General features: G+C 42.7%; 5 protein-coding genes and 2 pseudogenes across 10 annotated transcripts; 3 read left to right on the top strand and 4 right to left on the bottom strand.

Annotated features, from left to right (window-relative positions):
* Nucleotides 1-28,613: 28,613 nt before the first annotated feature.
* grm3 (glutamate receptor, metabotropic 3) lies at nucleotides 28,614-51,606 on the top strand. Its single transcript, XM_056416584.1, has 11 exons — nucleotides 28,614-28,931; nucleotides 30,014-30,157; nucleotides 32,795-33,064; nucleotides 33,468-34,086; nucleotides 43,309-43,551; nucleotides 43,669-43,858; nucleotides 46,424-46,733; nucleotides 46,841-47,034; nucleotides 47,640-47,772; nucleotides 48,968-49,145; nucleotides 50,030-51,606. Exons 1-11 carry the CDS (start codon nucleotides 28,614-28,616, stop codon nucleotides 50,104-50,106), a joined length of 2,676 nt encoding a protein of 891 aa, XP_056272559.1. The 3' UTR covers nucleotides 50,107-51,606.
* Nucleotides 51,607-56,981: 5,375 nt separating this feature from the next.
* elapor2a (endosome-lysosome associated apoptosis and autophagy regulator family member 2a) lies at nucleotides 56,982-70,651 on the bottom strand. The gene is made up of 22 exons (XM_056417375.1): nucleotides 70,424-70,651; nucleotides 68,893-69,013; nucleotides 67,419-67,608; nucleotides 67,194-67,341; nucleotides 65,562-65,651; nucleotides 64,340-64,445; nucleotides 64,098-64,250; nucleotides 62,986-63,074; nucleotides 62,726-62,906; nucleotides 62,511-62,639; nucleotides 61,609-61,699; nucleotides 61,397-61,499; nucleotides 61,174-61,311; nucleotides 60,083-60,346; nucleotides 59,793-59,966; nucleotides 59,516-59,696; nucleotides 59,251-59,347; nucleotides 59,049-59,150; nucleotides 58,817-58,943; nucleotides 58,354-58,532; nucleotides 57,809-57,977; nucleotides 56,982-57,720 (listed from the first exon to the last, which is right to left on the bottom strand). The coding sequence occupies exons 1-22, from the start codon at nucleotides 70,517-70,519 to the stop codon at nucleotides 57,652-57,654; spliced, it is 2,997 nt and encodes a 998-aa protein (XP_056273350.1). The 5' UTR covers nucleotides 70,520-70,651; the 3' UTR covers nucleotides 56,982-57,651.
* A 14,436-nt stretch (nucleotides 70,652-85,087) lies between these two features.
* fam107b (family with sequence similarity 107 member B) lies at nucleotides 85,088-103,198 on the top strand. 5 transcript variants are annotated; one of them, XM_056417400.1, is made up of 4 exons: nucleotides 85,088-85,276; nucleotides 98,480-98,618; nucleotides 101,310-101,466; nucleotides 101,660-103,198. In XM_056417400.1, exons 2-4 carry the CDS (start codon nucleotides 98,491-98,493, stop codon nucleotides 101,777-101,779), a joined length of 405 nt encoding a protein of 134 aa, XP_056273375.1. In that variant the 5' UTR covers nucleotides 85,088-85,276; nucleotides 98,480-98,490; the 3' UTR covers nucleotides 101,780-103,198. The 5 variants fall into 5 exon arrangements, with proteins under 5 accessions (XP_056273375.1, XP_056273374.1, XP_056273373.1 ...); XM_056417399.1 differs by having other exon boundaries at nucleotides 85,090-85,280; nucleotides 98,447-98,618; XM_056417398.1 differs by having other exon boundaries at nucleotides 85,092-85,276; nucleotides 98,447-98,618.
* A 3,395-nt stretch (nucleotides 103,199-106,593) lies between these two features.
* Nucleotides 106,594-109,383, top strand: LOC130195317 (glycine cleavage system H protein, mitochondrial-like). Of its 2 annotated transcripts, none has more exons than XM_056416773.1 (5): nucleotides 106,594-106,851; nucleotides 107,059-107,186; nucleotides 107,259-107,322; nucleotides 107,784-107,915; nucleotides 108,837-109,383. In XM_056416773.1, the coding sequence occupies exons 1-5, from the start codon at nucleotides 106,704-106,706 to the stop codon at nucleotides 108,932-108,934; spliced, it is 570 nt and encodes a 189-aa protein (XP_056272748.1). In that variant the 5' UTR covers nucleotides 106,594-106,703; the 3' UTR covers nucleotides 108,935-109,383. The 2 variants fall into 2 exon arrangements, with proteins under 2 accessions (XP_056272748.1, XP_056272749.1); XM_056416774.1 differs by having other exon boundaries at nucleotides 106,600-106,851; nucleotides 107,059-107,141.
* A 2,226-nt stretch (nucleotides 109,384-111,609) lies between these two features.
* Nucleotides 111,610-114,797, bottom strand: LOC130195537 (deoxyribodipyrimidine photo-lyase-like; annotated as a pseudogene).
* LOC130194996 (uncharacterized) lies at nucleotides 114,685-118,376 on the bottom strand (annotated as a pseudogene).
* Nucleotides 118,377-125,549: 7,173 nt separating this feature from the next.
* On the bottom strand, nucleotides 125,550-139,134 carry LOC130194995 (zinc finger homeobox protein 3-like). Its single transcript, XM_056416222.1, has 14 exons — nucleotides 138,927-139,134; nucleotides 138,360-138,875; nucleotides 137,729-138,270; nucleotides 137,356-137,569; nucleotides 136,590-136,691; nucleotides 136,360-136,496; nucleotides 136,065-136,175; nucleotides 134,380-134,530; nucleotides 131,395-134,216; nucleotides 131,029-131,262; nucleotides 129,847-130,953; nucleotides 129,529-129,780; nucleotides 128,743-129,399; nucleotides 125,550-128,611 (listed from the first exon to the last, which is right to left on the bottom strand). The coding sequence occupies exons 1-14, from the start codon at nucleotides 139,051-139,053 to the stop codon at nucleotides 128,495-128,497; spliced, it is 7,089 nt and encodes a 2,362-aa protein (XP_056272197.1). The 5' UTR covers nucleotides 139,054-139,134; the 3' UTR covers nucleotides 125,550-128,494.
* Nucleotides 139,135-144,179: the final 5,045 nt, after the last annotated feature.

Raw genomic sequence — 144,179 nt, 5'->3', positions numbered from 1 at the left:
CTTGTATTGCAGCTATAGGATTTACCAGGTTCACCATCTTAGTTTAGAAGGCATGCATTGGGCTAATTGTCAGAAAAGAGGGAGTCAGGATAACCAAAGTCAGTAGGTTCCATCATCTGGGGACCATGCATGTCCGTACAACATTTTGATGGCAAATAGTAAAATAGTTGTTGATGTTATGGGGTGAGACTCAGGTGCAGACAGACTGGACTCAAGGTGTGAGTGAAACAAAAAAACCTTTACTTCGGAAAAAGGTAAACCATAAAAACTCTGACTTGAAAGAAACTAGAAAAAACACTAGAAATCACCATGCGAACAAAGACTGAGACATCGAAACCGAGACACTACGAGACTGAGATAAAGACAACAAACCGACAGGAGACAAGGGAAAGACTGGCACAATATATAGGGGGAATAACAGGTGTACGGCATGATACAATCAGGGAGACAGGAGTGGCTGAAGGCAGGTGAAAGGAATTAACCAATCAAGGAGACAGAGGAGTGGCTGAGGGCAGGTGAAGGGAATGAAACAATCAAGGAATCAGCGGAGTGGCTGAGGGCAGGTGAAGGGAATGAAACAATCAAGACAGAGGAGAAACAGAGGAGACATCGAGGAGACATAGCACACAGGAGACAGGAGACACAGAGGAGAAACAGGAGAAACGGAACATGGCGTTACAGTTGAGACCAAAGTGGTGGTGGATTGCCATCCCCACTAGAATGTCTAAACACCCACACAAAAAGACACGAGAGAGAGAGAGAGAGAGAGAGCTCAACATGAAGACAGGAAAACTCCCAGACTCAGATTGCTTTATGCATTTGTTTCCTCTTTGCCCAGCTAAGCAGCATCCTTAGCTGTAAGAGGTTACGCAACACTCCCAGATAACAGTGTATGTAGTAATGTTGATACTCTATTCATCATATCCTTAGCAGACTTATTAGATTGGCACTCATCCCTCGAACATTTCACAATAGCACTCTATTCATAGATCAGCTCATGCTCTTTCAATACTGACATGCTAAACCCATAGACGGGAGAAACCCTCTCTATTTTACACTTACAAGACAAACAAAAAACATCAGAAGACGAGCATCTTCAGACAGCAGCAATTAGAGTTGTCAGATTGAAGACAAGGTGACTAGTGTATTCCCTTGTCAAGCTTATTCTGGGATCAATGTCAGTTCCTTGGATTGCCTGTCACCTACAAGCTCATGCTCTCCAGCATGTGTGGTACAATTCCTGTCTGATATCATCTATACTTTATGTTACATCATTTGGATTCATATCCTGTTCCACTTGTTTATGTAAATGCTGATATGAGTATCTGTCACTCCACTCAATATGGTTATGATTAATGTATGCTGCCCCACATACTCAGCTAAGAGATCTGTAAGTCTTCATGGCAGATGCTGCCAGCGGTTTAATAAAAATGCAAAAACAAGCATGATTTTTGTTTATATATTTAGCATCATGCATGAGGATTTGAGGTGTTTTGCATGAAGCTGTAAGAGAGATTTAGTATTCAGATGAGTCATGAGATGACTACTGCCACATGCACGAAATGTAGATTGAAGTATTTCACTTTCAACATGTGTGTATCTTCTTTGAGATGGCATACAACAGCATGTTGGTGTTTTAAAAGGAATTGTCATTCACATAAATTTGGTCAAAAGGTAACACAAATATGTGTCGCAAAGAGGACGCATATTTGTGTAACATACTGTGCTGCATGAAGGCGCGTAGTCACTCTGTTGAGGTAGAATGCATGTAGGGAGAACTACGTTATTCCTCTTTGCCTTATGCTGGATACAATCTCCTTCGGGATCTCATATTCAAGGAATCAAACTCTATATATATTTATATACATATGTGCCTGAAGCATGCAATTACCTGTGTGTATGTGAATGACTGGCGGCAGTGTCATCATGGTGTTTGGAGGATATTAGCACCAGCAGGAAGGGCTGATATCTCAGTGCTGCCATAGGGCTGTCTAACAGTGCAGAAAATAAAGGCCGGGAAACTCATTAAGACTCATTTACCATGTGTCGCTACTGAGTGCTCTAATTTAGACATGGAACTGACTTCAGATCTGCTCCTACAAACTATGCGCCAGCATGCAAAAACAGATTGATGCCTCAGCCCAGCTTGAACCACAAATCGTCCACTTGACTGCAGGAGGTGGAGGAGGACCAAGAGAACACGCACCATATGTCTACCGCATAAAACATTCTACATAAGGCTCATTATTTGTAGACTTGTTACAGACATATTAGAATCATTTAAATAAATATGTGATCATTAGAAAATATGTAGATCAAGACATAAAAACATAGAAATGTTTTTAAATTGTATCAGTAGCAAATCTTCTGACAGTGGTTGTTAAGGTCATGGGTCCAAACTCAACCATCTGGTCCACATCTCAGCCCAATGTCAATGTATGATATCATCTATTCTCTGGCTCACCTGGTTCACCACAGTCACAGGCGTGTTTAACGTGATCAGTGAGGAGGGAAAAGGCCCAAGGCTCAATGACACAGTTCACACATATCCCCTCAACTCACACACAGACACAGAAACACACACGCACACACAATAAATGAAAAAACACTAAAATGGTCCTGAGCAAAGTGTGTGTACCCAGGCATGTACACTTTCATGAAAAAAATACATTCTGAGCTATATGTAGTTTGCTATCTGGAACATTATGTGAGCAGGAAATGATTTATTACCCACGTACATTTGGTTGACTCGTGGTAAAAATCTGCTTGTTTGTGTGTGTGTGTGTGTGTGTGTGTGTGTGTACATACAGGGTCTGAACGTATGCACAAACTTCACTTATAAGGCTTTGTTTGTATATTTGTATATTTACAGTATGTGTTGTGCGTTCTAAAGTGGATGCACGTGTATGTTATGTGCATGTAATTTGAAGATGTGACTGTTATTTAGATGCATAAATGAATGCACTGGAGGGTCTTTCAGAACAAACCTGGCTTTACACTCAGATCTTAAAGCAATCCTGATTAAATGACTAGATGTTGAGGATCAGGGAAGCATAACAAGTTCTTAAAGAAGCGTTTCGTTCCATTCCTGTTGTTTTAATATTCAACACTTTCACTAAAAGAAAAGACATCTCGATGCATTTTATTTTCCTTCACGGCCAGCTACTCCTTTCATCACAATGTGAGGCACAAGTTCACTCACTTTACTTCGTTCGCATTAAAAGTTGTGTCACACAAACGATAAAAAATAGCGGATCGTATAGCACATTTATTGTATTCTGCCTGAAAACAGCTTGGGATTTGTTTTAGAGACCCAATACTATCCATAACCTCAGAGGAACTTTATTGACTCTGAGCTCCTCTAAAACAGAGGCAAAATAAGGTCCAATTGGATCCTACCTCTAGTGCCGGAGTTCCTCTTGTCACACAGACAGAAAGAAAGATACTGGAGGCAACATATAACACAGCATTCCCCTGTGAGGAAGCATAAGTCCACACTGCTTCCTTTGAATAAAAAGAAAAGAGAACAGCAGCTCTTTGAATCCCCATTTAGTGCATTTTAGGAGCACCTCCGAGGAGCTGTCAAGTCATGAGTTCACGTTTTACTGCACCGCATTGCCTCTCCACAGTATCTTCGAATAGAACAGCACCCATAATTAGACACACATAATTACACGTACTCTGATACAGGCACATATGGTATCATCTGTAGTCTGGCTATGTTTGTAATGATTAGAAGAGGGGAGGTGAAATTAAGCGAGGATGGGAAAAGAAAACAAAAAGAGGTGGACTGAGAGAAGAGCTTAAGTCGAGAAAAGAAAAATAAACAGTTTTTTCCACTGTGTTTGAAATGGTACCAAGGGAAAGTTTCATGCCAGAGCAATTGTCTTCCCCTTTTTTGTTTGGTCCAACTTGCTATTTTAATATTTGAAAGAACTGAGTGTGTGTGTGTGTGTGTGTGTGTGTATGATTTCAGTGTGGAATTTACTATTATCCATAACACTGCAGGGCAATTTAAGTCCCTGAAGGGCACTCTGTGTTGTGAAAGAGCAGAAAAAGCTCTGCCTTGCAAGCTCTCACCTGGACAGCTCTTCAAAGTACCCCTCTCAGAGCAGTCAGCGAGTGACGGGCATTGGCAGAAATAGCGGCATGACTGGCGAACACATAGCCATCACCAACTGAGCTATCCACATAACAAAGGAGGAGGAAGCTATAGATTCACCTATTCCCAGGCATTTTAATCAATAAGTGAGAACTAAGCTTCCTGTTTTTTTAAAGTTTTCTGTGCAACTGTCTTGTTACCATGTTTCAAATGGGAACAGAGCAAAGAAAGGAGAGGAAATGAAGAGGAAGAAACAGGGAAGAAACAGGCAGAGGAGGTCTAGTTCTGTTGAAAGGTTTGTAATTAGCAACTGTGATAATTAACCAAATGATAGATTAATGGACAGGGATGAAATTATTTCTGTGCTATAAGCATGGATGCACAAGCAGATAACAAAATATCACACAGGATAATGCTGATTAAAAGATAAGCTAAAAATACATGGGGACAAACACCATGTGGCGTATCCGAGTAAACCAAAGCAGGGAAGTAGAAGTTTTAGTATCAGAGTGTTGCACTGGTTAGGTCTTGATAGTTTTGGATGGATCACCTCATTAATAAAACATCTTCTCTTATCAAAAATCTAAATTAAATATTAATCATGAGATAATGACCTATTGAGTGTCAGGAGTTGAGACAGACAAGACACACTTATATGAGCGCAGGGAGACAAACATACATGCACACTACACACAACACACACCATTAGTAGTTTTATGAGGGGTGAGTCTGCCCCTTACTCATCATCCAGCACCTCTGTGACTGGCCCCTGACAAGTCGTGGCGAGTCTGATCAGCGCTGACGGAGGACATATCTCACTCTATTCTCTCTCTGATGAACTTGTGCTCTCTCTGCCTGACTCCAGCAAGGAGGAATATAGCTCCTATTGTCACGGTTAGATGTCATTATCCTCATTTGTACTGTTGTGTGAGTGATCACGTATGCGTGTCGCAATGTATCCTGTAAGTATTTTTTTCCCGATTCCATTCTAACATTGAATGAATGTTTTTGTTTTGAGGAGCTGACCACTGGATCCCATGAGGCGGGAACGTTTTGTCGAAATTACTTTTTCACCAGTATGGATGTTATAGAAAAATGACACTAAATCATATCAAATCACTCGGCATTACTACAATATCTATGCAGCACTGCCCAGTGGACCAAGTGCTGGGTCCACCTCTGAAGCATATAAAAGAAGATGGTCATTTTATAGAAGATGCATTTCATACTTATTGAATCCTCAAAACCATCTGTATGTTGTCAAAATTACATTCAATCCAATAAGTCTTTTATCATTCTAGCTGAGCCAAATACATAAAGCACTGTGGCTTCGATCATTCTTCGTTCATCTGCCAGTATAGCATCCTCTGTCATGTATAAATATTGATCAATATTCATTGTGTTTATTAATCACGTCAATGCTTTTGGGGGATTTATGTTATTTGTAAAATGAACAAACACAAATATATAGTGTTCTGAAGTAAAACTCCCACTAAGTGGAGGACGATGACCCCTCCCTTCCTGGAGGCTCTGGGGCCTGTTTGCTCTGTGTTTTGTCTTTCAGGCGGTTCATCAGCTGATGAGCCACAGCTGAGCCTGGAGGCTGCTTGAAAGATGCAACACCTGAAGATAGAGGTCGCTCCCTTGACTCGCTGGCTGCTCTCCTGTGGTCGACACTGCAGCATATGTGTTTTGTTTGTTTCAGTTTAGTTGTAGACATTCAGGTGCATCATTGTCAATTAGATTTTGGTTTTAATCGTGATAATACCTTTGCAATTTAAATATATTTTTTAATGAAACATGTGTTGTCTCTTTACTGTGGAATGGTAAAAGAAAGGTTTACCTCCGATGAATTCATATTCCTTATCTTCTTACCTTTAAAATGGAACCAGAAATGTACACAAAGACTTATAGTTGACCACCTATTCCTAATTTATTTTAGGTATGTTAGTTTAGGCATTTTTGCTTGGCTAGGGCTTTATAAACCAGTTAAAACGTAATTATTATTCCCACATTAGCCTTGTCTTTTTTGAACGTCCAATCAGCTTAATGACAGATAACTTTAATTAAACTGTCTATCCACTTTCAATAAGAAATTTCTATCACAGGGGAGGCTAGAAGACTTTTAGGGCCAAAACAATCAACGATATATTGTCATTAGAATCGGCCAATTTAATACCAAGCACAGATAGGTCTTTTTCTTAGACATGCAGAATGCTCTAATGAGACACTTACACTGTTTGTGGATTGTGTACTTGTGTATTTTAAAATGTTTCCTGCCACTGGAAATTCAAACCAAACTACAACTATTACTAATTTCAAAAGTATTACGGTGCATTCCTGTGAGCAGAATTTTATAAAATGTTCCCATGTCAGATTACAACCTCCACAAGTCGCATTTAAAAAGAGTGTATTTGTCGGCTCAGTGTGTCTTTCACATTCTCACGGTCCACATGGACAGCCATGATGGATCAGGAAATGGACATGGTGGACTGAAAGACAAAATGTTGATGAGTGTATAGGATCAATTCAGAATATATTGTGTAGGAGGGGTCAACAAAAACTTGGACTTTCACATGGGAGACCACTATTTGCTCCCAGTTTCCTTTCCACAGTCAGTACTGGTTTCTTTTAACCATGAGCTTGCGTGTGCCTTGACGTTAAGAATATTAAATTAAATAATCCAGCCCTACTTTAACCGAGTTGTGTTTATGCCTAAATGTAACCAAATCTTAACCATAGTTGTTCCAAAGCAGAAAATGGTTTGATTTTTGTAACAGACATTTGTATTGGAGAAGGTACTGACACATTGTATTATCCTGGTGAGAAGGGGGCAGAGGAACTCTGGGTTGTGGAGGTTGTGTGTTGACCTTACATCATCCTCATCGTTTTATTTTTATTTTCATGCTGCAAAATTTCTCAGAAAAACACCCACCGTGAGTACCTGTTGGGACTGACGAACAGCAGAGTGTTTACTCAAAGAGATTGTGTTTCTGGTCTGTTCAAAATGAGATACACCATCAACCAACTGACACTGGCTAAAACTAAGATTAATAGAAACCCTATGGAACACCAAGATGGTAACATTATTCTCCAATATCTAGTTCCAAACAAGGTTATTTTCTAGCTTTGGAAAATGGCATTTTAATTATTATGTGCAGTACATATGCTTACACATAAGACAAAAAGGAAAACTTAATTAATAGTGAGTCAATAGTAAGTGAGTGAGTGAGTGAGTGTGTTTGTGTGTGTGTGTGTGTGTGTGTGTGTTTGGGCCTTTGCTTAGTGTTGCATTGATTTAGAATTTCTTTCCTCTCATCTATGCACTCTTATTGTCAGAATGCTGCTGCAGATCGCCTCATATCATTAATCAATTATTCACCACTAGCATGTTAATGTTTAATGAGTGAGGCTGCGGCGGTCAATTACTAATGAATTGTGGTTGTGGCGAGAAAGCTCAGAGGAGAGGCCAAATCAGATACTGTACACAGTGTGTTTGTTTGTGTGCACGTGTGCATCTAAATATGCAGAGAAACACACCTGGGTTTCTGCATTTGCATGTGCTAAGTATAATTTGAATACAGAGCAACAAATTAAGGTTTATTGTTTTATTTGTTTTACAGATTTTCACCAAATAACACTTTTAAAAGCACATTGGCTTAAAGTGATTTTCACCCATATTCCAAAAGCTGCCTTGTTTTCTGTCACAAGTAACACAGTTCCAAGTTATTTACAGTGCAGTGTACAGATAAACAGCTCAGAAAACACTTCTCATGATGAAAGATAACAATTGGCGAATTGCAAATTAGCTCCTTCAAAGTCCTTCAAAGAGAAAGAAAGATGGTTAAACTACAGAATGTTTTTGATACACTTTCTTTCTACTGAGGCTCAAAAAGCCTGTTTTTGTTTAAATTAAAAGTTCATCTTTTGTGTATTCAAGAGAATCAAATATAATGAGCCCTAGAACAAAACAATTTTTACTTTTGGTTGCATTTGAAACGACAATTTGTCCATCTGATCGTGCATGGTAGCGAATAAAGTTTGGGTGTAAACCCTGCACAAAGGGTAGTGTGAGGTGAGTCACTGCTCAATAACTGTGTGAATGTTTTATGTGTGTTTGTGCATGTTTCTTCTTGTGTGTTGCACTGGCTAGCAGACGAACATGAGGCAGGTCAGTGCACGTCCTGTGAAGAGTGTGTGGCCTGCAGTCTGTTGGCCATGCCTCTGTAACCAAGATAATTAGAGACCAACCCCCTGTTAGGAGCCCCAAACAACATCACCAGCCATATGATATTCACACATTTGTACTCAGCCATCTCACACAGTATGAATTTGATATGCGTCATACTTAATTTCCAAATATAGCCAATGTTTTTAAATGCCCATTACGCAGAGACCTTTGAGGCTCATCCAACCAAGTCTCTGCTGACCTCATAGCCCGTACACTCTGTGGCTATGGCTATGGGCGGCTGCAGCTCAGTAAGTGGAGCGGGTTGTCCTTTAACAACAAGGTTGGTGGTTTGATCCAAGTTGTCCTTGAGCGAGACACGAAACTCAAAGTTGCTCCCTGAGAGCTTTACTGCAGCCCACTGCTCCTAAAGGCTTAGGATGGGTTATGTGCAGAGGAAGAAATCTCATATATGTACCAGTTTGGATATCCTGATCCAAGTCTACGAAACTAAAGAGAGGAATGTCAAGGAAACATGTACATTGTATTTTTCAGGAGAGTAAAGAAAAGTCCTTTTAAGTTCTAAAAGATTAAAGTTATACAGGTGGAAATGCCAGTTTTTTTAATGACTTGGTTCCTATTGGACTCATTTCTAAAGAAAAATGTTCTGGGTAGTCTTGAACCTTTCGTTTGTTATCACACATGAAACCTGTTGATTTTGTGTTCATGTGCAATCCTCTATACGCATGGTTCCTAAAACAGGCATTCAGTATATTGTGTTGTTTTTGGATCTATAAAGTGGTGAAATTCGGGGCATGGTTAGGCCAGTCATCTAAGACTTCTGGGATTTTTCCATTAACATATGGGAATAGCCAAAAACTGTATTATTACCACAATACAGAGGAATTCCACTTGGCCAGATCACAAGTGACCACACCGACCAAAGCTAATGGAAGCTCGCGGTTGTAACTAGCACCGTTGTGTGACCAACACGGGGCACACTTCTAAGCACACTCACTCCTCTGTGTGAAGCTCCGTCCATCCTGATGCCAGACAGGACAGAAGACCATGTGAAATGAAGCATGACTAATTCTATTAGTGAGGGGACACAAACAATCTGTGGGGAATCAAAGGAGAAGGAAACATAATCCCAGTGGAACCGCTTCCTGCTGCATGAGCTGAAGCAGTTCACCAGATTAAGGCAAAACGGAAAATTCCTGCACACTTTCTGAATACCACACTCTCCAACTAGCCATTATAGCCATTTGGCTGTAGATCAGGGGTTCCCAAACCAGGGCTCTCAAGTTTTGAAGACAGGCAAGCGTGACATTTCCATCACCCCCCCCTCCCCCCCCAGACGAAAATTTTCAGATATCAGTCACAGGGCTCTCAAGTTTTGAAGACAGGCAAGAGCTCCGAGAAGAGTTGTTGACGGGGGGACGGGGACGGGGGGGGGGGGGGGGGGGTGCTAGTGCTAGTGACTTTTTCTTTGCTCAGTCCCGATGCGCGCAGACCAGCGTCGGAATTCTGCGGCGACCGCGATCGACATATTGAGCACACCTGCATTAAAACATTATAGAGCCGAGAGTTTTTTTCAGCGTGAGAAATACGATGTGTGGCGGGAGTGCGTGAGTTAAGACCGAAATGCGTGAGTCTCACGCTCAATGCGTGAGACTTGAGAGCCCTGCCAAACTTTTTCCTGAGAGGGCCACATAACGTTTCCCATGTTTGCTGGAGGGGGGGGGGGGGGGGCATCACGGCTGAGCGATGCGCGCGCCACTCGCTGTGCGCGTGCAGACAGCATTTAACGGAGCGGAGCAGCGCTGAAGTATCGATAATAAAAATATGCTAAATCACATCGTGTTTAACGTACGGGTACTTTGTTAGTATCGCTACACCGTGCAGCGTGACAGCAGCAGATGTCGCGGACTAACATTCAAGCTAACCTAACTTCCCAAACGCTGTGGACATCTGAACGCTGATTGGCCGAGACGCGACACGTCCCATCAAAGATGTTCTATTGTGAAGAGCACCACTTCACATTTTCTCCGCGTCTCACTGCAATCTCAACGGCAGCGGGCCAGGTGAAAAAAATAATGAATCGGAACGCGTCTCTGGTATTGTTCAGGGGGCCGGTCCAAATGTGGAGGTGGGCCGGATTCGGCCCGCGGGCCGTAGTTTAGGGACCACTGCTGTAGATGGTTAAATATAGTGAGGTTCAAGTCATCCATATTTACTCTCTGTCACATTGGTATCTATCTCTCTCCCTCAATCATCCTCTCTCTCTTTCGTTGTTCTGTCTTTCTTTCTTGTTGTGCTGTGGCTCTGTCTTTGGGGAAAGGCCAGGCACAAAGCTATCTCGCTGAGGGACCCTTATGGGACAAAGCTGGCTTTCTGGGCTTTCTGCATATATGCATGCCATGCAGACAATGAGGCTTTTATTAGAGTAGCCAGCATCTCCGAGCTGGAACGGCAGGGACGAGGGATGAAGTTTGGAAAATCTGTGACTGACACTGGGCACTAGTGTGTGTGTGCACATCCCACCTCAGGCCTGTGCATGCATGTTTGTCACGGAGGTGTGAAGTGGATGCTCTTACCCTTACTTCTTCAGCCAACTAATCAATCTCTGCCCATCCGAAGCTTATCCTCAGAGACAGTTTTCTTGGGCCATATGGTGTCACACAATAGATACATGGGAGACATATGAGCCAGTCAGAAACTGCTGCCTGTAGTTGTCATATATCTGCATTTAAAAAGGAAAAACAACTTGCAGCAGCCGAGTCGCTGCTATCAAAAAACAGCTTTAAGCAAGGCTTTGGACACTGTATCTTATGCACTTGACTAACTTTACAATACGGAAATCAGGCTTCTGTACTGAGTGCCTCTCTCTGTAATGTGTGTGTGCACGCTTGAGCGTGCATGTGCGTTTTTGTGTGTGTGTGTGTTTGTATTGTGGAGAAAGAGAGGACGCTCTGTGACTTAATCATGCGTGAAGAGGATTTTCTATTCCATAGGAGCTGCACACTTGCATACTTGCATTCTAATGACTCTATGTGCTAATCATACCAACAAGTACAGATGCACAGATGTGTGTGTGTGTGTGTGTGTGTGTGTGCATTCATGCACTGACACAAAACACACACACACACACACCACTGAGTCCCATTGTTTCTGTTCTAATGATGGGCAAAGGGGGAAACAGGCAGAGAGAGGCAACTAACTTGAAGAAAATTGAGTGTATGTGTGAGAGGCAGCCATGCATCCTGTTTACGTGATGTATGACAAGCTTTGGATGTAGACTTCTAGTCACAGCTCAAAGGGTGTTTAGGCTTGGATGTTCCATATCTCTCTACCACTGAACCATGCAGCCAATTCCAGATTGTTCATGTTTAGTGCTGCTCTCACAGTTTATCTTTGCCACTGACATCGTAGAGTGTGGAATGTGTCAAAGCATTGATGGCGCTTAATATACATGAAATAAGAAAGGATGTCCTTTTTATATATATACATATATATATATATATGTTTACATGTACTTTTTATTTTGTTTTAATAAACTTGCAAAGACAGATGGATGTTTAAATTAATACATTAATGATGTGTGTCAGTCTGCATCTTAAACACACATGTACAACATGTGGCATCATCTTGTTTCCCTCGCTCTCTCTTTCATTTACCACTCTCTCTCTCTCTCTCTTTCTCTTTCTCTCTCTCTCTTTCTCTTCATTCAGTGAAGCTCGAGTTGTTGTTCTGAGTGGTAAACATGTGCTATGGTGTGTGTGTGTGGGGGGGGGGTGTGAATGGCTAAGTTTTCTTCTCATCCAATAAAAATGTCTCCTTGTCGGATCGATTGTTGTTGCTAGGAGACTGAAGCATCCTTTGGAAAAGGGCTATGGATCTACACGTCTGTTGTTTCTCTCTCGCTCTCTCGCTCTCCTTCGCTCGCTCTCACATGCACGCGCGCTGACACACGCATGCACACATATACAGAGCGGGCGCGCAAAGCAGTGGCGCCCATCCTCTCTCTCTCTCTCCCTCAGTGCGACTCCTCCGAGGGATCAGGAGTAGACTAAGTCAAACTTCCAGCGGCTGAAGATTTGTGGGCACCCTTTCAACGATCCAAGTCATCAAGGTAGGTCAAATAATACATATTCCTTTCTCGTGGGAAAATGTGTTGCGGTGTTATATTTTGGGTTTGGCGACAGAGTGCAGAGGAAAAATTGTCAGTCCAGGACCGTTCGAGCGCGCGGCAACAAATCCTACGGTGTGGAACAATGTGCTTTGAACTTTGCGCAGGATTTAAACACCCAAGTGCACTGCATGCATGTGTTTTCTATGTGTATATTGTAAGCAGGTGCTTCTTCTGATCCGAGGTTGGGATAAAGGGGACACAATACTAGTTGCTAATTTCTGCAGCAGATGCATGATAAAGATATAGGAGGTGAAATAAAGAGTATCTGCAGTTGCGTATTTCACGCTGCGTGGAGAAGTTATTTGGGTTCAGCCAGACCGCAACAAGCCATGTCCCACGGCTTTACGCTTGTGGGGAAAAGATGGGCGTGTAGTGCGTCTCTGGAAACAGGCACACAGGTGGAACTGATAACCGTGTGTGTGGTCACTGATTATCATGGAATTACTTTTTCTTTGCATCTCAACAAGCACTCTAAACCTTTTCGCAGGAGGCGAGGCACGTGGCACCTAAATGTCCCAAATGCCATTACGTGCAAAGCAGACTTGACACAAAGACTGGTATTGGTGCACCAGCAGTTTTCTCTTCTTCTTTGTTTACTGTCATTCAAGCTGAAAGGTGTGATGGAACTTCTCTCCTTCCCAAAATGTGTTTTACCATAGACTCTAACATGTTTGAATTCTGAAGATAAGAGAAAACCAAGGTCTGTGAGCTGCAGGTGTGTCTCCATTACAGCCAACAGTGAGCTATGGCCATACATTGTGTACATGCACTTAGATTTTTTCCAATATTGTACAAAAATTAATAATGATAACAGAGTAAGAAACACATTTAGTTGTGCTTGTATTTCTCTTCTCTGATCACATGAGTTGTATATACACCTCAGATTAGCATATTTCCTTCTAAAAACCACCCATGATGGAGTAAAGGATATTCATTGATGAACCTATAAAAAAAAACCTTTGGCTTCTCTTTTCCAAAATAAAAAAGGTAAAACTTTGCTGAAATGGCATGTGACCCACAATGATAACATTGTGTACCTGTTTGATCGTCAAACTCGTTTTCACTATTAGTAGAATTGTGAATTTTAAGAATATTTTTCTAAATCAATGGTGTTTTCCTCTGATAGTTGCTTACTATGTCTATCGGAATTGCAATATCAAGATGAGAAGATGGTTTACTATAATAAGAGTAATGAGAATTGTAAAAGTATTATTTTTGCACGACGGAAAGAACAATAATTTAATCAGAAGAGGGGTGCAGTGGAGTGAGATATCTGAAAGGCTTGGTGCCAAAGCAGATATACAATTATTGATCATCATACTAATAGTCATGATAATAATAATGATGCATTTGTTGTTTGACAGTAAGAAATCGTATCATTAGTGAATGCAGAATCTGCATTATTTGTCTTTGTTTTAGGAGTGAGGTGAATGGATACGTTATGTTTAATATACTTCATACACTTTGAGAACTCTGTTTCTTCTGGTGGCTTTACTGATCCATTGCAACGCGTTTGTGTATTTATGCAGTTTGCACATGTTTATGTCCAAGATTGTGTGTGTGTAACCTGTTGCGTAATTAAGTATAATTTACATGTGTTCATGCACTGTTCAATATATGTAGTTTGAACATTAATGGGTGTCTGTCTGTCTGTATGTCTCTCTCTCTCTCTCTTTGTGTGTGTGTGTGTGTGTGTGTGTGTGAGTGTGAGTGTGCGTGTGTGTGTGTGTGTATGTGAGAGAGAGAATTATTGCATTTGAGGGTCAAACACAGTGTAGGAGGGGACTCGCAATGTGTGGGTGGGCATTTGGTGGCCTTGTTAAACCTTAAAGACATACAGTACTTCTTTCAAATTGTGTTTTTCTGTGCATTTGTGTTTGAAGAATGTGCATCTCTGTGCAAGCAAGGGGACAACTGTCTGTGAGTGTTACATTTTAGCATTTTTTTTACTTGTCATGAATGTGCATACCCAATCTTGTGTTTGATCAAGATTCAAGATTCAAGATTCAAGATGTTTTATTTGTCACATACACACACAGGGTGTGCAGTGAAATGAAAGTGGCAATGCTCAGCAGGAATGTGCAAGGGCAACAAGTACACACTCATGTGCATTTGTGTGTGTGTAGGTGTGTGTGTGTGTGTGTGTGTGTGTGTGTGTGTGTGTGTGTGTGTGTGTGTGTGTGACCTTGTTGCTTTCACTCAGCACCACTCACTGGACTGCACACAGAACCTCATCGTTAGTAGTGTACCCGCTCAGTGCATAAAGGGAAAGGAAGCCCTAGTTGTATTGGCCATGCAAATTGGCCGTTGAGTTATGTTTGGATGTATATATGTGAAGTGACATATAGTTTGGAAGCACAAGCAGTGCTGATTGTAGAATATTGCAGTTTGATGATGGTTATCTTTGATTGATGTAATCTGTTCAGTAATGTCTTTGATAAATACAGAATCCGGTGACCTGTGTCAACATCACACAGTAAGCTATAGATCAATTATGTCTTATTCACTACCCAGAGCTCACAATAAAGTTGTAGAGAGAAAAAAATAGTCAGTTCTGGGTTAATTTGATGTGAAAAGCAGTTTTCCAGATACAGCCAATAATTAAATACAGATATAATCAAATATCAAATACTCTGCTCCTCTAAGCCAGAAATGTAATGTACCTGTAACAGGTTTCATGGAGTACACCGGATGACGGCTGGTGTCAACTTGCAAATTCATGTCAGCTTCACTTTTGAAAAAACATGTCTGAATATCCATAGAAATGTTCCACTTCTCTGCTCTCCATCCATATTACCTGACAAGGCACATTATGTAAACACACCTGCTCATAATGTGCATTAGGACTGAGATGGAAGTGTGTTTTGATTCATCGGTGAACATTGCAGTGTCTGGAACACACAGTAATCACTGAGCACATGGATAGACTGCACAAATATGGAGAGTACTTTCTATGGACATTTCATCTCTTGGAATTCATTTTTATCAACTAAAATTACAGCTGACCTTAACATGAAGGACTAAATGTTTTACTTTCCAAGCTTACGGAAGGAGATTTGATATTTTAAAAAATTGTTGGATGGAGTACACACTAGTAGTTCAGTGGTGTGATGAGTGGCCCACAAAAACCTTCCATCTTTTTTATTTCTTTGCACATATATATATTGATCTGAGATGTGTTAACCATTTTATAGAGCTGTGGATCCATTGGAGATGGTGATGGTATTTTACCAAAGCCAATAGAACAGATCTGTTAAGAAGGTGGCATGGTCACTGAAAGATTGAAGTGCAATATCATCCAGAAAAAACAATGTAACGGATCAATGGAGATCTGTAAGGAACAACTTAATGACACACAGCAAACATTGTCCTGGTTGGGGAAACTGTTTCTACCACTGATGGCATAATCACTTTGTCCAAATAAAATGCATATTCTCAGCAAAAAACTTCATATGTCATATTGTGGTCCACCATTTCAAAGATATATTTACAATATATCTTTGAAGTGCTCTCAAATATTATGGTGTAACATTTTAGTTCAGCTGTCCTCGATGTGCTGTTGGGGAAGTCTACTGTGTATGTATTCAAATTAAATTCATATATTTACCTGACTTTGAAAAACGTATATATATACTTATTGAAAGCATGCGACTTTTGAGTAGTGCTTGAGTGTTGTGTTTACGTACTATTTTGTTGGTTAATCATTCATTCTGAAATTGACACTTTTACTTAACTCAACCTGTGGAACAAGAAGTACTGTTGTTTTTGAGGATATTTAAATTTTGCTTTAGTATTGTTGAAAGATTATGTTAACATTGTTACTGGTTCAATTCAAATGTAATTCTTACTTTTGCAATATACATGTCACTGTATTTCTATGCAGTAATACACTGTAGTATATTGAAAAGTCTAATGTATAGTGAAATGATGACCAAAATCACAGAGATAATTGCATATCCTAATCAAATATATAATAACAATATTATATATAGCATGTCTTCTGGTAATACCAAAAATAAAAACTACTAATATACAACATTCTACTAATTTGAAATACCCATATGGTTTTGTAACTAATAATTCTTAATTTAATCATAAGTTTTAAGGCACAATAGTCTGATTTTCAAAGATATTAGAGATACTGTGGGATTGTTATTATCAGTTTGAATAAATTATTAAGACACAATTGTGAATCACAATATCTGAATACATCACTAAATGATTCCATTGCAAGATAATACATAACTATCACAGTACTATCACAGTAACCCCATCACAGTAACACCATCACAGTACAGCCATCACAGTAACACCATCACATACAGCCATCACAGTAACACCATCACAGTACAGCCATCACAGTAACACCATCACAGTACAGCCATCACAGTAACACCATCACAGTACAGCCATCACAGTAACACCATCACAGTACAGCCATCACAGTAACACCATCACAGTACAGCCATCACAGTAACACCATCACAATACAGCCATCACAGTAACACCATCACAGTAACACCATCACAGTAACACCATCACAGTACAGCCATCACCTATATCTCCACAGCAACAACCTTCTTGACCCTCACCAGTCTGGATTCAAGGCTGGCCACTCAACAGAGACTGCCCTCCTTGCTGTCTCTGAGCAGCTTCACACTGCTAGAGCAGCCTCTCTCTCCTCTGTCCTTATCCTTCTAGACCTTTCTGCAGCATTTGACAGAGTGAACCACCAGATCCTTACTTCCTCCGATCCGGACGTGGGTCTCTCTGGCACTGCACACTCCCTTTTCTCTTCCTACCTTAACGACCGCACTTACCGGGTAACTTGGAGAGGATCTGTGTCTGATCCTTGTCCTCTCACTACTGGGGTTCCTCAAGGCTCCATCCTGGGTCCCCTCCTCTTCTCTCTGTACACTAATTCTCTCAGCTCTGTCATTCGTTCGCATGGCTTTTCCTACCATAGCTATGCAGATGACACCCAACGGATCCTCTTGTTTCCCCAATCTGAAACACAGGTAGCGGCACAAATCTCTACCTGTCTGACTGACATCTCTCAGTGGATGTTTGCACACCACCTGAAAATCAACCCTTGAAAAACCGAGCTACTCTTCCTTCCAGGGAAAGGTTCTCCCACCCATGACCTGACTATCACCTTCAACAGCTCTGTGTTTGCCCCTACCCCGACTGCCAGGAACCTCGGGGTGATACTAGATAGTCAACTCTCCCTGACGGCCAACATTACTGCGACAATAAGTTCCTGTAGGTACATGCTGCACAACTTCAGGAGAATACGTCCTCTTCTTACTCAGAAGGCGGCACAGGTTCTGGTTCAGTCTCTGGTCATCTCACGCCTAGACTGCTGTAACTCCCTCCTGGCAGGTCTACCTGCTAAGGCCATCCAACCTCTGCAGCTCATCCAGAATGCTGCAGCTCGACTGGTCTTCAGCCTCCCGAAATTCACCCACACCACTCCGCTCCTCCGCTCTCTTCACTGGCTACCGGTGGCTGCCCGCTTCCGCTTCAAAACATTGGTTCTTGCGTACCATGCTACGAATGGATCGGGCCCCGTCTACATCCGAGATATGGTCAAAGTTTACACGCCAGCACATTCACTCCGCTCGGCAACAACCAATCGACTCGTGACTCCTTCACTTCGAGCTAATCACTCGACAAAATCCAGACTGTTTGCTGTCCTGGCTCCTCAGTGGTAGAACGAGCTTCCCACTGACATCAGGACAGCAGAAAGTCTCTACATCGTCCGCCGGAAACTAAAAACACATTTTTTCTGACTATATCTGGATTAAAAACTGATTAGCACTTCAGTGGCACTTAAATGGCTCTTATTATGGTAATTTTGTAGTTTGACTTTCTTGAAGAGATGTTACTTTTTGGATTCTTGTTGTTCTGAGTTTGTACTCATGGTTGAATGCACTTATTGTAAGTCGCTTTGGATAAAAGTGTCTGCTAAATGACATGTAATGTTTTGTAAGGTAATTACAGTACAGCCATCACGGTACTGACATCACAGTACTGACATCACAGTACGATGATGACAGATGTTTTTAAATGACGAGGTGATGGCTTCATTGTGTTCTTTTGAATACGATCTACAAGTTTGTGTCGAAATATGCTGGTGAATATCTGAATAGTCATAAGCCCCTAGTAAACAATGCAATTATGATTAATTGATAATCAATAATAATTAATCTATCAGTAAGACTGAATAATTAATTATTTATGATAACATACTAAAAAGCTGTAAAGCATTGTAAATGTTTCACGAGAACATTTTCTAAATATTAACACATATTTAGCAAAACACTTGACTTACCAGTGTTGGTTATGTGCCATACTTTACATAAATAATAATTTTAACAAGTTATAACTGTATTCAAAGAGTGTTAGTATGATCTCCTTTTTATTTGTTTGGTGTTTCAGAGAACAGCATGTAAGAGTTTCTTAATGTTGCTGTCCGTGGTGCTGAATTAAAGTGTCTTGACAAATTAGAAAACAGCTTTGTTAGCTGTTTTCACTTTAAAACGCAAATTAGGAATTAAATTAACATTAAACAATCCTAGGAAAGGTCACACTTGAATACAATATTCAAATTGTTGATGTGTTGTCCTCTTTCATTTTATTCTTTCTCTTTCTGGTTTCATGTGTTTTGCAACGCTGAAGACAAGGGGACGAAAACATGGCATCTAATGTCAGTTGAGCCAAGAGGAGTCTAAGACATTAAAAAGACAGGTAGGTAACTCATAACCAATGTCTGGTTTTGTTCTAACAACAATTATATACACAAGTAACCTTTATGCTCAAACAAGTAGTGTTAACTTTGACCTTTATTCCCCAAATGTCAACAGGTTTCACCTCAGCACTGGGGCTTGTAGTTCAAGTAAAGTTCCTTTCTATATGTTTCCAGCTCATCCCCACAAGTTTGCATCTCGACTAAATGGAATATATGACTGGTCTCTGTTGTAAATAATACGTCCCACTGAGTAATCTCCAAGTTACTAAATTGCTTGCCGTTTTTGAGGGATTGAAGAATGAGACGGTAAAGAGGTGTTGAGATGGTTGTTGTTGTTGTTGTTAACCTGACAAGGGATGCACTGATACCGGATCAGACATCGGGCCAATATTGACCCAAAGACCTGGATCCGGTATTGGTTACGATATTCAATTCAGTCTTTTGTTTCTATACTATTGAGATATACCACCATTTCCGTCGAAAAAAATGCTAATTGCTTTTGTTAATCACATTCCTAAAATAATTAATGTTTCTAAATGAAGTTTCACTACACAAATGTAATTAATATCCTAAACTAAGGATATGCTTCCTGAAGCTCTTGGCATTTTCATTTTTTTATTAGTTTTTTTATTACTACGGTTGTTTCTGCTCCACATATTTCTGACACTGTTATGCTCTAGTGAGGAAACAGAGAAGAGTCTGGAAATCACTGCTGCTTCCCACAGCTCACTTCTCATCAGCAACAACAGCCACTCACAACACACACTGAGCCGCACACACACATGTACAAACACACAGCACTGTCTGTTCACTGACATCCATCCTTACCTACATGTACAAACAGTCTCTCTCTCTCTCTCTCACTCTCTCACACACACACACACACTCTCTCACCCACACCACACATACATACATACACTCAGGGGATGAGGCAGGGAAAGGTCAGCGGGATACAGCTGTGATGCTGTGTCTCCGAGATGGATCAGACTTTTTAATAAATGATGAGCTTGAGGAGGGAAGCAGTGTGTGTGTGTATGTGTGTGTGTGTGTGTGTGTGTGTGTGTGTGTGTGTGTGTGTGTGTGTGTGTGTGTGTGTGTGTGTGTGTGTGTGTGCGTGTGTGTGTGTGTGTGTGTGTGTGTATTAGAGAGAAAAATATCGATAGTGAAAGGTTGCTTGCTGGTCATCCATTGGCTACTACACTCAAAGAAATGACTCATTGGATGAACTCAATTAAATTGTTGGCAGTTTTTCCATCCAATAATTATATGCAACTCCAACTCAAATTTAGCACATCAGTGCAATAAAATGTAATTAAGTTTGTCCAACTCATTTGTATCAAATACATCTCAAATAAAATAACGATATTCATTAAATTAAATTAATTTGTGTTTGTCCAACTCAAAATATAAACTAACTAACTAACAAAATATGCAAACTCCACACAGAAGGAATGCCCTGACTGAGAATTGAACCCACGGACCTCTGGCTTTGAGGCAACAGTGCTCGCCACTACACCACCGTACAGCCCTGAAAGTGTCCTCACCTCATGCAAACAACTGATTTTCAGAAGGCGCATGCGCAAAGGGTAGTCCTCAATGAAACACATTTATTTTGAGTTGATATGCACACCATCTAACCTAAATAAATCTAATAAATGAAAGTATTCATACATTTTGTGTTACACCCATTCAATATAAATATCTTCGTTTTGTAATTGATTTATTTAAATGTATCAAACAATATTTAAATGTGTCACCTCTAAGAAGGGCTTGAATCGTTTTTTTGAGTGTATAGAAAGCGCCACACAAAGCAGATAACTCAGAAGCAACAGCATTTTAACAGAAATTACAACTTTATAATGTCCATTCAAATTATATGTTGTCACTTTATTCAGATTTGACTGACTCAGAGCAACAGTTGAAATATATAATCGTTAAAAGTTTTGTCAACTTAGCATGATCAATTCCTGGCAAAGATGCAAAATTGGGTCAATGTTTAAAAAGAGCAATCTAAAAATATAAATTAAGAAAACATATATATATATATATATATGAGTGCTATTGGTATCTTAGTTGGTGGTGGTGGGGATGGAGCTTGTTTCACTTATGTGAGTGTGTATGTGTGATATTAAACCAAATAGCCGGAGTGTTTGGATGTTTAGTAACAGCTCCCATTGGTATGTTTGGACCTATGGCTTCAAACATAAGGCACATCACTAACACATTGTATTGTGCACCAATAGTCTGGCATTTTACATACTTAGGTCAGCAATGTTAGATAATGTTATCCATTGCACATAAAATCCCAAAATGTTGTGACATAAATTCATGAATGAAAATGTTTATATTTGTGTGAAAACCATTGAAATGCCCCACCATAAAATGACCTCTCCGTCAGGTTCTGATTACCATCCAGGTACAACAATGTCCACCTGCTCTCCTTATTGCATCAGTTACACTAACTACTGTAGAAATGCACTCCTAACTCGTAGGACGAACTCTCCTGAACCGCCACAAACCTGAGAACTACAAGTCAGCTGTAATCATCACAGCAAATGATTATTACACTATAATGTATACAGCATCCTGAAAAACAATATCATTTTTAGTGGCAATTTATTTTTACATGATACATTAAAATGCATAATTTACAAGCATTAATATAATATGCAATACGAATGTTCATTTCTTTAAAAGTTAATGTTTCTGCCAACAATAAAAATAGAAATAGAAGGACATAGCCAACAGATCTAGAGTATATTCTTCAACTTTAATTTTAAACTACTGACACATTAAACTGCATACAGTAGATGCAGAAAGATAATATATTTATAAACATAAGTCTTTAAACATTGTATTGTTCTAGAACGTACACAGTGATAAATATGGAGAACTATCATGATCAGTATCTGAGATAACTTTAAAATAAATGTTTCGAAATAAATAAATGTTTACTTTATAACACTTACTGCCCGTCCCTTTTTGAAAATAGTTTTGTCGTAGTGTTTTTTCTAAGGTCAAAGTTTCAATACAATAGGTTGAACTTCTGCTGCAGTGGGAACAATTAGTCTCTCAATTATAATGACCACAAAAGTGGGAGAGCAAATTAAAAGATAATTAGTAAGGACTAATTGTTTTTTACACATCACCGCCTAACCTAAATCAACCAACATTATTTCTATTTAGGAGTCTTGTGTCTCTGTCCAAACCAATTATATTTATTCTTCCAACTGTCTGAGGAAGACAATACTCTCCATTACTCTCTACCGTCCATTGCAACGCTCTGTACACTTCCCGTATCGACTGCAGTGACAACAGACTGGTGGGGTGTGAGCATGAATTAAGTAGGATGCAGCTGCTCCATGTAGAGGTTGACATGATGACTCCCAGGGTCATTACATGATTGTTAAGTTGATAGATGCCATCCACGGAGAGGTAACTCTCCTTGTGGCAGCCCTGCTGCCCTCGACAGTGATGGAATGTGGATCTGATGAATGCCTTCACACAACCCTTGTCTGTTTTTAGGTTGAGCCGATATTTTTAATCAGACCATGTCAGGTGAGCTGTGGACCAAAAATCAGGGAAAACCTTCACTGTGAAGTCGGTGAAGACAGAGACAGCTGACTGAAACTCAACGGGAAGCCATAACAGATCCAACGCGGGCTGCAAATAACAATTTATTTGTTATTCTGTATATTAATGCATCACTTGTTCTTCAATTTTGTTCATAACATTGCCGTAGCCCGACAAAATGAGACAAAGGGCCAAACAGTTGTTGGTATCTTTGTTTGATATAAAAAATAAATGAGCTCTAAAATGTAATAATTGCCTCATGTTCCATTAATGTAGCAGTTAAGTAATAGCTATCATGTTCCAAGTCATTGTTGAGGTCTCACTGTAGTAAAGTGTACTGAGTGAACTAGTCCACACTGCAGAGGACTCCCATGGTAGACTGTGTGTGGTGCTCAAAGGTTAAAAGCTCTTTTAGTGTAGAATCCCTTTGGAGTACCACTGTACCTGAAGCACACCTCTTGTTTTGTGGGTTAATCCAATTGTCCTCGTAAATGTACTTCTTTATCTATTACAGCATGTGGATTGCACGCTACAAAACGTAGAGCTGCAGTTCTTTTGTCAAGCAAAAACCAATGATTGTGCAGTTACATTTTTATCAGCTGTCTTTAATGTCCAGAAAATCAATTTATGTCTCTAACATGATAAGGCCCGTTCCCTTTGAACCTCATGCAGATCACGAAATGGACTGATCAATCCATTCAGGGAATGTTGGTGTCTCTCTGACTGTGTGAACGGACCGTCAATCGTCATTTGAGACCAGAGGACCTGATTATTATTTTCATCGGTATTTGGCAATAAAGGTGTTTTTACCTAAGTAAGCCATTGTCACCCTCCTCGGGCATTTTATTTAAAATGTCTGAAGTTTGTTTTCAGTGAATGTCCAGAACCTAGAGAAGCTGAGTTGTGCTTTAAAAAGGTTGGAGGGATGTGCATCATGTCTCGCTGGATGTTTGGCTGTTATGTTTTGTCCTATTTATTGATCATCAGTCTTTCCCGCCGAAAATGCACTTCGTAAATAATTAATGGTGACAGTCCCTTGCAACTCTTCAAATATCAGAAGTCCGGGACACACTCTTTTCACACATCTCCAGAAATTAATGAGTTGCACTGTATGTATTTGGCATTAGAGAGAAATAATTGGATGAATTAACTGATAAACCTTTGATAGTGTGCCGATCTAATAAGCGGTCTGTTCTGTAATAACAAAGACACTAATACCCCACCTCACATCTCACTTCCTCAATAAAATGTACAGAAAATACACACACACACACACATACAGTCTCCCCATAGTGTGAGATTCACTTCATTGGTGCAGCTGTGGATTCTGTCAGGTGCACTATAGACAAATAAACAAGTAGACACACATATACACGCCTACACACACAGACACAGACAGACATGAAAACACACACACAAAGAGTAAATAAAACAGAAAAAAACACACAGAGCTGGATTGTGGGGCTTGTGGATCTCTCTTGTCAGTGTACTGCAGTCCATCGACCCTGCATGACTGCTCTCAGCTGGATACGTGTCATCCACAGCAGCCCTGCCTGTTAAGGGGAGAGCGAGGGCTGTGGAGGGTGTTAGGGAGGTGGAAATAAATGTGTAGCGTGGAGTGGAGCACCAGAGAGGAGAGGGTGGGAAAGGGAGAGGATGCAGGGACGGTTTAATGGAGGAAACAAGATGAAACACGAGAAGCAAAAGAGGAGGGTGGTGGTGGGCATGCAGCCTACTCACTGACTTTAGATATGAACAAGGTCAGAGGTGAAATGGGGTTGTCTGTCAGATGTTACTCTGCATCATAGTTCCGAGGGAGAAGGGTGAGTAGTCAGCATCCTCTTTTATCTGATCCTCTCTCCTCTTCTCCTATTGACAGTCAGGTTGTGTTCTGGCTGTTTCTACTCCCCTCATGTGTGTCCCCCATCTAGCTTTAATAGGTGTCTGTGGTGATGTTTCCATGTGCCAGCGGCCATCTGCTCTTATCCTGCTTTATTCAGGTAAGACTTTTGATGCCTGTGTGGTTTATATGTCGAATAGGGATGTTCAAAACCACAGATGATTGAATCAGCAGATCAGTAAAGCTGAGTTTCTCCACAAAGAAAAACACAAAAGCACCAGATTTGCTCATATGTTTCTTGGAAGTAATTCAGTATGAAAAAAGTTACTAATCCTAGTCGACCAAGACCAAAACAGTGGATTGGTCGACTGATGCACACACAAAAAAAAGCTTAGACTACCATAGCGCCTGGAAACAGAGGAAAATAACTAGCCTGACCAAAAGTTAAAGAAGCCGCCTATCTCAACCTTAAGATCAAGCAAACAATGGCCACATTACAACAGGCTGAGACAAACATTATGATATTAAAATTAGACCATAAGATTAAAGATAACTAGCATCTTCAAGGCAGAGAAATAACCGCCAAACAGAACGTTTTACGTACAAAAGGCTATTTCAATTTCACATTATCATTCTTGACTGTCTCATGTATGTCTTTTAGGTTTGATTTCCAGACTGCACAGCCCATGAATGTAATTGTGTTTGTAAGCCAAACCTCAACCTCTTCTCTCCTTTTTAATGCTTAAGACTGAAGGCAACAATGTGTCTCTGACAATAGAAAGCATATATGCATTTATGTTCACTTCATATTGTAACATGTTCTGAAACCAGTGTCTGACAATAGAAAAATGCATTCATCCATCTAAATGTAACTTGTTCCATACTTAAAATAGAAAAAAGTTTACTCGCTTCCCAATCTCAAACATACAAAGGTACTGTGATCCTTATACGCTTGCAATATATTCTGCCCTGTACATTAGCATGCTTGGCCTGTCAGTATTTCAGATAATAAAGAAAGAAGGAAGAAGAGTAGAAATATGTTCTGTTTCACAGTGTGTGCTTTGCTTGCACAGTTGCACTTGGGACAGGAAGAAGGGGTTGTGCACTTTCCAAGAAGTTATAATGAAGCAAACATTAAATTTCAGTGGACACCATGACAGCGGTGAAAAATGCTGGGAGAAATTATTTACTTCAAGAGCTGCCAATTACATTCATGTATACTGTCAAATTAAGGAGTGGAGTGAAACTGTGGAGTCTCAGCTCCATAAATATACAATTGTATATGCCACAACAGAAACATTCATGTGTTTGCACAAATGCACACACACTAAAAACACACTGAAAACAAACACATGTGCTGCCTTGTTGCAGTGCTGTCCTCAAAACTGAGCTCATTACAAAGTGCCCCTTTGTATTAGATTAAAAAAGTGGCCTCTAATAATGATGTAAGTTTGTTTGAAGAGTTTATTTCCAGGAACAGCTATTTCAGTGGAATATTGGAAATCATTCAAAAGTTCCCCCAATGCACAAACACACATACTAAGGATACACGCACACATACATATCGAGCATGTGTGACAGCTTGGAAAAAGGATATAAATATTTCATAGACACCATCCATTTCCTTTCCAAAAAAGAACAGGCATTAGATTGAATTATATATTTATCAAATACATGTCAGGTCTGTGGGATTTTGTCAGGAAACAACTTTTCAAAGCAAACTCATTGGTCACAAGAATTTAAAAGACCATATCAGGGTACATCATTCACATTTTACTTGTGGTTTAAATGCGGTAGGATCACTTCATTCTCTTCTGTAAAATAAACGTAGCATTCATTGTATATCCTGACTATGTGTCTCATGCATGTTTACTGAACACAATAACATATATCTTAGTTGGTTGAGAGAGAAGGCAGACATAGAAATACTCTGCTCTTAGGTCAACCCGATCAGAGAAACAGAGCTGTGTGTTTGTGTGTTTGTGCATTTGTGTGTATGTCTGAGTATGTGTGTGGGGGTTGTTAGTCTGTGTGTGTGTGTGTGTGTCCCTGTGTGTGTGTGTGTGTGTGTGTTTGTCATATTACACAGCAGAGTGGTAAAGGTATGGCAGCCGCCTGCAGAAAAATCTGAGCTGCCTGCATCTAAGAGAGGCTTTCATCCTCTTTACCTGACCACCAAAGGGAGGGTAACACTCACTCTCACACGCACACACACATATACAGATTGTTTCGGCCAGAGAAGCCTCCAATCATCAGACATTTCACGACAGGCTTTCTCCATTGTGTTGAATGATTTTCATCATAAAAGACAGAAGAGATTGCAAGGGAGGCATGAGAAAAGAAGAAAGCGGTTTCCTACATGGGCTTTACTCTCTTGCCATTGGCTAAAAGGTTTAAAAGACATAACCGAATCAGAATCAGAATCAGAATCAGAAACAGTTTATTAATGTTTTCTACAAACAAACAAGCGATTTTTTTTTTTTGGGAAGGCAAAACATTTGGACATGACATTTGGACCGCAGAGAGAAAGAGAAAGTGACTACAGTAAGAACAGGTTATTTATTATATCTTACAGCTGAATCTTTAATTCCTTGGTCATTAAATATTGCATTTGCATAACGTTGTAAAACTTGCAGGAAAAGAAAGGTCATTGCAGCAGGGGCTGGGATATGCCGACTTATACCCCATTTCAACATGGTATTAACCTGCAATATACCTTGATATATCAGCCAGATCAGTCGCACCACGCCTGGAGACGATATGGATCACATTGTAACCAGATTTCAATCTGTTTTTTGTCACGTTATTAGACTAAGAATGTATAGCCTTGCTAGCAGCGGTAATAAGCACAATGGTGCTTTGAGCTGATTGTCTGCATGCAGGTTCACGAAGATGTTAGCTGGCTGATGTGTCGCAGGTAAACTGTTGACCGTGTTTGCATTCCAACATAAATCAAAGTATTGGAACTAAAAATGTGACTCGATGATGGCGTGACATGAAAGTTATGTAAATTCATCCCCTTGGGACAATAAATGTCTGTTTCATAAAGGCACATTATCCAACTGTAGTTCATGAACCGTAACTTGACTTTGACATGAAAAACATTCATTTCTTTGCTTTACATTGCATTTTTTAGAGTTTCCTGAGAAATGTGTAAATGGAGATTGTAAATGAACACACAAATACACACACATACACACAGATAAACACACACACACACGTCAAAACACAAAGTGATAGCTTTCATTGAGTTTGGCGGTATAAACTCATGGACGACCAGAGAATTGTTGGAACAGAGATCAGATTAGAGAAGCTTTTCTGATCCGTGGCATGAGAAGGCTCGGCTCATGTATCAACCAGCCATCTAAGCTGGCTTATTTTAGGGGGCCAACACACGCACACGCACACACCCACACACACACAATCACACACTCACATTCACACACACACACTTACAAGAAGAACATTTACCGGGTGATGTAAGGGAAGGAGGAGGGGTTGGAGAGCAGTGGGGTACAATCTCCAAACACTGCTATATCCCTTTTATACATGGCCTGGCTTTGGCTGTGAGGCAGAAACAGCTTTGAGTCCTTGTTAACAGTTTGCCCAAAGGTCTACAGTTTACCAAAGGTCTACTTCGCTGTTTTTATACTTTATAGAGACACTTACTTACAAAAGTATGTATTATTGTAGCTGCTGTGGCGCGTGGAATGACTTGAGTTGATCTCCTCTCTTCTCCTCTCCACGCAGGAATGATGTCCAGATGGTGTGCCCCTCCATGTGTGGTCCAGTCCAGCTCTCCCTGACCGTTTCATGGGCCACAAATCGATCCACGCATCAACGGCCACTGCTTGAATCAACAGCACCGTGCACCATCCTAAACCACTCAGCCCTAACCGTCCCCCTTAGCCCAATACCCCCCTCTGTCTCACTCTCTGTCAAGCCTCTCCTCATATTTTGACAATCCTATCCCTCCTTGAGCCCAACATGGTGGCCTGCATTCCCGCTCTAATCTTGGTCATGATGTGTCGTGGCGTCTTGCTCTCTGTCGGAGACCCGCCTCAGTCTCGCCAGGAGATCCGCATCGATGGAGATCTGGTGCTCGGCGGTCTGTTCCCTGTGCATGAGAAAGGTGCCGGCATGGAGGAGTGTGGGCGTGTGAACGAGGAAAGAGGGATCCAGAGGCTGGAGGCCATGCTGTTTGCCATTGACAGAATCAATCAGGACAGCATGTTGTTGCCTGGGGTCTCTCTCGGGGTCCACATCCTGGACACCTGCTCCAGAGATACCTATGCACTGGAGCAGGTGGGTGAGCGCGGTCGTTGTACACATGCTGTGCATGTCTCTTTAAGGGAGATGGTTCCTGACAGCATTTATAACAAACTACTTTTCCCATCTTCAGTTTATGCTGCTACCTATTATCTGCTGCATTTCTGTCCATGTATATGACAATGGTGAAAGTAATGAAATCCTCAAAAGAAAGCAAAGAGTAACACATTACAGAAAACATAAAACATAAAAGTCTGAGCTTTTATTCTCGGAGAATATACTATTTTTTGCATTATTGACCATTGAGTTGTATCTGCATTCAACTATTTAGATCCATTGCTGTTGAGATACAGTTTGTTTAATTCGTTGTCGATACTTTTGCTCTGCTGGGCGACTTGAAATGTGACAACATTTTATATTTAAAAAGTTTCTCTATAAAGTAAGAAGGACATTTTAAATGGAATAAAAACTACAAGGCATCATTAAAAGGTAATATTCAGGTCAAGTAAATGCACCTAGAAATTCTCTTTCATCCACGATGGATATAGATCTCGCCTCAAATAATACCAGCAAATCCTTGATGAGAAATAGAGATTGAAGCAATTTGCAAAGAAGGAAATGAGGCAGATATATTAAAAATAGCGCTTTCCCTCAGAGATTATCTTCAAAAAAGATATTGTGTATTATTGCCGAGCTATTTAGGGATGATGCATCCAGGGATCTTATACAATGAGCTTTTTGACTGATTGTATAAACCCTGGATTCTTGACGTTTGGTTTCCCTGAGTGGGTTGGAGGTTCGCTGTCTGGTTCTCCACATCCGAGCAATATTGTATAATGTTGTTTGATGTCAGCGGAGTTCGTTTGCAATTTGGACCCCCATTCTAAAAGCATAAGAGCTGCTAGTATAAAGCGATGGGGTTTTATAGTCCCTTCAAAGAGAGAGAAATATGACATTATAGGAAAGTATCAATCAGTCTTTATTTATGTTGCATATTTCTTATAAAGGACATCATTTAAAATGTGTTACAGACCGATTAAGAATAAATAGATAACATAGACTATATTTTGTGTTACACAGCATTTGATATGACATGTCCATGTGGGGGTGTTTCCTAGGCTCTGGAGTTTGTAAGAGCCTCCCTCACTAAGGTGGATGACACAGAGTTCATCTGTCCAGATGGATCTTACGCTCTGCAGGACGACAGCCCGCTCGCGATCGCTGGAGTCATAGGTGGATCCTTCAGCAGCGTCTCCATACAGGTAAGACACAGCATGCAGGTACAGAAGTAACAAAAGCACTTTAACTTGGTGGCTTCTTCTCTCATCTTTTACTCATGACCAAGCGTGCAGAGGCTGACTTCCAGTCACATGGCAGTGTGTGCGTGTGTGGATACTTATTTCTTAGAATCAGGTTTTCCATTGGTGTGTTCTTGTGTGTCTCCTCGGCTCTTGTAGCTCTTGTCACAGAGCTGGGTAATTTGCATAGTTTAGCATAAAACCTCCCTCTCCCTTACTCCTCTGTGACTGCACAAAAGCATCCTCCTATCAGTCCTTAAATCCCTAATCTTTGCAACTTTCTCTCTGTCTTCTCTTTATCATCCCCGCTTTTTCGCTCTCTCCCAGTTTATGTAGTTCTCTTGTTTTGTCCCTTAAATCTTTCTTCTCTTCTTTCTCATCACTGCTTAGTTCTCTTTTTTCCTTCATGATATGCATTGAGAGGCCTCCCTTGCAGCTATTTGGGGAGAGCTCACTTCTATGCTGACCTCAGCCCCCTTCTTCTCATCCTCCTCCTTCCTGGGGCAGCCATTGTTAACACATCCGCTCTGTCTCTGTCCTTCATCACACATAATTACCCCTTCTTGTTGCCCTTTGTTGCCGTTGCTGTTGTTTTTTACCTGTCTTTTTCCGAGTGCAACACTGCTAACGAGAGTCGAACTGTGCTTTGCCTTCTGATCTGTTGCCAGAGAAGCTAACCCGGCTACTCCTTAATGATGCTGTATGTGGCCAGTCTCTCTGTTGCTTCTCAATAAAGTAATGGGGAATTATTTCATGGTTAACCATGCAAAACTAAACGCCAATGTTTTGAGGGCATTCACATAGCAAGCATAATTCCTCCCCTCCGTTCGTTTCTATGTGTGTGTGTGTTGTGTGTTGTGTGTGTGACTTGCATTCCAAGCAGAAAAACACACAGCAGCCCTCCACTGCACCAATTTTTTCCCCTTCCCTTTCATTTTTTTCTACTCGTCTCTCATATTCAACCCATTCAGTACATCTCTCTTCTCTCTCTCTCTCTTTCACAGGAGGAGAGCAGCGTTCACGAACAGAGTAAACTCTCCATGTCCCTACAGACAGGCCTCTTAGTTAGCTGTAGTCATTGCTCAGTGGCAGGTAATGTAGCAATGCGGCTACATTTTGCAGCCTGACCTTCCCTGACATTTATGTCAACTGCCATCTTAAAACCATAAAACCTGCCCGAAGTATTATTAGCAGCCATCCTTGTGTGTGTGTATGTGTGCGTGTGTGCTTGTGTGTCAATGCAGGTGCCTGTTTTTGTCAGTGTGTGTCTACAATGTGGTTTCTAATCTTCTACATTATTAGTCTAATGAGATTCTGACATGTTGTCAAAACAGCTCATCAAGTGAGCTATGAATGAAATATATAAAAGCCCAGAGTGATGCGCTCTAAAAGGATTAAACTGAGGCAAGAACAGAATGGCTGTGTAGTTTCTGTTTATCCGTGAGTGTGTGTGAATGTTTACTTGTCTTTGTGCGCATGAGAATGTGTAATAATTACGTTTGTGTTGGCATCTGTGACTAAAATTGTAATGAAGAGAACATGCCCAAACCCCAATCAACAGTAAAAGGGAATATTATATGGACATCAGCAGACCCTAGATGATGTCCATCACTAATGCATGAGTCAGTGATTTATTGAACTTCCATGTGTGTGAGAGTGTGTGTGTGTGTGTGTGTGTGTGTGTGTGCGTGCATGCGGGCTGTGTGTGCTATTTTGTGTTTCTCCATGTGCATATACGCCGACACTTGCTGCATTGTCTTTTATCCTAAATTAATCACATTATGCATGAAGTAATTCCTATCAGCAGCAACCTTCTAAATATGTTCTCATCTTTCATTTGAGGAATATAAAAATATATTACAATATGTTTGTGTATGTCTTGTTTTATTACATTTTTGATTCGTCATTTTAGATCAAACTTGTAATACTTGGTTGTAGGCTTGACGCTCACGGTTATCTGCTCTCCAGCACAGTCAAAGGGGAATTTAACAAAACCCTCCAACACAACAACACCACTCCTGCAAGTTGCAGCATGTTTATGGATGAGCAGTTTATTGCAGTTAATAATATTGTACTTGATGTTTTTGACATTATTTCAGCAAAGAATAAACCAAGAATAAACTAGTATATTGTGTTGTGGATCAAATGATTTCAGAAGTTTTTTAAGCAGATATCAACGCTGAGCATCGGTTATGTAACTAATTATGGTTGCAACCATAAAGCAATCTAAGGGGTGGCCATCCTCCAGCTTTTGTCAAGTGACCCATTAAATGATTGTACAGTAATTGTTTCAGTTGCTGCCTCCTAAAAGTGTGCATTGCAAACACAATAAGAAGCTGCTTCAATGCATTGACTCGTGAGCTCCACACGGTAGCTTATGGAAAATACTTTATGTATCACTTTGCAAAAAGTAAACCGAGGTTAATGCGACAAAAAATACAATAAGATTCAATTAAATTTGTACTCAAGCTACACAGAATCTGTTGAATCTATAAATCAATCATTTCATGTTAATTTCCTAGAATTCAGCGAAATGTTTTAATTAGTAAGAGTGAATGATTTCGGCCAATTTATTTCTCGTTTTACCTTCTCTCCCCACAGGTTGCCAATCTTCTCAGGCTCTTTCAGATTCCTCAGATAAGCTATGCTTCGACTAGCGCCAAGCTCAGTGATAAGACCCGCTACGATTACTTCGCCCGCACGGTGCCCCCCGACTTCTACCAGGCCAAAGCCATGGCCGAGATCCTCCGGTTTTTCAACTGGACATACGTGTCCACTGTGGCATCGGAGGGTGATTACGGTGAAACCGGTATAGAGGCCTTCGAACAAGAGGCGCGCATGAGGAACATCTGTATCGCTACTTCAGAGAAGGTAAGACATTACATAAGTTTAGCTGTGCATTAATATTAGCAAAAATTGCTCAAAGCAAAATACAAAAAAACCACAAACTTTAATCAGCAGTTTCACACTGCGGACTGAAGCTACACCGATAACAATCACAGAGGTCCTAAATGTATGAGCTTATAAAGGGTTGCTTCCATGCCTTATCTTTGTGCTACACACAAACGGATGTAATATTACTCTGGTGTGATAAGTTATGACCAAGATTATTAAAGCTTATCTCTAAGAACACGATGCATAATGGCACGAGACGAAGCGCAAACACCATTTTTGACTTGTTTCTTCCTTTGAATAAAGATGAAAAATTATCAAAGTATTAGAAGTAACATTTTCAGTACATCGGTTTTTACATTAATGTCCTTATTTTTTCCAGGTGGGGCGTTCTAACGCAAAGAAGTCCTATGAAGCTGTGATCCGTCAGCTCCTCCAGAAGCCGAACGCTCGTGTGGCCGTCCTCTTCCTGCGTAGCGACGATGCCAGAGAGCTGTTGGCAGCAGCTGCCAGGCTTAACACCTCCTTCATCTGGGTGGCCAGCGATGGCTGGGGTGCACAGGAAAGCATTGTCAAGGGAAATGAGGTCACCGCGGAAGGAGCCATCACACTTGAGCTGGCAGCCAATCCTCTGCCAGAATTCAACCGCTATTTTCTCAGCCTGGACCCAGTCAAAAACCATCGTAATCCCTGGTTCAGGGAATTCTGGGAGCAGCGGTTCCAGTGCTCCTTGGGTGGGGGAGGAGCAGGAGGAGGGGGAGATGTTGCACTGGGAGCGACGTCTCTCCCACCGTGTGACATGGACTTGTCAATCGACAAGAGTAACTTTGAACCAGAGTCCAAGATCATGTTTGTGGTGAATGCGGTGTACGCCATAGCTCATGCCCTCCATTATATGCAACGCAGCCTGTGCTTAAACACCAACGACCTGTGCGACAGCATGAAGGCACTGGATGGGCGCAGACTCTACAGGGATTTCATCCTTAATGTCAGCTTCACAGGTAACGGAGCCGGAGCAAGTGTAGAATCCTAGATAAGCAGTTCAAACTGGATGGAGGGTGAAAATACGTCAATGAAGGAGAGAAAGTTGTGGAGGAAAGGGGAGGGATCGCAATAAACAGACAGGAAGATGAGTGTTGTGCCTAGTTAACAGTCCTCTCACGAACAACGCCAGGATGCTGTCCTTCCACAAAACATAAAAAAGTACTGGGACAAATCATCTTAATTGCTATGTATTGTCAGAGCCTGCTGTGCTATTGACACCTATTACCCATGCGTAATTGATACGACACTACAAAGTTGTTTGAGGAATGAGAGTTGCAGCTAATCCGTCAGCCATATTCTTCTGTCTTGAACTAATGAGATTATGTGTGTTATAATAGCTTCTATAGCAGGCTGCCTGTCAGTCTCTGTAGAGGAGGGAGAGGAGAGACAGAGGATTGGCTTGATTGACAGATGGCGTACAAAGGCAGCGTTATAAATAAACAGCTGTGTCTCGGGGACTGACACAGGTTTAGAGGTGCTTATTCCTCCACCAACCGTGACCAGGAAGCAGACATCAAAACGTCCTGACAAACAGCGCCAACACGGCGGCTTTACCGCGAGACGCTGGGGAGAGAGCAGGAGGGATGGATGGAGGACGAAAGACATCACATATGAAGGGAGGGGGAGGGAAGCTTACAGATAATACGGACAGGCAGACTCAATGAGAGAAGAGAGTTTGGGGTAAGGTAAAAGGGAGTAAGACAGGAATAAGGAAGGAAGGAGAGAAGGAACAAGGGAGCACTGAGGGAATGCCGGAGTGGGACAGCATGCGTCCAGCATTAAAAAAAGGATTCTCTTTGAAATTCCCCATCTTCATTTCTGCTACAAATCAAAGGACTTGGAGCATGTGTGCATGAAAGGAGGGAGACATAAAGAAGGATAAAAAGAGAGAGAGAGAGTGTGAGGAAGATAGAGAGGAAAGGAGAGGGAGAGGAACTAGTCAAGGCGATTGCAGTCGCCGCCGCCTCTGGTTGGCCGGATGATAACCACTCCCTTATAGGATGCATACACAGGGGGATTGAATAGATAAGCAGATTCACACAGAAAGTTTAAAAATGTGCGGCGTAAGTTGGAGAGGAGAGAGAGGTGTGTGGGTGGTTCCAGTGTGGCTTCCTTACATCTTTATGTCTGATCATATCTCTTCCTTACATTCCCCTCTCCCGCTCCCCCTCCTTTCTTTTCACCGCTGATGTATGTCCATGAGGCGCATGACTCTACTCTTCAAAGAGAGTAACAGCTTGTTCAAGAACCTTGAGTTCTGTACAGCTCAATGTCAGTGACGACGGTGACAGCATGGCAAACAGCTTCACCGGTTCGGAAAAAAACGCATTCAGAGAACCTGCGCTGATAAGAGATGAGGATGGTGAAGAAGGCGGTACAGTTAAACTGAAAACTGTGGCGGCGTTTGCTTTTAACTATTGAACGGTTTAGCCCCCAGAATGACGCACACTGCTGTACGTATACATATTTCCATCTACAGCATGTATGGAAAGGAGCTGAGGTGAGTTGAGGTTGAATGTGGGGTATAAATACTGCAGCATCACCATCCGCAGTGCTCTCAGTCTGAACCGTAGCAGACGGAAAACCAACACTGTTCAGCGCTCTCTCTCTCTCTCTCTATCGCTCTCTCTCTGCCATCTCCTTTTCCCTCTCACACGCATGTTCACTATACACTCTATGCATTGCGTCAAAGTTGGATCTCACTTATTTGTAATACTTCTCAATACTCTGAAATACAGTCCCCTGTCCTTAACTTTACAATCATAACATAGTGAACTGTGGCTTCAGCTGTGAAAAGGATGTTTTCGTTGTGAGCGTATGTGGTGCACTGAGGCAGCTTGTCGTGTGAGTAGGAGTGTGTTTTCACATGTAGCTCTCTACGTCTCGTCTCATCTCGCTAGTTGCTATGGTAATGAAGCCAACACTATTGCCAATTGTTGAAGTGATCTGATAGACCATGGGAACTTCTCCCTGCCATCTAGGAATAGACACAGGGGCACATTTGTGCCTCGCTACATACTTCGCACACACAAAAACGGCTGTACGTACACGCAAGAGACACAGTCAGCTTTCTTTTTTCATTTTTTTTTTCAAAGATGCAGCCTGAAATGCTTGTTTCTTTCCAGTATAAAATTGCAGACACCCCCAACCCACACACATCTCAAAGCCATCATTCAACTCCCACACACCCACCCACCTACCCGATCTGCAGCAAACATATCAGTAAATACACACATGCACGCAGTCTTCTGTTCAAATGGTGATGATAGATGTGATATACCCCCTTCCCTCCCTGTGTGTGTGTGTATGTCTGTGCGTGTGCGTGTGTGTGTGTGTGTGTGTGTGTGTGTGTGTGTGTGTGTGTGTGTGTGATACGTCTGTTAGCAGAGGCGGTGGGCCTTCAGGGCCATATTGAGCAGCGAGCTTACCGCAACGTTTAGATGCTAGAGAACAACCTTCCCTCCTCTCCCTCATTTTCTCTTCACACTCTTTCCTCTGTCTCTCTGCCTCTGTCCCTCTCTGTCTTTCTGTCTCTTTTTCTCTCACTCTGACTTTTTATATACATCTCTCTCTCTCTCTCTCTCTCTCCATTCTCTCTCTCACCCAGAAAGAGTCCTTCTCTCTCTCTACATTCAACAACAGCAAATCCCACTCGGACTTCACAAGGTTGCTCTCCTGCCTCCGCCGCTTCTCTGTGCCGGTCTGTTCTTCCACTTCTTCCCTTTGCTCATCCCTACCTCCATTCATCCTTTCCCTTTCTCTATTGATTCCTTCTTCTAAAGGCTTTCCTCCGTCCACCTATATCCCTGCTCTTGTCACACCAGCTTCTTGCTTTTCTCTCTTGCTATCGCCTCTCCTTTTTCTCGTATTCTTCTCTCTTCTCCCTTGTCACTTCCCTCCTTTCATTGCCCTTATCTAGTCTCTTGGCTCATCCTTCCTCCCAGCACCCCCTGCTTTTGGCCTTCCATTTCTTTCTTTGTCTCCTCTATCTCACCACCTTTATTTCAGTCAAGCCTCAGCTTTGTGCTGCTGCACCTTTCCTCCTATACATTTATCCTCCTTGTTCTCCACTCTTCCTTCTCTCCACCCTATCTGTCTTCTGTTCCCTGGAGGCCTGTTGGTCCGTGACCCAGGCAGCTCCTCAGTCCCCAGTGACTGAATCTACAGGGAGAACAAATATAGCTAATGTGATCTGTCTGCTTGTGTGTGTGTGTGTGTGTGTGTGTGTGTGTGTGTGTGTGTGTGTGTGTGTGTGTGTGTGTGTGTGTGTGTGTGTGTGTGTGTGTGTGTGTGTGTGTGTGTGTGTGTGTGTGTGTGTGTGTGTGAGTGTGTGTGTGTGTGTGTGTGTGTGTGTGTGTGACATGCGAGTGCATCCCTGAGTCCATATCTTCATATGCTCAGGGATGTGTGTCTGTGTGGGTCACAGATGTATAAGGTCATCAACGCTCTGGAGGAGAAACAAGATGGATAAGAAAGGTTGGTCACACCATTAGCATGCAGAGCTGTTGTATTTTACCTGGAGCAGGTATATGAAGTGTTTACTTTGTCACACTTAAATTAGGAGTAAATCAGGGATGCAGATGAATTGACACTTGGAAATACAATTCTATATTCTCTTGACAACCACTATTTAACAACCAGCTTTTTCCATTTTTAGTCACACACTCATACAAACTCATTCTCTCTCTCTTATATTACTTATTCCTACTTATTCCTCCCTAGCCCTTTTGCCTCCTCTCTCTCTCCCTACCTTTAATACCCACAATCCCCCCTTGGGCTTCGCTTTAGCAGGACATGGCCGAGAACATAATCAATTTCACAGCTTCTGAATGAAAAGCTTGTTTTCACCAAGCTTCTAATTAAGCTAGAATAATAAGGTGTTTCTCGACTTAGTGAGAATGTGAAAAAAAAATATCTCACCAAAATTAGGGATCTGGTTAGGCTGCGTCATAACGACAGTTTTTGTCTCACCAAGCTATATTTTCCTTTTTTTGTTCTGGTATTTGGTTGACGCTCTGTGGTCTCCGTTGTTTGATAAATTGAGTAGATTTTGGTTGACAATGCAATAAATCCTCTCAGATAAACTGTCGTATATTCACAGTTCAGCAAAGGGCACTTTGGGTTGTTATTATTTTGTCTAAAAAGATTCATCATTTCCAGTGAACCTCAGCTCCACAAAGTGAAGGATTTGGGGAGAATGTCTCTGGGAAGGCATTCGTCCTCCATTGGATGCTAGCAACACTGTGGGCGGAGCCTGCTGTGGATCTCAGCTGGACTGGACTGGGCAGTGAGAAATACTGTCTGGATGAGGTCACACAGAATCATTAATCAGCATTGTTTTAGGGTTAAACTTGTGTTATGTTTAAGATACAGCAGGAAAGCCCGCAAGCTGCTATTAGGAAGCAGCTACCGCATTCAATTCTTCAAATTATGAAATTGGTTCAGTTCACGCTTCGTTAGAGTTACATCTCACAGAAACATGCTGTAGAAAAGTAGCTGAGGGACAAACTTCCTTTCAGCTTTTCTACCCACTGTACCTGTATATCTGACAAAATGCAAATGATTTTCAGTCTAGTGGCACGGCTGTATGGATGGAAAAGTCTGTCTGTCGGTCCACCACTTTGAGTCCAGTCTGAAGTGTTGCATGATGGACATTTTGGTTGATTTGGTGATCCTCTGACATTTCCTGTCGAGCCGTTACATGGTTTAATGTTTCACTTATCTAGGAAAATATCTTAACATATATCCGATGGAAAGCTTAATTTTCTGGGTATGTAGACTAATGACTTCTCCTGAATTTTACTTTTGTGCCAATTTATGTATTAATTAACATGCAATTTAGGAGAGACAATTACATTCCCTTCAGGTTCATGTTTGATGATACCTTCTTTTTTCATATTTCATCTAGCACAATCATAATTTGATTCACCGCCGGGGATGCATGAGATCCCCTTGAGATGCTGAAGGTTTCTTGGCTGACAAGCGTTTTCAATGTCGCATGGGGGTCGAGAACAGTGTCCATGGACTGGCAGAGCGGAGTGGTGGTTCCCATCTTCAAAAAGGGGGACCGGAGAGTGTGCTCGAACTATCGGGGTTTCAAACGACACAGCCTCCCGGGAAAAGCTTATGCCAGTATGCTCGACCGCTTGTCGAACCTCAGATTCAAGATGAGCAGTTCGGATTCCGTCCTGGTCGTGAAACAATGGACCAGCACTTCACCGTCGCAAGACTACTGTAGGGCTCCTGGGAGTTTTCCCAACCAGTCTGAGCTTTGTACTTTGTAGATTTGGAGAAGGATTTCGACAGGGTCCCTCTTGGTTTTTTGTTGGGGGTGCTCTGGAAGTATGGAGTGCCGGACCTGTTGCATCGGGCCATCCGGTCTCTGTACGCCTGCAGTAGGAGCTGTGCTCGTATTCTCGGCATTAAGTCAAACACGTTCCCGGTGGGTGTTGCCCTCCGCCAGGGCTGCCCTTTATCACCGGTCCTGTTCGTGACTTTCACGGACAGGATATCTAGGCGCAGCTGGGGGGTGGAGAACCTCAGCTTTGGCGGTCTCAGGATCGCCTCTTTGCTGTTTGCAGATGATGTGGTCCTCCAGCACTCACTTGGGCATGTTGCAGGGATGAGATTTAGCACCTCTAAATCTGAGGCCATGGTGCTCAGATTTTGTCTGTATAGTCTCCCAATTTTGTTTAGACAGAATCAAATCCGTTCGGCTGCGGGATCTCAGAGTTGACCAGATGTTTTAATTGATCCCAGGAAAGTGCTGAGGAGACAGTGTTGTCCGTCAGTCAAGTCAAGTTGGCCTGCTTGTCTCGGCTCTCTGCAGTCACCAGGGTCTTGGTGGCCTTCGCCAGCTCTAACTTGCACCCTCAAACACTTTTTCTGATAAGCTGCTTGCTCTGTCACATCAGCAAGGTCTCTGGTGTTGGTTATAGAGAAGAATCACCAGTTCCCTGAGGTTATTGCTCTTTGAATGTGATCCGTTAGAGTGAAGTCAAGGGCAATACGGCGCCCTCAGATGGGTCTGTCGGCTAATCCCGTTATCTCTTTAGTCTGTACTACACGTAATTACCAAATACAGCTAATTAGGCTTCAGCACAGATCTAGGGTCCCAATAAGGTGCAGTTATGATAATTAGCTCATTACATTACATTACATGTCATTTAGCAGACGCTTTTATCCAAAGCGACTTACAATAAGTGCATTTCAACCTCCCTACAACTAAAGACAAGAACAGAAAGAGGAAGTAACATTTCCTCAAAACATAAGTCGAAACAAAAGTACCATAAGTAAGTGCTATCTAAGTGGGAAAAGGTGTGGATAGCCGAAGACGGAAGTCGGATGTCAGTCTCGAGCCACTTCCACAACTGATGTGAGCAGGAGTTCCGACAGTGATTAGGGGGAGGCAACAGTGATTAGCCGTTGAGGTGCCGGAGGCAGGATTAACGCGGTACGCGTCACGTGCGGAGTATAACGGATGTAGTACGTGTGATCATAGGACGCGTGGGACGGCTGGTTTGAAGCGGCAGCAGAGCACACGGATGCAGTGCAGACCAGCGGAGTGGAGAGAGCGGAGGAGCCAGAGTGGTGAAGGGCGGAGGAGAGCTGAGGTTCGAGAGGCGTGCTGCATTGGAGATGAGCTGCAGGGTGGACCTGGATGAGGAGTTGCAGTAGTCCGGATGGCCTTACCAGCCAGCGGGACCAGGAGAACTCGCCCTGGATCAGGCGCCGCCTTCTGAGTAGAAGGGCGCGAAGATCCTGATGTTGTGCAGCATGTACCTACAGCTACATGCAGCTGTAGTTGTTGGGGCAGGCGTCGTCGGAGCGATTGTGGTGTCGAGGTAGTCCTCTGGGACAGAGGGGGGGCAGGTTGGTGGGTGAGGTGTGAGGGGTAGAGGGTGGAGGTGGGGAAGGAAGGAAGGAGAGCTCAGTCCTGTCTTCTCAGGGGTTTCATTCAGGTGATGAGCAGACATCCAGACAGAGCAGTCAGACAGAGAGGTCAGAGGCAGAGATCTCATGAAACGCGCAGTTTTGAAACGAAACACAGGTGTCAGCTCAGTGCTACTGGCATCAGAGCAGCCATGGACAGACGGAATGAAGCCATGAAGAGAAGAGAGAGAGAAGAGGAGGGAGAGAGAGGAGGGAAGGAGGAGAGCCTTGAGGAAGGGGTGAGAGGAGAGATCAAGAGACACAGATCCCTCCAAAGTACCCTCTTTAGGGTAGGAAGAAAAAGAGGAAGAAAAGAGCGAGTGCAGCAGTGCCTGAGATCCCTGAGATCAGAGAAGAGGGATCTGGGTCAGGTTCTGTCAAATGCTGGTCAGAAGTCGAGAAGGAAGGATAGGAAGAGAGAGAGAGAGGCTGCTAGTGAAGCTGCTCAGAGAAAGAGACAGCAAGGAGCCCCGTCGCCAGTGGGTCGGCCTGAATCCAGACTGGTGAGGTCAGGAAGGTTGTTACTGTGTGAGGGAGGACACTTTGGCTCAGATATAGCTCGCTCCAGAGTTTCAGAGCTGTCAGCAGCCTCCCCCAGCGCTCGTGAGCAAGCAGCACCCATCACATCACACTGTAAGGTAAAACCTAATGGAGCTTCCACAGGCTGCCATACACAATGCGTATTTTGATTCATGGCAAAGTGTTTTTGTGAGTGTGTATTAGTGTCTAGAAGGAGGAGACCCAGCTTGTCTTATTGCTCAGTGTTATTAGCAGACTTTATTATCTGTCAACTTGGAATATAATGGATTCATATCTCTCTTTCGTCTGGAGATATTATCACCATCTTAATGAAATCATTTTTCATTTAGCTGTCACGAAGACATTTAGCCCCAAAATCCAAAGAAGACTTGACACTTAGAATTTCCTGTGACAGAGCGAGAGGAGAAAGATAGAGGGGTGTGCTGTCTCTGTGATTTATGGATTTCATAAACCCTAACCTCCTCTGCTGCCATCTGACACGCCATTCTTCTCCGAGCACTCTGAGCTTCACAACAATAGTCCAGCTTTAGACCTCGTCAGTGGTGCAGGCACACACGCACATGCCTCTAACAGCAGGGTCAGAGCGTTGGTTCTGTCAGCACAGCCTCCCATAGCGCTCAGAGCAATACCGTAACCATCACACTGTAAGGTAAAACCTAATGGAGCTTCCACAGGCTGCCATACACAATGCGTATTTTGATTCATTCCCCTGATCCCAAGCTGTACGTTTGGCTGGTGATTTCTTCAGTTACCCAATGACACATATATATGAGGAAAGGCAGCACAGTTCCATCAATGCTGCTGTGCACTGAAGACCTTGTTAGATGCTGAAGAGTGATGCTTTATAAACCCAGCGACATCAACATTTGACAGGGGAGGCAGCCGCGTATAACACTTTAGTCCTATACAGTATGTCAGCAGCACGGAGTTGATTGCCCCGCCGTGAGGACAGAAGTGGCACTGTAGGAGTGACGTACACTTTGTCTGTGTCAGAACGACCAAGTGTCAGCACTTTCAGGTCCAACACTGCATGCGACACATCACAAAGTTTCTTTTTTTCTCAGTGCATGGCTGCTTTTCTCCATGTTTTTTTTTAATGGTTTCAGGATCCTGCCAATTTTACAATCTTTTCTGTTCCCACATCCTCAGGGCAGAAGGTAATCCTTTCATAACAACTTGTATATAAACCAATTTGGCAGTTTCAGCAGTGCACCTCCCTCACATAAGAGAACCAGAGGCTAATTCTATCAATGTGTGGGTAGCTATAGTACTGCTCAGGGATTCAGTCTTCTAACTTCATGCCTATATGACTTTAGAGGCAGTTTGTTGATGATGCATCTGATAATAAACTTTGTTAGATTGGAATTCAGAGCAGTGTTTTGTCCGTATGGGACCTCAGGGAAGATGGGGGGCCATTGATAAACACAGACATTACCAAGCATACCAGGCATTTATAGCCTCTTAGCAAATAGTTTGGTAAGTGGCTGGTCTTCATCAATGAAACCACTATTATAATGCCTGTCACTGTCCGTTCTGGACTCCTTAACTGACCATGGCTCATTGTCTCTGTCCTCACTGTTGCTTATAAGAGGCATGAATGAGACATCAATGGGATGATTGTTTCGGATTGTTTTGCTTTAATCTCCTCTTTTCCATTCATCTTATCACTTTCTTTGCCATTCTTTGTCTCCTCTCACCCCCTGCAGCCCCTTTCTCTCCTCCAGGCAGTGAGACAGTAGTGAAATTTGATTCCCAGGGGGATGGCGTGGGCCGATACAACATCTTCAGCTACCAGCGCTCTGCCAATCGTTACGTTTACGCGCCAGTAGGTGATTGGGCAGTGATTCTGACTCTAAACAACGATCTGATCCACTGGCCCAAAGAAGTGGTGCCCACCTCGCAGTGCAGCGACCCCTGTGAACGCAATGAGATGAAGAAAATGCAGGCAGGTAGGAGACTGAATTTCAACAATGTTCTTCTTTGTCACAGCTTGTCATACCAAGCAGCAGTGCCCTTTGAGAAATCTCAGACTGACACATTCTGCTGTTCATATTCCTGTTTCCCAGGTGAGTACTGCTGCTGGATCTGTACAGCCTGCGAGCCTCATGAATACCTGGCTGATGAGTTCACCTGCTCGCCTTGCGCTCCTGGCCAGTGGCCCACTGATGAGCTGACGTCCTGTTACGACCTTCCTGAGGACTATATTATGTGGGAAGATGCTTGGGCGATTGGTCCAATTGCCATCGCCTGTGTAGGGTGAGTGTTAAAGGGCTATTATCATATCTCTGACTCCTAACTTACTACCTACAGTAATGGTGGTACTTTCATACGCATAAGGTCATTACTGTAGTTGTTTAGCTAACCAATCAATCGTTGGTCAACGAAAAAGCCGATTCAATGTTTCATGATAAATGCTTTATTCAATTCAATTCAATTAAGTTTATTTGTATAGCCCAATTTCACAAATTACAAATTTGTCTCGGAGTGCTTTACAATCTGTACACATAGACATCCCTGCCCCAAAACCTCACATCGGACCAGGAAAAACTCCCAAATAACCCTTCAGGGGGAAAAAAAGGGAAGAAACCTTCAGGAGAGCAACAGAGGAGGATCCCTCTCCAGGATGGACAGATGCAATAGATGTAATGTGACCAGAAGGACAGATTTAGAGTTTAAATACATTCAATGAATGTGACAGAGTGTATGAATAGTTCATAGAAGGCATATTCCACGATGGAGACCTCCACGATCCATCAGGCAGATGGCGGTAGAGAGGAGGAGTGGGCGGAGTCTCAACAGTGGGCGGAGTCTCAACAGGACAGTGGCGTAGTCGGTAGCAGGAATTCCACGACCCAGACCTCGATGATCCATCAGGCAGATAGGATCTATGCCGTCTCATAGGGTCCGATGACCCCATGAGACGTGAAGTCAAAAGGACTCCGGGGAGAAAGCAGAGTTAGTAACGTGTGATTGAGAGATGAAAATTCATCCTTAAGGAGAGAAAAAAAGAGGAGATAGGTACTCAGTGCATCCTAAAACGTCCCCCGGCAGCTATAAGCCTATAGCAGCATATCAAGGGGCTGGACCAGGTGAACCTGATTCAGCCCTAACTATAAGCTCTGTCAAAGAGGAAGGTCTTAAGTCTACTCTTAAACGAGGTGACTGTGTCTGCCTCCCGGACTGAAGGTGGAAGCTGGTTCCAAAGAAGAGGAGCTTGATAACTAAAGGCTCTGGCTCCTATTCTACTTTTTAAGACTCTAGGAACTACAAGTAGTCCCGCATTTAGTGAGCGTAGCCCTCTAGTGGGGCAATATGGTACTACAAGCTCCTTAAGATATGATGGTGCATCACCAATCAAGGCTTTGTAGGTTAAGAGAAGAATTTTAAAAGTGATTCTTGATTTTATGGGTAGCCAGTGCAGAGCAGCTAGTGCAGGAGTGATGTGATCTCTTTTCTTAGTTTTAGTGAGAATATGAGCTGCAGCATTCTGGATCAACTGGAGGGACCTAAGAGACTTATTAGAGCAGCCTGATAATAAGGAGTTGCAGTAATCCAGTCTCGAAGTAACGAACGCGTGAACCAATATTTCTGCATCTTTTTGAGACAAGATGTGCCTGATTTTTGAAATATTACGTAGATGAAAGAATGCAGTCCTTGAGATTTGCTTTACGTGGGAGTTAAAGGACAAGTCCCGATCAAAGATAACGGCAAGATTCTTTACAGTGGTGTTGGATGCCAGGGCAATGCCGTCTACAGAAACCACATCACCAGATAATTGATCTCTGAGGTGCTCAGGGCCGATTAAAATTACTTCGGTTTTGTCTGAGTTTAACATCAAGAAGTTGCAGGTCATCCATGTTTTTATGTCTTTAAGACATGCTTGAATTTTACCGAGTTGGTTGCTCTCCTCTTATTGAAGAAACTTATTAAACAATCTCTGCTAAATACAAGATTGTGAGTGGTGCTTTTGCTTCTTTTCTTCGTTCATTTGTGAACAAAATCTGCTCTCCAAATCTGTTGATTAAATCAACTAGTTGATGAGTTTAAAAAAAACTATGAGTGTTGGTCAAGAAATTCTTTGGTCGAGGACAGCCGTAAGTATTTCCCCATTGCGTTCCAGTAGGTGCTGGAGGCCATTAGAGCTGAAGATAACATTAGCAGCTGTGCTGCTTTATATTAGATTTAGAGATATTTACGCTGCAGCAACCCCTGCCAATGTTACCCAAGATGCTGTCATGTTTGCCAAACACATCAGTTAGTCATCATCCTAAAGCATTTTCTCTTGTAGTGTTAAAGTTGAAATAAAGTATCACCACACAGTTTTCCTTATTATACCTAAATACTAGGACTATGTAGGTCTTGGACCTGGACCTGTGCTTTTCTAGTCTTCCGACTACTCAAAGCACTTTAACACTACATCATTCACACATTCACACCCACTCGTACACTAATGGGAGGAGATACCACCCTATTAACCACTGAGCCACAGACACCTCTTCACAGCAATACAACAGCAATGCAGCTTCTTTCTTCTTCTCTGGATTATCATCTGGTCAGCATGCTGACTTTTTGCCTGGGACAACTTTAGTCTGTTACTATGATATGTCTGTAGGTGTAGGATCCCTTTCATAAGATTTGAACAAAAATGAGAGTAGGGCTTAGCGAGCTGTTGGTTTACTTGTGCTTTTCCATTCCTAAACATGCATGATGTTATGAGAAATGTGTGTGATTATTGTGATACAGTGTGTTATGTATAGCTCAGCCCTCTCAAAACTGTGACTTCATGACTTTGCGTGTCTGTTGTGCTGCTTAACTCCACAGGTTCATGTGCACCGGTCTGGTGTTCTGGGTGTTTATCCGAAACAACCACACACCGCTGGTGAAAGCTTCGGGCAGAGAGCTATGTTACATCCTCCTCTCTGGAGTCTTCATGTCCTACGCCATGACTTTCCTCTTCTTAGCCAAACCCTCTCCTGCCACCTGTGCGCTGCGCCGCCTCGGCCTGGGCACTTCGTTTGCTATCTGCTACTCCGCCCTCCTCACCAAAACAAACCGAATCGCCAGGATTTTCAATGGCATGAAAGACGGCGCGGGTGCAGTGAGGCCTCGCTTCATTAGTCCGTCCTCTCAGGTGAGTGATCGCAGCCTCACGTCTATCCATCTGCATCATTCAGATGGATGGACAGACAGACAGTGGATCTTGATGACCTTACCCTTCTTTCCTCCCTTCTGTTTCAGGTGTTCATCTGTCTGAGTTTAATCTCCGTCCAGTTAGTGATGGTGTCGGTGTGGCTGCTGCTGGAAGTTCCCGGGACACGCCGCTTTACGTTGCCAGAGCGACGACAGACTGTCATCCTCAAGTGTAATGTACGCGACTCCAGCATGCTGCTTTCGCTGGGATATGACGTGCTCCTGGTCATCCTGTGTACTGTGTAAGTGTTTCATGGTTTGATTTGTCATGATAGTTTCCTTAACTCATTTGTTTTTTTTTCAATAATCAATATTACACCTCCCCCGCTTTAGGATTTGATTCCATTCAATGTTTATGTTAATGTTCTTGTTTCTTCAACAAAACAACAAACAAACAAACACCTCAAACTAAAAATATTAATAATAATAAAAATTAAATTTTTTAATTTTTGCTTAATTCACAAAAATTGAAAAAAAAATAAAAAAAAATAAATAAAAAATAAAAAAGGGAGGGTGAAACATGAAAAAAAAAAAAAAAAAAAGGCGGGGGGGGGGTGTAATATTGATTCGGGTCAAAATGACCCTAAGGCAACACAAGGGTTAAAAGGTCCCAACTGAAGTGCTTCATGTTCTCCACCCTGAGAACTTTGTTCACTGTGTTTTGTGGCCATATGTTTTCATGCACACCTAGACAAAACGTTGTCATTTACTTATGAGCTCAACAATCTCGCTGGGCTCTTGGATCAACTAAAACAAAAAAAACTCAATTTCAATGATAATTCAAGTAGAGTAGGCATACATTTTAGATGGTCTGTAACTAATCAGAAATACGATTCTCTCCCTCTAGGTATGCCTTCAAGACCAGGAAGTGCCCCGAGAACTTCAACGAGGCCAAGTTTATTGGATTCACCATGTACACCACCTGTATCATTTGGCTGGCTTTTCTTCCCATCTTCTCTGTTACATCCAGTGACTACAGGGTATCTTCCTCAACACACACACACACACACACTCTGTCTTTTTGGAAGACATTGTCAGACAATACTGAAGACAATATAATTGTGTTAGAAAGATGTTGTCCCCTCAACGTGGTAATACACCCACACAGGTTACAAAGCATTGACAACACAGTCATTTCTAATCCTGCTGGCAAATGTTCCGGCTCTGCCGTATCGGCATGGCAAACAGGCAGGCTCTGTCAAACTGCTGACACATGTCCAGATTTAACAGCAATGTGGTGGGGGGGGAGTGTTCATATGATCCATACACATCTTAAGCACACACACACACACCTAAATCACACGTTTCTGACGACACACACACACTGTGCACACTATCAAAGGGCATGAGAGGAATGCTGATGCCAGGGCCGCTCATTTGATCCCTATAAAAATACATCTCTCTCTCTCTCTCTCTCTCTCTCTCGGCCTTGTAATCTGACTTTTAGATTAGTCAGGTAGAGGCACAACATCGCCAACATCCCCCCCGCCACCCCACCCCACCCACTCATACACACGAGTATACACACACACAGACAAGATGTTGAAGGGTTGATTATTAATGTGCTTCTCTGTACAGTACTGCGATTATACTGTGTGTTGATGTTATTAAACCCTGTGAAACATCTGTGCGACACACAATTAGACACAGCAATGACTTGGCAACCTGAGAGGGACAGACTGCAAACACCATTTTAGACCGGCCTCAAATTAGATTTCGCATTGATTTTGTACAATAAGTCAAAGAGAATTAAATAAAAGCTACTACTGAGATACTATTAGTTGTGCCCTCTGTGGTCTCTATTGATTAAGTATTGTATTGATCCACCCTCTAATTGGTATCCTCTAAACTGTTGCTAGGTAACAGAATCTGCCAAATAAATTAAGTTACGCTTATTATTTACAGGCTTCATTGGCTCAGTTTGCGAATCGAGATTGTTCAATTACTTTAGGAATTTGTATGCTTTAAATCTATCCATCCAATGTATTATTGTTTTAGTTTCTGTTAAGTAATTTGTAATACTCATTTGAAAAAGTCCCATTGACAAATGTTCCTTATTACAGATTATTATCACCAAATTAGCTCTGAACAGCAATTACTTTGTACTACATTAGCATAAGATGTATTCATCAAAGTCTGGCTCCTAATTACTGTCTCCTCCTCTTTCCTCTGCAGGTTCAGACCACGACCATGTGTATCTCAGTCAGTCTGAGTGGCTTTGTGGTCCTGGGCTGCATGTTTGCTCCTAAGGTCCATATCATCATGTTCCAGCCCCAAAAGAATGTGACCAGCCACAGACTGAACCTCAATCGCTTCAGTGTCAGTGGGGCTGCCACCACATATGCATCTCACGGTAGGTTACATGCAGTTCCCTCATTTTTTTAAGAGACAGGGGTTTAGAGCAGCACTGTCCTGCTCTATTATTAGTATAACTCTGTCAAATGGGGGATTTCCGCATTCGATATTTAGCCACCTTATGTTCCACTTTTTCTATAGCGGGACACAAAATCTTGAATTAATAACTATCGAGGTGTTTGTTTTCTTTATTTTGTATCTACAGCCAAGTTATAATGTCCCGAGCATGAAAGGTCTCTAAATATGGATATCTGTTCCTCCTTTACGGTGATGCATGATTAACAGTTTCCATCGTAAGCCTGTTAGACTGCAGAGAATGGCATTGCGCAGACAGAACTGTGGTGTAGGACAGTACGGTGAGATGACAGAAGCAATCCCCCAAGAGGTTACTGGAAAGTCTAACATATTCCTCAGTACGGAACTGGCCTCACAAAAAAGATAATTTTAGGGTTTGGTGCAACTCCAAACAAGTTTCTTTACAAATGGCTTGTAAATTAGCAGTGATTAGACCTGATTATTATATTACACCCCCACTGATGTCATTTGCATCAGGTGACTCTCCCTCATATAATTTGCAAATCAAAAAAAAGTTATTTAAAAAATAAAAAAAACCTTGAACCTTAAGGCATTGCTCTTTCTACACTAGCATCTAGACCTCAATCAATATTAGGATTGTTTGACATTGTGTTAATGTGATTTAAATGTAATGGCATAGTTTCATACATATATTGCTTTATTAATAGTTTTCGGATTTGGCAGCAAAAATCCTCAATTAAGGAAGTCTGTTATGAATGAATATATGCATAAATATGATGTCTGAGTATGCTTGATTGACCTTTTCTATGCATTTATCTTCTTTTTTCTCTGTCTCTCTCTCTTCAGCTTCTGTCAGCTCCCAACACGTCCCAACCGTGTGCAACGGGAGAGAAATTGTCGACTCCACTACTTCCTCTCTGTGACCACATCCCGTGCACTCTCTAACTCTACCCTGCGACTGTTAGCCAATCCATGAACATTATCCCCATGAAACCATCACTGCCCACCTCAGTCACACACACGATATACAAAAACACACACACATAAACATACGTACACGTACACACAAATACATGCACAAACAAACAATCTCCCTTGTGGACTAGAAGTATATCGTTTCAAAAATGTAGAAAGTGTGTAACTATAATTAAATTATTTTCTAGGGATGTACATACATGGAATTGACATTGTTGTAAGTAGAGAAACAAAAGAACAAAAAAAAGTTTTTAGGAGGATTTTTTGGAGCCTTTGTTTTTGATAGCTTTGTTATGATGCAGTGTAAATAGACATGCGATTAACCATGGTAGGAGGGTGTGTGTCCCTCAGTCTGGATGCACATTTGTGGCTCTGCTTGCCTCACCTGCAATAGCCCACAGACTTTTTATTCTCATGCTTTTTTGTAGGTCTCATTGTAATAACTAATTATGTATGTATTTCTATTGTGTATCTGTACATTTGTATATTATACTACTGATGGTTCAAACAGCACAATGTTGACAGTCATGTAACCCTTGAATGAATGTGGACAAAAGCATAAACTGGACGGTGGAGGATGGCTGGAACAGGCATGTACAAATATCCACCAAACTCATCGACTTACAGTTACACTGTGCCAAAACAATTTTCAGTTTGACAATTCACCTATTCATCTCGATATATATTTTCTTTGCATCCTAGATCAATATAAAGACCCCGTTGTAGCTGTTTTTGCAGGGAAAATATGTTTTGCTTTTGATACAAATGTTAATTTTTGTATTTCTAAATCATGGAATCCCTTTATCTTAATGGCCATAGTTCCAGACATGTGTTCACCAAGGAGACAGTATGTTCACTCCCACTCTCAAACTGCCTGTTTATTTAGAGGATTGTTGTAATAGATTGCTAATAACAACTAACAACTGAAAAGATATAGCACATCAAATACATTTATTTTGCCTCAAAACTGTCAATATGGACAGAGCTGCAATCGTTCTGTCAACAAACACAAATTGGTGTCTTAACCGGTAATTACGAATTTGTGCTCAAATAACTCACTAATGGAGGGAAACTTTCTTCTTTGCTGAACACATGTTGCAGTTTGTTCAACGACAGGGGAGTGGTAGCTTATGTTCTTCGTGCCCCATAGATACAGTGTGTGGTGATGTTTTTAATATGGCTATGTGCCTTAATGTATGTTTGATAATGCTCCAGATAGGGATTACCAGATACAAATCCTTGTCTGGTAAATGTAAAAGTGACCCCAGTATAGCGCACATGTTTCAGGGCAACACAATGCCAGTTAGTTTTATTCCCTAGCAAGCCTTCTGCTATTGATTGTTTACCTAAAGTGTTGAAAACGGTGAATCTGAGGAATTCTTAGGTTGAAATGACTTTCTCTACCCCCCTTCTCTTTCCAGTCTGTGATTAAAAAAATATGAAAAGGATATTTCTGATAGACACCCATCACAATGATTTTCCATTACATTTCTTACAGCTTAGCTGCTCCAATAAAAAAAGGAAGGGGAAGAGAAAAGCTCATGTACCAATAAGGGAAGTCGCTGAGTCGTGTACTTATTTAAGTGTGCAGTCTACATGCCTGTGTTAAATGTGTCCACATTGAGAGGCACAGTGAGCAGCTGGCTACGGTCGTCCCAGAGAGGCTCAGGAGAGGAAGCAGAGCGCACGATGTCAGCTGCTGGCAGATCCCATCATCCAACAAAATGATGTTAGAGTAGAACTCATATGCAGAACTTGCATTACATTTATCAAAACATCCCATCGAACTCTCTGTTAGCAGCTGGAAATACAAAACACTCTCTGCTGGCTGACAGTTATGAGGTCTGGAAAATAAATGGGAAAAAAAAAAAAAACTCTTTTTAATAGCCTAAACTAATTTAGCACGATGGTTACATCATATTTTATTGGTAAAAAGTGGCCTCTCGTGCAAGACTATATTGTAATTAGAATAAACTGATTATAAATGGTTACATACGATAATATGCTTTCTAAAATAAAGTGTGACTGATATACTTGATATATCTAAAATGTGATCAGAATCACTTATTTTTCTTCCCCAGACAAGCATTTTAAATGTGGTTTCACCATGTTAAAATGCATATAGTAGGTACAGGCAGAACTGTTGAGCATCTCTTGACCGGCTACACCTTTGCACAACCGCTCTCCAGCAGCACCCTGTGATTATCACACGGAATAATAGATTGGAAGAATTTAAGAGGATGCGCCAAGATGAGCCGACCTACATTGGGGCGTGTGTGTTTAGGTGCAGAGAGCAGAAGGCGAGAGTGATGTGGCAGAGCAGAGGGGAGCTGCTGCTGGATTATGTAAAGCACTCCCACAGCCCAGAAGTCACAGCGCCGCTATGGAACCTGAAAGCATCTCAGAGATTCCCAGTCTTTGTAAGCAGAAGGCTTAGCCATTCACTCAGTGGTCCTGCTTCCACAAGATACACCCCGCATGGCAGGTTGCTATGGACAACCACCGCCACATCCGCTGCCGGAATGTCTATTTGTCTGCATGGAGAGGACGGTGGGAGGAGGGGTGAGGAGAAAGCGAGAAAAAAAGAGAAGAGGAATAGAAAGAGGAAAGACTGGTTGCTGGTTGTGATTCAAATTGGCAACAAGTGATGAGATTTGGCTCAGCAAGGCCCAGTACTCTACTCCCAGCGTTTAATGGTCACACAAATAGAGAACTTAACCCGGATTCCCCTCTCATTAGGCCAGGGTACTCGTCTCGGACAGCAGTCTCACACTCTCCCTCTGACCCGCTCTTTTTAACCCCCCCTTGAATCTTTCCTCTGCCACCTTGTGTCCACCTCATCTCAACTCTATGTGTGAAACTGGCTTCTGAGTCGATATCAGCCAAGACCCCCTAATCCGGACCAACAGACTGAAGCGCTCAGATCTGGGTGCCCACATGCCAACGAGGCAGACTTGAAGAAGTTGGAGGAGGGACATTGGGAAGGTAGATAAAGAATGTGGAGAGTGTATGGGAAAATTAAAATGTCACTCACAAGTAAAGAAAATGCATCGGTTTGAAATGAGACACCTTTCTCACGCCACGGTACTAAGTTTATCATCTCATGTACCCCATAACTCTCCGTGGAAGCTGCTTTAATTGGCTTTCCTCATCAATATCCCTTTCATACAGCAAGCCATCCACGACGGACATTGCTTCTCTATTCAGCCTCTGCCAACTGCCATGTGCTCGACAAAGGTCTCTGTGCTGTAGCCCCTTGCTTATACAACTAAATGTGTCCTTGGCCTCTCGACTTTGAAACAAGACAAGATCTCTGTGGCAAAATGAAGCTGAGGTTGAGCTGAACTCTGGAACTGATCAATCAAAGCAATAGTTCCGCGTTTATAAAACGTGCAATAAAGAGACTGTGATGACATCATAATAAATAACAACAAGAAAACAGCTGGTGTCCTCTGCTCGTTCTTCTGTGTCCAGTCTGTGTTGACAAAAGTGTCTGTGTCATCCAAAATCTAGAAGTTGAATGCAAGTCTTGTCCATAGATTTGTGTCGACAGCGACATTGACAACCCCTCACCATCACTCTCTCTCACACACACAAACACACACACACACACACACACACACACACACACACACGCTCTATTCATAGCGTGTTGGCAAATGTTGAAAGACGTCTTTAACACTCCTGCGTAATCTGTTCCCCAAGTGATGGCACTCCAATTAAACCATCTACTGGAGTGCTCACTGCCTTAGGACAGTGCAGTCCAGTGTGTAAGCTCCATGTCCTCCAAAAAGACTGAAAAATAAAAACATTCAACAGTTAGGGTGACGTTTGTCGGTAACTTCATGTCCTACACTGTCAGGTTGTTGATTCGGTTCATGAAAATATTACAAATATTGCGGATACTCATTGTACTCATGACATTGCTGCCTCTGCCTCTTATTTCTGTCTCCATCATACTGCCTATCGTTCCTACTTTTGCAGAAATACATACGGAGTCTTTTCTTAGCCAGGCAACGGTCGCCCTCTGGCGGTGGAGTCAGGTCATTACATACATTACCAGGAATAAGGGAGGAATTTCCATTACCCTTTTATTCTTTTTCTCTAATCTTTGCTTTTCGCTAAATATTGTTTAACTTACCTCTTCAGACCTCAATCAGTTAATAAAATGTAACAGGAGTTTTATGTGGTAATATGTCTTTTGTAGAATTGCTATGAGCAAGTTGTTTAGTTGTTAACAATACAAATACGTTGAATTTATAAGAATATCCATGTAATTTAAGTGCAGTTTTAATCCTTAACGTACTCAATAATTATACATGTCAGATACATACCTGCAAACTCATGAGGGGTGAAAAAGGTGATAAGGGGGTCGATTATTTCTCACCTTCGTATTACTTTACGATGCACAGCAAATTGATTCTCGTTTTAATATGTATATTTTATTTGTAATGGTTTTTATTACTTCCTTTAATAGTATGTATGACTTACATGTAATGTTTTTTATTACTTTATTTTAATATGTATGACTTACTTTTAATGGATTTATTACTTAGTTGTAATATGTATGACTTACTTTTAAAGGTTTTTATTACTTCCTTTAATAGTATGTATGACTTACTTTTAATGGTTTTTATTACTTACTTTTAATGGTTTTTATTACTTACTTTAATGGTTTTTATTACTTTATTTTAATATGTATGACTTGTTTTTAATGGTTTGTATTACTTCCTTTAATAGTATGTATGACTTAATTTTAATGGTTTTATTACTTAGTTGTAATATGTATGACTTACTTTTAAAGGTTTTTATTACTTGCTTTAATAGTATGTACGACTTACTTTTAATGGTTTTTATTACTTACTTTTAATGGTTTTTATTACTTACTTTTAATGGTTTTATTACTTACTTTTATGGTTTTTATTACTTTATTTTAATATGTATGACTTGTTTTTAATGGTTTTTATTAATTACTTTTAATAGTATGTATGACTTATTTTTAATGGTTTTTTATTACCTACTTTTTATAGTATGTATAACTTACATTTAATGGTTTTTATTACTTTATTTTAATATGTATGACTTATTTTTAATGGTTTTTATTACATCCTTTGGACAGTGTTTGTATGAAGTGTTTGTATGTTGTGACTTTTTAACTGCAGTGATTGTACCCGTGTCCCCGTATTGGATTGAATTGTATATATTGTTGTTGTATTTGTTGATTTATGGACTCACGAGTCTGGAATAAAACATTTTTTTTTTATAAATAAAATAAAATAAATAAATAAATAATAATACAAAATATATATATATTATAATTGTTCATCACGGCAACAGTTTCATTGCAAGTCAAACGGACACACTTCCTCTTCACTTCTTTGAAACTTTCACTTTCATTTATGTGGTTTCGCCATATTTGGTCAAACTTGAGAAAAGATTTAATACACATTTCTGTAAAAAAAATGTTTGAGTCTTCCTCAAAGCAGAACAAGACCAGTCCACTCTGAACCACTACAACCAGTGCAGTAGCCCTCTGGTCCCACTGTGCTCCTCCAATCCAAGACTATTGAGCTAAATGGGGCTCATTGATATAGATGAAACACTTTTTGGTGCGGTAAAATAACGCTCATTGTAACCAACCCCGGCGATCCTTCATTTGATTTAAGTGACCTTTGCCAGTGACCTCCGCGGCCCACAACATTTGTAACGTATAACTTTTGGAGTGGCACCTCCCTGAAGATGGAACTCTGCCCTCAAACACACCTGCAGCTTTCCTTTCTGCAGTACCTGCTGAAATATTATTATTATTAGTTATTATTTTATCAGGACTTTTTTCATGTGAATTTATTTTTGACTCGGATGCGACATGAAATGTAAGCTACCTGTGACGAATATATTTTAAGAAAAACTAAAAATTGTACAAGGATACAAATAATGTTGTTACAGTAACGAGAGTAACGGTGTTGTGTTACTTCAACCCTGCACTTTGGCTTGTAGGGAAGCAAAAAGAAAATGTAAAAATAATGTTCCTCTGTTCTCCAGTGCCCTCTACAGGAGAACCTACTGAAGCTCAGTAAAGAGCCGAGGTCTGGAGCCACAGGCGCTTGAACGATCAATCATTTTGAAATGAATCCATCAAATAAGATGTAGGACAGGATTGATATCGGGTGCTTGCTCATTTTAGACCGCTGACATATCACAGCTGTTATTGATCAAATGGTTTTGTCATAAAAGAGGATTTTGAAGCAAAAAATAATGCCGATCCACACAAGACAAATTGTTGGAAGGTCTACAAGGAAATATATTTTACCCAATACATCGATCATCCCACCTTCACAGCATAAAGCCTGAATATAAGTTGATCAGTAAAAACCTAAAACTTATTGTATTACTCCCACAGTTTTAAATATATGACATTGTAACTGGTAATCATGATCTTTGAATCCTGCAACATAAGGCAGCTTTACAAACTGGAAGTTAAAATGCAGATTACACAATGTAAACTGCCGTGTGAAAATTATGACATTTATTCTACATGTCTGACATTCAAGTATATGTAATAACACGTTTTGCTGTGTTGTTGATGGTTTCCATTATTTGCTCTGTGGATCAAATTGGCAATTTTCCTTGAAAATAAATGTTCTGGACAGATTATTGGACTGATAGTGTCCACATAGTCAGCTGAGGTTTTAAGTTACTATTCAGAACCTTTTTGCTTAAAATCCATTTCTTACCCACAATGTCCCTTAAACCTCTTAAAGTCTCCAAGCCCTTCAGAGAATTTCTCTAAATAATTGGTACAAGATAAATCAATCAAGTTGAGTATACTTTTACATAAATTCATCATAATTTAATTGACGTAAATAAACAGTGCACAACACAACCGTATCCGCATAATATGACATCTTCATTTTCACTTAGTGAGCAAAACACTTCTCCTCATTACAATAACTTCAACTAACCAAAAGAACAAACAGATGAGAAGATAGAGGCTTTATATGTCTGTGTAAACATCGATAGGAGATGGACACACACACACACACACACAATCACCATTGGTGATGCTGACTGCAAATTACACCATGGCTGCCTCAAGAAGCATTAGGCACTACACAGACAGCAACTAGTATGAAAAGAGAACATCAATCAAATAGGTCCTCGTCTTACCCTGAGCTCTTCCAACAGCCTTTCTGACATCAGTTTCCATCAGAATGCTACCAGGAAGTGTCATCACACACACACACACACACCTGTTCACAGTACGATACTTGGAGTTGGACGGCCCTGTCATCCTGAGCTTTAAGGCCACCATGTTCTTGACTTCTCTGAACCTGGCTCGAGGTGCATGATGTGTGTGTGTTTCTGTGTGTATGAACACACAGATGGTATTCCAAGTACGAGAGCTCATAAAGGGGGTGGTTGGGTAAAGGGGGCCCGGGGGGTTCAGTGGAAATTCTCGAGGTATGGATCCCTCCCATCATTGTACCATCTCTTTAGCTCCATACCAACGCTTTGGAATGAGAGGAGTTTAGCTGCACATGTTCATAGTTTTCTCTGTTGCCCTGAAAAATGAAAAACACACATTATATCTATAGTTAAAGACTTTCATCAAAGTGGGATTGATAGAAGTTCAACGATGATGTGACTCACCTTGGACGCTATGGCTTTGAGTTTACCAAGTAGAGAAGGTTTTGTGTACACGATTTCATCCTCCATGTCTCCTTCGTTCTCTCCTTCCATCACAGCACAGCTGTCAGCTCCTGGCATCTCACACTCCTTATTGGCAGATATCACCAACCGGGAGTACTTGTACTCCAACCTAGCAAATACACAAGTGACTAAATCAATACTGCAGGGGAAAAAAATGATGTAAAAAATGTGTGACGTGAAAAAAGGGAAACAATCGCAGAAGTTTGGAGGAGATGATGAGATAAAGGAAAACAGAACGCTGGTGGTACAGTAAGGACAGATGGAAAAGAAAATAAAGTAATATGACAGAGGAAAAGAGGAAGTGATGTGGACTAGAAAGGAATATAAGTGGGACGGGAAGGAAAAGAACACAAAGAAGAAGGGAAAAAGAATACAAGATAAGGAGGGATAAAATTAGGAAAGAATACAGGAAGGAAGTAGAGTAGTAGGAAAGGAAAGAAAGAAAGAAAAATAAAAGCTTGCAAGAAGGAAAAAGGGAATTGTACCTTTTGTTCTTCTTCCAGAAGTAGCAGGTGAGCGAGACGAGCAGCACTGCGGTGAAAGCTCCCATTCCTGTCCCGAGCCGTACCCAGAACTCCATACCCTCACATGGCAATGTTTTCTTTTCAGGCAAGGTCAGACCTCCCATGCACAGCTTTGGATCAGTCCACACATACAGCAGGTCCTGAGGAGGAACGTACACATATAGCAGCAAATTCAGCACTGAATATTGTACATACACATTGTCCTCACATACAGTGCAGTCTGTAAGTACTTAAGATGGAGTGGCGGTGGGTGGGGGTAAAATAGGCTCTAAATGTCACACAGTCAATGGGATATGGGAGTAAACACCCTCAAATTAAAGCTGTCAGTGCATATTTTTTTCATTTTAAAACCTTTTGTTTTACTCAAGAACCAACATAAATGTCACAAAACGTGTGCAATAAATATGTCCACAAACACACACACCTGGTGTCCTCCCTTGCAAGCGCCCTCTATCTGATGGTAGTCTCTTTCCGTGCATGTAGGACAAGCTCCTGAGCTCTCCCATAAGAAATGAAAGGTACAGCCGTCGCATGTTCCTGCAGGGCACTGACTGCAACGGCCAAACACAAGTGGTCACTTCGACGTCACAGCATAGATACGGGTCACAGGTGATATTGGAAAGGGAATCAGGGACACAGTGCCAGAGATGAAGTACCTGGGAACAGTGAGCTCTCCTTTAGTGCTCCTCTCTGCGTTACAGCGAAGTGTCACCACTGTGCTCCGGCCTGACTCACAGGATGAGGTCGGCTCCAGGGACCTTAGCAAAGGGAAACACAAAAAAGCAAGACAAGACCTTAGAGCACAATGTTTTTTTCTTAGATTTGTTTCTTTGGTATTATTGAAATAATAGGAGCTACCTGTAGTAGAAGTTAACATCAGGGACTTTCTTGGTGGTTTGGGGGTACAGCTCTGGGCTCACCCTTACTCCATCAAGTGTACTATCAACTGTCACTCCTGTTGATAATATATAGAGACATTATCTTTTAATGTATGTACGTACAATTAATGCATCTTCGATTTTCTCTTTCCGGTCACATGACTGATATTATTTGACCAACAACAATAACAGCAATAACAGTGGTATAAAAACTAAACAAATGCAGCTCTCTTATGCTCACTAACCAAGTAATGTGTCAGCCAGGTTAATGGACTGTGAGGAGAGTGCTGTGTGGAAGCCTCGTCCAGTAGCTGGGATTATTGTTGACTGACAGATGAAAGTCTTGATAGCATTGATTCCCTCCCCTTTCTCTCTCTGGGAGTCGGCGATGGCGAGCTCCGTTACATTGTCTGTGCATACTGCCATCTGAGCCGCAAATAGAAAGGGCAAAATACATTCATACACACAAACGTTTTATTACATTTACTCTACATGTGTGTGTACGTTTTTATCTCATCACACCTTTCCTCCACACAGGCCGATTTTGAAATGGTGGAAGTACTTGGTTCCTTTGGAGGTAAAGCTGGGCCCGATCATCAGTGATCCTACAGACCCAAGGGGGCTGAAGTCATACGTCAGAGTGGCATTGCCCTCAGTGTGGGTGAAGTGACAGTCACTGTAACATAAACTGTGGTCCTGTAAAAAATAAATAGAAAATAAACATGGACACCGGTTTATGGTTGTGCACTACTTTTTTTTTTAAAGGTTTCACAATACTTTGATTCCTTTCCCAATGACAAATAAAAACTAACTTTGTCGCTCTTGCTAGCCGGTCCACAGGGTCGGCAGGCGTCCAGGCCCGGCGTGGCATGAGGGACGAGGTGTGTGTTAGGGGGACACTCTATGCACTGGCTGGTGCGCGCGTCAATGTAGTGCCCGGGGGGACACGGCACACACGTAGAGCTGGAGGGTTGGGTGCTGAGGGCACAAGCCCGGCAGCTGGAGGCCACCCCATCGACCGCGTTACTCACTGAGATGGAGTAGATTCGCACCACGTCGTTGACGTACCGGCGTACCTGAGAGAAAGAAATGAGTACAGAACAATGCTGCATATGGAGTTTTTAAACTTTTTCCCAGAGACTCTAACCAAAACCCCGACATACGAGTGGATGGCAACATAGAGTAGGGGGCGACTGTGGGTCAGTGGTTAGCATGTCCGCCCTAGACCTTGAGCAAGGCACTTAACCCTGAATTGCTCCCCGTAGCCGTTTCTACAGCGTTGGATTGTAAGTCGCTTTGGATAAAAGTGACAGCTAAATTTAATGAAATGAATATAGGTACTTTATATAAGATGCTGTTCTGTCTTTACTTGAAATGCTCATATTCCTGCTAAACAGGTGCTCTAAAAGAACGAGTTAATGATAGAACGAGTTAATGATTCAAGCTTCAATAAGTGGGCACAAAGTAGCCCGTTGGATTGGTGGTTAAGTTTAAGCACGAACACTTCGGCTGATAGTATCTTTATTAGCCAACAGTAGGGAGTGTTCGGTGTACCGAGTGTGGGGTTGTTTTACGAGACTGAAGGCTTTCCCAGTTGTTGCCTGAATGTGCTCTTAAAAAATTGACAGGACTTATTTCAGAGTCATCTTGTTTCTGGATGTGAGACAATTAAAATGAAGGTTAAACCACAACCTGAATTTTTGTGGCCAAATTCTGCACAGAGGACTTTACTATGAACTTGCTGAGGAATCTTCTATAACGAAGGATTTCATGGGACACATATTTGAGCAACTGCCTTATTTATTGACACTGGGAAACAAAAAATTAAAAACACAAACACAAAACCACAATAAAGACATTAAAAACAACCACTATATATTTCCAGTAGTTAAAGCATACTTACATCTGAAGGTTGGTTTGTCCTCTGAAAAGCCCATGTGTAGGAAACCGAGGCATTCTGTGTCATGATGTGTGTGTAGGTCTGTCTTGTTTTCGTTCTCTCCCATGAATCTACCACTGTCGTGCTCTTCCTGTTTACATCCTAAAGAACAACATTGTTACTCCACACACACCACCTATATAACAATGTATATGTAACAGCACAAATCTGTCAGGAGCTATCTCACCATCATGAAGTAGAACTCACAGTCAGCAATGCACACAGTTTCAAATTCAAATGTGATGCGACCAAACTCCGTCCCAGAATGGCTCGACATGGACGTGGGGAGCCTGGCGGCAGATGAAAATACAGATGATTGGAATCAGTCCCAGCAAAACAAAACAGACAGCCGGGTAAGGAGAATGATGGAGACTGAAAACAAAACATGGCTGTACTTACTTGAAGCCAGGAACGTGGATGTTGAGGATGAGGTAATCATTATCCGTGCTCCCTGCTCCACTCTGGATATGATCACCTGCCACCTCCCAGCCTAGAAAACAAATCTACATTACTTAACTATGAAAAAATATATATATTTACATAACATTGACATTAAAAGGGACAGTGTGTCAATTTGAGGGCATCTAGCGGTGTGGTTGCAGATTGCAAACAACTGAAAACCCGCCACTCTCTTCCTCCCTCCAACAGAAAAGACACAGAAAACTAAATCATGGCAACTCCGTTGGACTCGCTCAGAGGTTATCCTTCGGAGCAACGGAAGTCAAGCGCTGGCTTGCGGTTCCAATCTCTGTGTCACGTTACCGCAGTTTAACAAGAGTGGAGAACTACGGTGGCCTTCAGGCGACGTAAAAAAGCAAAAGCTCTCCCTCTTGAGCCGGTGTTTGGTTTGTCCATCCTGGGCTACACGAAGAGGACCAGCTCCGTATGGAGACATGAAGGGCTCATCCCATGTCAACGAAAACAAAACGATGCTTTCAGGTGATTATACACTCATTCAAACATTGTTATGAATATTACATTCAATTTCTGAACAATAGTTCAACAATGTGTGAAAGAAAGCTTATTTATAGTCTTGCAGATAATATCACTTGCATGTCTAAGCTGCAGCTCGCTATCTATCTGAGCTGAGCACAGGAGTGCTGCTGTCACCATGAGGTTACGCAACCAGTAGAGGCTCCAGAAAGTTACTGCAAGCAAAGTTGACTATCTCTTGGCTTCACCTTCATACTTACCAGATAGACATGTTCCTTTAATAGAGGCATTCAGAACCAGAATGATCGTAAAAAGAGAGAGAGGGAGAGATCACGACTGGACACTTATGACTTGCCAAATATACTCACCATTCATACCATCACATTTGGAGTTGCCAACATTGAAACAGGAGGTCTTCATGTTTGCAGGAAGAATATTCCACCATTTGTACTCGTAACCCAAGGTGGGCTCAGTTCCTGCTGGACACCGATCACACGCTGTGGAATGAACACAATGAACACAAGTAAGTGAAGGAAATCCTCATATTAATATAAAAAATATAAGTCAAGAGAGTTCTCGGTACGTTTCATCCCATCCGAATAGGTCCCGGGTGGGCATGGGGAGCAGGTGGCCGTGTCGTTGTTATAGAAACCAGGGTTACAGGGGGGGCAGGGCTCCCTTTCTCCACTTGGAGGCAACAACTCAGCTCCAGCCACACCCTCCAGGCAGATTTGTGGTTCAATCCACTTATATATGACGTGTGTCTGAAATTACAGAGCTGTAGGGTCATGGACAAGAAGCTGTGAGTACAGGATGGGATTTCACTCTGTCTTTTTCACTCACCTTGCCATCTTGGTCACATGCTGTGTGGATCTGGAAATAGTCCTTCCTTGAACACGCAGGTCTGTCCTGACAGACAGCAGATCCCTCAGCTTGAAGAAGAAAAGTAGTGAGAGGGCAAAATAAAACTACATGAGCAAAAGAGGAAACAAATTGGCTATTGTGTAAAGATAAGCAAGAGTGCTTTGGCCGGAGACTCGAATTTTCTTAACCCTTGTGTTGCCTTCGGGTCAATTTGACCCGATTAAATATTACACCCTCCTGTCGCCTTCGGGTCAATATGACCCGATTCAATGTTTAACCCTCCTGTTACCTTTATATTTACTAACATATTTTACCCTTGAGGTCAATATGACCCCAGCTATTAAAATCTCCAGAAAATTATTAGAATTAATATTGTTTTCCAAGTTTAAGTGTGAGGTACTTTATGTTTGTTTGTTGACTCCCGAAAGAACACCGACATTAAACATTGAATCGGGTCAAATTGACCCGAAGGCGACACGAGGGTTCAATATTGAATCGGGTCAAAATGACCCGAAGGCAACACAAGGGTTAATATCACTTCTCAGAGTTTTTTCTAAGACAGGACACACATTCACAGCATAATCCGAGGAATCTTAAACGTGAAAATGCTTTATATCACAGTTAAAGTAAGAGAAAAAAGTTTGTTCATTAATTTTATTTATTTAGACTAGGTCAGAATTTCAAAAAGGAGCAAATCTATTCTAGTAAATTAATGTTGAGAAGTATAGAACAGCGAACATATTACGCCTATCCTCAAAAATAGCATATTTAAAAAATGTAATTGTAAAATGCAATTAACATTGAAGCTTTATGAAAAATACAAGAGCGTACTCGCTATACATCCTGTGGCAAAGTCTGCGACTCCCTTGCGATCACACAAGTCCTCCACACTGAACGAACCAGCATGTTTCTCCTTCTGAAGGGCTAATGTGACAAGCTCTCTTTCCATCTGGTGGCTGTGTTCTGTGCCTGTGAGCAGCGCTGATAACAATAAGGTGTCACTGAGTACTGCTCTGCAGTTATACTCTGTTGTCTCAAAGAATAAACATACCGTAGGTTTGCAATGCTGTGCAACATGCACGTGTTCCTACCTGCATACTGAGTGGTGGTGTTACAGGGGGTGCAGGAGCTGGCCCCGTGGCCGGCGTAGGTGTCTCGAGCACAGGAATCGCATGCAGTGGATCCTGGGACTCGGCTGAACGTCCCCAGCTTACATGGGAAACACTCTGATGTGTACGCCACTCCTGGGAGAAGGAAATGAAAGAATGAGAAGGGAAATCTTTGTTTATTAAGTGCATTGATTACAGACAGTAGTTAGAAATGTCTTACTGACCTTCTATTTGAACGTTTTTCAGTAAAACAGGCTTCACCCCTTTGGCCCTCATCAGGACCCCACCTGTCCTCCAGTACAGGATGTTGGTGCCAGATTTTAGGTTCACCTAGAATACATATGTTTTCATGTCTTATCAGTCAAGCTGTGCCATTGTGGTAGTTAAGATAGCACATTTAAGTCAGGCTTTGCTTTATCTAGCGCCAATTAACAAGATATGCCATCCTAAAATAACTGATGACATTTCTTTTTACAATCAACACTTAAAAGGATGAAGGCACTTGCAAATGACAAGTTAGTACAACATGTAAATCCTACTTTTGAGTTTCATTTGGACTTCTTTAGTGAAGATTTAATTAAAATCACCAAATCAACAACAAAGACGATCATTCATATATATATATATATAATAATAAATGTCAATACTTAAAATGAATGTCAATACTTGCAAATGACATTCATTTTATTCATATTATGTATTTGCATTTCTTATAATCGAGGGTATGATTATCATTTAGTTTTTTATTCGACTTATATTATATGGTGATCATACACACACACACACACACACACACATATATATATATAAATAAACTAAGAAGCTCTAAACTAAAAAGCAATCTGGTCTGAATTAAAATCAAACATTATTATTGAGCTTGTTTACAAAATATTTAGGGTGGATATACAGAGTAAAGTGCATCTTTGGATGGATGGAATAAACAACACTGAATGGAAATGCTATTGATGCTTTCAGCCATAAATAATTCAAGAACGGTTAGTGATTTGTTTGAGTTGCACTCAAACATAGACCTCCCAATTTAAAATCATAGACTGGACTGAAAACAAATTAAATAATACAACTAAAATGATACAAAACAGAAACAAAACAATTTAAATTATATCCGCACGTTCTGCTTCATAAAAATGCATTACAACACAATGCAGATGTAGCACATATCCACACAGTTAAATACATTATTTAACTCCAATTATTTTTGTTTTTGGAAAAAACAAAGCGACGAACTGGCAGCTGCATTAACAAAATTGCACGAATGTGTAAGATCGGCCCAAATGTTCAAGCTGGGCCTTCACTGCATATGATCATGTTATTGAAATGGAAATAATCTGGAATCCTGTTTAACACATTTATTTTGGTCGAGCGAGGCCAGCTGCCAAAGATGTGTCCTCCCCGGCTATTGTTCATTTTACGGCATGCAACACGTACCGTATGGGTTGCCCATTCACCATGATTGGTGAGCTTAAGCCACTTTGTATCAGCAGCCTGATCCATCTCCTGACATTGGTCATTCTGGATCTAAACACACACACACATAATCAATGTCCATCAGCTGAAACTCCCGCCTCTTGTATGGCAGTGTAGTATTTTAGATATTCATTCTATGCACTGAGTGATACCGAGAAAAAAAACCATGAAAGTGTTGATGTGACTTTTTGTCTATTGGCAGAATTGTGTTTTGTTTATTGAACAATACAACATATGTCTTTGATAATAGAGAATAAATAAAAAAGTGTCCTCCGTTTGCTATGGATCACCAAATCTTTCCAGCACACTTGCCTTCAATTAAACACTAAATAAGAAACTCATCATCGGACTTGGCACAACCGTCGATGTTAGTTATGGCTCCGTTCTATTTAAGCAGTGCACCATGTCAGTGAGCCAGCGTGCACAATGCAGCGCCTTGGCATTCAGCCAATAATAATATGATGGCTTTTTTTGCTACGCCGAGTCAGTGTGCCGGCCAGGAAAAAGGCCTCCTAAGAGTCTAGTATAGCGTGATGCTGGATTCATGCATTAGTACTATGCCATTACATTTAAGGATATTTATAAGTGAATTGCTTGAGATTTTGAAATACTGAAGTACGTCAGGGACGTGCGGTCAGGGGGTCATCATGAGTAAAAAAAGTTAAAAAATAATGATAACATCAAATATATATTAATATTTGTCCACCGATCTTTATGTATGACTAATTTCGAACATTTCATCGTCAAAATCGCTGAATTTGCCTATTTCCTGTTCAAATACAGGATGAAACGAGAGTTGAGGCGACGAGTCGAGCCTCACCTCTGATTGCGCAATCCATCACAAGCTGGGTTGATGCATGCAATTGGCCCGTGCGGGTTGCCGTATCTCTGCATGTCGCCAATATAATGTTTGCAGATATGTTTATTTGCCCTGATTTTCCACAGTCTGGCTAAGGTCTTTAACCATTACAGTTTAATGTTTGTAAGTGACATATTTAGTTTTGCTGATGGGAAATAAAACCGCAGTGAAAAGGCGCAGGGTGAGGCAGATAATACTCTGCCTCACTGAAGCGGGCGCTCGTGAGCCAACGGGTACTTGTTGCTGCATGCTTCTTCTACGCAGAGGCGCCAGGCCAGTCAAGTCCGTTTGTTTTTGTATTTTGCTACGTCAGACTGCCAACATAGAAGAGGATTATATATCTCAGTTTAAAAAATTCTCAAAACTGGACTTTGTCAAAAGTGGACGTGATTAACACAGGTAGACCAACGCCGGATCTAAAAGGTTTGCTTCAAACTTTTTCTTACCTTTATATATCTTTAATATGTACCGTGTGCGTGTGTGTTGTGTGAAGAATGCTGATGAGACATGAAATAACCAGTAGCCAATCGAATAAGATACCCTTTTGGGTTTATATATTTGTAAATCTGACACTAAAGGAGTCAGTGCCTCACCTACCATGAACCTCACGTCACTGAAGTACGTGTTTGTGTATACACTGACAGTGTAAACACAAACGCACCATGTACACACATACAGCATCCACTAAAACATCGATAGACTAAAAAGACAAAAGAGTTGAAATTGAAACTCACAAAGAACTCGAACAGCAGGTTGTTGTCTAGATACTGGTACTCAAAGCTGACAGAGCCCTGTTTCTTCAGGTGAACAGCATAGATGAGGGAGACCGTGCATTCATCCCTGTTGGACTCCAGATAGTTTCCTTGAGGCACCCAGGTAGAGCTGCAAGGAAAAACACACACAGTTGATTTTACACTCGCGATCCAAATCGAGTTCTTTCTCGCGTCCTGACCGCACACCTGTTGCAGGTGAGCCTGTCGTCTCTGTGGGGATTGTACTCCAGCGAGGTTGCCAGGCTACTGAATCCAGCAGGCATGGAATCCCATTGGTCGAAGCGGATGCCGCTTCCGAGGGAGTAGCTTCCTGCCGCACACGGGGTACACTCCTGAGCCGACATCTCGAGGAACTCCCCCGCCTCGCACGAGAAGGCTGGAGGAAACCGAAAGGCATGGTACAGAGGGGTGGAAAGAAGAGGAACAGGAGTCATTTCCCGACCGTCTTTGATGTCTGCTGCAAAAATCTGACACACAATGTAGAATGGCCGACTGAAGTTGACAAAGAAACAAGATGTTTTATATTCATACACACACACAGGGGTGTGTGTGAAAAAAGTGGCAATGCTGCTCAGCAGGAATGCAAAGGCACAAGTACACACTATTTACAAATAAAAACAACACAATATTGTGCAGGATGAATGTACTGAATGCAGCCACGCTGCATTCAGTACACTGTAGCCCCAGTGATCAGGGAAGTTAATCCTGACATCCTGTTAGACACCGTGTCTGCCGCAGCGCTTGTTGCTCACCGAGCAGCCCTCATGTCTTCTGCACCTGCCCATGTTCGACAGCGCCAGCTTTTCCTCATACCCGAGCTGGTGAAATGTAATTGTGATGCCTCACTATGCTTTAAAAACAACCAATGCCAAATGACGTGTGCGTATGCAATTTGTGTAGCACATAAAAGCAGGTGTATGCTAACGTGTACCCGAAGGAAGCGCTTGTTGGTGTGATTTGAGTTCATTTTCATGGTCACATCATTAATTGGCGACAGTTAACTTGCAATGCATGGCATCGTCATATCTAATGCAAGATATGTTGTCCAATTGCTATGGGGAAACACTCGTCTGGTGAAATGTGGAGGAAGGAGGAAACAGAAAATGTAAAAATAACAAAAAGGTGAGGAATTCAACGTGAAGAGGCAAATAACGAGAAGCAATGTGGAAGGAAGGGCGAGCCCTTTCACCATCCTGATCCATTCATATTATGAGAACACTATCAGTCCGTCAACATGCACACGATCCTGTACGTTATTTTTCATCATGTGTTGTTACAGCGCAGGACGAACCTGTTCCACGGAGGTCTAACAAAAGAACAAACTGGATTCACCACCTTCAAGGAAATTAGTGTGTTTTTACAAAATGGAAATCTGATGATTCTGATTATTTATTTGGCCTACGAATAAGTGTGTCCATTCAAAAGCCCAAACGCTCTCAACCAACTGTCTTTTTATTCTATTCAATTATAACTAGGATGCTCTATTTGGATAGATGTTGGAGTAACACCAACATATATCACCACACATTACAGCCATATATGTGAGCGCCTACATGGCCCCATCAATGATTCAGCAAAGGCCAATTATGTGACACTGTGTTTTGTTCTGAGAGTACTATACATATATTCATCCTCAAACACACACACAATGTAAACTTACTGCACTCTGTGCCGCGTACTGGCTCTGGTAGTCCAGTGCAAGCCCCGGGATTCTGTGGGATGGCCACTCTCCACCGAGATCCTGTGCTGTCACACTCTGTGTACTCATAGTAGTATTCCGTCTGCCAATTACACACAAACAAAACATCTGCATTAGAAATCAGGCGTCACAACAGTCTTGAAACCAAACAATTAGCAAATGTAGGTCATAGGCATGTCAGTAAACACCACAAGAGACCTCCACCCACACCAGAGCCCTGAGTCATCTCATTCTGGGTGGAGAATGCATCGGAGCAGACTGAAAGGCTGCTGCTGCTTTAGCAACCAGCACTGAAATTAAGTGTAACTAGCTGCTCTGGGCTTTCAAAACATGACCGCCTGTTATGCTGCGTTATCTCTCAAGTCACAACCACTCTTCTCCTATGGATGCTCAACATACCATCTCCACGGTGATGGGAACCATGGGGGGGGGAGCAGCCGGAGGCATTTTACCAGCAGTTTTTTAACATTTTCTGTATGACAAGTCAGGCATTTGATGATGAGATTTTTATAGTTTTAATCTATCATCTCGTGCAAAATCCATTCATTTCTGACAGTTTACAGAATGTTGCACCTTGAGCCAAACCAGATGTTGACACTGCAGCACTTGCAGGCTGCTGTGTGCAGACTGGTATTCATTGGTGTCTGTAGGTCTGGACATAAAGCTGTCACACTGGTGATGATAACAAAAGAGGCAGAATTGAGCAAAACTTTCATCCAAAATCAAGGTATTAAAATTACAGCTGCAGTGATTTGAGATATGAGAAATGTGAAGAATATGGTTGTCTTCTGAACTCTGTTGCAGTAAAATTATCTATTGTGACTCCTACAAGAGCTGTGGTCAAACATTGACGTTAAAGTCTTTAATACTAATCTCAGCTTGAGAATCTTTACTCCTGAATGCATTTCATGAAATCAAGACCAAGATAACAGCTCGGGTGTCATGCTTTGTCATTCCAGAAAATGTTGCACCATACAGCCCCTCACTGGAGAGCTGCATCACCTCCCGGCCAGTGTGAAAGGACAGATTGAGCCAATAACGAAAAAGGAATGTTGCTGCTCTATTTGGGACCTTCTGTCCGCTTTGAGACTGAGCTGCCAGGCTGGACTTAGGAGGTGTTGAGCTGAGCCTGACCAGAGGGAAGGAAAGGCCAGTCCGTGCAGGAAGCTGATAACAGCCTGAACAGCACTCGAGTGGTGAAGTTCAACATACACCAGACCTCATCGGAGATGTGTGTTGTTCAAAAAATAAAGACAGCAACGATTCAACGTGCATTCGCCTTCACACCTGCAGCAAATGATGAACAAGTCAAATAGTACACCATAACTAGACCGGGAACGTGTCATCAATTGTTGATCGTATTTGACGTCGATTACCAACTCGCCTATCTGTGCTTCGTTTTTTTTCTAATTGTCATCTCCGTTCGTGAGCTCTAACCATTCAAACAGCAGTGGAACCGGATGGAGCTTTATTGATCTGTGGTATCTCTCACCTCGCTACACAGTCGATGTCCTTTGGCCCCGTCAATCAACCGGAGCGTGCAGAGGATGAGAGCGTAATTGGTGACGAACCAAGCCGAGGAGCGCATTGTGGATCATCGAGGGGGCGACGCGGGATGGAGGAGTGAGGCCGATCCTAAAGCCGACGCAGCTAGCCGACACCTGCTTCTGTCGCCTCTGGTCGGCGGATTGTTACCCTTACCACCTGCGACTATCCTCAGACTGTGAGCCTCAGGGTTTACTCATCACAATCAAGCGCGACAGGAAAAAAGAGTACTTCCGGTTACGGTTTTCAAAGTCAACCTCGCGATGCACGCGCGGAGAAATCGACGGTCCCCATTTTATTATTATGTGCCTGTTTTTTCACTTCATTTATAATACAATTTTGTTTTTATGTAACATAAACCAATGTCCATATTGTCTAATTGTTTTAAGATTTACCATCGTGGCACTTTATTTTGAAGGTAAAGTAGTCTTGCGTCTGTTGTTTTTTTCTCATTGTGCGTGCGCGTGTGTTTGCTCGCAGGAGGGGGGTATACACCGGTTCCGACGCTCTTATGACGTCGCTCAGAAGAAGAAAACATGTTGTTATTGTTGATGTGAGAAAAGAAGGAAGAAATCTGCACAATATTTTTAAGCCTATGTGTATTTGGGTTAGATGTCAATACAAATAGGCACGTCAACAGTCTCGGTTGGGATCGTTGTTTGGGATGATGCTGCTGTGAGAATAGACATCGAGAAAGCAAAAGGCTGCATTTCGTCTGTATGTTGAAAACACCTCGATTAGATCCTGTGTATTGTTCCTAAGTCCTTTGCAGTCCACGTCACTGGCCGCCAGAGGGAAGCCACATGCTGCGACTCTTCATCATGACTGCAAGATGGAGCACTTAAACTGCGGTGTTATGTCTGCCTCTTAGAGTGCGAGGGGGATGATTTTCAGACATAAATGGCTTATTTGCAACTGTGAAGGTCTCGCTCAGTGAGCAGCATGTCCTCCGCTGCTAGGACCTGGTGCTGCAGCCATAAGGCAAACTATTTTAAGAGGTCCGCGTATGCCTCCTGTTGGGGAATCAATAGTTGATTCAAATGAAAGCAATAACAACTGCGCTAATAAGGCTTAATGCGCCATACAGTATCATGCATGGTAGAATGAAATAAAGCCACTCAAGCGATGTGTTATTGTGTGACTGAGAATATAAGAATATGGCCCTTTCTGTTCACAGCAATTATGTCAACCAAGCTTGCTGCCCTATTGTAATTTTGTAAGAAACGTGGCAGTAAATTATGCTGTTTTTGTACATTATCCTATTTTTGGAAACCATTTGTATTTCTTCTTAAATCTCAGTTAACTCACCAAACTTGAGCTGAATCATTTGAACTTGCCTCCCAATGTATCAGTTGGACCAAAAGTGCACGTGTAATTCATCTTTCATAGTTGTATGTGATTTTTATGTGCCTGTCAACTATGCATCCAAATAATGTCTACTATAGTTAAATATTGAATACATATTATGGGAACCAATCCAAAACTGCACACATGCAGTAACCTAACAACCACATGCTCAGTATTTCTGTCATAATGCTGTTTGATGTTGTTCTGTGCAAAAGAACTATTCACCAGTCGACCCGGCTGGATAAACTATTGATGCAAGTCTGCGTTATGTCATGTATAAATATTTAAGTATATTTAGGCCGTCACCCAAGGGTAGCTGGGTCTTTCTCTCTCTCCCCTGCTCTCTCGTTCTCATATGATGGCTATCGCTTACGGTGTTGCCTGTAACTTGAACTCTCATATTCAACCATCGGTTACACTCCAATAATCGTTACACTCTAAGCCACTGCTCTGTGATCAGATGAGTTCATTAATTAATAGTAGTGAAGTGTATAGGGCAAGTGTATTAGCAACTGACCCTGAGTCAGGTGGTAACCAGAGTCCCTGTGGCCCAACCCCTGCCCCCAAACTCACAACAAACCAGGGACAACCTGGTCAAGAAATTAGACACCCAGCTCTGACACAGTGCAGCTCACACACCCAGAGACTCTCACACACCTTGCAGACTCTCACACACACATCGCTTGTCAGGAAAGCAGGCAAGGGCCAATGAAAGGCTGAAGAGAGAGTGAGTCTCGACCTGGAGATAATGGTTGAAGCCACCAAAAGGCAACCTGGCTGGGAATCTATTTTCTGTGAGAGAAAGAGAGGATGATGAAATGAGAGATCGGCTTACTGACCGAGAGATGACCCACACAGTCTGGACTTTTAAGTTGAAGTCTGGGATAAAACGATGATGCACTGAAACAGCTGTTGGACAAGTGGAGAACGTATGCTGTTGTGACATAACAAGAAGACATGCTGAAATGGAGGACAGCTATTGAGGATACTTGTTGGCATGGATTTAACTGAATGTCTTCCCTGGATAAAGAGATGTTTCCATTTCATACGTATAGCTTCAAAAGTGTGGGAAGTGGTTGGCACGTTCTTACCTTACCATTTTACTTCATCCCACTTTATGGAAATTATGGATATACCCTTCAGATTATTGTTCATACTCTGCTCAAGTATAATGATGGACAAGATGCTACTCCAGATTAACTGCCGAATGTTGACCCACACGCTGGAATACTCCAGCTACACCTGATGTCTAGCTTTTAATTTTTCTGTTTGCTTTAGTCATTTCTGAATCCCACAGCATGCACGGACTATCCTGTTCCTCTCTGGGCCACTGTTTTGGTCATCCATCTGACGTTAACACTGATCCAGCACCTGCTCAAGAGACAAACTACTCCAGACAAAGCAGAAATAACAGTGGACTTCCAGCAGCAGACCCGGTTGTATCTCAACCAGAAGCCCTGCCATGCAGCCCACAAGAGCAGCAGCACAAACAGCCTCAGAGGACTCTCAGCTGTATCTACGACCACTCTACCAGAGCCATAAAAGTAAATGGTACCAATTTAAACTCTATCTGTTACCTGCAGGACGCAGATGACGGCCCATGCTTTAAGTCCCCTCCGGGCTCCTTTAGCCTCTCCCAGATCTCAGAGGACGATGTGGAGGAAGAATTTAGTCCGGAGATGGAGCTGCAATATCCTCAAATTCCAAGACCATCTATTATTACCAGACAGTCTGAGGTAAGAATAAAAACAATATAGTAATTCAATGTGACAGCAATCAATTTGACAGGAAGCTAATCAGTTATGGAGTAAAATCTTTTTGTCTACTGCAGTTGTTTGTCGATCTAATGTATTACATTATGATAAATTGTTTCTTCAGTGAAACATCAGATTAGTAAAAAAACACCCCCACGTGTTATACATCAAACATTCCAGAACAATCTCAGCTCTGAAATAAGGCTCATTGTCAGTGTTCATTGGTTGTTTTACCGAAACGGATTGACAAATCAGCCGAACCCGACTGATTCATCCGTGCGTTAACGCGGCCAAATTAATCGCATAGATTAACGCGTTAACGCTGACAGCCCTAATTACATTATATCACCACAAGGTGGGTGTAGATCCAAATTAAGTTATTACTTGTGTCTGGCATAAGTAGACCATGATCCTCCCCTTTCAGGATTTTATGAATCACTTCTCATCAGAAAACTACAAAATCTTCTTCTGACATGTAAACCTTTGAAACACACATGCACACTCACGTACCCACTTTGCGGTCACAGTGCTCAGTGACTGCAGATTAGATGTCAGTGAAATGAGTCCTCAGCTCCTGTTTAACATGATCTGGGAATCCTGATCTCTCTAAACACACACATGTGTGCCTATGACTCTCTATGTGTTTATGTGTGTGAGAGTGTGTGTGTGTGTGGGTGTGTGTGTATGTGTACTGTGTGTGCGTGCATGTGCCTGTTTGTGTACATGCATATACATTATGTGTCAGCTATACAGTCTTGACTAAAACTGGCAAAACTGTTTTGAAGCTCAAGATGTGGCTCCGTATTCCTTGAAGATGATGAAACCTTCTGGAAGCCGTAGCTCCCCAGGCACTGATCAATAATGCTGATCAGCAGTGGAAACTGCAGAAGAATGAGAGGGAGGAGGGGCGGGTTTTAGTAGGAATCCTGGAATTTACACAATTGATTACTTCATCTGCGACATTTCCTCAGCAGATGTTTAGACATCTGGTGGCTTGATTATTTTATACCAGAGGATCGTCACCTTTAATACGATCTGAGTGAGTATTAAGCATATGGTTGATTTATTGTTGCAGTATACAAGCTTGGTATGAGAATTTCCTTAGGCGACGAAAAGCTTTGAGCCAACTGTAAACATTGCTCAACAATTTAACTAGCCTGTGCCCGTCTCTCTTTAAAACTGCAGCAAAGCTGCTAAACAGTGCAGTGCATGTTTGTAGTAGACACCTCTAGACTGTGAATGGATACAGCTAGGCCTTCCCCCAACACAGCCATTGATGTACTGCGTGAGATTGAATTTCAAAACTGGTTTTTTGAGCATATTTTTCTCACTTCCTGTGTAAACAGAGAAGAGGTTGCACAATGTTTACTCAAAAAAAGCAAATATTAATTAAACACGTGCAACACCCATGGTGCTTTATTCATTGACGTCTGATCCTGACAGCAGGATATTATTTTTTTTAAGTATCCAGTGGAGCACAGGCATGATCTGAGCATGTGCATTAACCTTTGTAGGGCAGGATCTTCTTACCCGCTGACCCCTCACAAATCACAGCTCAAATCCTTAGTGATTCCTACCCTCGAGGTTCTAATTAATGCCCTCTCTGTGGAAGAGCTCAAGGGACTGCATGTGAAAATACTGGTAATTACTGACAGGCATATTGTGAAACGGCTGTGCAATGTGTCCAGAGTGTTTCAGCATGACTAACAGAAGGAGACTTTTGGTTTATTATGCACCAGTCCAGCGTGTCATTCCACATGGTGCAACTTTTTGACTTTATCATTCGTGTGTTTGTTTAGATATCCAGCGCAGCAACACATGTAGCTTTGATCTCCTGGGTCCTGAGGCTTTATCTATGAGTGCGCATGTGTGTGTGTGTGTGTGTGTGTGTGTGTGTAGGTGTGTGTGCGAGTGTGTGTGTGTATGTGTGTGTGTCTGTGTGTGTGCGTGCGTGCATGCATGTGTACTTGTGTGTGTGTGTGTGTGTTCATATCAGTGTCACGGTTGTTGCATTAATCTCTGCCCTGTATCTTATCGCCGAACAACTTTATGGGACACTTCCAACATCCAGAGCAGTAATCACTAATATCGATGCATTCGGCACCGTTCACACAGGAACAATTATTAAAGGAATGTTCAATCGTAAACAATCATGCAAAGTTGTCAGTGTTACTCTATTTCACACACACACACACACACACACACACACACACACACACACACACACACACACAGAGAGAGAGCCACACACACAGAGCCACACACAGAAGTAAAAGATTACTGTTATTATGCAAATGTGTGGGTGGTTGAACAGGATGACAGAGAGCAAAGATACATTCCCTTAAAGGACAATCACGTGTTATCCTTACACCGACTTCATAATGTATCTGACAGCGATATATTGTTGTGTAGCATGCAGACATTTAGCAATATATAAAAAGCTGATTAGCCATCTATGACCATATTAGGACAATTTAAAATACCTCATCTGTACATTATGCATCACAATAATATGTGACATCATGTGTGTCTAAAATTAGCCAGTGTGCTAAGATCCCTGGTCTTACATTCTTTATGGCCCCATAATTACACCTTGCTTTGTTCAGCCTCAAGCAGGCATGCGTGTGTGACTTGTCATGCCGATTAGATTGATGTGTTTGTTATCCAGTGATGGGCTGACAGTATTTCTTTGTGTTCCCTTACCAAGCACTACCCTCAGGAATCAGAATTCCAGGAAACAGCGTCTGACAGGTCGGACGGTAGGGAGACAGAGGATGGAGGGTTATCAGGTACGGAAAACAACACCAGCTTCCTCCTCTTTTCTCTCTCCGCTCCCGCGTCCACTTCCAGCTCTCTTGCATGCTGGAGTTGTTGTGCACATATTTGACAATGGAAAAAGTTCTGGCTAGAGCTGTCCTGTGCTGATGGAAAAACAACTTAGATTTTTATGGGGAGAGGAACATATTTGTAAAAATAATTACTCTGCGTGTGAGGAAATGACCAGGTTCACACGGTTGTGCCCTCAATTTGTTAACGTGTCTTTATGAAAGAATTGTCATTCCAAAACTTGTCAGTCCATGAGGAATTGGGAAAACCTATCGTAGTCTGTTTGTAGAAAATAGTGATCCAGAGGAAATGATGGGCATTCTGTGTGTATGACTTTGTGTGTGTGTGTGTATGTGTGTGTTTGTGCGTGTGTGTGCATGTGTGTGTATGTGTGTGTGGATGTGTGCATGTGTGTGGATGTGTGTGTGTGTGTGTGTGTTCACTCACCTTGCCACGATGTCTGGGAGGAGCTGAGTGCTGCCGGTTACCTTGGCGATGAGTCTTGGGGCAAAGCACTGGGAGGGGTACAAATGGGTAAACGGATAGAGTTGAGTGCCCGATTAATAATGTGATTGGGTGCGTACATTGTGTCTATAAGCGTGGCTAAAATGTGAGTAGTGTGTGCCAGTAGACCTACAGGAGAGGGTGTGTATCCCCATCTGCAGTCAATCCCTCTGTCTTTTGTTTTCTAACCCCATCTGATAACATTACAAAGAACGGATTTTAGGGGTGGGGGTCAGGAGATAAAAACTATGACCTCAAATTTGTTAATATGAGCTAATCTGACACAACAACATTCTAATTGCATACATGTATACAAATACTATATACCCTATGCCTTTTATTATACATTCCTATATGTCAGGTATATACACTCCTATATGGCCGGTGGATCAACAGGCAGCATTAGTTAACCAAACACTGACATTAATGTTTTACTAACCCAGCACAGTACTTTAGGTGCTTTTAAAGAATTAACTATGCCTCTGTGCCACAAGCACATGCACACACACTAAAAGAGAAAACAAGAGAACATCTGCTCCATGAGGTTCTCAAAGAGTTGTATTATCCACACAAAGAGCACAGTAAACCTGACAACTGAAGATTCTTTATTCCAGTGACAGATATTTCAATAATCCCCTACATCGATAAAATGGTGGAGATTATGATGCACCAGGGGGTAATGTAAGGACAGAACCTCCTCTGTCTCTCTGTCTGACACACACATGCACACAATTGTCACACTGACCTTGATTTCCTGTGGTCGTGGTGTGTGTGCATGTTGTTGGAAGGGCCTTCCTGCTCTATGTGTTGGAAATCCTGCTTATTCAGTTTATTCACACAAACACGCAGAGAGACGGACGAGTGGACGGACAGGGAGAGGAATACTTAGCTCTGCTGGAGCTCACCCGGGCCTGCTCACTTCCCACATTCAAACCTTATTATTTGTGTCTGTTTAGTTTCTTCACAGTTTATGATGAACTTAATAACCTGTTAGCTTATGTCCACGCTGTGAGGGACTACTTGAGTTTGCTTATACTGCATGTGTGCAGTTACAAGAATAAAAAGTGTTTATGCCTGTATTTAGTCATTGTACAAGTAATAATTCATCAATCAGAATCAGAATCAGAATCAGAATCGGTTTTATTGGCCAAGTAGTTTGCACAACAAGGAATTTGTCTTGGTAAAGTGTCTCTGTGCTTACACAAAATGTACATTACAACACAGAACAAACAAAACAAGTAGTGCAGAACAGAACAAACAGTGCAAACAGTGCAAAACAGTGCAACGGTCTAAGAAGTAAAGTGACTTAAGTATATACAAGAAGAAGTGGAGAGTGCGAGAAGAGAAGGGATAAATATATATGCTACAGTGGGTTATTGTTTAGTAGTGAGACGGCGAGGGGGAAGAAACTGTTTTTGTGTCTCGAGGTTTTCGCGAGCAGTGATCTGTAGCGTCTACCAGAGGGGAGGAGTTTGAATAGTTTGTGTCCGGGGTGGGAGGGGTCTGCGGTGATCTTTCCTGCCCGTTTCCTGACTCTGGAGGTGTACAGGTCTTGGATGGTGGGCAGGTTGGCACCGATGATCTTCTCTGCAGACCTGACTGTCCGTTGGAGTCTGTTCTGGTCCAGTTTGGTGGCCGATCCAAACCAGACAGTGATTGAGGTGCACAGAACAGACTCTATAACTGCGGTGTAAAACATGATCAGCAGCTCCTGAGGCAGGTTGTACTTCCTAAGCTGGCGCAGGAAGTACAACCTCTGCTGGGCCTTCTTGATGATTTTGTTGACATTAGGTTCCCACTTCAGGTTCCGGGAGATTGTGGATCCCAGAAACCTGAAGGATTCCACAGCCAACACAGTGTTATTGAGTATGGTGAGGGGGGGCAGTGCTGGGGGGCTCCTCCTGAAGTCCACTGTCATCTCCACAGTCTTAAGCGTGTTCAGCTCTAGGTTGTTGCGACCGCACCACAGGACCAGCTGTTCAACTTCCCGCCTATATGCAGACTCGTCATCATCACGGATGAGGCCGATGACTGATGTGTCGTCTGCAAATTTTAGGAGTTGAACAGATGGGTCTCCTGAGGTGCAGTCGTCAATTTGTGTATCCATGAAAACAGTGCTCCTAATAGCTTGAAGATATATGTGGTGCAGAAATTATGGAGTGTCCAGCCACAAAGAGCCACATATAACCCTAATGAGTCTGTGGTGTGAGTGATGAAATAGACAGTATTGGGCACTTTTGTCCACCTCCGTGGATATTTCACCCTCCCTGTACTGTAACGGAGCCATCTGCTCTCATTCCTGTTGGCAGTCATTAGGCTAAGTGGAAAGGCTCTGTACAGTAAAGCTCAATAAATCTGGGTGGCTTGACCAGTAATAACAGTCTCTGCGACAACATCCCAGGACTGCAGTTAAGTGACTGTATCTTGATCTTTTTGCATGACATGCAAACACATGCAAACACAGACACACATGCAGGCATGCAAAGGCAGGAAATTACAGACAGTCTGTTATTATCTCATCTGGTTCGCTCCACTGAATTGTTTTTCATTTGAAAAGAAGGGAATTTGTTGTCGGATTCCACTTTGTGACTAGTCGGTGTGTGGTAGCAGAAATATAAGAAGAAAATTAACTGTAATTATAAGCAAGAATAACAAAAAATGACTAAGATCTTGACAAATGCCAGAGGCAGCCCTGAGAAAATGTTAACACTATAAGAATTATTAAAATTAAAAGTATTAGTCACAGTCATTATTATCGTGTGTCGTTTGTCTCTTTGCTAACCATGTAAACATAACAAGGGAAATGTCTGGGTTGGTAATATAAGAGACACCAGGAAATAAGGAATGCAAAAGGTAAAGTCAATGAAAAAGAATATCAATATAGAGAGAATAAATAGCATGAGAGTGCATTAGCTGATTATAAAAACAGAGACAGGGAGAGAGGGTTATGAAGCTAGGGAACAAGCGATTATTTCAGAAGTGCGTTGAGAGGCTGACGCAGCAATTATCTCACAACCCTCATCCAGCCAGGCATCATGGTGCATGTGTATGTGTGTGTGTATGTGTGTGTGTGTCTGTGTGTGTGTGTGTGTGTGCGTGCGTGTGTGCATGTGTGTCTGCATCTGTGCAGAAAGGGACACTAGTGTGAGTCATCCAGCAGTGATTGAATTAGCTGAACTTTGGCTGAACACTCACAGTGAAAAAAGGAACAGGCAGGAAAATGAAAATGCATTACGTCCCCCCAACTGACACATTTCAGAGACAGACAGGACAGTGGGAGTGTCTCCTAGATTTTAATCAAAAAATCATCCAGCTTTATTTAAGCTACGCAAACAACCTGCACACACCCTTTTTGTAATGTGCACACAGCTCACAACGTTGCTTACAGTTACTCAAATGGCAATCTCTTCCAAAACACGTCAGAATTGTGGAATATTACTTAGACTACTGAGTTATATATTGTGGTTTCTCCACCAGTGCAATGAGGTTATAAGCCCTAACTGTTGCTGGGTCAGACATGAGGGAGGACACAGAGTGGAAAGAATGCATTACGTCTGTTGGAGCCAGTAAGAAAAAGAAGAATGTTGTGGCTTGATGTTAAAAAAAGAAGGACTGATGATTTCAACAAGTATCTCACATTTAACCAATGGGCTCTTGAACATACACTGCTTCAGCATATGGTGGGTGTACTGCTGGTGTAAACCCACAGTCATTCACAAGTAGGTCACACACGAGAGGGTAGTGTTTATGTACACTACAATGACATGCAATTATTTACCATCTTCTCCTTTCCTCTGCTGGTTTGATATTAAGACTGCCTTTACATTCTTCACAACAGCAATGAGTAAATTACGTTCTTCTTCTATTCACATTATCATTGAGCAGGTTATACATCTCATATTTTTGTCTTGCCCAGAAAAGATTATCCCCCAAACCTCTACCACAGGAGATTCACTATGATCAGTTTTAAGGCCTTCCCTTTACTAACAGGAAGACCGCTCTGTCACCATGGTTTTCAGATAACTGCCATATCCTGTTTAAAGTGAAGGCCCTTGGAGGCCTGACAAAGAAAAAGTAAAGGGGCCTCACATGCAAACCTAGATGCACACGTGCACACACATGAACAGTGGGAAACCCTGGGACAATAACAGAAACATCTGTCCCAGAAATTAGACCTCATATACCCGCAGTATGAGACAGAGAGGAGGGGGCAGGGAAGCTGTCCACGTCCAGGCAGTGACACTGATCGGGGAAACCTCCCTTTTACTCGACACACAGGAAGAAGCAACAACATGACCTTCAGGGTCTAAACCTGTCCTCTTCGCACAATCAGCCTTTATTTATGGCAAAAGGACTGTGTCTATACAAGGGACATATTAATGTTTTGAGGCGGCATCTAATTGTGTACTTGCATAACAGAAAATGTAGGTATTCCGTGTAAAGAGCACAGTGGGGAATTTGGGTTTTTTCAAACCACTATTTGGGCGTTCCCCTCTCAATCTGTTCATCTCAGTGGTGGTTTAAAGGAAGATGTAGTTTGAAACTTAAACGGAAACCACAGACAAATGCAATATTACTGGAGAAGTTGCTGAAACACAGGAACTAGTGGTAAAGGTTTTAAGTCTAGCATGACTTCAGTATAAATAGGAGGGGAAGTGTTTGTTTAAGGTTAGACAACAACAACAAAAATAGGCTGTCACAAATAGATACAGTAATATGTTATATTATTTTAGGTTACATTTTAAGTTTAAATATGAATCCACTCAGTCGCTTTCTTGATAGGGGTAAGACGACAAAATTGTTGTATTTCATCCTAGTTAAATCTTCTCTTCTCTCAGCAAAAAAGCACCTCAGCATTTTAAACTATTCCTTGACGTAATAGATTCAGCATGGGGAAGGCATGAGGAAGGCATGTGAGACTAGTGATAGTCGTTGCTCTGACTTTTGAGTTTCTCATACAGCTTGTATGCACACACTGCATACACATCTGTTTCCTGCATGGTGGGAGCTCTGAGTGTGGAGGTCTCAGAAGGGAGGGTCGTCTCTGTCAGAGGTGACCCTTATATGACTCATCCTATTGTGTAGCGCAACACTCTTACTCACCCCACTCTTAAATTATGAGAAGGTCCTTAGGAATGTTTTACTTCTCTGACACCCCTCCCAGATGTTTAAAAATTTGACCCAAAACCTTGAGTTGTTTTCTGTTCTTTTTGTCATTTCCAGTAAGCCTGCTCTGGTAATTATATGGCAACTGAGATCTTTATACAACAGAGATTGAACCCAAATAGATAGAGTCAAGAAAGATGTATGCCTCCTAAAACCAGCAGGGCAACATAAACAACACCATGAAACTAGAGTTTCAGTGAGCCGATTTAACAGAAGGGTGGTGGATAAGCAGATCCACTGACCCTTCATCAGTAAGCAGATTACTCTTCATCACAAAGAATGCTTGGGATATTCAGTATGGAACATACTCATCAACAATTCACTCTTGTGATCACAGTAAATAATTATTCATTGCTCCCTGAATTCTTAAAGAAATCATTTTTGAAGGACATTATTCACAAGTAATTACAAATCCCATGCAGCCAAATATTTTATATATATATATATACACTACCGTTCAAAAGTTTGGGATCACCCAGACAATTTCATGTTTTCCATGAAAACTCACACTTTTATTTATCAAATGAGTTGCAAAATGTATAGAAAATATAGTCAAGACATTGACAAGGTTAGAAATAATGATTTGTATTTGAAGTATTAAGTTTTTTCTTCAAACTTTGCTTTCGTCAAAGAATGCTCCTTTTGCAGCAATTACAGCATTGCAGACCTTTGGCATTCTAGCTGTTAATTTGTTGAGGTAATCTGTTGAAGTTTCACCCCACGCTTCCTGAAGCACCTGCCACAAGTTGGATCGGCTTGATGGGCACTTCTTGCGGACCATACGGTCAAGCTGCTCCCACAACAGCTCAATGGGGTTGAGATCTGGTGACTGTGCTGGCCACTCCATTACAGACAGCATACCAGCTGCCTGCTTCTTCCCGAAATAGTTCTTGCACAATGTGGAGGTGTGCTTTGGGTCATTGTCCTGTTGGAGGAGGAAATTGGCTCCAATCAAGCGCTGCCCACAGGGTATGGCATGGCGTTGCAAAATGGAGTGATAGCCTTCCTTATTTAAAATCCCTTTTACCTGGTACAAATCTCCCACTTTACCAGCACCAAAGCAGCCCCAGACCATCACATTACCTCCACCATGCTTGACAGATGGTGTCAGGCACTCTTCCAGCATCTTTTCACCTGTTCTGCGTCTCACAAATGTTCTTCTGTGTGATCCAAACACCTCAAACTTGGATTCATCTGTCCAGAACACCTTTTCCAATCTTCCTCTGTCCAATGCCTGTGTTCTTTTGCCCATACCAATCTTTTCTTTTTATTGGCCAGTCTCAGATATGGCTTTTCTTTGCCACTCTGCCTAGAAGGCCAGCATCCCGAGTCGCCTCTTCACTGTCGGCGTTGACACTGGCGTTTTGGTACCATTTAAAGAAGCTGCCAGTTGAGGACCTGTGAGGCGTCTATTTCTCAAACTAGAGACTCTAATGTACTTGTCTTCTTGCTGAGTTGTGCACCGGGGCCTCCCACTTCTCTTTCTGCTCTGGTTAGAGCCCGTTTGTGCTGTTCTCTGAAGGGAGTAGTACACACCGCTGTAGGAAATTTTCAGTTTCTTTGCAATTTCTCGCATGGAATAGTCTTCATTTCTAAGAACAAGAATAGACTGGCGAGTTTCATATAAAAGTTCTTTTTTTCTGGCCATTTTGAGAGTCTTATCGAACCCACAAATGTGATGCTCCAGATAATCAACTAGCTCAAAGGAAGGCCAGTTGTATAGCTTATATCTCCAGCATAACTGTTTTCAGCTGTGCTAACATAATTGCACAAGGGTTTTCAAGGGTTTTCTAATCATCCATTAGTCTTCTAAGGCGATTAGCAAACACAATGTACCATTAGAACACTGGAGTGATAGTTGATGGAAATGGGCCTCTATACACCTATGGAGATATTTCATTAGAAACCAGACGTTTCCACATAGAATAGTCATTTACCACATTAACAATGTATAGAGTGTATTTCTGATTGATTTAATGTTATCTTCATTGAAAAAAACAATGCTTTTCTTTGAAAAATAAGGACATTTTTAAGTGATCCCAAACTTTTGAACGGTAGTGTATATATATATATATGGTGGAGATCATGTTTACCAAAGATACCAACTATATTAAATCAATTATGATCAGAACATCTGGAATATATATACTTGACAGAATGATGTAGCCATCAAAATCTTTGGTTATAATATTTTACTATCATTCAAAGACATGTACCTGTAGCCCAAATGAAGAGTTAAAACAAGATGATACATAATATAAAACATATAATGGTGTTATGATACCTTAAAGTTACTTATAATGTATGTATGTATTAAGTCATAGACATAATGACATACAGATGCTTCGGTCAACATATTGCCTATTTACACATCCATTAGACAAAGAGCAGCATTAGCTTTCAAATAGAGTTGTATTTCTGATCACATCATCACTATTATGAATAAAAGTCAAAAAATCACAATACTTTTAGCTCTGTGTTGGTCTCCATCAACTCAGAGAAATAGGTTTTCTGAAATTTGACTTTTACATTTACTTCACACATTTATAGTGCTGCTTTAAAGGGGGAAAGTATCTTAAAGGGCCAGTGTGTAGGATTTGGCGGTAGCTAGCAGTGAGTTTGCGTATTGTTGCAATTAGCACATGTATTGCTAGCTATTAACATACATTGTAACATCCCACGAATCAATACAACATTTAGAAATACATAAAGTAGCCCACTATTACTATTAAAAACAACAGTCACAATACAAGTGTCTTTACAAATCACATGCATTTTTCACAGGCACTTTTAAGGAAGGCTGACACAGAATCGTATGACATGTATTTCTTTTGCATGTGTTTATTTGTGTCAGCGTGTGCGGGTGCGCACGCCCCTCCATCCACGCCCCGCCCTGCGCTCGAGGAGTCCCCAATCATGTTATACAGGGAGCAAACGAAGACAGCGAAGGAGGAGGAGGAGCCCTTGCGTGACGTCACTCCATCCCTCCCACCCATCTTAAATTTACATTTTCTATGGGTCCTGACTGAGTCAATGTGTGTGTGTGTGCTACAGCTACGGCGCAGTTTACAAAACCAGAGTCCCGCAGACACACCTCAAGCCAAGAAGTGATCCGGAGACACACCGAGGTGGCCTTGAACCACTTTGTCATTCTAAATATTAAACAAGTCGAGTTGGAAAGTCGGGACGGGGTCGACTTTGAGGTAGGTGTGTACGTGCGTGTGTGTGTGTGTGGAGCTCGTGTTTTCGTGAGGTTGTTTCACGAGCGCACTAACAAAAGCAGCACGTTTTGACTGCTCTGTCTGCTCCCGTCGGCAGAAGCAGCAGGCTGTGGGGTTTAATACAAAACTGGAAAGTAACGAGGAAAAGAAAATACCGAGGAGAGAGAGAGAGAGGGGGAGAGAGAATGAGATTGCAAAACACAAACTCTTGTTTCATTGTCTCCTTTTGTTGCGGCGCATGACTGAAGCCGACGGGACAGTGGAGAGCGAGCACGTTGAGGTTGTTGTGTGTACAGCATGTACAGACGACAGTTCCAGCAGCAGAGATACTCCTCATGGCACCTCGGACTCTGGGAGGAGGAGAGCACAGCACTTATCATCTGGCTTTAGTATTGTCAGTGTTTTAGAGACTGTGTTATGGGTGCTTGTGTTCACATGTGATTATGTAGATGGAAATATATGGACACTTTCGTCTACTATATAGTCTCATGCTCTTGTTTTTTAAACCATGTCAAGATTATTTATCCATTCCAACATCACGAGTTTACAATAGAGTGCTCTACACTCAACACTCAAGACTGTTGTGCTATTTTTTTCTTATTTGTTGCCATAGTTTTGAGATGATAATATCAACTTAAGTCTTAAAAAGAGGCCTATGTGTGAGACAAACGGCATCAGAGGAGACTACATGGTATGGATCACCTGTATCTGAGTGAGTCAGACTGTGTGTAATAGCACAGCGGTGACTGCGGGCTTCTGTGTCAAAGCACACGGCTTCAGTCAGAGCTGACACACACTGGCCCCGGCGCTGTCATTTAGGCGCAAAGACCAACATGGGTAGAGGTGTGTGTGTGTGTGTGTGTGTGTGTGTGCGTGCGTGTCTGTGTGTTTGCATGTGTTATATTTTTTGACGTGGCAATAAGTTGCAGCCTTATGGTTGTTAGTTTTTCACAGTGCCATAAACGTTGTTTAAACAGCCTCAGAGAGTTGCTGTCAAAGTTGACCAAGAAGTTAAACAAACTGAATGTGTGTAGCAGCGTGTGAAGTAGTTTAACTCTGGCTCATCAGATGTGCTCTAGTGAGAGAAGAAGTGACACAATCAGGTGATATCAATGAGCATGTTATAGGTGCAGTGCTTTCTAGAGTGTGTGTGTGTGTGTGTGTGTGTGTGTGTGTGTGTGCGCATATATGTGTGTGCAGGGTGGGGAGGTTTCTCTCACATGTGTTAGTTATTTAGTGGAGAGTTTGCACAACCATTTACATCTGTTTTCTGATCTTTGAACCACCGTCTCCCCTCCTCGCCGCTGTTTCTTTTACACTGCCTCTCTTACTGTCTTCTGTTGTAAGAGCTGTTGCTGTGTTTGTGTTTGTGTGTGTGTGTGTGTGTGTGGTGAGTGTTGAAATGCTCTTTTCTCCGTTATTATTGCACTCAGGAATTAAAAGATGTGAATGAAATGTCTTGAGTTTCCATTCTATGAGAGCATGTGTCCATTAGTGGTTCTGGTGCATTTTTCAGATGTATCATTATAGAACTGAGTCCATGTCAAGGACTCAACCTGACCTCAAGAAAAGCAAGGCATTTGGGTCAGGAATTGGTGTGTGTGTGTCTAGGAGGGCTAAATGACAACCACATGTGTGTTGACAGTATTATCTCTCACAGTCCTGCTGGTCTGTCTGTGGGCATACAATCTTCATTACTCAGCAGAACACACTGATCCTTTAGATCCACACTGCATGAGCCCATGTGACTGTGCGGGCTTGTGTGTTGCTAGACCTTTAGTTCACTCGCGGTGAAAGACTACCTTGTAGCAAAAAAAGTATGTTCCCCTGTAATGAGCCATGTAAACATAGTGTACGGTTTCAAAGGGTCTCTGCACTAAGAGTCGAGTCCTCGTGCGTTTAGAAATCACGTCTTCCCTCTCTCCAGTTCCAGGCTGCAGGGAAACTTTACTTTATGTTTTCTTCTGATGCACCTTTACTTATTCTAACAAAACAAATACAGCAGTGTCCAGTCTTGTCTTAACGCAAACAGCCATACAAGCCAGTACCTTTGCTGAATAAAAACGGTGTACAATTGGAAACATTATAACTTGAATCAGCAAATATCTCATAAAAGAATATGTAGGAGAGACCCAGGGTTTCCCTCAGTGTTTTATAGTTGAGATGGGCCGCCTCCCCTGAAACAGACCACCATTACTCACATCATAAAGTAAACACCTCCATGAAATACAATATTTGTAGGTGCTATTTCCCACTGCAGGTGTCGTATAGTAAGTCTGGCTATTCTTAAGGCATCTTCAGACATAACGGTGCACAGGACAAGATGTGTAGAATCTGTGAGGTACCACCTCCGCTAAACAATACCCACATGCTATCTGGAGCGTGGGCATTATTAATCTAGCTAACATGGTCAAGTGAATTAATTTCTAAAAAACAATGAATACAGAAATTATATAGCTGATTTGGCAGTTTTTTTTTAGAGACACTGGATGTGTGACTATCCCTCCTCCCCATGCAGGCTGAATACAGTATTATGATGCATTGAAAACGCAAGTGATGAAATCACAAATTTCTAGAACAGGACAAAGGATCTGTTTACAGGGTGCTGTGCTTTTGTTGCCATGGTTTTATATTATGATGTCACAATTCGGTGTGTGTGTGTGTGTGTGTGTGTGTGTGTGTGTGTGTGTGTGTGTGTGTGTGTGTGTGTGTGTGTGTGTGTGTGTGTGTGTGTGTGTGTGTGTGTGTGTGTGTGTGTGTGTGTGTGTGTGTGTGTGTGTGTGTGTGTGTGTGTGTGTGTGTGTGTGTGTGTGTGTGTGTGTGTGTGTGTGTGTTTATATGAATGTCAGACATGCTCAGGCTTGACTTACTTTTATTTGAGCAGGCTAAGGGCTTGATGTTGATTTAAGATAAGATACATCTACCAAAGACTACTACTGAGACACACACACACACCTACAGTGACCCGGCTTCTTAAAGAATCTGATTGATTTTCCTGCTGTTATGCTGGAGCTTCAATCACAATAAAGCACCATTACTGTGCTGGCCACTTTGCGTAGTCTTAGAGAATGGATGACACGCACAAATGTACACACCGACTCTAAATGCCTTCCTCCTTGCATCTTGTTAGGTTGAAGTAGACAGAAATTGTAAGTCTGAGCTGCATGAATTGGATTAAGCTCTTTTATAAGTCAGTTTCAAGATATATGATTCTATTTTTTATTACAAATGCAAACGGGACCATGCGCTCTCCGAAGAATAGAGCCACGTATTTCTGTCACAGCCTGATGTGCAGAATGTATACTGGCTTTGGAAAGTTTCATGAGACAATGAAACCACATAATTGCCTCCTATCCCAACTAAAAATATGCATGTACATACAGAGTATTTTGAGTCATGTCAAGCATACGGCATATAATCAGATAGAACAAAGACTGATCATTTAGCTTTCAAACACCTTGTTACTCCATTATACGTGTGTGTGTGTGTGTGTGTGTGTGAACGATCAGCTTGCGCCCCTATGTGTCTGTCTTGCTAACTGTGGATTGTCTGGTTGCCCAAGGTAACAGTTGTTATTTAATAAAAAAATAAATAAATAAATAAAAATAATAATAAAATATAGATATAAGAATAAACAAATAAATACATAAAAAAAATATTAAATTAATAAACATCATATAACAAGGATATTTCACAAACATTGTATATTTTAATTTTTATATTTCTCTTCATTTATATATATTCCTATTTTGTATTTATATATATTTGTATTTTTTGTTATTTATGTGGTAATTTATGTCATGTGTATCAACAAGTCCGAACCGTTGAAGCGAGTTGGGAATCAAGTTAAGGTAATCTCGGCCTGTAGATAGCTGATCTGTAGACCTAGCACTTGGATCTGTGAACAGCGTTTGTTATGCATTCACAGTTGTTGAGTCGCGGTAAGATGCCTTTCAGAATTTTCAATGTAACGGTAGATGTGGTTTCAAGTTCGAATTAAGGATAGTTTGGGCAGTCGAGTTATCGAGATTCAGCCTAAGGAGATATGCGAGAGACGGGCGGTATGCCTCTCTGCTCCTGCTCAAGCGCGCTCTGTCTCGCGGCAGCTCTTAGAAGGGCGCCGAGGGTGATTGAAATGCCCGCTGCGGCTGCTCTGGCGTAGCGGCTAAAATTAAACATAAACTTCGTTATAGGATCTATTTTATACGAGGACAATATTATTTTTATCAATATAAAGATTAATAATTACAATCATTATTTCACAATAATTTCATATTGTAGCGATACCCAATGTAGCGACAGGCGTCAAGAAAGCTTATATATTTATTATTATTTCTTATATCACGCCAAACAACTACGCCAAACAACAGTGGACACCATTTACAGTTAATAATTTTTACAGTGAGTAATTTACAGTGAATAATTGTGTTGATGTGGTGGTGAAGAGTTCCACCAGTGGAAGAGCCCTGTCCTCGAGAGAGTCTGGACCCCCAAGACAGACTCCCAAGACCAGATTCCAGACAAAGACCAGAAAAGAACACAAAGAACACAAGGAATTCCAAAATTGCTGAAGTCAAAAAGCTGAAAAGCTGTCTAGGCTTTTGAAGATAAGGTTGGCTGTGAGCTGCTGAAATCAGCATCATCATGTGCCAGGCAGAAATAGAGAGACACAACACACCAGGTGCATCACACTCCCCCGACCAATCATGCTTTAGACAGAGGTTCGACCCCAATATTTGAATATATACGACACGTTATGTCACACATAAAAAAATGAAGAAATACGTGTGGGCACATAAATGAGAATAAATAAATAAATGAAGAAATGCATATATATTTTTAATGATCTTGTTCTTTGATTTATTATTTATTCATTCCTGTATTTATATATATATATTTTTATTTATTTATTTATTATTTATTTATTTATGTTATTTTTTTAAAGCATTATTATTCATTTATACATTTATTTAAGCATTTATTTATTTATTCTTGTATTTATTCATGCATTCATTTATTTATTTATTTATACTTTAGTCATTTTAAGTCCTCCATAGTTATTGGGGTTTTCTGTAGTAGGGTGTAAACAAAGGAGAACCTCCCAAATCCTCTCCGGTGTCCCCCCCCCCCCCCCCCAGCCAATGAGAATCGAGCTCCCAGCATGGCTCAGCCAGTGGACGATGAGAGGGGCGTGACTCTGGTCCAGACGGGAAAAGCAGCAGTAAAGCACAAAGCTTTGAATCTGGAACTGGAACAGACAGCGGAGCCATAACAAAGCATAACAAAGACTCCTCCTTTATGACTGAGCGGCACTTCACACTGCTGAGCCAGACAAAAAGTCTGTGGCTTTTTAATTATTCGGCATTAAGGAGACATATATTGGAACTGCATTTAAACACTGATGTCTGTGTGAGGAAGGAGCAGTATATGGGCACATGTTTACATCCGAGTGAGGAGGAGCCACATGAAACATGCATGTGCGGCTTCTATAATTTGTCCTCTTAGGGTGTGTTTATGTAGAAATGTGGATTCTGTGCATCTGTCTCAGTCCACCTGTTCGTATAAGGACAAGACCATGTGTCTGTGTCAGCTGTGGGAGAGCATAGACCAGCCTTTTGTATTTGTCTGACAGGTGTGACCCCAAATTGTACCCCCGTGCGTGCGTGCTTGCATGCGTGCGTATTTGCGTGAGACTTTGCAGGTTCATCACATTCCCACTGCGTGACTCAAAAGTGGTGCCTGTGCCTTTTTCAATCCACCCCATTCATTCTGTAATCTGCCTCCGGCCCGCGGTTCACAACGTGTGACGACAGGACTGTGCCTTTGCCACCGCATTAAATATCTTCAGTCAGTGTGGAGTGCAAACTGGCAACACAGGCATGTTTTAATTAAAAGGGGGGAGATCACATTATAACCTGATCATTTTGTGCTTATTTTAATTATCTCAACAGTAAAAGATGTCTCCATCCAAACACATGTGGGTCATGTCGACACAACGGATGTGGAGACTTGCTCACATTGCAATTAACTCTTAAAAGCCAGATCTGAAAGTAGCCACACTTTCCTTCTAGTCAGACTAGACCAAATGCAGCCTCTGTGGTGGTTATCCCACAGATGAAAGTCACGAAGAGGGATGGAAAGTAACTCAGACACAGATTTGAAAAACTTTGAGACAACTTCACAAGGCCAAGATCACAAGACCCCAGAACCACATCAACTCTCTACATACAATTGTTGGCAAAGGGATTTAAAAAAAAAACCAGAACATGAACACGTTTGTGCAGGACATAGACATGAGACGTTGTCTAATCACGGTTCCTCTATTTCGGCCTGTTATCCAAAATTAAAATATCCTCTGTACAAAAACAACACAGGCCTGTGTGTGAAGTTTATACTTTAAAGCCGGTGTGCAAAGTTTTACATATTAATAATGATCTGTTACTTTCAAGTCCTTGCCGAACAAAAAAACACGTCGCAGATTAAACCGCCAGAGAAAGCTCACTAAGTATTTAGCAGCATGCTGGAGTTGCAGTGTCTGTGGATAGTTTTCCTGTGCTTCACGTTGTCTCGAACCTGCGAGAGAGACCGTTGCGACTTATGGCAGAAAATCTCATGAAGTGTCCAAGAAAGCTTTTTTTAAAAGACTAACGTAGTTTTGTAGGTCGACTCGTGTAAAAAGTAAAACAATTCATGTTCTGCTATATGAAAAGCATCACGGTCGCATTAGCGTAAGTATACACATCAAGGCGGACCGGTCGATGTGAGGACATGTTGTAGACTCATTGAGGCACTTGTTAGCAACCACATTTTTTTAATTCTCTTAAAATAGATGTATGTATTCATGATGTATTTTTTTATTGTAGAAGAAAATGTTAAAATCTCTGAAGCTTGTTTTAACCAACTTTTAACTTAACTTATTCTGCTTTTAGGACTCATTCCTGCAGCACTCTGTTGTGATAGGAAATATAGCCTGAGTGATACAAAAACATCAACTGAATTTTCTTTTTTTACAAAGACATTTAAGTTAGAGGAGAACATATTTCATAAGGGTTGAATAGACTGTTTCTGAAGAACACAATGAAATGGAGACACTGCTTCCAAATGACCACACAAATAGCAGAGATATGTATGCTGTATGCCAACACCAGTATGTATATGCAATAAGATGTCCAGATCTACAAAAGATTGTGGTTAAGACAAAAAAGTTGTTCACAGTAAACATTGGGGAGCCAGAGAGATAAAAGGAGTAGCCATTCGCATCAATTCAGATGTTATTTTCTAAATATTACTCTTGGCATCCAGGCGTAGTAATGAGTTTGGGTGTTTACTTTTCATCATGACAGTCTACAGAGACGCCCAGTATTCCCATAATGACATCAGGATCATTAAACCCCCCCCCCCCCCCCCCGATACACACACACACGCACACACACAGAATACAGTCCATGCCTCCCTCACAGGATGTGTTTTTCATTGTGTGGGTATTTGTGCATGCTGCGCATCTCTACTTTATGAACTCTAAAACCCTGAGTGTAAATTCCCATACCCCTGCATCTCCCCAGTGGCATCATCACATTTTGGGAGAAGAGTGGGTGCTTTCAGAGGTCAGTGAACGATGAGGCCCCAGAATTCCCCAGCTCCTCTTCTCCAGACCCCCACTCTGAAGGCAGGAAATACAAAACAGATCTCAACCCCCAAACTCCCAAGCATACTATTGTGGAACCATTTCCCTCTTGCTCCATGTCTTTTTCTTTCTCCCTCAGATGATCTCATCATTTAGCCTTTTTCAATAAAATACTGTGAATGTTGTAGGTATTTGTAGTCGTAGGCATTTTCTTCTCTAAATATTGTGTTCTGTAGACTGGTAGTACGTACACATTCAAGCCATTTTCTAGCATTGTGTACAGGCAGGAACGTGTGCTCGGTCCTGACTAGATCCTGGTGTTTACGTCTCTTCTTATTGGCCGCTTCTTTCTTTAGCATGGACTGCTGGTCGGTTATTCCTGAGGGGAAGTGGTACATAATTGTGCTTTCACATACAAATTCAGTTCTTGACTGAAAACAAATGCTGTGGGTATGTTTTTATTTTGATTTTTGAAGTTGATACTGACTGAATGTGTTTCTTGGTGTGAGTGATTCTGGGCTCTGGAAATCTGTGCGTCACTTCGCTGCCTACCATGATTTATGTGTCGTCACGAGGGGAGGCTTGTAAATGACCACGTGCACACGGCGGCTGTCCGGGAAATGAGCTCATTGTCACGACTTGGCCTCCAAACTCTCTGCTTCTCCTTCACGTTCTCTGTCACTTTCTTTCTCTTTCTCTTCACACACACACACACACACACACACAATGAAAAACACCCCTCTTTCCTTCCCAATTCCCCACAGCTGTCTGTTAATGCTCATCTATCTGTGTGTTTTAATTAGGCCCTCCCCTTTTTATGGCTGAATGGCCGCTTCATTACCAGAAACGCTAGGAGATGCACACTCAGATCTGTCCAGCTTGTAACACGCAGGGAGGAGGGGGGGGGGTGTATGCATGTTGGTGTGTATGTGTGAGAGAAAGAACTGGGTGTGGGGGATGCTTTAGGGGTATTGATGACGCAATTTCCCCTGATGGGTGGAGCTCCCATCTGTGAGTGGAATAGACAAGAGAGTGAACAAGAGGAACTCTAGAGAGCGGATGGTGATTGAAGTTTCAAGAAAATGTTACATATTCGTTCCTTGTTTGGTGGAAATGTGCTGTGAGTCTGATTCAAAGCCAGCTGATCTTGTTCTTTCTTCACATATGTTTGCTCCAGAAAATGTGTCACCTTTTTGGTGAGTTGCTGTTGGTGTGAGCTCTCCAAAATGTCCTTCTTTTTAATGTTAGACGTTAGTATCCATGCTCCACTGCTATCAAATCGGATACTAAAATGCTGATGCATTCGTTTTTATAAGCCTACGTACCTTTTGTGCGGAAATCAAATTGTGGAGTGGGTGTGGTCAGGCATGTGTTCACAACCAATGACGGTTAACGGCCCATCCCCACTCCGTGCAGGGATGGTTTGTGGCCGTATCCTGGAGACAGGGGGGTCAGGTGGGGAGGCTGGCCACCAGCTGCTCTCCTCCTCTTCATTTTCTCTCAATCGGGGCTTCCTTCAGGAAAGGCAACAGTTGACTCCTGAGAGTAAACCATGTCATGTCTCTGTTATAGTTCTCCGTCTGTCCATCTTGGCTCTGATTCTAACATCAAGTTATTGACCTCCTTCTTCTCTTCCACTTCAGTAACAATCCATTTTTGCAATTGTTCCTCTTTCCTGTAATATTCACACTATTGCTCCCTAGCATTGTAATGAAAGAGGGCTGATAATGGCCAACGTAGGTCCTCTGACCCCCACCATTAGTCTTTCTGCCCATCTGTGCTCTCCGCTGTTGGATTAGACGAGGAAGAATTCTTTTCATGCATGCATCTCAGGCTCTTTAGCTGCCAACGGTTTGTTGCTGAGTAAGTAGAGTGAGCTATCTGAAACACCACCACGGTGAGAGGAAACAGAAACATTAAAGTAGTAGCTGAAGAAAAGTAAACGGTGAGCTGAGCTGTAGTCGGGTGATGATTCACTTTGACTCATCACTTCGAGCAACCCTGACACATAGTCATGTGATCCATTGTTGGTAAATAAATACGGATTATAGATGCTTTTACGGCTGTTTTTGCTGAATGTATTTCCGTTGTTTAGAGTGTCATCAGTGATGCTCATTGGAAGGCTTCAGACTCTGCATCAGTTGGCAGCAGCTCCTTCCTGTCCCTGAATGCAGAGCGGGTGATGGCAGGTCTCCATGGCGACCTAGAGAAGATGACAGTTGAAGGGGAAATTGAGAAATGAGTCAGTATTATGAATGTAAGTCATTGTGCATGGTCATATAGTGGAGCTGGCCGGTGGTAATGCAATCAGTTAGCACAGTGTGGGCACTCTTATCCGTCGAAGATAAGTCATTCAATCAGCTCTATTGCAACCGGCCACTGTGAGGTACACACACACACACACACACAGCCTTTTTTAGCCTTCTTTGCTGTATTCTTACGTGATTGATCTGATATTTCCTTTAGCTGCCAGGTTAAACGTGGGGTGTTTCACAGTATATGAGATACAGTCATGAGGAGAGCAGCGTATGAGTAATGTCACCACCTCCCTCTTCTCTTCCTCTGACCCAGTTATTCCTCTTTCTTTTCCATTATTTCTTACTTTCTTCTCTTTTTCTCCCAGAATGCTTGCACATTTTGAAACCTCTAAATGCCGCCCCATTTCTCTTGGACATAATGGACATCCAGGTCTTTAGGATGCTCATTATCTGTGTGTGTTTGTGTGTGTGTGTGTGTGTGTGTGTGTGTGTGTGTGTTTCTGTGCCCTAAGGCTGTGTTTCCACAACCAATAAACAAACAGTTTTAATGGGATTCCTGGAAGTATTGCCCCAAAAACTGTGTAACCCTATCCACGCTGATGTGCTTGGAGGATTGCTTCCATGGAACACGTTTTCTTTACAATATTTCAGATATTAACGCATACAATCTACTGTATCTGTGGAAGTGGCTGGATGTCACTATTGTTGCACAGTTTTAAAACGCACACAGAGTAAGACATCTGTAAAAGGACAACTCTTGATTCATGACATGCAGGGTTGGAGCATGTTGACTCAGTTATCTGTATATTTCTCTTCAGGTGTTGTGAGTGAAAATGATTATATCTATATAACCTTCAAGTAAAACGGGACTCACTATAACGTGCAGAACCACCAGTGATAAAAACAGAATTTAAAGGGCTCCGGGGATCCAATTTGAGGTTGCAGGTTCCCTTTGAACTCCCTATGTCACTTCCCCTCTCCCTTGGGGCACAGAGGAAGTAGGAGCAGATGTGTTAAGCTAACGGACACTTTGACAACACTGGCAGTCTGTAAGTTCCTCTCCCTCTCGTGCCAGTTTTAACAGAAACCCCCTTTGATGTACACGGCATCTGTGTGCTCACACGCAGCCCTCGAATACAGCTTTAAACTGTTCTGCCCACCTCTGCCATCTCATGCACTGTCAACACTGTTAACGTTTTCTGGCTGTCATAAAATACAACATTATAGCCTGTGATGTAGCATTTAGATGGAAATACTTCACTTAACTGGTCCAGTGTCTTATTTTTAGGAACAGATTCATGAAAATGTATTTTCCAAGCTTAACCCTGAACTTGTGCTATTTAAAATTATTATGTCATTAATTTACTGTGTCCATTTTAGGATTAGTGTTGTCCACATGGGTTAGTAAACCATTTTTTTCCTTGTGAATAATCTGAGATTAGCACGGATTCCCCATCCCTTTGACTGTAGATGATAACTGAAAAAAGCTGTATTTACATCCGTCAACATATTCACTCGACTCGATCCATCAAGTGTATTATGTGCAGCCACAAACCATGTTTATCTGGGCCTTCTTTGTTATGTAACTGGCATGGTTTAGTTTCTGGAATGCAAGAATGTTGACCTCTGGTGGTGTTTTTAACTCATTACACCAATCCTCTACACGTATGTTTTGATTCTGAGGACACACTCCCCCACCTTTGTGTCTAGCACGTGCAGTAAAATGCGTCTTTGGCACCACTGAATGTGATTGGCCCGCTCTGGTTCCACAGCCTCCACTGGGCTGTGTTCATCAGTCACAACATGGGAGTCTCACTCAAGGGCTTTGGAGAACATGATTGTTTATAAATCTGAGTCATTCCTCAGACTGTGGGAGAAGAAATGCATGTGACTTTGCCATCTAGTCTCAGCAGAATGTGTGTACGGTGTATACAGCTTTACTCTTCTATATGGGACTATATTACAGACGAGATTTTAAAAAACATCACAAAGTTCTTTACAGTGACGAGCAAGAATATTCATAAATTAATTATAAACTCTTCTTCACCTTGAGATGTATATTGAAAGTGAGTGGGAGGGAATAGGTGAGGGAGGGAGGGAGCAGAGGGAGGGAGCAGAGGGAGGGAGCAGAGGGAGGGAGAGAGGGAGAGAGAGCATAGCTATAAAACCAACTTTGATCTCCAACCAGCTCAGTCGCAGACAGCTGTGCAGGACAAAGCACCTCTGAGGCTCTGCAACAGACTGATGAACAGAACAGCGAGTTCTCATAGCTTTTTCTGGAAAATACATTCGGGATCAAAATAGCAGAGATGACGACAATGTTCAGATACCCCGTCTTTCCTCTTCTGCAGGGTGAGTTCAGCCAAGATCGAATGTTTGGTCTTAAATTGGCTAAATATGTTGTTTTACTTTTTATTTTGTCCGATATTGTTCTATTCTTAATTCAGTCGGTTAGATGAACACTTTTATTCGTTAGTGTTCATTTAGAAAAATCTTGATCGTTCATTATTTTAAATGCCGCATGTGAGCCATCAAAAAATGATACAAATTGGATTGTTTTCATCACAATAAGCAGCGTGGGGAACAGTTGCACTTATCTTCTATACAAGTTTCCTGTTGTCTTATTGTATTGAACCTGTGATTAACATGAGGCCTGATTCAAACTTGCTGTATTTTAGTTATTTCTCAGCTTTATAATGACCAGATGGGGGACCCTTTGGTCCAGTGATGGTAGATGTCAACAACATGAGCTTTTTAAAATTTATAGTAAATTAAATTCATATTCAAATAAATTCATATTAAATTAACACTTAATTAATACTGACCAATACTTGCGAAATACAGAATGTATGTTTTCCAACGTATTAAGACGGTGTGACAATTGGAATCACATAGATCTTTAAGGTCATGGAAAACAATGGATCAAATCTATTGGTGTGTACTGAAATAGTTACATAACTAAGTGCCTGTAAGATATTGACAGTACTGTTGTGATTAATTTTTTCATTATTAAAGGGGAATGAAATGTTCCTCTTCACTCTTTGGGAACAATTATGTAATCCCAACGCTGAGTGTTTCTATCACTATCGAGATGATTCAAAAACTCTGAGCATCTGCCAGAGGATCAGGCAGATGCTCATATCACAGGTTCAAAGGAGAAATAATGGATCACTGAAAATGAGAAATGTATATTTCTGTCGCTACAGCATTTTTGCATTCGAGCCCATGACGTAGTGGTCAAAGTGTCTTCTCTTGTCTCTGTGGATTCAGATCCACGTGACCCTGGTCTATCGCTGTCACCAGGGAGGAGTGTCATGGCAGAGCCCGACTACCTGGACGGAGACTGTGATGAGCTCATCAAACCCAAAAAGCTGATCAACCCAGTGAAGAACTCCCGTAATCACCAGGACCTGCACCGAGAGTTGCTCATGAACCAGAAGAGGTGAGGACACAGACAAATACACCTTCAATACCTTTCTCCCTTTGTGTTGCCTGGCAAACACGCAGAGTCAGTCCCAGGTTACTTTAAAGGAAGGGATTTATATTTAACAATGAGCAACCGGGAGTTTTCCCATGGTTTATAGCACATGAACAAACTCAGATCGGTGTTTCACAGAGACGGCGGCATTTCAAAGATATGATTGGCGATAATGGTTTATTAATTTATTGGGTGGTAAAATAATTTAAGTCCAAGAGTTTCTACAACATCACTATCAGGTTTGCAGGTTATATGAGGGAAACAATACACAGTGACCAGATCCAGGCTGATTTACTTGAGTGAATGCAGTAGCCCTGCTACTTTCTTGTAATCGGTCCGTATCCATGCAGACTGCACTGATACTTCTGTAGCGTGTTACTTTTGTTGACTTCACTGGTCCCTGAGACCTCCAGCAGCAGCATTATGTAAAGCTCAGGAAATACAACTTTCATCGGGACATATTATATAAAACCCCAAGTGCAATAGTGTGTGAAAGGTTGGCTCTGGAAAGGTCACACAGATCTACTACACATGAATACATTGCTGGTCTGGCTGCTGACACTAACACTGGGTCAAACAACGCAGGATTTAATGGCGTCTGTGTGAGCATCCATGCAGCAGTAGACATGCACACTGGGACCTGAGAGCACCCTTTTGACTTAAATGTTTGTATTTTCTCTCACCAAAAGTGTCGGCAGCTTAGTGCCTGAGCTATATATAGCTACGTAAACACACATGCTGTTGACAGCTGTTACATCACAGCAGCAGTGACGCTGTGTCCTAAACAGGTCAAACAGTGAGGTGCTGTTGTAGTGATGGAGGCGGGCTGTTAATTTAATGAACAATGGAAAGAGGCCAGGATGCGCAGGACAAATAATGTAGGCCATAAGAAATGTATTAATTAGTTTTTTTAATATATTTGAGAAAGAATATTGTTTGTAAGTTGTCTAGACGGAGAATGTCCGGCAGTATCAGAAGTCTGTGGGATGAATCTAGTGGGCTTTTGGGGGGATATACTTGTTATGTTTCTATCGTGTACTAAAAGTATGGAACGCTTGCTCAGTGGATTAGTCACACTGATGAGGGTGGGGTGGGTGGGTGGGTGGGCGCATGAATGGATTGGCTGCATGAAGAGTGGGGAAAAAAATTTGTTTTGTAATCATGATTACAAAACATTCTAAGCTGAGGGCCTTTCTCTGCTTTTGCTACCTTAGCAGTGATGACTCTTTTCTTTCTCTCTCTCCCACACACACACACACACACACACACATACATACACAGAGGAATTTCCAAACTTCCGCCACCAAGACTGGTGAGACATTGGAGCAGATGGAGGTATTAATGTGTGGGATTTCTCCTTCTTCCTAATCTGCCAGAGGGTGTGCACTCACGGGAGGGGGGGCATGGACAGGAGGGTCACTGATTATGTAAACGATGCCGACTGTGAAATGAGAATGGAGTAAGCATCTTTATAGTCTTATGGCCTTCATCGACCTTAACCGGCCTCCTCCCTGGGTGTGGTGCTTGAAAACAGGCCGACTCAATTGTGTCTTTCACCCTCTGCTTCAGCCCGTCGATGCTTTCCCAGAACCCTCCCGTCAGGAGGACCAGAGGGCATTTAACTGCAGCAGCTACGTTGTTGTAAATGAACTCCTTACTTGGACCACCGTGGGCTCGGTTATGCAATTCTTAGGATTTATTAAAGCATTTAATTAAGAGATTGTTGTTGCTGAAACGCAGTGAGGTAAGCGGGCTGTTTTTTTTTGTTGAAGAAAAGACGCAGCCGGTGCCCAGTCGAGCTTTCATGACAAAAGAAAACAGATTAACTATGAGGAGAGTAAAGTAATCTGGATAATATGCTTTTAAATTAAATTAATCAAGGGCTGCAGCTTTTTTTTTGGACCGATGGATAGTCCTTTTACTGCTCTTGATTTTTATTTGTGTTGTTGAATGTGTTTGTGGCACTTTATTGTGCCTCCCTAATCCTTTCTGGGCTTTGCTGTTTATTGGCTTCTGCCTTTTCTAGCCGACTCCAACACATTTCTGTCCCCCTCTGTCTGAAGTAACCCTCCTCTCGAGCCTCATCCTCAGCCCCCACCCTTCTCTCTCGTTATTTGGAGGAGTTTGGAGCGTGACATAACATTTTGTATTTTTGCAATTCTTCTCAAGTCAGGCTCACATTTTATTAACATTTCCCATTTTGAATGTTGCTGCACAAACCCAAGCAGTTGTGCAACAATCTGTCTGGTTTGCCATTTATCACCCAGATGACTTCCATGTGGGGCAACGGTTCTACACTAGATAGTTTTCAGATGTTTGTTGCTAAATTGGGATTGTTTTGGTATGTAGAAAGGGGAAATAAAATGAGAAAAGGCCTTTAGTTTCAACCCTCTTTTCCAAAGTCTAATGCTGCAGACCATCTCAAACACAGAAATGTGGAACAATCTGGGATTGGGCTCAAAATCAAAACTTTTCCAAAACACGACTGCCTGTTTAATCTATAAAATCAAACACAGATCTGCACATCAGACCAGAATCAGGCCGTGGTCGTCATGTGTTTAGATGAATGTGAATGCTAATCTCCCTCTGAGTGCGGCCCGACAGTGTCTTCAGAGGTTTGCTTTAGTCACATGCTGTTTTGCTGATTCTGCACAGGGGTCTGGCTACACAGAACAAACCTGAGCTCCAGAAGGTGCTGGAAAAGAGAAAGAGGGAGCAAGTTCTCAAGGCTCAGAAGGAGGAGCAGGAGGCCCACAAGAAGAGGAGCGACCTGGAGATAGAGCTCATGAAAAGACAACAGAAACTAGAACAGGTAAATGACTGCAAGTATACATAAATATGAACTGTCACTTAGATGGATGCACATTGTGAGTGTGTTTGATCACAAGCAAAAACAAGAATTAAAGTTACTGACTGGACCTTTCCAGCTGAAACGAGATGCATCGGCAGATTACCACCTCTATAATTGGTTTCATCTGAATGTGCCAATGTCTTTGCTCTTGCAGCTGGAGCTGGAGCAACAGAAAAATGAGGAGGAACAGGAGAACACCCCTGAGTTTGTGAAGATGAAGAGCAACCTGCGCAGAACCAAGCAGGAGGCTGACGGGGAAGAACGGACCACCTAAAACCAGCCGAGGGTGTCTGGGTCTGGCTGATTGTGCGCGTGTTTGTGAACACGAAGACTTCAGGAGTGTGTGTGTGTACAAAAGAGAGAGAGAGAGATTGTTGCCTGTGGTGCACGGCGGTGACCAAGATGCACTACCTGGCTTTCCCAACCTAGCTGTTCCTTCCCGCAGTGAGGAGAGAGACTTTACAGACTAAAGACCCCCCTCTGCCTGCCTGCCTTGGACTGCCAGTACTCTCCTCTGCTCCTCGCACCCATCCAGCAGCACACAGCACCCCCTGCAGGAGGGACCTCACACAGACATGTTTCCTGCTAAGCGCCTTCCAACGAGGGCGAACAAGCTTCTAATGAGCTCTGTTGGAGAAAACAACCACACACACACACACACACACACACACACTCTCATCTCCTCTGTTTTCAGTCCTCTCTCCAACAGCAAGCTGTCGTTTCTCATTACTGTTATCAATGTTGTTGTTGTCGTTGTTCTTTTTGTTCTCATCTTCAGAATCAAATAAGGAAAAGTGGACACTGGATGGACTCTTGAAGCTGTGTAATGTAAAAGCCAAACAACTGTGCTTTTGTTATTTATGTTTGTAGCTTTTAGCCCAGGTATAGGGGAGGACACTTTTAGTCGTTCTGTATTTTAATTTGTTTTACAGCATAGTTTATGAAGCCAGAAGAGGACAAAGGGAGTGTATGGTTGTGTGAAACACTCACGTTTGCTATATTTTAATTTTTTTATTCCAAACATGCCATTTCCTCAGCTAATGCAATTTTGAGCAATAGTAGAACTCTGAGGCATGAGTGATCTTTTCTTTATATATTATGTTGTTTTGTATGAATAAAAGTGTTACTTAATAAATAATTTAAGTTCTTGTTAGGGTGGTCTATAAGAATAAGCCTTGAGTCCTTTCCGACAGTCTTTGTGTGCTTTTATGAGCAAAGGACTTTTATAGGAAGCTTACACATGAGGCCAAAAGATATAATTAATCAGTAGGCTTTGGTATGTGTGGCTCCTAAAACAATTCTGATAAGAGTCCTGGAACTTAATCACTGCAGTATTGTTGTCTTTATAAACAATGGAGCCATAGATGAGCGGACAGATAATTGAAGTTGATTTATCTGAATAAAAGTGGCCGTTATCTGCCAAAAAATATAACTAGTGTGTGTGTGTAGCCATTACGATACACACACTCCAAAATGGTTACACAAGGTAAGAAACTGATATCTTTGGATGTTAAAGTGCACATGTAGTAGTTGTATAATTATCACACATAATAATAGTATGGGTCTAAAAGTCTGGTCTGTGGCTCTCCATGGGATGGTATTTATTATTCGGATGGGAAGAAGCAGATTTATGAAAACATAACCCTGTGTTCTTCTCCAGAATCTCCTTTTAAATAAACATAATTTTAATGCACATGTTCATTTTATTTTTATTTTGTGCTGCTGGAGTCTGTTGATTTGTTTTCTTACTATACTAGCAGTCTTTATTTTCTCAATGGAATATGATCCAAAAGTACCAAACAGCCTATCGCTGTGATATTTAGACTGGAAGTGATGATGGTTTTGCTCACAGACCTCAACAAAGTCTCAAGATAAATAGTATTTGGAAAAACAGGGTTGGTTGTTGAGTAGCAAAGTAGGGCATGCATTGTGTGTGACTTGAGTGCACATAACACGAGGGGAGAAGATTGATGACAAAGGTCAGGTAGGAGATTTGTTAGATGAGAGGAATGTGCTAAAATGGTTGGAGTATAAAACAAGATAAGATAGATTGGTTTCAAATAACATTCCTTCAATACTTGACTAGAAAGTAAACTAAGAATAAACCATACCACAACTATTCAGTTGTATGTAAAAAATAAATTCATCCAGGTAAAAATGCATTATTGTATTAAAACAAGTGCAGATGGGTTGAGGTTATAAGAATCGCAGTATAAAAAAATTTGTATATAATATGCTATGTAAAGGGAGGCTTCTGGTTAAATTATACCTAATGGGAACTGGAGGAAATGTTTTTTAACTGGGACTTTTTAAATAGAACTATCTGGGTAAAATAAATATCCAATCCGTATGAGGTAGAACATTGGACACCTCAGGGGGGTGACATAAATCCTATACTATTCTTAATTAGGGTAGATTATATTATTGAAAATGTATCATTAGATATGGGAAGGTCATAATTTGCAAATGATGGGGCTTTGCTGAAAAGAGGGAGCCATTTGGGTCGAGTAGTAAATACATTGTCAAGAATAAACAAATTAAGTTGAAATGTGTTGGGGAGACATGGGGATTTCAATTTTCAGTAGAAATAAGCAGTGGTGTATAGTCACGAAGTAGAAGTACTTCGTAACTTTACTTAAGTCGTTTTTTTGGGTATCTGTACTTTATTTTACTACTTATATTTCTGTTTACTTTTACTTTTACTTCACTACATTTTGCAATGAAAACTTGTACTTTTACTCCGATACATTTCCCCTGAAACAGTATCGTTACTCGTTACTACGGAAAAAAATAATCATGAGAAACATCGGGGACTGTTGTGGAACACACCGCACCTGAACGCAGCACGAACACCAGGTTGGGGATCAGTGGTCCTTGCCGCGTGTTTTCTCTTCCCAGTGATGCTAGCGAGCGAGCGGCTACAGATACGACTCATTTCATGTGGAGCAGCAATGGAAGCTACTTGAACAACCACGGGGACCAAGATCAACGTCCGTGGCCATGTTTGGGCGAACTCTTTTCTTTTGTCGGAGTGAACGTTTCTTCCTCCCGGATGAAGTGCCTCTTATGCCGACCGAAAGCTACGGAGATACTGGCCTTCAAAAACACACCATCCAACCTCAGGAAACACAATGAGGTAAATTAAGAGTAATCCCATGAGCCGCAACGTTAATGTTTAGTTTTGATAATCATCATAAACCTGTTAAGATATCTAGCAGCGTTGTCCTCAGGATTGGAGTAAGTTATATCTTTGGCAGGAGAGGGGGAGGCAGGTGTCTGATTGTCCTATGCATGTTGTACGTTAGGCTACCGTTCGCTAGCTTTCGTCAATTAAAGAGACAATTTGCGTTCGTTGCAGTAGACGGATCACTAGCGAGTTAATGAGTTGAAGAAGTGTTGACAGTTGTGAGAATTTGTTGATTTGAGTCGTCTTGGCTATAATATAATGCTAATCATTACAGCATTATCATTATTTGTATTAATATTATAAGAGTGACGGTCCAGTAATGGCGACGATATTGATTTGGGACTGTTGCTGTGTTTAACTACAGAGATACAAGTGCATATTCACAAATCAACTCTGGATGCACGGACAGTGCATGAAACTAAATGTTTAAACCTCAAGTTAAAACAAACTATTTTGTACAAAACTGTTGGTTGGGGTCATGGCATGTTTGGAAGTGTTATTAATTCTATCATGTCTATAATACTCTCACTTTATTTCAGGAATCAAGCAGCACATGGAAGAACCCTCCCTGTAGCTAGGTGATGCCACCAGGTCCAGTTCATCTGATGAAGAGGACTTCTTCGTCATCTCAAGCGCATGACAGCAGCAAACAGCTGGATGGAGACGTGGATCATGTTGACTTGCTGAAATGCTTCCCAACTGTGTGCTGCTGTCTGTGAAGCTAGACACACTCTACCTGCACCATCAGGGCCTGTGAAGCTAGACACACTCTACCTGCACCAGGGCCTGTGAAGCTAGACACACTCTACCTGTATCATCAGGGCCTGTGAAGCTAGACACACTCTACCTGCATCAGGGTCTGTGAAGCTAGACACACTCTACCTGCACCATCAGGGCCTGTGAAGCTAGACACACTCTACCTGCACCAGGGCCTGTGAAGCTAGACACACTCTACCTGCACCAGGGCCTGTGAAGCTAGACACACTCTACCTGCACCAGGGTCTGTGAACGGCTCTTCAGCATCGCAGGACTCGTCTTCAGTCCAAGAAGAGCGACACTGAAATCTGTCCATTTTGAAAATCAACTTCTTTTGAAGATGAACAAGACATTTTTCACTTTAAAGTGATGATTCTGGTTGTTACTTTTGGTGCTGCTTTTTCCTGTGTTAATCGTGTTTTTATATTTTAGTAATTTCATAGTATTCATATATTGCTAAGTTCATCCTAGCTCATACTCCTTGTTCATGGCGGCCACAGCACCCAAACAAATAAACTTCATAATTCTCAAAATTCTGACCCTTTGTTTTTTTAATTAACAGCATTTACTTTTACTTTCAATACTTAAGTACATTTAATATCAGAAAATTACTTTTGATACTTAAGTTTAAAAAAAATCTGATACTTTAATACTTTTACTCAAGTAGTATTCTCATAGGTGACTTTTACTTTTACTTGAGTAATTTTCCAGTCAAGTATCTTTACTTTTACTCAAGTATGACTTTTGGGTACTTTATACACCACTGGAAATAAGCAACGTTCTTCCCAAGAAAGACAAGTAGTTAAAATAATTAGACATGTTGGTTCTTAGGAGTATGGTTTGACTCCAGATTGTTATGTTGTGCCCTGTAAACTTGGATTGGGGTGCTGATATCCTTGAATTCCATATATTAAGCTCACATTTCTGAAGTGTGTAAACCAAACAAAGTCCTCTCTTGTCTGTCTGTTGCTTTTGGAAATAATGTCAATATATTCACGAGTCAAACAAAACCCGAAGGGACGTGACTCCTGCCTTTGTGAACACTGCGGTGTCCCGTGATTAATCAGCAAACTGGAGTGTGTGGTCATCATATGACAAACTGGACTCTGCACTGGTTAACTAACTCCACAAAGTGCATTCACTGCAACATTAAGCGCGCCAGCTGCTGATCAACCTCAAAGAAGCAGAAGAAGAAGAGTGGCGGAGAGCAGATCCACGAAGAAGAATTCGAAGCTCTCATCAGTTCGCGACAAAGATGGCCGCCTGTGGGCTATTCCGCTCCCTGTCTTCCAACTTTCTCACAGTTTTGCCTTCACTCACCCGCTCGGGAACACTTTCCCCGTTGCGGCTGGCATCCCAACCTTACTTTGGAAGAACACTAGCCACTTGTCGATTAACAGCAGGTATTCCCCCGTGGGTGTGTTTTGTGTAGCGTGTTAGCTAACATTGTCCGTTGCTAGAGGGTAACATTAGCTAGAGAAGAGGGCACGCAAACTAACGACGCTGCTGCGTGTGTCTTTGTTTATTATGGTTGTCGTACATTAGAAAATACTTGTCACGTGTCCAGTCTGAGGGTCGTTGTGGTCTGAGTCTGTTGTGTTGTCTTGCAGCACTTAAATTCACAGACAAGCACGAATGGATCCGAGTAGAAGCCGACGGCGTTGGGACTATCGGCATCAGCAAGTTTGCGCAAGTAAGCTTCCTCGTGCGTGTCCCCGCACAGACGCGCACGTGCAGGGTACGCGCACGAGCACACGAGAGGATCAATACTTTTGCTCCAGTCTTTGACCTTGCTTTCTGACGCTTGCAGGAGGCTCTGGGAGATGTAGTTTACTGCGGACTACCGGAGGTGGGAACACAGCTGGCTCGTCAAGGTATGACGTGATGTCGGTGTGGCTCAGGTCACGTGTCACACACCGTTATGAAGGAATGCAACTCGACTTCATCTTATTTAGAACATTCCAACTGTTGGTGAAACTAATATTACATCAATGTGAGACTTTTGTAAGTTTTTGATTACCTGAGTATTGTTTTAAAGTTTAAATGTGTTTTACACAATTTGATGGCTACAATACAATGTTTTTTTCCTTCTTGAATTGTGGGCAAAACAAAGTGATTCCTCTATGTTCTTGATCAACATGCTAATAATTAATTATCCACAGTGTTTACTTATTAGACACCGGTAAGATTGCTTTGCTTTTTAATGCAATGGCTTGGAAACTCAATTAAATGAGCATGTTTCTTCTGTCATCAATATGTGCCTTTTCTGAGTAGTTGCTATTCTGAAGTGACTTAGCTTGTATATAAATGCCCTTGTTTCTGACATCTGTCACAGATGAGTTTGGAGCTCTGGAAAGTGTGAAGGCTGCCAGTGAGCTTTATTCCCCTTTGACTGGAGAAGTTGTCGAGGTTAATTCACTACTGGCAGACAATCCTGGTCTGGTGAACAAATCTTGCTACAAAGACGGTAAGCCCACGCATATCAACACATGGTAAACATAAAGCCGATAGCTGCAGCTTAACCAGAAGTGAAGTTTTAGGATGACTGTTGGGACCCCAGAGGTTTGCCAATGTAATTTGTTCGGTGTTTAATTGACATTAGTCTTGGTTTACCTTCTAATATTATTACTGCAGATTGGTGTACATCAAGGTAAATACGTTTGTTCAGTGTTTAGAGTCTGTACACTGGGGAGAAGTTGTATATGCTTTGCCTGTACTTTAGATACTTTAAAGTGGCATTGATTGAACAAAAAGAAGAACTATTCACCGATTCACAGTAATGGGTTGTGAGGTTTAAGGAAACCGCTCTCTAGCTTTATATATTTGTTGGACCATAGATGGCAGTAATGCAACATAATACAGAAGGCAGCCGCTGTGGGATTAACGGATGAAGCCTTCTTTTTTTTTTTAAACTGATATCTCCTGCCTTCTTAAATCTATTTAGTTTGTAAACATTTTTTAATTTCTTTGCTATGGCATATGTTGTGTCTTAAGTATGAACCATCTTTACTTCCTGGAAGTGCTTCAATCCCTCCCACTTGAAGACCTTGGTTGATGTAGGCTTCCATCAAATGGAACATTGCACGTGTTTAGCCATCGTAAGAGATCCATATCACTGCATGACGATCCACTGCAGGATTTTAAGTTCACCCGTAACGGCTTTTCTCTGCATTAAAAATGTAACTTTTTCAACGCTAAAGGCAAACATCGTTCACTGTGACGGACTGCCTAATTCAATCTGCCTACTGTAATGAGCAAAGGAAGTCAGTGACTGCCTGAAAAGGCGATGACAGTGATATCAAATATATTTGACTTAATAAATAAGCTTAAATATGCACTGATGGGCCTAAAATCCCAATTTAACCTGATTTTAACCTTTTCAATACAGGTTGGCTGTTGAAGATGACCATCGGCAACCCTTCAGAGCTCGATACTCTAATGGATGAAGCAGGCTATGAGAGATACATCCGCTCCATTGAGGACTAACCTAACACTTCTTAATAAGTGCCACATGCCCCTTCAACTTTTCAAACACCACTGGCAGGAAGATCCACAAGTTGTGCCTGCGTCGGCCACAACGCGATGTGGAGCTCGTGAGCTCCAGAACGCTGACCTGCCATTGTTGTAAAGCTGTGAACATTAGGAATCCTTTATTTACTGTTAAAGACTGACCTTTGGTGACCTGTGAATCTGCACGGACTAAACATCCTGTGTTGAGTTTTTGCCTCAAAATGGAGAAGATGGAGACTCGGTCAATAGAGCAGTTCACATACATTTCACTAAAAGGAAAACTTGACTCTTTTGTAAAACACTGTTAGACTTTAAAACGCACTTTGGTCTTAATGGTATCAATAATGTTGGTCTACTCTGCATGTATGATAGCTAAATTGTAGAAATGGAACCTTTTTAAATGAGAAAATAAACAATTCCTGAGACACTGTTTTCGTCATTTCTCTGAAATCCCAAAGTTTAGACTTCATATTTTAAAAGTAGGTTGTTTTAATTAAATGACTACTTGTCGCGTAGCGTCACTCATGTCACTACACAAGATATTTGACATTACACAGGTATTGAACAGGTAATCTGCTTGACACGGTCAGCGCATCACATCATTTGCATATTTATTCATCTGCATGACCAAAAGATAAGATGGCAGCCTGATGCCACCTGAAATGTGACTTATGTATTTTGATACAAACTTGATTTCAAGTTTTTATTGTCACATGTATAATTTGTAAACATTCTTATGTAAAAAACAGACTAAAATGAGAATAAACCTCGATATCCACAAAAATAAGATATTATATATATATATAAAACAATGTAATAGATATATCAACAATATATATATATATAAACACTAATAAAATAATTTTTGAGAATGTATATATAAACAATATATATATATATAAAACAATGTAATAAAATATACACCATGGCCATAGATATTCACAGAATATGTTCTGGTGTATAGTGTTAATGAGGGTCTCAGTCCTTGTTCAGCAGCCTGATGGCCTGACTGAAGAAGCTGTCCCTCAGTCTGTTTGTGCGGCACTTGATACTGCGGTATCGCCTGCCTGACGGTAGAAGGGTGAACAGTTTGTGGCGGGGTGGTTATTGTCTTTCATCATCCGTTTGGCCCTGGCCACGCACCGCTTGTGTATATGTCCAGGATGGAGGAAGCTCACCTCCAACGATGTACTGTGCCGACCGCACCACCTCTGTAGTGCCCTACGCTCCAGGGCGGTGCAGTTCCCGTACCAGACGGTGATGCAACCTGTCAGAACACTCTCGATGGTACTGGTGTAGAATGTTCTGAGGATGCGGGGGCCATGTTGAATTTCCTCAGTCGCCTAAGGAAATACAGGCGTTGTTGGGCCCTTTTCACCACGTGAGTGGTGTGCGTGGTCCATGTGAGGTCCTCGGAGATGTGCACGCCGAGGAACTTGAAGCTGCTGACCTCTCTACTGCAACTCCGTCTATGGAGATGGGGTGTGCTCTCCTCTCCGCTTCCTGTAGTCCACGATCAGCTCCTTGGTCTTCTTGACGTTGAGGACGAGGCTGTTCTCCTGGCACCACTGTACCAGTGATCCAACCTCCTCCTGAAGGCTGTCTCGTCGCCGTCGGTGATCAGCCCCAACACTGTTGAGTCGTCAGCAAACTTGATGATGGCGTTCGAGCTGTGCATCGCCGTGCAGTCGTGGGTGTACAGGAGTAGAGGAGAGGGCTCAACACGCATCCCTGAGGGGCTCCCGTGTTGAGGGTCAGCGGCTCTGAGGTGGTGCTGCCCATCCTCACCACCTGGCGGCCCCGACAGGAAGTCCAGTATCCAGCTGCACATGGTAGAGTGCAGGCCTAGACCTCTGAGCTTGGTGTCGAGCTTGGCGGGAACAATAGTGTTGAACGCTGAGCTGTAGTCCACAACCAGCATTCGCACACAACAGTTCCTCCTCCAGGTGGGAAAGGGCGGTGTGAAGTGCCATGGCAATTGCGTCGTCGGTGGATCTGTTTTGACGATATGCAAATTGCCATGGGTCCAGCGTGGCAGGCAACATGGAACAAATGAAGTCCTTGACCAACCTCTCGAAGCATTTACTGACAATCGAGGTGAGGGCTACGGGTCTCCAGTCATTCAGGCAGGTTACCTTGGGGTGTTTGGAGACAGGCACAATGGTGGACATCTTGAAGCTCTCAGGAACAACAGCCTGGGACAGGGAGAGGTTGAAGATGTCTGCGAAGACTCCTGCCAACTGGTCTGCACATGCTCTGAGGCGCCCGGGATGTGGTCGGGACCTGCCGCCTTCCGGATGTCCACCCGCTTGAAGGCTCTGTGCACGTCAGCCTCTGAGATGATCAGCAGGCTGGTCTCCTCGGGCAGCGCTGCCTTCGGCGGGCTGCCGTTCACGTCGAACCGAGCAAAGAATGTATTTAGCTCGCCTGGGAGGGAGGTAGAGAGTTCTCTTCACCGCTGGTTCTCCCTCTGAAGTCCGTGATTGTCTGTAGCCCTTCACACACCTCTCACGTCATGGCTCTTGAGCTTTTCCTCCACCTTGTTCCTGAACTCCCGCTTGGCAGAGCCGATGGTCTTCGGAGGTCGTGGCGGGCTCTTTGTATTCCGCCATATTCCCGAGTCAGGCGGTGTTACGCGTCGGAGTGCAGCGCGAACATCGCCATTTATCCACGGTTTCTGGTTGGGATAAATCCGAACCGACTTGGTAGGAACAACGTCATCTATGCATTTCTTGATGAACCCGGTGACTGAGGACGCGTACTCACTGACGTTGTTGTCCGACGCGACCCTGAACATATCCCAGTCAGCACGTTCAAAACAGTCCTGTAGCATAGACTCCGATTGGTCCGACCAGCGTTGCACTTCCTTCACAGCGATTGGTTGCTGCTTCAGCCTCTGCCTGTAGGCGGGGAGTAGTTGGATGGAGCGGTGGTCCGATTTGCCGAACGGTGGGCGGAGGAGGGCTTTGTATCCATCCCGGAAGGGAGTGTAGCAGTGGTCGAGAATCCGCTAAATATACATGTTCTTGATGTGGTTTACATGAATTTGTAAACATTCAAATAGACACATTGAGGATGACAACAGTACTTTTCCCCCACTTCAGACTAAAACAATAAAATGTATATATTTTTGTGTAACATACCTCAGATTTGGGTGGCTTTGTTCAACACTAAATGTACAAAATGTTTCGACTGCTCGTTCTGCAAATTGTCACAGAGTTCAGTGTAGAATTAGATCTTTGCACTTAAAGACTATCTGTAACATGTGTGTGTGCATGTTACAGCTAGTTAGTGTCTGGTCACTTAGAAGTGGTTAACTTTCCATCTTGCTCTCTGGGTCACCTGACTGAGGAGACCGCCCCACCAGGTACCACAGAAAGCCTGTCCTTGGCTGTTGGAGTTCGTCTGGCCCCGAGGTGCAGCGGGCCGAGGGAGTCCCTCCATTCTGCGATAATTGCTCTCCAGCCTCCTTCCTCTGAACTCCCTCGTACATCACACTGGCAGTAAAGTCTCTCATTAAGGAAGGCAATGGTCTCATCCCTCTTGCGACTCACGTATCCTTTTAGAACAGCGTTGTAGGGATTTGAGGCGGCATCTGCATCTGGATCTTCCAGCTGGTGTTTGAATTCCATGCGGGTGATAACCGGTAACAGGAAGTGCTTTCCTTCTGCTACCACGCCGCCATCCCTGTGCGATAAGCCCAGAGCCTCGGAGACGAGGCGTGGGGGCAGAGGCACCAAGTCGCAGCCTGACCGCTTGTCCACGTACTGGCCAAACTCTTTTCTCACTAGAGCTACATCTCGCAGGGAATGACTCCTCCGCTCCTCCAGGTCTGTAACTATTCGCTCGGCATACGTCTGGCCAAAGACCACACCTGAGCAGAGGAAGGACATGTGTATGTGAAGTGTAGGTAGCATGATTCAAAACCAGCCTTTTTTTCAAGATGAGCACGATAACTTCCTCACCTGCACGTCGAAGCATGGACGCGGGACATTTCCAGGGTTTGTGAATGAGGTCATCCGGCAGATCTGCAAGTTCCGGACACCATTTCCGAACATACCTGCCGTAGGGGTCACATGTCATGGCTGCATCGACTGGGTGCATCACAAAGTTCCAGAGATCCAGACCACACATGCCCCCATTCTGCCACATCAGAGCATCGATGGCCCCGTCAGCATCCACTAGGGTGTCCTAAAAGCATGTACATGTTGGACACAGACATTTCTTTTTATTTGTAGTAACTTATGTGTTGCTGCTTTGTGATATCTATGCGAGTGCCTTTATACATGCATGTCTCACCTGGAACCAGCGATAACCTTCTTGCCAGGGCAGATAGAGATATGCTATCAGAAAAGACGCCACCACATGTCTCATGTAGTTGTTCATCCAGCCCGTCAGCCACAGCTGCCTCATCGCTGCGTCCACCCTGTACGCCCCCGCTGCCAGGCCTTCAGGTGGCCACGATCACTGTTCCACCGCAGAGCCTGCAAGTCCCAGTGGAGGGATAAAACAGTTCTTCATTCTGTGATATAGGCTTTTTAATTAATGATGAAGAAAGTGAAGCGTAGTTCAACATATGCACATTTATGACATGCATGTCTGTAGCCAATTTCTACCTTGTATGGAGGTCTGAGGGATTCCCAGGGGAGGTCAGGAAACAACGTCAACTGCCAGTAAGCCAAATCTCTCCACGCCAGTTTGCGTTGGAACTTTGGGGGTCTACAATAGCCAGCGTGGGCTGAGCTGACCAAAGTGAAGGTAGGGAGACAGACAGCTGGTATTTGGGGCATCTGCCCTGCCAGACTCTTTTTCATATCTATGCACACCTAGGATACATGGAAGAATCGTATGATACTGTAAGATCAATGGTAAACACGGATATGTTTACAAAGTGCACTCAAGATGTCTCACCGTCATTCAGAAAGGCCTCCAGTCGGGCACACGCTCCTTCCTCACTGAAATCCCAAGAGGATGTGATCTGCCCAGTCAATCTGAATGCCAAAAGGAACAAAGAACATATTGAGGACGTCATGATCTAACCTGATCTTTTTTAAGAAATGTTTCAAGCATTTCTGCTTTATTTGCTAGTGATAGCTTGAAGAGAGACGAGAAAGGCGGGATGATATGTAGCCATTCATGACCTAATCTTAATTGTACACCGGGCTACAGCGGGCTACTGCTTTGCTGTGGTCACTGACCGTTGTGCCATCCTTCCTGCGGGGCATGCGTGCCAGGCCTAGCGTGCCCAAAGAAACACCCTGAGGCCAGTGGGCAGGTGTGGGGAGAGACGCAGGAGGGTCCAGGGGGGCCCCTAATGCAGACCCTGGGTTCTGTCTACAGCAGGTCATGAAGTGAGACACTGACCCTATTCCTAAATCAGGAGAATACAAAACAGGAGTTACCCACCAAATAAACCGCTTTCCAATCGGCTTGTATTAGTATACATATTTTAAGCTGAACAAATATGTAAGCAAACACCAAATGAATTGTGTTATGACTAACCTCTGAGTCCTACCCCCTCCGTGCTGACGGAGTAAGGGTCTCTGACACAGTACGAGTGGAACATCCTGCAATCAACAGCATCTTTCTGAAGGGCTGACACCACCACATCATCACTCTCCTTCAGCCAGTTAGCCAAGACGGTTCTCGCCTCGGTCTCCTTTACTAGCTCCTTAAGGGTATGCAAAGAAGATCCATTTGCCTCAAAAAGCAAAAGACGGCTACCAATGAGCTCCAGAGAGGAAGAGAAACAAGACAAAGCTTGATGACAAATTTCCCCTTGGGGATTAATAAAGTATATATCTATCTATCTTGATGAAGCCAGTATTTACCTGTTGAAAGAGAGAAGGTGTGATCGGTTAACAGTCCGGAGAATAGCAAATGAATAAGCTCTAGCTCGATATGAGAAGTTAAATGGGGAGCACAGCCACCACAAAGAGCAGTGATGCATTGTGCTTTGACAAAGATTACCGATAAGCCCGATTGTCTCTGTGAATTTACACGCTCCCCCCACAGCCACTGTGATCCCAGGTCCCTCCTCCTCCTCGGGGCTCCAGGTGAAGATGGGGATGACAGGTGCACCGACCTCCAACGAGCCAGTGAGAGCAGGGTTGTCTCCGAGTCGCAGGTCCCTCCTGAACCACAGCAGGACCGGCGGCAGAGCCGACGGGGAACAGGGCAAACCAACAACCTGCTGGCCGGCGCCTGTTCTTAGAGCGTTTGGGTTTCTCTGATGGATTCAAATCTCCCTCCACACTCATCATTTTGTCACTTTCTTCCACCGTGTCTTGCTTGGAAATTGAGCAAGACAGTCCGGAGACACACACAGTCTGACTTGTTCCTTGAGTCTCCTTTTCATATTTGTCTACACCGGTGCTTTTCTGAAGCACAGCTTCCTGGTTTGTGTGTGGTGGGTTCTCCTTGACCCGGGGTCCAGTTTGTGATGAGTTGTGGCTTTTTCTCCTGCCGTCTACAGCTGCTAGCTGGACGCGGCTGCTTCCCCGTGGCTGAGATACCGAGACCAGTGGACTCGGTCCGCCTCCAGGTTGCTGAAGTCGGGACTCTTGGCTCGGGGGCAGCTGGTGATCTTTCATTTCCATTAGAGAGAGTGCCAGTGCAATTTCCAGTTCATCATCTTCAGTCTACAGTTCAATTAGGACAACATTATTATAGTTAATGATAAAACAACTGCATATAGTCATTGGGTTGGAAATGACACATTGTATGTGTGATATTTGCAACATGTGAAAATAGTAAGAAGCATAACAAGACTGAGTTGTTGTTGTAGTTCAAACCGGTTTCTTCAGTTGCTTGAGGTTGATTTATTTAAATCCCCATATACTCTTTATAGTGTGTGTGTGTGTGTGTGTGTGTGTGTGTGTGTGTGTGTGTGTGTGTGTGTGTGTGTGTGTGTGTGTGTGTGTGTGTGTGTGTGAGTGAGAGAGAGAGAGAGAGAGATTTACACAATAATTGATTTTTGCTTTTATTACCATTAATTCTTATCAGAACTCTGATGAGCAGCAGACGTCTAATCATCTGGACTAAGTGAAAACACCTGGATGGGCAGTTGATTAGTTTATTGATTAGTGCCATCTATCATCAGTATGCTTTCTTTTATTCAGGGTTGTGCACGCTGACTATGATCCTGGGGAATTAATCGACTTATTCTCCAAATGTTCTACTTTTCTAATGACATTGTAAGAACACTGCTTGGTCGTGAGGTCACGTGGTCATTCTGGAGGAGTTTTGTCAACACACGCTCACTTTAACGTGACCTCACGTCTCGAAAGAGCGGATGGACACGTGTAGGCTGGAGGAGACAAGGACACAGGAAGGAAGTGTGTGCTTACGGAGCCAAGAGGCAGCTCTTCATGTCGGGGGCTGGTTGATAAAATATACTCAAGTAATGAAAGTGGGATTTGGCGCTGAACTCCAGCGTTGCTCTCTTTATTCTCACGCTAACGTAAAGTTAACTTAGCGTTCGGCGGTGTTTGCGCACCCGTCAGCCAACTTTAGGTAAGTAGTTAAGACACAACAGACCAAGTTTCTACGCATGAAAAACAAAAACATGTTTGCCCTCTTAGTTTTCATTGGACTTTTAAACAAAACGTGCTCCTGATTTACGAAAATAAAGGTTCGCTATTGAGTTTTTTTACATTATTATCTTAACACGCGTACATTATAACCTTATTTATAACGTTATTATACTCGCATATACTTAATAAACAGACACTGACCTCAGTGAAATATTCCTCGTAGATGGAGGTGAGGGTGGAGGGTGCAGGGGCCCGTGGGCGGTGCACAGAGGCCGGATGAGGGACCGGAACTGGGTCTCCTGGGGTCCCAGAACCGACACGCACTTCGCGAAAAACCCCTCCGGGTCCTCTCGACCCATCACCACCTCCCTTAACGTCTTCCTCACTAACTCTTTACCGGCTTCATGAGCAGCCGCTGAAGGAGGCATCTTCAAATGTAACGTCACGCTCAATCGTATCTCTGAAAAGCTGTAAAAGTGCAGTAAATCGTCATCTAGTGCATCGTTTACACACACATGTAGCACACATGCGGCCCACGTCCCGGACCTGCTCCTCAGCACCGGTTATCAAACAGCTGGTGGTGAGTTACACAAGCCACGAGGAAGTGTTTTGTGACCTCCAAAGTTAAAGATGTGTAATGGAGTCACCTCACCGGTAGGGGGCGTACCAGTCTAATAAATACTGGTTGCGTGGGTGGGGATGGTGGTGAAACCCACGAGTGCCTGGCGGTTTTTTCATAGCGTCTGAGTAACATTTGGGATTCCCTGTTTATATTTCATGAATTTGATATTAGGGCAGAGGGTTAAATATATGACAAATGCTTCGGGAATGTTTAGTTTTTTATCAGAGGTTTCTCTCTCTCTCTTCCTCACTGTTTCATCATGATTACACTGAAATGGTGATGCACGTCTCAACTCAAATGTGTCATGACAAGCTACATCCAATCAAATAGAGATCTTTTGGTCAATTTTAATTGATGTGAAAATGAAGGGAGGTCGTCTTCTTTAAGATAACCGTTCTTTATTTGTTGCGTAGCCTTCATCTTGACAGGAATGTGGTCCTTTTCAAGTTCCCCCTGTGATGTGAAACTGATAAACAAAGCCCGGAGACAGCGTACCCAGCAGTGAATTTTTAATCATGCTCTGTATTCAAGCGATAGAGGGGTTTCTAAGTAATTGATTTCTTTAATGAAACCATTCATCCGCTTTTGAATGTACACAGCAGGAAACAATAATATGTGACAATTCTGGACCAAACTCTAAAATGCTTTATGTAGTTAATTGGCTCCAGTTATAATACTGTAGAACTGAAATGTATCAAAGCCATATTTTGTTCCTGTTCTTGAGTATTCATCCAAAATATGACTTGGGGTCTCATGTACAAGCCGTGGACATGCAGTCTCCATTATTCAAGCTTTTATCTGAGAAGAAGTCCGAGTGTATGGAAGGAAGATGTGTTGAGAGCTATGGTACGTGGCGAGAGCGAGACAGAAAGAGAGGGCGAGAGAGAAAGAGATTGAGAGAGAGAGAGAATCAATAGTGTTTAGACAGAGAAGTGGAGTCTAAGTGTGTGATCAATAGAGAGCAGAGAGGAGAGATTAGCTGCTTTTCTCTCTCAAACTAACACTGACAAATTGGTGAATTGGTGTATCGGCCCTTGGGCTAAACGGATTGACCTGCTGTTTCCATGTTCTACCGTGTACTGTCAATAAAGATCTGTGTTCATTGTGGCTCTCAATGACGAGAGTGAATGAAGCACCGGAAGAGAGAAAGGAAGGAAGGGAAATGGAGAAGTCTGAAGAGAGAATCGCCCAAATGGCCTCGATCCTCACAAAATGTCCTCACCTTTGTCTCATCAACACATACGTGCACTCACATGTGCATCGTCGCGCACACTGTTATAAAACCATAATAACGTCTCCAGGAAAATTAATGGAAAGACAGATTAAAAACTAAGTGAGGAGAAACGGGCCACTGGTGTAGCTATTTGCAACTCATAAATCATTCTGACACACCCACGCGCATGTAGACGCATGCATAGACACACACACACACACACACACACACGTACTGTAATTAACCACAGGCTATTTACTCTCTCCTGCTGTAAATTAGACATGCAGACACAGTTATTACATTAGGGGGATCTGCCATGCAGAATACTAACAGGAGGAGGAGGAGGGGACACTGGTCCACACAACAAACCGCTCATACAAACATCAACACAAACGTACACGTACACAAGAAAGAAGGTATGGAAGAATCATAGACTGACAGGAGTGAAAATGAAGCTGCAGCACAGAGAATGGGGGCCCCCAGCTCTTTGTTCCCTGCTGCATTTCATTATCTGAACGGCCAGCCAACACACACGACACACACACACACACACACAACGCACCTCCCCCTTCCCTAAAGCTGTCTGCCTCCCCTCCATGCACCCAGCACAAAAAGAGGAAAGTAGAGATACTGCGTCAGTGGCGTTCACTGGCATCTAAACTCAGTCATGACGACCATGTCTGCATGGTCATCCTGAGCCGATCAGCTCGTCCAGAAGCTGCTCTCAGTTGAACACGTCCACTCAACCTGCGCTGGCAGAAAAGCTCTTCCCCATATAATCTATGTTAAGCAGAACAATAGGAGATAAGGACTTGATTAAAGCAAGTATTGATACCCTGTCTTCGCTAGCTTGTCTCCATTTCGTTCATTTGATGTTTTTTCTTCCTGGCAGTCCACCTCCTTCTGTGTGTGTGTGTCCTCTGGTTCCCCCTCCCTCCCTCACCCTTCTCTGTCCCTCGGTTTTCCCACGGTGATCGATAGCTCATTACAATCATTGACTGCGGCTCATCAGCACCTGTTAGGGTCTGGAGAGACAGAGAGAAGGTGCACGAGCATCTGATAATGTTTGTTATATGATGCAAGCCTTTTGATAAGTTTGACATTTGAATACTTATTTACTGCATTCGTTGTTGCGGGTGTCTAGTTTGTCGCCGCTTCATGGTCCGTGCTCTTGGAGAACATCTTATTATGCAACTCACGTGGGTACCATGGTTTGTTGCTATGGTGATTGCCAAGGGAGCCAGAGTGTTATAGGTGTTTATACGAGACAGGAGCAAGGCTACTCACCATCTATCAGGACAAGCTTGAATTTACCACAACGTTTGGACCACACGTAAAGATCAACACAGACACAATACAGTCTAGTGTGGATGTGATCTAGTGTATATATTATTAAGTATTCATATTCCTGGAAGAAAGACCTTGTTCAAACACTGAGTTGTTGGTTTAATGCGTCATTGCAGGGTTTGTTTTTGGAGAGGAGGCTGTGAGCAGGAAGAAGCAAACAGGGAGACTCGTAGAGACCCTTATAAACTACAAACCATGGTTAAAGGCGAGGAGAAATGTGTTAAAAACGCAAAATAAAAGGGATAATAGTGAGACCTCAAGAAGTCCCCCATGGATTTATGCACAGTAGGTGGTCTAAGAAAAGAGGAAAATTGGCGTAAGAGTGTCAAGTATAGAGGAAAGGGGATATACATAGAGTGATTACAATGGAGGACTGAAAAGAGAACAAGTCTCTCAGCACCATGCATAAATTACACACGTCATTTACATATTCATTATGTTTTGTGTACTAATGAGAGTATTTACTTAATGGCTTCACCACCACTGGCAGCTTTTGTTTGACGCAAGATATTTTTAAAGAGGAGCAAAAAGAAACAAGGGTCATTTTAGAGAAAGTGGGCGAGGTCAGTGGTATGCAGTAGAGTTTAGTGATAATCGGATCAATTGTATGGATGTATAGTATGTGTGTGAACAAGCTCAACCTGCATGAGGCTCGAAGCACACACACACACAAAAAGCACACATGATGGGGGTTGGTAAAAGTTAATTAAAACAACACAAGCTTTATCCAAACTCAGGGCTCTGTTCGTCTTTCTCCTCTTGTCTCGGTGGAATAAGTAACTGCTGTGGTAATTACCGGCAGGCAGTAACTCTGAGCGTTCCTTCAGGTGCCAAAAAAGTATTCCGAATCCCAACAAAGACCGGCAAAAAAATGCGATGCGCATTCATTTTATGAAAAGTTGTATATGTGTCAATTAGCTAATTACAAAAAACAGCGCTTCATACACACAGAGAGTAAACGAAAGTGAATGAATGAGATGAGGAGAAGAGAGAGGGATGGAAATGGAGAGACAGGGGGAAGGGCAACAGAAGGATGAGCTACAAATGAGAGCGATGGTGGTGGCAGGTTGGCACAGTGCCATCCAGTCAGGACTAGAGCGGGGGCGGGCATGGGCACGGGCGAAGGGGTGAGGACAATAAGAGCAGAGGAGGAAGAGAAGCAGACCTCTATACTGCTGCCATGGTGCCACCTTGGCACAGGCACAGTGGGGCGAAACGAACAGTAGAGCGGGCAGAGAAGAGGATCGAGAAGATATCAGGACAGCAGAGCATCGAGGTGAGCAAGATGCCAGAAGACACATGGTGACTCAGATGTAGCTGGATGAAGCATGGAAGGAGAAAAATGGATCATACTTTGAAACCGCAAACTGTAACTTGGTGATCATCGTAGAGCATACGAAGAAAAACGTAGGTGGAAAATCCTATGTTCCATTCATTTTTTTGGATTTTCTTCCGCTCAATGCCAGCGACAGCGTGCCAGCGGGCGCCATGCCAGGCTGCAGTCGTAGCGGTGAAAACGGGCGGCGGAGATCTCTCTTAGTCAGAGACAAGGGGACTCACCTCTGAGGATTTGTTGCTAATCGCCGTTTGTTTGCTTGGACAAAGCCAAGAAGAGGTGCCCAGGCAACGGACGCCAGCGATTCTGTGATGGCATTTTTTCAGGGTCGGCAAAGGGCACGAGGAGGAAGATGGCACGCAGCCAACGTAACACACACATTGGCAAACTTAAACCTCCACACGGTGAGCAGGACGTTTCGGATGCCTTAAATGTTTTGGCAATGGCATCCCCTCAAGGGAGAGACCAGAAACAAAGATGGCATCATGCCAAACGCAAACAAGGAGGCATTCACGGGCGCCAACAGAAGCTGTATAAAGGCGTAGTAAATGCGGACAATAAATACTCGCAGACGGTTTGAACAAGAGCCAAATTCAACGATAGTAGGAGTGTTGGACCAAACACATTTCCTCGATGCCAACCCTGCTCAATGCCAATTACTGCACTGGAAGGAAGCTGCTGACCATTACAAAGAGCTGCACGGGTTCATACCATTGCAAAATGAAGAGAAAGAGGATGTGGAAGATGTGAAATAATGAGCAAAATGAATAAAGGATATAGAAGAAGAAAGAAAAAATGGAATTTTGTGCTTAACGAAGAACAGTAGGAGTGGGTGGACAAGGATGATGAAGAGCCTCTTTCCTGCACATGCACACCTGGGACATTCTTAAAGGGATATCCCTTCAGACTGCTGTGTGTGTTAAAGGGAGGGATGTGTTGGCATCATCTCCAGGGTGTCAAGCTGTGTTTCTCTATTGCCAGTCAGGGAGGCTGCTGCAGTCGTCAGGGCGGGCAACTGTCTGGGCATCTCATCTGCAGCTAATTAACAGCCACACACTAATTCTAACAGCCGATCATAATTAGCGATTTAATCACTCGTCAACGCTTTACTCCCCCCTTAAATCGTGCCTCCTATTTGGACACGTGCGTATAAGCTAAGGAACGCCGGATTCCCCCCTCCCCTTCTCCTCGTCCTGCTTTCCTTCATCCTTGGCTCCAGACTCCAGTGGGATCTTAATTAAGCCTGGGCTTCATTATGCAAATGGAGTACAATAAACGACAGCAGAGGTGGAGCTGGATCCAGACTGAAACGGATTGGTGGGAGGGAAGCACTGGAGGTGGAAAATGAAGAGATATGGAAGGTTATCAAAATCGTCTGTGTGATGTTACTGCATTACAATATTTGCACGTTGTTGTGCCATGTACGTCGTCAGCGTACCACGACCACATGGGGTGGGAGAAGCCAACATCTTTCGCTGTGATGCTCCATCTCTGTTGCCATTGGAAAAACGCCTCTGGAATAACACTGGATATGTGTAACGCGGAATGTTATCTCCCACAAAGCAAATTCATAAGGGAACGGTGACAATGAACCCCTTAATATCACCAGTTGGCCGTTGTCGTGGATACGAAGAAAGATGGTAGTGATAGGAAGAGAGAAAGGAGGCAGACAGAAACACTGACAGTGGCAGCAGCTTGGCAGCTAGTGTCATCTCAGTTTAATCATCGCATGGGATCATGGGGTTCATGAAAATTCATTTGCATATCATTAAATGGAGAGAGGTTATTTGGTGCAGGTAGCCAGAATGGGATTGGATGAAGCAAGAAAAAAAAAGGCAAATGGTGTGGCTCGTTATTAAACAGCAATGTTTTATAGTCCGCCAGCCAATTCATTTAATTTGGGCGTAATTAAAATGTGTCAGACTCAATCAATCATTCCAACAGGGATACTATCAATGTTTCAGTCTGAAAAAAGAATAATCAGTGAATATGCGGTTGGACATTTTCCAATAACAGTTTAAGTGCTTTAGTCGACTGTGAGCTTGACCCGTCCACTCTTTTTTTCAAATTTATCTGAAGGAGTGTGTCAAAACATTCTTTGTGGCTTGTCTGTATTTTGTCAAGACGCGTCTACCTCTGACAGGTGGGGTTGCCACCTCATGTTAGTCAATAAGAGAATAGCTCACACTGTCTTTTTGACCTCAGTAGTAAGCTGTCAGTGGCGTGTATGTACGTGCATGCATATGTGCATTCTGCATTTGCATAAGTGATGTAATTAGACCGCCCTTTCACATGCAGATCAGTTTGACAACATGGCAATCACTTCAACACACACATACAGCCATACACACACATACACACGCGTCCACACGCGACAGCACACGCTTACTGCCGTGACCACCCCAATATCATGGGGAGTCTGTTGTCTGTGAGCAGAGAGTGTAAAGATTAACATAATCCAGCTAATAAGTGTGAGTAATATTCACACAGTGACGCGTGGCGTAGACACTGTCCTGCTGATGCGTATTTGTATCTCATTATAGATGTAAAGTACTGAAGGGGGCCTGAGAAGGGGGATGCACAGTGGATGGGGGATGGTGAGGGGTCACACCAAAAGAAAGAAATGCCGGCCTGAATGTGGAGACACCCAAGGATGACAATAAACAGTAGTATTTTTTTATAAAGTTATTCAATCCACCTTTCTACAGGTTTGGAGTGCAGATATATTATAAAGACAGGTTTCAAAGGGGACCTCATATCTAGGATGCTGGTGATCGGTATAGGAAGTCTTTCTAATGTTGCCACAAAATCAGAAAGACAATTTCACTCATTTTTCTGCTCGTTTACACTAAGAAGTGTCAGTTTTTGCAGCAGAATGTAGGAATTATAAATAGAGTGTATTTAAACTTGCAGGCTAGCTACATGATTGATTAGGATTGTGTGACGACCATTAAAAAGTCATTTAAAAGATGGATAGGGACCACATTTCCAAATAAAAACCACTTTATACCTGATGAAGTGCTGAACAAACTCTCCTTCAAAGACATTTACTGATTACTCCATGTGTGTATGTGTGTGCGTGTGTTTGTGTGTGTGTGTGTGTCTGTGTGTGATTGTAATGTGGGAAGCACCCATGTACTGTGTGTAGCTCTGCATCAGCTGTAGAAGATACCGAAGCAATCTTCAGGACACAGTCGGCTCAGTGGGATTTGTAAAACTAAAATTAGATCTCAATTTTGTTTTGATTAATAGAAGCAGCAGGATGTTAATTTGGACATAGATGTAATCTATCTGCATCTATCGGCCAAAACACGCACAAGTGATTGAAATGTACATGATAGTAAAGCATCACTTTGACTGAAGCCTTATCCCTGGACCAGAGCTGTGTCTAAATGTGTGAATGTATTTGAGCTCTGTCTCTTTAACTCCGGGCTCCACCACAGCAGCATGCTTTGGGATTCATGCATAAACATGAGCTGGCCTTTCAGCTCTCTCCTCACATAACCAATCTAAATCTAAATGAGCCCCCACTACTGATACACCAGCAGGCAATGACATTACACCCCCCCCCCCCAGCCCCAGCCCAATCCCCAACTCTCCTCTTCTACCCCCAGCGACACATATACACCAGCAGGCAATAATTTCACGCCATCCCTCAAAGACCCCCTCCCAAGCCCCCCCTCCTCTGCACACACACTCGTACCCCTTTTTGCCGCAACCCCACCAGCTGCACAGTACTCATTTGATTAAGAGGGGGAGGACAGGGAGAAGGAGAAATGGTTGGGGATCACTTTATCAGGATGACTTTAAGATGGCTATCATCAGCTACGAAGCTATCGCAAGTCCTATTCTGTGTTTACTTTGCAATTGTTTGTTTGTCTGTTCCCTGCAACCCCAATGAGAACTGTTTCCTCTGTCGTGGCATTCATGTATAATGGTTCAATGAATGGCTTGCTGCTCGAGAACAAGGAGCAGAGACCCGTTTGTGCTCGAGACTCTGAACGATGCATTCTTGTTTTGCAGTTTTCCCTCTCTGGCGAGGTGTCTGATCAACCATGGGAAAGTTTGACACAAAAGGAAACAAAATAATAAAATGTGCTCTACAAACCTACGCCGTGCTCTTTGAAATGTTGAATATGAAAATGTGCACGCTTTAAATGTGCTGTAGTGTGCAATTTTACTCCCCTCTCTCCCAAAGTCGTAAAACACATTATCATCAGCAGCAGCAGAAGCAGCAGTGTAATTCATCCGAGGTCGTTAATATTCATCATATCATTTAGTTACAAAGGAAACTCATCTGGCTGAATGTCACAGATGTAATTAATGAAGTGACCCGAGAGGTCATGGCTCCATTCACCAAACGCCTTCCACACACAAACACACACGGTTGCGGTTGCACATCAAAAGCTTTCCAGCCAGACACACACACACACACAACATTCAATCTGGAATATAAAACACACATAGCAGGCAGACACCCTCGCATACCACAACATTCACAAAATGGCTTCTCTTGTAAGACCAGGGATGAGACCAGAGCATGCACCAAAGCAGACTTTATTGAGCTCAGTGGAGTATGGGAAGGGAAAGGAAGAGAAACACACACCAGTAAGGGAGAACTTGGGGAGGGAGAGTATAGAGACGCACTAAACCACTGGAGCAGGACATAAGGACAGGTGCACATCACAGGTATCTTTTTGGTCATCACTATGGCAACAACATATCCAGAAAAAAATGAAAAGAATAGTTTTACCTACATTAAGGATAACAGAGTCCCTTCACCATGGAGGACCCCAATATGTACATCTTACAGTCAATAAGATCAAGAGAATATGACAAATTAAATAATCAGTATACAAAAAACTGCCTTTGTGGTATTTGGAATGCACATTTCTGTACAGAAGAAAGCTCATTGGTATTGTCGTAAACATTGGTTAGTTTAAGAACAAAACATGTCAGTCCACATCCTTTGGAAAGTTGGTTGTGATGTCAGTCTGAGACAGATGCAACAAAGCTGTTTTCGATGGGCAAATGGCTAGAGACTAGAGACATTGCAACACAGAAAGCATGACACCATACCAGTGGAAGATTTGGGGCTGAACTCCTTCAAATAGCTATGCAGTATCTCCATAAGTATTGAGAAATGAATGCCCCAAGCAGGTTTCTCTAAAACTGAAGCTTGAAAAAATATTTCTTGTATTAGGAAAGCCATTTTTTATTTTCTGAGTCGGGGTAATCATTAGGATACTGAAAAACAAACCTGATGGAATTGAGCCCCACACATCCATTCGTTTACAACGGAATAACATAGGAGCAGTTTATCAACAGCATCACAGGTATCATTACAGTTTGTAGTCATTAAAGCCTAGTGGTAAAGCGATCAGAGCATGCATCTTTCTACAGTATCTTTAGAAACTACAGTACATTAGCAGCAAACTGGACATCCTTAAGGGCTGAAGTTCAACACTATGGTAAAAAAGAAAGAAAAATAAACTGCAACATTTCTCAAGAGAAGTAAAACTCTTTAACCGCTATATTACAGACTGCCATGGCTCTAGTTTGGGGTTTTGGTTACAGTCTCCAGTGTGCTTATGAGAGGCAGAAAACAGTAGCTTAGATATAGGGACTCCTTCCTTCTTAAAAACAGCAATACATCGTCAAGTAAACAGTAGCGCTTATTTTTGTAGGTCATATGGTTAAAGTATTATCACGTCTTTGGATTTCTGTCTTAAAGCATTAATTATTGTTTAGTTATTATTGTTATATTATCATTATTACAGTTAGAATAAGGACTGGTTGCAAATGAACACAGGAAGAAAGCTAGAGAGCAAAATAGGAAAGTCAGTAAGGTAGGAGAAAGAGGGAAAATAAATTAAGTGTACAAAAATAACATCAATAACATCCGAAGTTTCTCTCAGATTTGCGCAGTAGCTCCCCATCTGTAAGTGGAAAGGGAGCCATGTCTCAATCATCCAATGAAGTCTTGAGTCAACCATACAAAAGCTAAATACTGTACATTTACCCCTCACACTATTAAACACTTTAGTTTCAATAAGGTTTTTGTCACAATCTATTACTCAGTGGTGAAAAGCTCAGATCTTTGAAATACAGATGTTTTTTGTAAATATCTTTTAATACTTAGTCCTAGGTTAAACCATGCCTCTTCTGTTTTAAAAACAGAAAAGTACAGTATTAAGACCACAATGTAAGCAGAGCCATATTGAGCTGTTGACCTGAGCATAGAAAGCTTTACATTAATCAAATAACATTGGTCAGCCATTGGTATATTCAATTAGAACGGAAAGGCAGTAAGTCACCTTGCCTGAACATATCAAAGCTGTCATAATCTTTTCATAATCATGACACTATTATATCGAAGCAAGACAGTTTATCTCAGTCCATAAGATTTATATTAAGAAACTATTACTAAACACACACACAATGTAAATTTGAGTTTGGTTAAAGTTTTCATATACAGTATAATGGTTGAGTGCTATAAAAAATAGTTTGCCCCGTTTAGGACAAACTGGCCTTTTCGTTCTGTGCTATTTGGGCTGTTATCCACTGAAGGAACATAGACGGTGTACATGTACAACAGAAGACTCATCATTGGCTTGTGGGGGGTGAAGCTGCATTCTGGCACCGTATCAGTCTTTTGGTACTCGGCTTAATTTTTGCCAGCTGCAGATTTCACCCATTCACCGTACAGACGTCAGCTCTGCAGTTTGTTATTGAAAACAAACGTGTTGAAACGAAATCCACAGACATGAAAAATTTTGGTTACGAGCTTTGGAATCTGAGTCAGTCTTTACAAAAGCTCTATGCGAATACCTCCATCTCTTTGAAGGATATTTTTCAGTTTTTTGTTTTTTTTCTCCATCATCTTCTTTCACTGTTAACTGCTTGGTTTTTCTTCAAGTTTATCTTTTGGAGCTCTCTATTTACACACAAAAAAATCTCTTTGACAATTTCTTTTCCAGCCTCTTACATACTGGCACTACATGCTACACAGCTAGTCATCTAGCACTGTCTGGTGGAGGGCCCAATGTGAGTCTGTCATGCAGGCTGAGAGGTAGACTGCAGGTCTAGCTGGGCAGTGAGGTCACATACTTGGAGAATGCTCTTTGGCCTCTGTGGCATCTGGTTGTTTTTGTATCAAGGTGGTGTTTGGTTGTAGTAAGGTGTCTTGACGTAATAGAGAGGGGAGCTCTTTTCAACGTGGAAGGACAGACCGGGAAAGAGTTTAAGAACAATATGAAAAGAGGAAAGCTGTTGTAGAGAAGACTTGGTTTGGGCTCTCTCCTACTTTCAGTTGAGAGTTTCTTTGGGCCACTGTGGCTCGGCATCTTTGGGGTGTTCAGGTTACAGGTTTGGCAGCAAAGTGGACAAGGTATATGTTTCGAGATCAACAGCAGGTGCAGGAGGAGTTCTGGGGAGAATGTAGTCGAAAGAAGCAAAGCAGCCGCCATCGTCGTCTGCCTCTTTAAGCTCTGTCTCTCTCCCCTGCCCCTGCGGACAGCTCGGCCTGCTCCCTCTCTGCAGAGTCAGAGCTCAGGCTCCTGGCCCTCTTCTCCTTGGCTCTGGCATTCTGGAACCAGACCTAAGAAAGAGATTTGTATGAGAAAATTAGCTATCCCCCTTAAAATGATTGTTCTGAGACAGTACTTTTTAATCCTAAACAAATGCTAATCAAATTGCATTTTATAATTTATGAATATTTGAAACATTTACCTGCACAACTCTGTGAGGCAGTCCCAACTCCTGGCCCAGTGTTTCACACTCATGTCGGTTGGGGGTACGGTGGCTCCTGTAGAAGTCTCTGAGCTGGAGTACCTGGAAGTGGCTCATCTGTGTCCTTTGGCGCTGCTGCTGATGTTGGTGCTGTTGCAGACTTTGCGTTTCACCCCAATCTGAGCTTGGACCACCAGATCCCTCAGGACTAGGAGACTCTTGGTCAGCCATACTGGAACCCTCGTCACATGGGTACTCCTCATCATCTTCCTCATAGTCATCATCCTCCTCTGGGTTGTTCAGATCAGTGGTTAAAGACAAAGGTGGCTTCATACTTAACTCTTTGTTAATGATGACAAAGCCATGGTTTGGGATGAAGTTAGAGGAGATAGATGGGCCTGGTCTGTCCATGGTAGATGACATAGACATCCCAATCTGCCCATTGGATCCATTACTCATCGATAAGTTGTAGCCTGCTCTTTCAGCCTCTGCCCAGTGGCGTGACCTCATGTGGGCATCAAGAGCACTCTTTACTTTGAAGAGAGCCCTGCAGAATGGGCAGCGCAAGTGGTTCAAACCCAAGCTGAAACTGGATCCTGGCCCCATTGATCGGAACTGTCCTTTTCTCTCTCTGGCTCGTGTATTCTGAAACCAGACCTGTGAAGGAAAGACCAGCATGATTTAAAATCTGAGTTGCACAACATCAATCCATATTGCTATGATTGCTTTCTTTCCCTCTCTCCAAAAAACATTCACACATAATCCAACACAACAGACATAAAATACCTGAACTACACGTCTTGTCAGGCCTACATCCCGTGCAATGCCTTCCAGGACTCCTCTGGTGGGGTTAGAGTCCATACTGTAGCGCTGATACAACACTTCAAGCTGTTCTGGGGTGATGGTGGTTCTCTGACGCTTATCCCTGCGGTGCTCTTCCTCAATCTCTCTACTGCTCCTTTGGCCTTCAAAACTGGTCTCGGACATAAGCTTTGGACTCTGCTTCATTGGTGACAGGGAACTTTGAGAAAGGCTGGTGTGGGTGTTACTTGAGTGGTCAGAGAGTGTGTTTTTCATTTGTATGCTGTTTAAGTGTGAAATCATGGAATGTGTGGGATTAGGGTGCATCTGGGACATAGCGTCTGAAAGCATTTGGCTGGCCATCAGGGTGTGGTTGGGGTGGAGCATCATGTAAGGCATGGTTCGGTCTGTGAAGCCAGAGTGGAGAAATTGGACCTGGGACTGAGTTGCCAGGAGGTGCCTGGTCTGATGCTCCTGCCACAGCTGGAATGAGGGCAAGGACACTGGGCAGAGACTACACTGAAATTGAGCCTGCGTTTGGAGTGGGGTTATCTGCTGGGTTTCAACGGATAGGCAAGAGGTGGCATCAGGCAGCCGAATGTGGCTTGTGTCAGACTCTGAAGCAGCAGGGAGGCTGGGTGATGTATCAACAGGCTTTTCAACAGCTGGATCAGATGGAGGGCTGCATGTATGCCCCTGGCTGGAATGAGCTGTGGATGCGATGGCCGGTGCTGTCTTTTGTAAAGAGGAAGAGGAGCGAGGTAGTCTTTCTGGAGTACTTTCTGGCTGCAGATTGGGCTTTAGTTGTGGAGAAGATGCGGTTTTCAAGGCCTGAACAATTTCAATATGCTGGATTTCTTCATCTGAAATTTCCTTTTTAATTTGAACAAGAGCTAGGCTCTTGTTCGCTTGATAATATGTTTTATCTTCTTGTGTATCTTCTTGTTTGCTCGTAACCGGTATTGGTTCACCATTGGCTGTTAGATGCTCACTTTCTATGCAGTGAGAAGCGGAAACAAGAACAGGCGAGTCAGGGTTGGTGTAATACTCATAAGTCAGATCCATGGAGTTTTCATTCTGAGATTCCCCTTGTGCTTCATCATCATCATTCATGGAGCAGCCATTTCTCTGACTGTGAATGTTGTCAAGTTGGTTCTTCTCCTCTAATCCATCGTCTGTCCCCTGGTCTTGAGTTTTACGGGCTCTCTGTCTTGCATTTTGGAACCACACAACAATGATTCTGTTAGGGAGGCCCAACAAAGCAGATAAGCTGTCATATTCTTCCTCTCTAGGATAGGGAGTCGCCTCAAACACCCCCTGCAGGGTCTCCAGCTGTTGTTCGGTGAAGCGGGTTCGGGAAGAGAGCCTGCCTCTATGGGTCTCATCTCTCAGTAGGTCTGTTGTCTGGGGCTGTGGGGAGGTATGGGCTGGAAGGCCTGGGGACAGTGGACATGGGGAAAGTGACAGAGGCTGGTTTTGTGCTACTTCTCCAGACACCTCCAGGGCTATGGTTGGCGGGTTGTTAAAATTGTAAGGGGAATCCTTGTCTCGCTGGCGCTCTTTAAATAGGGTGTTGCGAAACCAGTGTTTGATAACTTTGTGAGGCAACCCAGAGAGACCACACATCTTGATCATCTCTTCATCACTGGGGAGGCTGTTAATATCAAAGTGTTTCCTCAGGACAGTCAGTTGCTCCTCAGAGATTCGGGTTCGGGTTCTCTTACCCTGTGTTTCAAGTATTGTTGGGCTGACTTGGGGTTGCTGTCTGGTTTGGATGGGGCTGTGTTGGGATGGTTGACCCAGCACTGCATTAATGATCTGTGAAGGTTGACCTTGCAAAGCAGGGCTGACTTGTGGCTGTTGCATTAGCAGTGCTGTGTTGAGTTGAGATTGGTAGAGTATTGCCAACTCGGTGTTCACACTTGAATCAAACCAAGGTTGGGCCTGGAGACCCACAGACTGCATCACAACCGAAGGGAGCAGGTCCATGGAAAATGGAATATGGGACAGTTGGGATATAGGAAGCTGAGGCAAAGCTAGAGGAAGCATGGGTATGTTCGGTAAGGTAAGAGGTGTGGCGTTAGCTATGGATGTGGTTTGAGAAGTGGCTGTAGCAGCTGTGCTTGGGATGGAAGCCTCTTGTTTTGGAAATTCTTCAGTTTGAGAAAGAAATGGAGAAGAAGGTGTGGGAGTAGTTATTGTTAAGTCTGTAGCAAGAGTACATGTTTTGGTTACAGGATCTGAAAATGACGGCTCAGGTGAGGGTGCGAGGCTTTTAACTTGAGGCATAACTGATTCCAGTGCCGGTTCTGATTCTGAGCTTGGGACTGGGGCGGCAGCTGAATTCTCCCCAGATTTAGGTTGTGTGAGCGGGTACATCTGGTCATACTGCAGCCTGTATTCTCTGGAGAATCTCTCCAGTGCAGGAGTAGGAAACAGTTTCCTATGAATATACTCCCGGTGACTTTTTAAAATCAAGGCATCTGAGAAAAACTTGCCACAGTCTCTACACTTTTCTCCCCTTCCACAACGACCTTTCTCTTTGTTTACCGATTCCTCATCTTTCTTTTTTTTGTCATGTGGCACATTTTCTATTTCTCCATTGCCCTCTACTCCTTCGTTATCGTTGTTACAGCCTGCCAGCTTTACATCCTGTAGTCCACTTAACTCAACTCTTTCTTCTTCTGAGCATACCTCCATCTTGTTGATATCAGCACACTCCTGTTTATCTGGCATCAAAAGGGTTGTTATCTGCTGCTGATTTCTATGTCTACTTTGTATGTATTGCAGTGCCAACTCATAGCCATAACTCTGCAGCAGGGCTCGAACAGGCTCGCCATTCACAGCTGCATAGGGCACTCTGGGAGGAGGACACTGCAATCCAGGAGGAGTAAATGAAGAGGAATCTGTTTCCTCTTTCTTATTTTTTAAAGTAGGAACAGGCATTTCTTCTTTTTCTTCCTCAATATTATAATTGATGTGTCTTTTTTCTGACTGGCTGTTGCAAGATCCACTGCACCCAGCTTCAACATTGGCTTCACACTGCACACGATCCTTTGGTTGGCTAACAGCTGAGTTTGAACGTTGTCTCTGGGTTAGTTTGTCATCTATTTGAGGTTGGGGCTCTCTTTTAACTTCCACCATAACCTGTTCTTTGGGGATGGAGTTGGCACATACTAACTGGCTAAGCTCTAGGCTCTTCACAGTTAACTCTGGGTTCATATGCATGTCTCCTGACAAATAAAATGGCAGAAGAAGTTGCTGCTGCAGAGAGAGCAAGTTGTCTGGTGTCAGGGAGAAGTGTTGTTTCAGGAGATTCTCTGTTCCGAAGGGAAGATGCTGCATCAATTGGGACTGGAGCAGAGCTGTGTGTTGCTGTAACTGAACTTGGGCCTGGGCCTGGGCCTGGGCTAACTGCTGCTGTTGTATTAGCATTAGCTGGTTTCTTGATGCTATAAGTTCTGCAACTCTACTTTTAGCCTGCTGGCTGTCACTTGGGATAGAAAGGGTTGGCTGCGCCTCAGCTGCTAAGCCAGGGCCTAATAGTAAAGAGGTTGAAGAGCTTACTAGATCTGGCCTCTTGGTGAACAGCAAACCCTTTGGTATTTCTTCTCTGTTGGTAGCAGCCTGAGTAGCAGTGGTGGGGACTGACACTGGAGCAGCTACACTAGATGCTGGGTTCTGTGGAGCTGAGTTCTGGGCAGCACGAGCTCTAGTCTGATGAAGAACAGAGCGAAGATGAATGTCCAGTGTGGAGCTCTGGCTATAGCCCACTCCACACAATCGGCAGCGGTAGGGCCTAGGATCTGGGCCACGGGGAGCCTCGGGGACAGCAACACCTGTGCCAGAGTCCTGTTGGGCCCGTCTGGCCCGGTGGAGATGGGACACAGAGTTATAGTGGACCAGAAGAATAGTTTTCTGGGTAAAAGATTCAGAGCATATTGTGCATTTATAGGGCCTGGTTGGATCCAGATAGCGGTCCATTGTGGGGTTGGAGCTCTTTTTGAAAAAAGAGCTGGAAGTAGGTTCTGATAGGATCTCCTCGTGTGGCCCTTTCTCCGGCTCAGTTAAATCTTCCTCATCTCCATCAACTTCACCGACCATGTCCTTCTCTTTAAATTGTACCTCTTCTTTTTGTTCTTCCTTTCCCACCATGCCTAGGGCTTCTTCCTCTCTCTCTTCATCCTCACCCACTCCTGCTTCTTGACCCACTTGAGGTGATAAACTCAAATCTTGTTGAACTGAACTCTTGTTTTGCTCCATGTATTGAGCTGTGTGAAGCGGTAAGAGTGTATTCTGTGCCTGTGTGTTTTCCAGCGGTGAGTGTGTGTTCTGCATGTGTCTCTGCAAGGCCTCTTGACTGCGGCATCGTCGAGAGCAGATGGGGCACTCTGTTGCCGCCCTCATGGCATGGTACTGCCAGTGCAGCTGGAGCTTCTCTTGAGTGGGGAACGCCAAGCTGCACCTGCTGCAACGGAACCGGTAACCATGGCGATCAGAAAGAGGAGGGGGGTCACCGGTCGGGGAGGAGGGGGGGGTCTGATTTGGGGACTGAGGAGCCAGTCTGCCACTGGAAGGGTGAGTGGTGTTGTCTTCTAGGGGTGGGGTGAGTAGAGCTGTGACATCTTTGGGTGCGGCTACATCTCCCTTAGTGTTGCTCACTACTGAAATGCCTGAAAAATAAAAATAAATAGAAAATATTGATAGTACATTTTAAATAACATTATGCCAAAAAGACAATGTGTTTTAAACAAATTACAGTGACAGTGTTTGGAATGTATGACTCTTAATTTATCTCTCAAATATAGTCTTTTTTACGGTGCATTTTAAACCAACCTTGGTTTTTCTGTGAATCAACTGAGGCACTGGAATCAGCAGTATGGGAACAATTTGCATTGATATTCTTGGTGTTTTTATTTTTCTGAGTATCATCCAATTGTGGTTCTGTCTGCAGCTGAGGGTGGGGTTGTTCCATGGATAGTGTGACCTGCAACGGGAAAAATGACGGAGCAAATAAATGTCTTTATTTATTGTATTAGGGAGGGAGTTATTGCCAGTTATAATTATTGCTGTTTGGTAAATTCAGACAGAGAAATATGGGATATTACCATATTTTCTCAATTCTATATCATGAATAAAATATTTAATTGTACAGAAAAACAGCAAGCAAATATCCAGACGTATAATCACGAGTGCCTGCGCACCCTGTCCTAATATATAACACATTAAAGTGTGAATCTGTGAGTGTATCGTTACATCTTGCACCTGCCTGTTCAGCAGTATAGACAGCGAGGCACATCAATTTGGTAATAAGTGTATATGGTGAGGTATGTGGGTCTGCCCTTCAGCTCCGTCAAACATGCCCCAAGGGTTTAATAAAACTTTACTGAGCTGAATAATGAATTTATTTAAAATCATTCTTCTACAGGAAACCTCCATCTCCACAGCTTCGAGCACTGAGAGAAAATACCATATCTGTGCGAACAGCTAGCTACCCTTAGGAAAGGACAGACAGCTAAAATTAGATTTACATGACAAGAGTTTTCTCTACGTAACAGCTTCATAAGAGAGAAAGAGAAGAACAACCACACACACACACGTGCACACAGACATACACACTGCAGAGAAAACTGAAGGTCAGGCTTAATCTAGAGAGCGTAATTGGAAAGCAAGGTACATAATGGCCATCATCACCTCAGTCTGAATTAATGAACCTCAATTACTATCTGAGAGAGGGAGGGGCTGGAGCGGAGGGAGGGAGGGAGGATGATGGTGGGGGTGGCAGAGGGGTAAGAGGTAAAGGGGTATAGAATATGAGAAAGAGAGCATGGAGAGAGAGGAAAAAGGTATGGGGCAATGAACAAAAAAAAACTGCTTCGGAAAGAGAGAGAGAGAGAGAGCGAGTAAGGGAGGGGTAACGCATCAGAAATTGAGAGCGAGCTTGGGAGAGACAGAAAGGGAGGGGCACGGACAGAGATTGCTGAATAGGAATGATAGGAGTAGCTGGAGGGGGGGAGGGAGGGACAGCAAAGGGGAGAAAGGGTGAAAAGCAGTCAGTCAAGTGGAGGCGAAGAGCGCAAGAGACAAAGGCCACTTAGCATACGGGCCAGAGAGATGGAGGATGGTGATGTGGATAGATGACCAGTCTTTGTTAGTTGGAGAGACACAGTAAAAAGCATGGGGGCCCCTTTTTAGCTTGACTGCACTTCTGGTAATAGAGGGCTACTTAAACATGCATTATAGAAAGACTGGCTTTTCCCTCACTCACTCAGTCAGACCCCTCTCTCTTCCACTCTAAAACACGCGCATACACATACACACAAAATGCAGGGCTGCATCAAAGATGATAGCGGGGAGCTACTTAAACATGCATTAAAAAAGCGGTGCCTTTCTCTGGTGCCTTCTTAATGGAATTGTCTCCCTACATTTCACTCTCCCCCTTCCCCCATCGCTTTGCCTTCTCGTTTTCTTTTGCTTCCTACAAACGCAAATACAACAAATACACACTTGCATACACTTACTGTGCTGATGAGCTTGTCTACACAGTCCTGTGCCACACTGTGCACATGCGTGAGATGCTGTCGAAGGTCTGCGTGTTGGAGTTTAACCTGGCACAAAGGGCACTGGACAGTCTTGAAGAGTCGAGAAAGAAGAAAAGTGTAAACAAATGGTTAAAAAGTGTTGAATTCGAAGGCTGACAGAGTGCACAGGTGTGCATGGGTTTGTGGGACACAGGAGAGCTGCATTTATTATGTCCGTTGTCGTATTTTATATAAACAAGGACATACTTAAATGATTTGTGTGTCAACTGCTCACCTGCTGGTTTGGATTTTGCTGGTGTATTCTGGGACGTTTGGTTAAGATCGAGTTTTCTATTTCCTCACATTCGGAGGATGGACGCTTCACTGATGGAAATGACTCCCTCTTTTCTCTTTCCTCCTCCCAAGTTTCTTCTTCAAGCAAAAAAAATCACATGACCATGTAAATAGATGTATATTTACTATTTATGTTATGCTATCATTTTAATTAACTATAAAATAACTTACCTGTCTCATCAGAAATCCCCACAAAGTTACAAGTGTCTTTGGTTGTGTCCAAAGGACCAGTGGTGGTCTCACTGGACGTTTCCATATCCTCACTGAGCTCTCCTAAGGGACATGGAAAATAATTGTGTTACACAAACATTGTGCTTCATACAATATGTTCTCACAAACTATCAGGCTAATTGTAGTTTATAATGTCCTCTTGATAGCATCCTTCAAAAAGACCAATGTCTTTGGACCTCACTCTATTCTTCTTGCTTGCCTACATACACTATTGATCAAGTATTGATTCTCCATTAGATTCTCCTCAGAGGTGGAGTCGAGGTAATATGGACTTACAACACATCAGTTCACCTCGATAAGTCTTAATCTGCAAATAAACAAATCACGGGATGCACTTCATTTACAACTGAAGTGTTGAACGACTAATTTGAGATGTTGTGCCAGCTGTTCACACACTCCAGATGAAGTAGATTCAGTGTTTAATCTTGAATAAACGGGTGACTAGACTTTACTTCCCCCAGCCTTATCCAAGGGATTTCTATTGGTCAATTGATTAGCAGGTGCTAGTTAGCTGTTGTCAGGGGTTATTGGGGGTTTAACAAGGACGTGTATCGACAAGTCAATTTACTTGATCAATATGTCAGCAAAAGCCATTACTCATTTTCTCAGTCTTTTCATCTCAATCCCCTATCTGCTCGATGACGTCAGCTTAGCTAGCACATGCAACATTAAATTAAGTATGGCCACATGGTTCATATTCTCATACCGGTGACACCATCAGGGCTTTTCCTGATGGTAAAAATGGCTGCCAGCTCCTCTCCGCCCATTGGCTGCAGCTGGAGTAGCCCTTCCCTCTGCTGATGGGTTGGTGTTTGACTGTGTTTCAGTACTTGTAGTTTAGAAGAGGAGGAGTGGTTGCATAAGAGACAATGGAACAGCCACGATCCCCCATCAACTTCACCATCATACTGCTGCAGGAACTACAAACAATGAGGTAGAAAGGAGAGAATGAAAATGAATATGCTTGACAACAGAATAAAAATCTAGTCCGATCATCATGAATTGCTGAATAAATGTATGTTTGAAATGCTGCGTGCATGCCCTAAGATAAAAGGTGTCCCTAATGAGAGTGTACTGACTCGGTAAACCCGGACGCTGGCCTCGTGGTGGGAATTGAGGGAATGTCCTCGCAGCTTGTCCAAACTGCTGGTCACGTAGTCACACAGGTTGCACCGCAGCTGGACGGGGTTGCCTTTAGCAATAAGGGCAGCCCCCTCCTGACCCCTGTCCCCACCCTCCTGGAGGTGAGCAGCAAGCTGGTACCGGGTGCGGTGTCTGTCAGTCTGACAGTGCAAGGAGAAGTTAGCCCTCAGCTGGGTGGTGTAACCGCACAGCCTGCAGTGGCAGCCACCAGCGACCAGGGAGCACCACTCAGACTGGGGCAGAGAGCGAGGGGCGTTCAGGTGCTGCTCCACAGACTCTAAGCTGTCGGACGAAAAGCAGGAGCAGACAAGGCATTGAAACACGCCCCCCTGGGAGAGAGGTTCCGTGGGGGACAGAGACAGGGCTGGAGGGGGAGAGGGGGAGGGGGAGGGAGAAGGAGTCAGTGTCGACCCGAGGGTGACTGGCTGATCTGCAACTTGTTGACTGGTCAGTCGCATGTTCAAGGAGAGCTCCGCACCTATAAAATAGAGAGATCCACTGTAAGAATTTGCACATAAAAATAAAAAAAAATTGTTGTTGGATTACAGCAAGAGCTGCATTACTCACCTGCGTTTGTTAAGTGTTTCAGCTGCGGGGCGAGACTCCGACAGTGAGACAGGTAGTAGCCTCTCTGGAGCCGTAGCATGTTATGTGTGTGTTTCTCGCTGGTGGTGTGTATGCGCAGGTTGCGGGCAATGCTGGTCTCATAGTCGCACACGTCACACCGCCACCGCTTACCATGGGAGTGAGTGTGTGCAGGTGGTGGGAGCTTAGTGGGCTGGATAGTAGGGGTGGGATTAGAGAGCGGGGGCTTGTATGCGGGCTCATCCACTGCGTTACCGTCGGAGGAGCTGCTGTTGTTGTTTGTGGTGATGAGAGAAGTGTGCATGTGACCATTCGAGTGTCCCCCATTTTGAACGTTATGAAGGTGTTTATCCGACTGCATGTGGATGCTGAGGTTGCCTTTCGATGAGGTCGCATAGTCACACACCTCACAGCGGTAGGGCTTGTAGCCACAGGCATAGGTTTCGCCACGGGCCAAGCGAGGATGGGGTTTCCCCGAACTGCAATATCCACACACACCTCGCGTTGCACCGCCACACACACACTTTCCCCCGGAGGCGCCACACACACACTGGCCTCCCGTCTCCGGATGTTTCTCTTTCATGTGGACTTGCAATGTATGTTGGGACTTGTAGTGCCAGTTACACTTGGGGCATTTTAGCGTCTTGCAGGAGTTGCGTGAGTGCATTATGGTCATGTGACTGGTCAGTGAATTAGGAGAGAGGTCTTGGTTGAGGTTTTTAAGGACAGCTTCTTTCTGTTCTTCTTCTTTGTCTCTCTCGTCATCCACCTCGGTGTCGAGCTGGCTGTCATTTGGTTCTGGAGCTTTGGCGCCATCTCCATTGGAAATGGAAGAGTGAGGAACCCCTGCCGGCCCATCATCCCCAGCAGGTGTACTGGCAGGCTCCGTACCTGCCAGTGGAAAAGCCAGAGTAGACTGCTGGGATTTAAAGCTCTGAGGAAACTCAGAAATCCAGCCCTGATCTCCCTTAATGTCTTTTACCTCCGTCTCGCTCAGCAGGGCAGAAAAGGAGGACGGACAAGTGAAGTGCTTTGGAGAGGTGGAAAGAAAAGGGGAGGGATTTGGAGAGGTGGAAGGAGTGGGGGAGGGCTTTGGAGAGGCGGCTATTTCGCTGTCGAGTGTGCCACTGGCCGTTGCAGTTTTGGAAGAAGAGCTGTACTGGCTCTGTTGAGGTAATAAAGAACATTTGGATTTGGTTTGGCTTTGGTTTGAGATGGCCTCCTCCTCTTCTTCCTCCTCCTCCTCCTCTTCCTCTTCCTCTTCCTCCTCCTCCTCTCCCCCTTCGCTGCTCAGGGCTGCCGGGAGGCCCCCTGTAACTGACTCCTCTCCTACACCTACAGGCACCTCCCCTTCTTCCTTCCTTTGCCCTGACAAACAGCCCTCCCCGAAGTCTTCCTTCATCCCCTGCTTTTGACACACTCCATTCTCCTGTGAATGCCGGCCTCCTTCTTTCTGCTCACCTCCCTGGGTCTCTTCTCTAGCCTGGGACCCCTCTGCGCCCTCCTCCTCCTGCCGAGGCAGGGTCAGGGGCTCTTTGGCAGGGGCCATGGCTGAGGTATGAGAAGATGACCCTTGCTCCGGAGTGACCGCTAGGGTCAGGAGAGGAAGAGATAAAGCCTGGGGACTGAGGTCAGAATCTCTCTCCTCTCCTCCCCCTCCATCCCCTCCTCCTCCCTCACCACTGTCCATACCAGAGGCTACAGCTGCCACGCATTACGACCCCACCTGTGTTTCAGATACAGAGAAAGACAAGAGGAGAGCGCGACAGACAGAGACAGAAGAAAAGTGAAGGGGAAAAGAGAAGAAGAGTCATGTAAATAATATTGCATAACAGTGGAGGACATTGATTACAGTCCCTGGACAGCATATGTTCAATACTGCCTTCACAGCGCACCATACAGAGGCTGGTTACTCAGGGGTTAGCGTTAGCCCTTAATGGGAAAATCAATAGCGTGAGCGCTAAACTAAGTAGAGGAATGCGGGTAAAGGCTACGCAGGAGGTCTATAAAATTTCTCAGGGGATAGGATTAAATAAAGAACTGAATGCTTCTGAGCTAAAGGGCTTCCACTAAATTGCCACACTTTGATACACTGGGTTTAAAACCGGTTCTTTTATCTGCTTTTAACGGTCTTCCGCTGTGCATTGGTACAGAGATATTAGGAGAGTAAACTGAAGCTCTGTTTAGCAAGAGCCATTTTATAACACGCAGTGCAAACACGGGGTGGTCACAGTACAATAAACACCTGTGAAATCTAATTTAGTCCAACTGCAACAAATACTTGTATGAGGCTTATCATTTCTTATTTTTTATTTCAGACAGCCATTGAAAAGATCGGTGGTAATTTCTGAAGCAATAGTGAGGTGTTGCAGTGCAGTGTGTTGTTTATCTCCTCGTATGTGTATCACATTGTATACATTTCCTGTAAGTCCCATTGCTTGCACACTATAAACACACCCATATATACATGAACAATGAAGCAATGATTTACATTAAAATGAATCCCTTTTTATTTATGCATCATGCATTTATAGTCAATATTGGTGTGTTTAAAAGACAAACAATTTAAAGCAATATTTCCAATAATCTTTATTTAAGACTGCTTTTAAAATATTGTGGTCTTAATGAGACTGCCAATATATGTACCATTTTAATCATATATGAATTACCAGAAAACATTCAAGTTAATAATTAAAATTTCTAAAAATTGATCAATGATGTTTCACAAATAATCTTCATCACCTGCAGAATCATGCATCAAGACAGTGACTTCCTTAAAAAAAAAGTATTACGCCTCTCCTCTTCTGTTTTTAACTGCCAGATGAGACAGATACATCTCTCTTACTCTGTGTGTGTCCTACAATCTCATTACTGACCTTTTTTTAATCAAGGAGAGACCTTAATGTACCCTTTCACCTTCTACTTCAACCAACCGACCCCCCTCTTCCTGCTGCTGTTAAAAACCCCTCTCTCTCTCTCCTGTAGCCACCGCCTCTCCCCTCTCTGCACCTTAAAGATATATGGCTCATATCGGCACTCTGATAGTGCTTTAATGTACTGTGTTTATGTCACAGGCCACAGACCCTTGCCCACTGCAGCTGTCCACTGTCCCGCCGGATAGTGCTGAGGGGCTGAGCCTGACTGCCAGCAGCTGAGAAGAGTCTCTAATCTGATAAAGATTTTCATTTACACTGCAATCAATAACCTGGGTCTATCGGCAATGTAACTATTTATACAAACATTCCTGGCTCTCTATCGATCACAAGTGCGGGAAACCATCATTTAACAACATGTGTGTGTGTGTAGGCTACATCTATGTGTGTGTTAATGTGAGTAAATCCTGTTGTCTCCTGCAAACTGATTCTGATAAGGACATTCAAGCACAGGCACAAACATCTGACATGTATTTACTGAAAATATGAATTTACAATACATGTGTTATTAGCTGTGAATACAACATAATTTGCAACAAAAAGGGATGCTCAAATATCTAACAAATAATGTGACCCCCCCAATCTTAGGAGTGTGTGTGTGTGGGGGGGGGGTGTGTGTGTGTGTGTGTGTGTGTTAAGAATAGAGAGAAAGAAGAGAAAGGGGTGTGGGGGTGAGAGAAAGACCATAAGAGTAGAGTTGTGTAGCTTTACTTTAAGAAAATGCACATTTTGCTTGTCTTTATGGGACCTGGACAAATACTGTTGGACATACCACACACTGTTTTGAACGCAAGTGCTTCTGCTTTGCGTGAGGACCCCACATGCAGCCTACACCAGGACCAAGGTAATAGCGCCGAGCTGTATTTAGCTGTATTCTGGGTGCCATACAAGCGGGGCTGTTGGAGAATACCGGACGGGCAGCGACTTGAAGTTCACTCCCCGTCTCCGCCTGTGTTGTCAAGCCTCCAACCAACACTCAGCCTCCAGACTACTTCAGCCTTTGTTTACAGTGGACCGCAGCGTTCCCCACTCCGATCCCGCTAAAGCACGAGTGATCGCGTTGAGTCTCCAGTAACAGGTGACTCGATGCACAAGCAGATCAACAAAAGCTAAATGTGTGCGATACACAGGCTGCACGAACGAAACACCCCTTCCTCTCCGCCGCCGGGGTGACTTCCTCCCGTCCCTTTAAAATCGTAAACAAATGTCAGACTTACATTGATGCAGCGGCTCTGGTACAAAGCTCCGTACGCTGAATGTGTAGTAGTCCAGAAAACAATCGTATAGAGCCCACTCATTCCTTATGAATGATCCTCTGCGTTTTTACGAAGCCAGGAGGAAAAAAAGGGGAGAGGGAGAGAGCAGCGGGGTCCAAGTTGTTACCAAACAACAGTGTAATTAAAGCTACATGTAGGCTGTGGTAATCAGAAGATGGGGGACGGAGGGGTTTGTGCGAGCTCCAGAGGTAGAATGAGTTCTGATCACTGTGGGGGAAAAACACTTGGCTCTTTATTCCTGCTAATTAGTTTCCTTCAAAAAATGGCTGAGATTACGCCTAGTGCGCATGTGCGTAATTGCGCAGACACCGCTAATTAGCCCGTTTGGATCAATAGGATTCCGCGAGAGAGAGAGAGGGAGGAGGGAGGGGGAGAGGCTACAGGGGACGCATTGAGAGGACAGGGAGGGGAGGACAATATTTTAAAAGTACGACCAATTTCAGCGGAAAGGTTGAATTTCTATTGAAAAAAGAAGGTTGTCGCTGAAAAATTCCAGTTATGTATTTTCGATGGATGTTAAGACAAATTCCAGATGATGTAAAGAAATATGTAAATTAGTGCGAAAACAATATCCAAAAAAAGAAATCTCTAGAATCTCTTGATAACCCCCAAGAATATGCTAAAATACCACAAAGTGGCCAACATTAATGGAAATATTCACCCAAAAAAAGACAATGGGATTTTAGAAGAGCATTATGATGCCAGAAGATCTACCACAAAATGCGTCACAATCACCGTGGTTTACTATTGAGAACAAAAAGCAGGTTGCAAGGCCTTTGAGTATTATTTTAGGAATATTATATAGAAATGTTGTGTGTGTTGAAGCAGACGTTAAACGCTCAAATGTAAGCATTATGTTCCAGACGTAAATTGCATTATTTTCATGAAATATTTAAATTTCTGTTTGATAGCCCACCTGCTTTGGAAAAGTTGTAACATGTAATTGAAAGCTTTCTGGTTGTCACCTAATCACATTTAACAAACTAGTCAAAATATATGCTTAAGACAAAAAGGCGAAAGGTCTGCTCTAAATATGCTGCATTATGAAATGAGAAACCCTTTGACTGTGTTTGGGGCGAGGCTGCAGGTGGGTTGCGGGCAATGGTTTGCTGGTTAATTTTCTCTGTTTGGATAACATTAAAATACATAAGCCTAAATTGATGTGTCCACTTCTGTGTTTGTCATCACATAAGACCTTTGGAGGGGGGGGGGGGTATGCTTCGGCCGTCCCATCATCGCCACTCGGGTCTATTGTTATGATAATACTATTGTGAATTTCTCGCTGGACGTGCAATCTGTCGATCGTCCATTTTTAAGAAGGAGAAAACTGCATTTATTTGTATGATCAAATAATATATGTTATACTTAATTTGGTATTGATAGTCACAGCTAACGTCGTCTTTATTTAAGAATTTAAGAATTGTATTAATATACATTTAGAAAGGTGTGAAAGGCTGTGAAAATATGGGCATATTATTGTAATAACACAGAATATAAAAATACTATATATTAACTGCAGTCAGGTTATCAGCTCGCTGTTGCGTTAAACAACCGCACTAAAAGGCCAAATCGGACTATACATGAATATTAAT

Source organism: Pseudoliparis swirei, chromosome 6 (assembly GCF_029220125.1).
Source record: "Pseudoliparis swirei isolate HS2019 ecotype Mariana Trench chromosome 6, NWPU_hadal_v1, whole genome shotgun sequence".
NCBI classification, from domain to species: domain Eukaryota; kingdom Metazoa; phylum Chordata; class Actinopteri; order Perciformes; family Liparidae; genus Pseudoliparis; species Pseudoliparis swirei.
Note: the sequence above shows the minus strand (reverse complement) of the source record. Positions and strands in the feature narration are given on the sequence as shown.

Bases quoted from the DNA above. Each gene is read 5' to 3' on its own strand.
- grm3 (XM_056416584.1), top strand. From the start codon at position 28,614: ATGGTGGCCTGCATTCCCGCTCTAATCTTGGTCATGATGTGTCGTGGC. The intron at 47,035-47,639 runs GTAAGTGTTTCA...CTCTCCCTCTAG, and splicing joins CTGGTCATCCTGTGTACTGT to GTATGCCTTCAAGACCAGGA. The intron at 47,773-48,967 runs GTATCTTCCTCA...TTTCCTCTGCAG, and splicing joins TTACATCCAGTGACTACAGG to GTTCAGACCACGACCATGTG.
- elapor2a (XM_056417375.1), bottom strand. From the start codon at position 70,519: ATGCGCTCCTCGGCTTGGTTCGTCACCAATTACGCTCTCATCCTCTGC. The intron at 63,075-64,097 runs GTAGGAACACGT...TTCTTCTTCAAG, and splicing joins CACCACCACTCAGTATGCAG to CTGAGGGATCTGCTGTCTGT. The intron at 59,151-59,250 runs GTAGCTCCTATT...CCCTTTGCTAAG, and splicing joins GATGTTAACTTCTACTACAG to GTCCCTGGAGCCGACCTCAT.
- fam107b (XM_056417396.1), top strand. From the start codon at position 97,486: ATGACGACAATGTTCAGATACCCCGTCTTTCCTCTTCTGCAGG. The intron at 98,619-101,309 runs GTGAGGACACAG...GATTCTGCACAG, and splicing joins TTGCTCATGAACCAGAAGAG to GGGTCTGGCTACACAGAACA. The intron at 101,467-101,659 runs GTAAATGACTGC...TTGCTCTTGCAG, and splicing joins GACAACAGAAACTAGAACAG to CTGGAGCTGGAGCAACAGAA.
- LOC130195317 (XM_056416773.1), top strand. From the start codon at position 106,704: ATGGCCGCCTGTGGGCTATTCCGCTCCCTGTCTTCCAACTTTCTCACA. The intron at 107,323-107,783 runs GTATGACGTGAT...CATCTGTCACAG, and splicing joins AACACAGCTGGCTCGTCAAG to ATGAGTTTGGAGCTCTGGAA. The intron at 107,916-108,836 runs GTAAGCCCACGC...TTTTCAATACAG, and splicing joins CAAATCTTGCTACAAAGACG to GTTGGCTGTTGAAGATGACC.
- LOC130194995 (XM_056416222.1), bottom strand. From the start codon at position 139,053: ATGACCATAATGCACTCACGCAACTCCTGCAAGACGCTAAAATGCCCC. The intron at 136,692-137,355 runs GTATGAGAATAT...CATGTCCCTTAG, and splicing joins AAGCCCTGATGGTGTCACCG to GAGAGCTCAGTGAGGATATG. The intron at 136,176-136,359 runs GTGAGCAGTTGA...CGACTCTTCAAG, and splicing joins AGCAAAATCCAAACCAGCAG to ACTGTCCAGTGCCCTTTGTG.